The 144,179-nt window shown below is 42.0% G+C and overlaps 1 long non-coding RNA gene across 1 annotated transcript; it reads right to left on the bottom strand.

Annotated features, from left to right (window-relative positions):
• Window positions 1-54,188: 54,188 nt before the first annotated feature.
• On the bottom strand, window positions 54,189-119,537 carry LOC137162834 (uncharacterized). The gene is made up of 4 exons (XR_010922517.1): window positions 119,501-119,537; window positions 74,635-74,709; window positions 54,988-55,051; window positions 54,189-54,767 (listed from the first exon to the last, which is right to left on the bottom strand). It is a non-coding gene; the product is annotated as an uncharacterized lncRNA (long non-coding RNA).
• Window positions 119,538-144,179: the final 24,642 nt, after the last annotated feature.

Raw genomic sequence — 144,179 nt, 5'->3', positions numbered from 1 at the left:
TGGTGAAGGCATCTCTTTAGGTGTCTGGCTCCAGGCAGCTAACGAAGGGCGGCCGGTCTTTGGCGAGGTCTCCCGAGTTCCTGGCTCCCATTGTCATAGGCTGAAGTGGCTCCTGGCTTGGAGCCTCTTGCACACATCCTCCCTCCTCAGTGATCCACCTAGAATGAGCTGGGCTGCTCCTTTTTATGCTAGGGCAACAGTTGGAGCATTCCCAGCAGAGTCTGGGAGTCGGGACTTCCACCGCCCATAGAGTCGGCTTAACTCCTTCAGTGCAGGGTAAGTCCACCCTGTCAGAGTCAGATTTCTGTTTGTTTTGATGAAAACATTTCAAATTTCATAGCTTGTCTTTCAGAGCCTTAATTGGTTTTCCATTTAAATCCTGTCCACATATAGTTGTAGAAATAGCCTTACCTATACTGTGACAACATTGATTTGGGCAGTCTCTAGTCAGCAGGCTAATAATGATGGCTTGCAGAGACTTACCACATGCAAAATACTCTGTATTTTAGGGGAGAAAGTGGTTCAAAGCCAGCTGAAAACTCCATCAGGTTTCCCTCATGAGGTCTAGGAATCATCCTCTTTAGAGTACAACTATTATGTATTATATAATGGGGCCTTGTTCTGTACAAAGATGTAATAAAAAGGGACAGTCCCTGCCCCATATAATTTACAATCCTAGTCAAAGAAGAAAAACAGGTGAAACACCTTACTGCGGGAGGAAGAGTACAAGAGCACAGTAAAACAGTCAATTTAGTACAATAAGCTGCAGTCAGAACACACCAACTGCCTAGCCATTGTCAAGTGTTTTGCAGGCATCACAGCAGAGGTAAGTTTAAGGAGGGACTGACAAACTGACTTGAACATCAGCCAACTTAATTTCTAGAACTGTTGACTCCTGGTGAAGACATTAAGACTGATCTTGTATCAGTGTTGCTTTCCTGTAATTTTATTTTTTAGCACGCTTAGGTATTATTTGTAAAATAATTTGCATGAAGCCAGGTTCTTTGGTAACTCAAATATTAGCTGCAGGCACCAACAGTCCTTCATAGGAGGTTACCACCATTTGAAAGTCACCTCTACATTAAACAGCTGCAATACAGCTAGCAATTATGACTTCAGGTGTGACATAAATTGGAAGAACAGATGGAATCCTTGGCAGTGTAGATATTGCTTTCATGCATCCGTTCCTACTACAGGTAGGGGGCACAGAACATATTACTTAAGGCGGTCTCAAAACAGACCATTTAGGAAAGCTTTCTGGGAAGTCATTGGGGCTTTAAGCAAGTTTTTAAGTGAAATTGCGGTTGCCAAGGGCTAGATACTATTCATTGTACATAATGAGCCATACTAAAACCAATGGGGACTGCTTGTGTTGTATGCCAAACAGGATTTGTTCCAAAAACAAAGCCAGTGGCTGCCTGGAACTCATTTTTCCTCCTACCCAGCTAGCAGCTAGTTGGGGCCTATGGAGCTCTGGAAATGGCAGGAATGATCCACTGTATGCAGAATAGAACTGAGGGGATAAATTGATTGTGGGGTTTTTTGGTTGCTGTCAGCTCTGGGGAAAAAACAAAAAACAAAACAATTCGCTGTGAACTGAAAAAAGTCATTGGGTCAAATAATTAAAAAATGAAACTGAAGAAAACTTCAAAAGTGTCAAAACAAACACACTGATTTTCAGGGAATTTTTACGTTTTTTTTAAAACCTGAAACAATTTTGCAAGTTTGTGCTGATTTTGCTATAATTTTTCCTGTTGCCAAATCTGCACCTTTTTGCTAGAAGAGGTTCAGTTGAAAAATTTTGCCCAACTTTAAAGCAGAGTCACCAACATATTAATGGAAAGTTTGTGTCTCCTTCCGCCCACAACAATTATAGGGTGGCAGACAGAGCCTAGCTCTGCATGGCTTACAAGTACTTTGACATCTACCGATGAAGACTGCTATGTAAGAGCTAGGTATGATTATTAGAAGTTTGTCCATTAATATGTACCAGTGAACCTACCTTCTTTTGATAAGTACTTTCACTTAGACAAGCCCTTCTTAGTAACTTATAAAAGCAGCATAAAATCAGTTGTTCTCTGAACAGTTATGTTTCAGATAGATGCAAACCAAAACCCCAGAGCCAGAAAAATACACATTTAACCAAAGAAACTAAACATTCAGATCTAGCAATGTGATCAACTGTCACACGAGAGTTTTAGGACAGAGTATATATGTAAATATTCCTAATCTACTGAACAAAGACAGCATTAGTGATATGTGGGTGAAATCAAACACTCTGTCGAGACTATTTTTTCCTTATTGTTCCAAACCTGATTAGTTGGTGCGCATTCCTGTCCAATCTATTTGGGAGACTTAAATTACACATTGTTTGCTAAACCTGACATTTAGTGCCTCTAAGTACTTCTTTGGCTAATACAAGGACTAGTGATCAAATGACACAGCCTTGCCAAAGCATCATTATCTTTTTGATGAATGACAATTTAAGCCTCACTTTGCTGCTAGTTCTTTTTGAAGAGTGTGGGCTCCAAACACTCAGTTCATAAGCTGCCCATATCCTAAGAGTCGTTAATTAATTGGTCATGCAGGCATGAGATTACTAAATATTACTCCCTTCTTAAATTAAATAAAAAGAAGGCTCCACTTCTTTGATGTGAAGAACTGTGGGGCACAGGGAGACAGATAAGGGCCCAATTATGTATAGATAAGAAATGGTCATTGTGCAGACTTCATACCGTCATGCTGCTATTAGGAATCTTTTGTGCACTTGTACTGAATCTTTAGTAGGAATAAAGGTCTTGTTGAGCTGCAAAAGACTGGCAGGGGCCTCCCACAGTCAACATTTCAGCTTCACTTTGACAGATTACCCATGGCAGTGCCTCCCATGAGATCTTCCTGAATTGCCCATGTATGGACAGTCAGACTGAAAAGAATCAGTGACTGATTCCCCCCATGCCTCAAAAATGTTTACACCCCTGCCTTTGAGAATGGGGGGAGAGAGATCCCATCCTCCAGTCACAGGTTATTTTCATTGACCTGGCTGTGAAACCAAGCAGCACCACATCATTGAATTTTCAGAGAGTTGAAGTCACACGGTGATACTCTGGCCTGAGATCTTATATTACATGGTAAGCAGGGTTAGTCTGGGTCAGTGTTTGACAACAAAGCTTCCAGAAGATCAAGGTGCAGCATGAAGCAAAGTTTGCTATTCCGTAGGTGACTCTCTCTTCTGAGTCAGTACTGAACCAGTGCTCCAGTATTGTGTTAACTACTTCCAGTAGTACAGTGCCCCTTATTTTTAAAGGCAACATATACAAGCAGTGGTAATTTAAAGACCTCCTGACACGTTTTCCCAGAGCAGAAGTGTTGTACCTTGGCCAAATTCCAGCTACTGTCACCTTCATTGGGAGATGGAGTATGAGCAAAGACAAGCAAACAGACAGAAAAGCCCTTGACCATAGTCAAAATTCTTTCTCCTGGGCCCATAGAAACACATTCACAGGACTGTTGTAAGACAGACATTGGGGTAACTGTACTGCTCTACTTGGCCCTGGGGATGAGGCTTGCCTGGAGTATACTGTTCAGTTCTGGGCATAAGTGAATAAACTGGGGAGTCCAGAGGAGAGCAACAAAAATGGTAAGTTTGGAAAACTTGACCTATAATGAAAGGTTAAGTAACAGGGCGTGTTTAGTCTACAGAAAAGAAGACCAAGGGGAGGGACTGATAGTCTTCAAACACATTAAAGGCTGTTATCAAGAGGACTGTGATCAATTGTTCTCCATGTCCATGAAGACAGGAAAAGTAGTGATGGGCTTAATCTGCAGCAAGAGAGATTTAGGTTAGATATGAGGAAAGACTTCCTAAATAAGGATAGTTGAGCTCCAGAATAGGCTTCAAAAGGAGGCTGTGGAATCTCTGATAGTGAAGGTTCTAAGAACAGGCTAGACAACCACTGGTCAGTTTGGGGGTGGTCTAGGTGTACTTGATCCTGCCTCAGTGCAAGAAGGCTGGACTAGGTGACCTCTCAAGGTCCCTTCCAGCCCTACCTTTCTATTGTTCTTCCTGTCCTGTACTGCTATGTAGAGTTGTGCAATATATCATATAGCTATTTGGTTTCTTTACAATCATTTGGCTCTACAATCAGCTGTTTCCATATTAAAAGAAGTCATTCTGCAGCATTTTGGAAACTGTGTGGGTGAACCTAAAATGAAAGCAAAGCGTCTCAGGTTCCCACAGTACACTGGAGTATAGACAAACCTCACAGTATATTGCTAAATTATTTTGCTAAATTAATTTCACTTAAATTTTGTTTTTATTAAAAACTGTCACATGAGCTCAAGCTATCAGAATTTGGTTAGATGCAAAGGTTTTAAAATATAGAAAGCTACTGCCCTCTACTGGCCATGCGAACAGAACAAGAATATCCCAAAATAAGAGCTTTTAACACATACAGATGTGGACATTTAAAATAATGTGCTGAGCTACTATAATTCCTTTTGATATGAGTGTTGCGAGAGGTCAGTACTTCAGGAAGAATCCTCTCCTTAAGAGGATCATTGAGCAATTGTCTTCCTATCTGAGTGCCACCTACCTTAAGGGCAACTCCAAGTTTCTCAGAATATACTCTGTACTAGAACTCAGCACATTATAAGTAATATTCATCGTGAAGTTAACTCTTTCTTTGAGAAATTAGGAGCATTTCAATGATTTAGAAGTACTAAGCAGATACTCTGCCAACTCTTCATCCAAACTATAGTTTGTGATATTCACTGTTTGTGGTGTGAATCATAAGATATTGTCTGTGATTACAGACTGGATCTCCCATCAACTGAAACTTTAGTGATTACCAGATTTAATGGTTTTGTTTACATGCATTTATTTGTTTGAAGTACAGCCATTCCCCACAACTAGTGGGGGAATACAACAAGAAGAGTTAGACAGGCATGTAAAGAATGAGGTGGCACTTGGCTAACTGAATATGTGTGGTTCAGGACCCAAACAAAGTTTCATACCATTTCACAATATTTCACCCACTCAGCTGTGTGCGTTTGTAACAGGATTTACACGGCTAATGAATGAAAAATGCAAATATCGAGAATTCAGGTGAATCATTAGCAGTTTGGTTTGCCTGTAGTTTTAATACTATTGATTGCACGATTCCCCGTTTCTTACAGTGTTCACTTCAGTGAAGTTGTGTCTGATTCAGATAGTTCTGAATTAGGTGCGCAGAGTATAAACTCTTCCATTTCCATACTTCTCAGTGTGTTTATGGATTAATACTCCTTGTGCAGTACATTTGGCCTAGAAATGGTCAAGAATGGGTTTGTTAGAAAATGCCAATTCACCAAAAGCAGAACTTTTTGCAGGAATGCACCACTTATTGATAAGTTCAGTCAGGAAAGATTTCTCAGATCCAGGATGGAATCTCTATTCAAAACTAGAGCAATAGACACTCAGCTGGGATGTGGGAGACAGGTTCACGTGCCAGTTCCAAATCAGACAGACTTGCACCTGTGTCTTCTCCAAACATCTCACGTCAGTGCCCTAACCACTGGGCCATTGGCTATTTGGGTTAGGTCACCATTTTGAAAGGTGTCATTTTTATCTTGATGGGGAATGAGAACAGCTGTAGAAATCTTGAAAAATGTGTGGAATGGGAAAACCATTCCCCACCCAGCTCTAATTTGGACAGCTATAACATCATTTGTCCACAGACAGCAGGGATGCTCAAGTACTGGAGCAAGAATAAATTATTAGTTTGATGTAGATCAGCCATTTAGTCCTATGTTCCCACACCCTTATGATGCCCACAATGATTAATTTATTTGCAAACACCCTTCTAGCACTACACCTGCTTCAACAATTAATACATTAACCAGGATTAATGGATTTCTTTGTCCTCCATAATGCATGTCAGATTTATTGTAGTATTGTTTATGGACTGTAATTACATTCTAGAGGACATATGCTGGCTTTGTTTCATCATGCTGTACCCAGAACATTTCCCCTGCTGCTTCTATAAAACCAATTTCTGATGTTACTATTCCTGTCACTTTTAAGATTTTTTTCAATGGTGGGGCTATGAGCGACAGATCTGTCAGTTTTCCTCCCTGCAGGTTGCATCAGCCCATAAGCCATAATTCTTTAATATACTCCTATTAAAATTCAGAGTCCCTCCTCTCTCAAACAGAGGCACACTCCAACTACTTAGTCCTTTTGTATCTTTTTATCAGCATCTGAACTCCAGCATGAAGAGTTTCCTGTCAGTTTTCTTTGAGCATTGTATAATCACTGCTAAGAGTCTTTTATCATCTGTTTCTTAGACCTCCATTGTCTGATAACAGCAAACAGTGGCAGGAGGGCTAAGGCTTTTATTCAGATGGCACACTGAATTAGTACTTCCCCGCAGCAGGTAATTAACATTGCAGCAGGTTTAGTCAACTCTTTGTTGTTGTTGGAATATCCTCCTATTCATTCCCTTTGAGCACCTGGCTAGATAGCCTATTGGTCTGAAGCAATATGGCCATTCTTATGAACAAAAAACTGTACTGCAGATTTCCTAGCTGTTGAAAAAGATTAGTAGTAACAAGTTATATCACACCCAGCAAGAAGACTACAGGTCCAGACATCACATAGCATCCTAACAATAGTGGGGTGTCACACTTGGAAGATGTGAGAATTAAAACAAAACAACCAGCTGTACACTGATGGATTGAATCTGTATTTATATATTTAGGATGGATTGTCTTCACACAGAAAAAAGTGGGGGGGTTGTGGGTTACAGATTGTTGTAATAAGCGTAAATATAGTATCTGTTCAGTTCAGGATTTTTAGTGTCCAGCAGATTTAAGAATTTAATCTCCCAGGTTAGACTTTTGAAAGTATTGTGCAGGTTTCCTTTGAGGCTGAGGACTGATTGGTCAGATACGGGAGTGATTGCTTTGTGAAACATTTTTGCCCACAGGTGATAACGGAGTTTGTCTCATATTTTCCTGTGTGAGTTCATTGGAGACCATGGTGATTGTCTGGTTTCACCCACCTAATTATTATTGGGACATTTAGTGCCCTGGGTGAGGCTCTGGGACTTAGTGGGAGGATCCCAATGCTCGAGCCTATGCGTGAATGTTTACACTGCAATTAAACAGACCCATAGCCAGAGCCCAGTGAGCCTGAATCAGCTGGCACAGGCCAGCCACAGGTTTTAATTGAAGAGTAGATATGCCCAGAGAGAACAGGCTATTTTACAACTCCCATCTCCAACCCATCCACCATAGTCATACATAGACAGAGATCATAAATAACTGGATTTAATTAGGACAACTTGCAACTTGTATTTTTAAATAAAGTGAGTGAAGGATCAGGACTGCCTGAGATCTAGGAGCCTCTAAAAGGCTACCCAGAAGACTGGAGCTTTTCAATGAGCTGTACAGGAGTCCTGCATCTTACAATACTTAACCAGCAGCTCCAAACCATACATAAGAAGTTGTCTAAAACTCTGCATTCATTAATTAGACAGATACTCTATATGACAGAGCCAACATTATCTACTGTATTAATTCTTGTCACTTGTAAAGTTAACTCATTTTGAGCCAAATTCAGTTAAACCCCTTGCACCTACCCTCACACTCTATTGCATAAAGGGAGGAACAGCTGATGCAGTTTACATGACTAGGAACCAAAAGTAAGTAAATTCAATCAGTCAGCATTTAGGGATATTCAGGTCCACATTCATGGAAGTACCCAGTAGAAAACAGAAAGGGATAACTATTTGTACCATCCTATACAAACAGAGTTCAGTTATAGAATTCTATAGGATTATTCTAAAGTTGATCATTTTCTTTTAGTCTTTGTAGATTTTTTTAAAGTTAATGTCTAGAGAACCCTATAGAATTATTAGTTTCATCCCTATGAGGCTCTATAGGACTTTTGTAGAAAGTCAAGTTTTTTGTTTCATCCATTATTACAGAGATAAAAATCACCACGTAAGTCAGATCAGTGCTTAGATTTCAACTCCTAGCCCCCAAATTTGGGAATTCTTAGAGCCAGAATTTTGGTACCACCCCTTAGTTCATTAATATGCTGGATTAGCACAAGTTCCTTTGACATTTTAGCATATGATAGACTTGAACACACTGTGGTCTTCCCCGTGGACATAAACAAGCTGTCTATTGTATTTGTACTACATGGGATAAAGGATTTTGAAGAACCAGCACTGTGAGTATTACATAATTTAATGAACAAGTAGGAAGGTGTTGATGGAATTATTTGGAAATAATTGTTTTTAAATGAGGCAATTGGATACTGATTAAGACTAGAGTTTTATGGAGTAGGCAGTAAATGTCTGAATATAATACAGAATTTTTTAGTTTAATTAAGTTTTAAGTAATGTTAGTCCAGGTCAATTTTTTTTATCAGTTTATATAGTGACTAGTTTAGTCCCTCCCATGCAAAAAAAATCAATTTGCTTAGTATAAAAGACCAAAATATTTGGCATTGACATAGCATATATTTGTCAGAGATCTCAAAGCATTGTACAGTGGTGAGGAAGCACATGGGTGAATGGCTTTTATTCAAAAAGAGTACAGGGAAGGCCAAGAGAAGAAATAAGCCAAAAAAAAAAAAAAAGTTCTTTTTTAAGGTTTACCCTAATCCAATCCCACATCTGAGGGTCAAGACAAATAAGAAGCCCCAAGTCATGTTACCTTTGGTTTAAGCAAAGAAAGTTTTGCAAGCTCAATTTCAGCAGAACCCCTAGTGCAGGCAACTATCATCCCACAGAGTAACAAGATGCCTCTTCAGCTAGCCAACCCTAACAACCTTTCTCCTCCTTTTATATTCTCTCAGCTGGTTTCTGGGGAGGCTAATTGAGTAGCACTCTGACTCAGCAAATGGGAGCCCTGATCACTTCCCCGCCCTCTGCCTGATGGAGTGACAGATTTGAACAGGGACGTCCCACTTCTCAGAAAAGAGAAGATTTTAACCCCTGGGCTATGGGATATTTGTTGTAGGTGGTTCTCAGTCTCTCCAGTTGAAGCTGTTTCACAATGGATAAATAGTTAGTCATCAAGCCAGAGAGCAAACATGAGACTGATTCTGTAGCCCAGTGCTTAGGGCCCCCAGGTGAGAGACCCAGGGTCCAGGCCCTCTGTTCTAATGACACTTTATTTATAAGCCATATATATTTATTTTATATGTAACCAACCGCGGGGTTCCCGACTAGATCACAAGCAGAGACAGACACCTCCCTCTAGCCCAGACTTAGGTGCCTATTTTTGTGAAAGGGACGGTGCTTAGGACACATACCTCTCATTGCCATCTCCCATTGGCTAGCTTAGGCGGCTGCCCAGCTAGCATGTAGGCATTTGTGGATTCCATTTGTAAGTGCTTCTGTCTCCCCTTTCACTGTACAGGGAGCCTAGGCGCCTAAATCAGGCGTTGGGGATCCCACTGTTGGTCCAGTGTTTGTCTAGATGCCTAAAAGTTAGGTGTTGCAGTGACGAATATTGCAATGCCTAAATCCCACTCTGGAGCCAGGCACCAGGATACTGCCCCTATCCACTAGCTGACCCCGCCACCCTGTGTGCACTTCAATCTGAAATAGTGACATTTATCCATGGAAAGAGCAAGATCTACAGTTCATTTTCCCATTATGTCAACATTTTGTGGCAACAGTAAGAACTCAGATCTATCAGCAAATGTCTCCTGACTCTCATTCACTGTACAGGCAGGTAGTTGTAATATCGGTTCCAGAGCAGCATGCAAACCCAAATTCCACTGAAGTTTAGAGAACAGGAGGCATACAGCTGTGGCCAAATAAGACTGAATAAAGAAACTGATTACATTAGGAAGAGGGACACTAATTTATCAGCTTCTTCAAACCTCAAGTACATGTGCTGGTATTAGTACCAGTGCTTGCCAAATACTGCAATAGGTCCTATTCTGTACAGCACATGTTCTAGCAACTGGGCCCAGATCTGGGACAGTGGTAGAAGAAACTTATTTGTATACGTGGCAGAGGACAAAGACTTACTGTACTTGGAATATTGCTGAATAAATAAGGACTCAGTTATGTCTGTACATGTAACATGCAGCTGATTGCTTTGTAATATGCTTTGAGAACATCAGGCTGTTTGATCTAATGCCTCAAGAGATTCTAAAATTATCTTTAATTAACGGGTTACTGTTTCAAGAAATGGAGATGAAAGTAAAAACAAAACAGTATTTGTCGCAACTGAAATAAATACTACTGACTCATTTACAGTCAGAATAGTCTGTAGATCAATAAAGGTAATATCTGTTCTTTCTGCTACTTGAATCAACATCCGCATTGCCATTTAATCTAAATCCATTCCCATTACTAAATATTCAATCATTAAGAGGTAGTATTTTGTGCTTGGAAAAACTCAACCTCTGGTACAGAAATGGAAAAGTATCTCTTTTGGCTACTGAAAAGATAATAAATGCTGTTACCCAAATAACAAATATTACAGGATCTTATTAGGGGATAAGGCAACAAGCCGCATTTATTGTGAACACAGAAACTTCTGTAGATAGTATCAAAGAAAAGAAAAGTATCAACACTGTAATAACATTAATATTGTGCTCTACTTAGTGAAATAGCATTAATAATAATGTAAACACTAGGAAAACAGTATTAACATTATATCAATACTACAAATTACAGAGACATGTTTCAATTGATGCTTTCATTCACATTCACACACACTGACAGACACACACAGATAGAGACAGACAAACATACACAGGGATCTTCCAGATGTCATAGTTACCAGCTTCTTGGTGCTCATGATAGTCACTGGCCAGGTGACTAGAGCATGAGGATGAGGAGCAAGGTTCTGCCGATGCGCATCGGTACTCCTGGCTGATGTGATGTTGTAGACCCGAACCTCCAGCCTTCATCTTCTTGTCCCATTTTATAGGGAAAGGACCCCATGTAAGTCTATGGGTTTTGCATTGTCATGCTGCAACTGCATTCTTGGTGTGATCCTCAATCACCCACATTGTTGCAAGCCTGATCAGATTTTGTCCTTTGAAATGGGCTGGCTCCAAAGTTATCAGGGTGGGCTCCTCTTCGGCCATTTGATCATCTTTGCTTCTTTCTTTTTCCCTCAAGCGTTTTAGGTGAGGCTGGTGTTTTCTTCATGTCTGTTTCGATATCCCTTACTCAGACCAATTGTTCAATCACTCTTTTTGTCTACACCCAACTCAATTGCTCGGCCATTCACACTTCAATCACTCAGGGCCAACTCCTAGCTGAAAAACTTACATATTATTTTTAGAGCAAACCTTATTTCATTTTTGACAGTGTCTTTCACAATTAGATAGATACATTACATTGCAGTGTGGCTTTTGTACTTAGAATAGGATTTTTACAAATATATTGGAAGCAGGTAAAATTAACAGATAAACTGGCCAGTGGATATAGCACAGACATTTACAAACAATCTTAAAATTATACAAAATGCAGACAGACTTGAATTAACATTTAAAAGGGTAGAACAGTCAGAGTCAGTTTGAGGTTTTAGCTTTTGAGTCAGACTGATGTGCCTTTTGGTAGGAAGGGGGGGGTGTTTGTGGCTCTGTTCTTACATATATTTCAAAAACAAGATTTTGGCCAACAATGCAATATCAAGAATTAGAAGAAATACAACAATGCAGCAGGCCACCATATCCACTGGATTGGTTTTATATGGAAACTAGAAATGTTTCATTTCTGAAAATGATTATAACTGATTCCAACTGAGCATTGATTGATATGGTCACAATAGAAGTGTTTGCTTCCAGATGACTGAATGAATTGATAAGTGCATAAAAACGGCTGTACTGGGTCAGACCAATGCTCCATCCAGCCCAGTATCCTGTCTTTCAACAGTGGCCAATGCCAGGTGCTTCAGAGGCAATGAACAGAACAGACAATCATCGAGTGATCCATCTTCTGTCAGCCATTCCCAGCTTCTGGCAAACAGAAGCTAGTGACACTTTAGAGCATGATTTTGCATCCCTGCCCATCCTGGCTAATAGCCATTAATGGACCGTGAACTTATCTAGTGCTTTTTTAAACCCTTTTATAGTCTTGGCCTTCACAACATCTTCTGGCAAAGAGTGCCACAGGTAGCCTGTGCATTTTGTGAAGAAATACTTTTGTTTGTTTTAAACTTGCTGCCCATTAATTTCCTGAAGTGACCCCTAGTTTTATAGATCTCTATCATATCCCATCTTAGTTGTCTCTTTTCCAATCTGAAAAGTCCCAATCTTATTAATTAAATTAATTAAAATTTCAAACAGTAAGGGTAGTTAAGTTCTGGAATAGGCTTCCAAGGGAGGTTGTTGAATCTCAGTCATTGGAGGCTTTTAAGTACAAGTTAGACAAACACCTCTCAGGGATGGCCTAGGTTTACTTGGTCCTACCATTGTACTGGAGGATGGACTTGATGACCTCTCTTGGTCCTGCCCAGCCCTACATTTCTTTGATTCTAACAAAGCACTGAAAGTTTCATTTGAAGAATTCACATGACAGAACTTTCCTTTGCTTGTTAATTAAATCTAAAAGGTATCACAGAACAAGATGAGCCAGGGTCCCAAACAAATGCTAGCATGACTAGGATAATGCTGGTATCTGACAATCTATATTTATGAATTGGATATGTTATCACACTTGCTAAAAGCACTTCAATGCTGTTCTGCGGCTTTGTTCTTTTTAGCTCTTTGGAAGAGTATAAAAAGAAAGGAGAGATCAGATTTAATTATCACATCCTTGTGTTAAAGACAATCATCATTTGCACATTCCCACATGCATATTATTCTGTAACTGAAACATTTGAGAGAGATTAGAATATTTTCAAGACTAAGTCTGGATAAAGACTAAATTGTATTTACTTGCCAGAGGAAAAATCTTCTTTTGGTCTAATTCATTGATATTGAGGGTGCATAACAAATAAAATAACTTTAAATATTAATCTTACTCTAGCACTTCTACAACAGAATGCACGACAAATATAATCTTTTAAAAATACTACTGCGTAGTAGGGTAAATGGTGAGCTTTTTAAAGGCAATCACTACATGGTGCTCTGTGTCTTTGAAGTACTGAACAAACTTTGTATGGAAATATTATTTCTATTTTATAGATGGGTAAGCAGACACAGAAGTAATTAAAAAGAGGTTTTCCCCTGATCTCTGCACTGATATGAACCTTGAAATAGGCTCCACTCTGGCAAAGACTTGCACACTTGCTTTGTTTTATACACTGCAAATAGTCTAATTGACCAGCAGAACTTCTTGCAATAGATAAAGTGAGGCACCTGCAAAAGTATTTGCTGAATTAGGGCCTTAATCATCACCTATGTTATACCACTAGCTTATTCTACATTGTTGGTATGGAAGGTGTTATTTTGTTTGCATTTATATATTTAAGTTCCAGAGGGGTAGCTGTGTTAATCTGTTTTTAGCAAAACAGCGAGAGTCTTTTGGCACCTTAAAGACTAACAAATTTATTTGGGCATAAGCTTTTCTGACGAAGTGGGTTCCTGCCCACGAAAGCTTATGCCCAAATAAATTTGTTAGTCTTTAAGGTGCCATAGGACTCTCATTGTTTTATATATTTAAGGGGGACAGAGTAAAAAAAGCCAATTGTCTTTATTAATAAGAAACTAGTATTAAATCATCCAGTTGTCCCATATCTTCTTTGTTTAATACTGTGGAATTTCTGGAAATAGATTAATGTGTAGTTTATATATTATTGTTGGAACACTAATAAAGACAGGCATAATATCCTAAACCCTGAATATCCATGTAAATGCTGCTTTTAGGTTTAAAATCTTTGTGTTTGCTCCCCTGAGGCTTTATTCTGTCTGCACATACAAATCCTGTTAATTGCATCTGGGGAGAATGCCTCGCATTAAGTGACAATTTCACAGCCTTGCTGATTAGAACTGTCAATACGTCATAGATATACTAAATTCTATAAACCTACTCACATGCCTTGTGCAATGATTGAACAGCCCTCATTCTTACCTTCATGGCCGTGTTATTCACATTTAAATTAATCTGTACTATGGGATCCATTCTACAAGAGCGCTGCACATAAGATTTCTACTGATGCATGAATTTTGTGCATAGAGCTCTTTCAGTATTGGGTTCAGTATGTGCTTAGTTTCATTAAAAGGGAGAAAAAAAGGATAAAGATTTTCAAAGTTGACTTGTGATTTTGGGTTGCTCAGTTGTTGCGTGACCAACTAGACAGAATTTCAAAGGGACCTGATTTTCAATAAGTGGGTGCTCAGTATTTTTGAAAATCAGGCCCTTTAGGTGTGTCAAGTTGGGTGCCCAAAACCTGAGCCCTCCAAGATCACTAGTAACCTTTGAAAATGTTGGCACAAGTGCATGTGTGAGACATAGAAGGGAAGACTATCAAATATTATGCCTGTCTGTGCAGTTTTACCATCAGGAATCTATCAATGTATTTCCTTTGCCCAAAACAATCATTCCTCCTATTGGAAAACCCAACATTAAAGCAGAAGTGACACACCGCTTACTGGGAGCTTACATTAAACTAGCCCCTAGATACATATTGTAAAATAATTGGTTTTGTTTAATGTTAAATATTTATTCATGACTTAATATTAGTCTAAAAAGCATGTTTCTTGTAGGACTTGATTATATTCACCCTGCTAGACACTTGAAGGTAACAATTTCCAGATGGGAGCATTATCAAGCTTACCACTTTAGCAGTTTACTTTTAAGTATTTACTCACAGTATCTGTAAATTCTCAGTAACACAACTCAAATACTTATAACATAATTAAAGGACAGCCACACCTATCTTACTCACTTTGTCTTTGTGGGGCCAGATTCTGCCCTTGGATGCTTGCAATTGACTGACTTCAATTCATATTCATAAAAATTGGTAGAAAGACATTATTGGCTTCCCTTGCAACTATGAAGGGTTTGAAGTGTCTTTTTCTGAGATCTTAAAATATTTTTCCCAGATTTGTTCCTTATTATTTTGTTATGTTGCTTGAGCTGCTGTTTGTTATCTTAGAACTTCTACTGAGAGCTACCTGATAACCTTTTCTCCTGGATTTAAATGTTTTTTAGTGCTATACCCTGGAATTCTGGATTATCCTACTGTTGAACGTTAGAAATATTTAGTACACAATATAATTTAGAACTAGTCGCCAAACCCCATCATTCACATCACCCTTCCCTGTTTTATATCTCAAAAGTTTACTCCATTTACTTGTACTTTATTTCCTTGCTACACATCTCAACAACATGTTGACTTATTTTATTTCCTTGCTGTACATCTCAACAACGAGTTGTCAAGTTGACTGAACAGGATTGTATTACAGCATTTGTAATTAGCTGTTGCTATAATTAATGTCACAGAAAGACATCCACTATTAAAATGAATGATTGTGATATTCATATGTAGATTGATCTGCTGACAAGATCATTGTTGCCAGTGCAGAGTGCACTTCCAATGAGCTTTTTATTTTCAAGGGCAAATGAGTGCTTCCAGGAAGAGCTCCGAAGCAAGGATGTTGCTGAAGATATTATTGCACAAGGGCTGCTTTAAAGAAGTTTTCATTTAATAAGAGAATTATTTTCCCTAATGAACTGTTTTGCTGCTAGTCAACTATTGCACTTTCCTCTGGGAAATATTATAAAAAGCATTTTTGAAACATTTCCAGTAAATTTGCTCTACCTCACGAATCATTGCATATCCTAGAAGTATAGAGAGAGATGGAAAATGAATTAAAAATTACTTACATGAGCCAATAACAATAAAATTGGAAACTTATTTTGATTTAGCTTAGGGAGGTCCAATAAGTTCTATGAAGCTCAAAGTAGGGTTTCATATTTTACAAGGGACTTGCCACTGAATATAGTTCATTGTCCCTTGATATATTTTAAAGACTGCTTGGCTTCATACTTGTTTTACTAACTTTATTTTGAACATATACAAAATCATAAGCACAGCAAAATACTAGTCACTTTCATGGGCCTTTCCAACTGTATTCCATTAAAAATATCATGATCAATTTTCAGTCTGAATATTCTCGACCTGATGTATGACAAATTATAAAAGGCTCTAACAAGAAGAAATAAACCCCTGGTGCAAAATTCAGATTTTGATCTTAACATTTCCAAGGTTCAGAGCTGTTCAGATACATGATGTTTTTTTGGGTAGTAAATTGTGTTTGAAATTGGGGGGAACCAATTATGTGTTCTACAAAAAAAGGCTCAATCATTCATTATACCTTAACTTTAGCAAAGGTTTTGATATGGTCTCCCACAGTATTCTGGCCAGCAAGTTAAAAAAGTATGGGTTGGATGAATGGACTATAAAGTGGATAGAAAGCTGGCTAGATCATGAGGGTCAGTGGGTAGTGATCAATGGATCAATGTCCAATTGGCATCTGGTATCAAGCGGAGTGCCCCAGGGGTTGGTCCTGGGGCCGGTTTTGTTCAACATCTTCATTAATGATCTGGATGGTGGGGTTGTTTTCACCCTCAGCAAGTTTGCAGATGACACGAAGATGGAGGGAGTGGTAGATAAACTGGCAGGTAGAGATAGGATACAGAGGGACCTAGACGAATTGGAGGATTGGGCCAAAAGAAATCTGATGAGATTCAACAAGGTCAAGTGCAGAATCCTGCACTTAGGTTGGAAGAATCTCATGCGCTGTTACAGACTGGGGACCAACTAGCTAAGTAGAAGTTCTGAAGAAAAGGACCTGGGGATTACAGTGGACAAGAAGCTGGATAGGAGTCAACAGAATGCCCTTGTTGCCAAGAAGGCTAGCAGCATATTGGGCTGCATTAATAGGAGCATTGCCAGTAAATTAAAGGAAGTGATTATTCCCCATTGTTAGGCATTGGTGAGGCCACATTTGGAGTACTGTGTCTAGTTTTTGGCCCCCCATTAAAGGAAGGATATGGACAAATTGGGGAGAGTCCAGAGGATGGCAACAAAATGATTAGGTGGCTGGAGCACATGTCTGATGAGCTGAGGCTGAGGGAACTAGGCTTGGTTAGTCTGCAGAAGAGAAAAGAGTAAGGAGGAATTTGATAATGGCCTTGAACTACCTAAGTGGGGGGGGGGAGGAGGATTCCAGGGAGGATAGAGCTAGACTGTTCTCCATGGTGGCAGATGACAGAACAAGGAGAAATGGTCTCAAGTTGCAGTGGGGGAGATCTAGGTAGGATATAAGGAAAACCTTGTTCATTAGGAGGGTGGTGAAGCACTGGAATGGGTTACCTAGGGAGATGATGGAATCTCCATCCTTAGAGGTTGTTAAGGCCCAGCTTGACAAAGCCCTCACTGAAATGATTTATTTGGGGTTGGTCCTGCTTTGAGCAGGGGGTTGGACTAGATGACCTCCTGAGGTACCTTCCAACCCTAATCTTCTATGATTCTAAAAATCCTATTCACACTAGTCTGTACTACTTAGTCTCATTGACTTTAACATTAAGCATATGAGTAGTTTGACTTCAACTGGACTAGTCACATGCTTAAAATTAAGCATATGCTTTGCTGGATTGGATTCAAAGAGATCAGTAATTTATCGGACCAAGTCCCTTGTGCCTTAGGTCTTCTGTGCAATAGCAGCACAGAGAGCTTGTTATGCTCTTAGTAGACTGAAGTGTGCGATCTTGCTCACCTAATTGTTGCCTCCTCTGTTACTATGTTTCCTCAGTCTTAGGAAAGGAATCTGGCCAAGGTAAGTTGATTTTTGTTAACATTATTCAGAGAATGTCTAACAGGAAATACAGCACCATTAATTTAAATAAATCACAGGAAATATTTTCCTTTGAACTAAAAATCAAAGTTCAGAGCCTCCTGGCTGGTGAAGAAAGGAAAGTCTGAGAAATTGGGCCCTACTACTAAAGGTTAAAGCAGGCTGCCAAGGGCACTCCAAAAAAGAAACGCAATCAGTTGCCAAGAGTTTACTCCATCCCCAAAATACTAATAATTATGAGCCAGACTGTGAACCTGAATCACTTTGGTAAGTGATTACTGCCATGAGTAATCCCATTGAAATCACAGAGATTTAGCTTACCAAAGGTAATGACTTGATTGTGTTATCGAAGTTGATGGCAAAACCTTCATCATTGATGCCAGATCCTTAGGCTCCCTTTCAGCAAAACTCTTAAGAACAATCATACCTTTAAATCCTGAAATCAATGGAAATACTCACACTTAAAGTCAGGTATGTGCAGTAAGTTCCTCACTGAATTGGATCCTGCCAGTATTACTTACATAATAGGTGTTCAAGATACCTTATAAGTAAATAAAAATACAGGGTCCCAACACCAAGACAATTACAACTTCTTATGTACAGATAAGCACAATATCAACATGAGTGGAGTTAGTGAGGTGATAAAAGAAGGGAAAAAGGGAAAGGTGCTAAGGCAGCATTTTACGGTCTAACTTTTCTCCCACTGAAGTCAGTAGTTAAACCCTAATTGACTTCAGTGGGAAAGGAGTTAGGCCAGTGCTTCGTTTTCAAAATCCTCCACTCCTGCCCATAATTCATTGTGATGAGGTGTGGGAGTAGCAATGGCATTTTCCCAGCAATATAATACATCCCCCTCCTTGGAAAGTGATTTAATTTCACTGCATTTGATGGACTGACACAGGCTATATTTAGCCTTGATCCATCCTTTCAGGTGAACATGAGAAATGCTTTTTTTTTTTTTGCACTCCCATGATAATCAGATTTTTTGCTACTCTTGTCAGCAGTGAGACCTTTGTTTCAGAAAGTCAGATGAGTTAAATTTGAGGAAAACAGGTTAGTCTTCCTTCTTCCTGAGACAGCTTTAAATATAGTTACATGATGTATTATAGAAGTGAATCGTAATTAAACAAAATATGTAACGGCAACTAACGTGTACTCTTTAGGGGCAGAAAATAAAATAATTGCTTTATGATGGTTATAAGTGACTGAATTTAACATCTTTAATTGCACTGCTTTCAGTAGAAGTGACTGTATTCTACAGCAGCAGACATATTCATCAAAATCACAATGATGGAAATCAAACCTTTGTATTGTGAGGATGTAACAGATAACCATCTGATTAATGATAAATGTGCATCAGACCCTGTTTATCGTTTTGTGTCTAAAAAGATGAAAGCATTTTAAAATATGGTTGATTTTGTGTCATTTTAAAATTGAGACAAGCACAGAAGCATGAATGGTTAGAGCTGGGTGAACTTTTTTTGCCTGAAGCTTTTTTCCTCCAACACTAACAAACGAAATGCAGATTTAGGCTAGCCAAATATTTCACTTTTTTTTTTTCAGTTTTGGGACACTGTTTTGGGCAGCAAAATCAGGGGCTGGGCGGGAGCACGGAGGGAAATTCAGAAATGGCTAAGTGAGCTCTTAACATTTTCAAAACAAGGGGGCTAGATTTGTAAGGAGAAATAGGTGCCATACACAAAATGGAGGAGGAGATGGTGATGCTCATGCTCCATTTTAACCAGCCACCCAGTGGTTAGAGCACTCACGCTGCATGTGGGTGATGATAAATACTAATCGGAGCAGGAATTGGAACCAGGGAGTTCTCCATCTCAGCTGAGTGCCCTAAACCACTGGGCTATAGAGTCATTGTCACTCTTTGTATAAATTAAATATTAATTGGGCTGAAATGGAACAGCTTCAGTAGGAAAGTTGAGGGCATATGTATACTATGAACTGGAGATATTATTCCCAGCTCAAGGAGACATACACTAGGTCATGTTCTGGGGTGCAATCCAGACCAGTGAAAGGTTGTGTCATCACTATCCCTGTAACCTTGGGTACCTTAAAATGCTCTGCTGCTGTAGATCCCTTGCCTGGATGCTCCTAGTGCATGCTTGTATGCTAGCTGAGTGTTTGTGTGATAAGCAGCCCTGAACGAGCAGTTCTGAATCCAGCAGCCTGCTTTTTACACTACACCTACACTCTGGCCTCCACCAGCCTTGGTTATACCTGGCAAGATGACCCCAACACCCCCTATTCCCAACTTTTCCCAAAACTATGTGCTTTGCATTGTCCAGCCCTTTGCTGGACAGTTCAGAAGAATAATAAGGGTTGTTTGCTCCTTTAAAGAGACAAGCTACACAGCTTATCACTCTAACTGGCATTAAAAATCACTTCAATTGAAGCACAGCCCTGACTGGTTTAGATTAAACATGATTGTTAACAAGAGGAGATAGGATTTTAAGTGAGTTCAGGAATGAACGATAGATTTAGAAATGGTTAAAAGCAAACAAGAGTGCAAGATGCTTTCTAGAGACTAAGACTTAACAAACTTACAGTGCTGGTGCAAAACAATATCCTTACAACACTACCTTCTAGCAAGATGGCTGACCACTCACTTAGTCAGAATCTCCCACAAAGTCCAAAGTGCTCGATTCCTTTGTCTTTGTAGGTGAAGGAGAGGCAAAGAGCCCCAACATCTTTTATAGTCGAGTGAACCTCTGAAATGGATTCTTCTGAAAGTTACTTCAACAATAAAGTTCATTCAAGCTGTGAGGAAGGAGACGTGGAGTCTGCTAGTGAAGGAATTGCATGCTGGATTCTTCCCTTGCGGGTGTTTGCTAAAATGCAAATGAACAGCCACTTGAAACGTGATCGCTAATTGACTCTGACACCTGGCTTGAGGTATCAGCATGTCCGTTGTCTGGGAAAAACCTGTTTATGCCTCCCCAAGTTTGTCTGGTAAATCCATTTTAGTTCCACATTTCCTTCACATTTGTACGGTCCCTTGAATGCTTACCATACACACACCACACAAGAATATTAACGATTCATGTGTTATTAATTTTCCAGTGATGATGTACATGACATCAGATACAGTTTGACATCAGTGAATTGGGGTACACTGAACTGGTGAGGCCTGCTTAAACTCACTACAAGATACCAATGAGCCTCTTGAACTGGGATGGCTGTTAGGGTCACACCCACAATAGCTCCCATTGAGTTTCTGTGCTAAAAATAGAGTGTAGCGGCAGCAACATGAATGGCAGGATGGGCTAACTGCCTGTATGTGTGATGGGTGCACTGTATAGCAAGCAAGAGGTAAAGAGTGTTACATGCACACCCAGCCCTGCCCCTCACTGTGGTGATTTACATCTCCCCTGGCTGTTCCCAATTCCCAAATCTACACGCACACTTGGGACCACTGCCCAGGAGGGACTCATGATGCCTCCCACGACTTCCCTTTGCCTCCCCATCAGAATTAATTATTTTGCAGGGAGAGGGAGGGAAATCTGTGGGGGACATTAATTCTGTGTTTGCACAGTGGCACAGAATTACCCCAGGAGTGAATTCTTTCCATCAGCTGAACTGGCAGCTGTGAGAAGGGAATAAAAATCCCTGACAAAGAGAAACTGTATCTTTATACTGCTTGGATTCTTAGGGAAAAGATTATTAAGCATAAGCAAAAAATCCCCAGTTTTTAGCCTGGGTTTGTCCTAAGAGACATATAGAGCTTGCTTATTATAAGAAGCTTATATTGCCTTTCAAAACTTAAGACTAACTCATTTATATATGTATATTTACCTGCTTTAACTTCATAAATAAACTTGTATTTTCTTTTCCTAGTTAATGAATCTTTAGATGGTTTATTATAGAATTGACTACAAGTTTTGTCTTTGTTGTAAGATATAAGGTGCAGTTGACCTGAGGTAAGTGACTGGTCCTTTGGGACTGGGAGCAACCTGAGTATTATTGATTTTTGGTGTAAGGGACATCTATCACCAAGGCAAGCTTACCTGGGTGGTGAGATAGATTCGAGTGCTGATGGGACTATGGTTAGTCTGCTATAGTGCTAGAGAAGTTTACAAGAATCTCAGATATGTATGCACTCAGGGTGGCTAGCCTAACCCACAGCTCACATTGCTGCAGCTACGTTCTATTTTTAGTGAGCTAGAGTGAGTGTGTCTCCTTGATATGGGAATCATATCCACAGCCCTAAGTACAGAGTAGACTCACCCCAAAATAGCCAATAGCCTAGGGGTTAGGACACTCACCTAGGAGATGGGAGACTTAACTCCCCTTGTGAATCTAGTCCTTGTTTCCAAGTTTCCTTCCCGCAAATAGAAGCAAAGTTAAAGATGCCCAAAATAAAATGTTTTCTTTTGAATCAAACAGAACATTGTTGGAGCCAAAACAATTTCCACCTCCACCTTTGATTTGCCAAAAAATCTGAAAAACTGCAGTTTCAGGTTGCCCCAAAATGTTTTCCAATGTTTTGGAATTGCAAGTGGGGTGAAGGAAGAGTTATTTGCACTGCTACCCTTACCAGCATAGGATCTGCATTTTGCCCAGTTAGGTTATGTCTACACTGCAGCTAGGAGCATGCTTCCCGGCACACGTACACAGACACATGCTAGCTCTGCTCAAGCTAGTACACTGAAAGGTAGCAGTGTAGCCACGGGCAGTGCAGGCTAGTCACCTGCATATGTACCCAGCGGGTCCAGCTGCTTTTCTGTCTGAAACACTGAAATTCATAGGTGTTTCATAGCCAGGCAGCTGCTCAGGTGGAGGCTTTAACGCTGTTAAGATATTACTTAAATATACAACTTTAAATAAAGTTCAGTTATCGTGCACTTTGAACTGCTATTTTTCTGGAGGAATCCATTAAACCCAAAATCTTTCAGCAAAAGGGAGAAGACACAACATTGTAATTTAAAAAATTCATGCTGTTATATACTCTAATGTTGTTTTTAAGAAGCAGGCTTTGAAATAGATATTTCGGTTTATACATCTTTAATGAAAAAGCTAGCCCTGAGGAACATTTCCTTCCTGCTGTGTTTATTTATTGTAAAGAATTTTCAAATACATACAATTTTGTTGGCTCATTTCCTACACTATGCTTGTAATATTCAAGTGATTAGACGACAATGTATGTGATGGAGAAAGATGATAGTTGGGGCAATTAGTTCGTGAGAAACACTGTCCTCTTTAAAATAAATCACCTTTCACTCAGCTCAGCCAGCTAGTCAGTGGCCCATATTCTCAGCTGTTGGTGGAGCATGGTCAATGCAGCTGAAGAGGTGGGTGTCCTCCAATGTCACAAAGCAGCCTTAATGTCCAGTGACTAAATACAATGAATTACATCAGAAGTGTTTAAGAAAACAATCTTGAAGTCTAAGGGCTATATCTGCACACTCACGTGAAGGTGGCTATTTTGGTAAAAGTTTATACTTATGACACTGCCAATATGGGAGCTCTTATGTGAAAGACTATAAACCACTTTCAGAACACAGTGCTGATTCATAAATCACAACAAAACCAACAATTACTAACTTACTCAGACCATTAATTCCCAGGATGTGAATGGGGTAGCTCCAGAACATGCCACAGAGAGTAACTGGGCTCTGGCTCCACCTCCTTCTGACCCAGTCCCAAACTACTGCACAGTCTGGTCAGAGCCTGGTGAAGAATGTAGGTGAGTAGGAAGCCAGTACCACTTCTTGTCCCACCTATCATAGTCCACCTTTGAGAATCACCTCCATGATCAGCCTGCGGCAGAGTCCATAAACCACAGTGGAGATTCCAAGTTTCAGGAACTGAGTTTTTCTCAAAGTTACTGCATAAATATTGGGGTAATTAGCCAAGAGATAAAATGCTTCCAGCAGTGGCCAGCTCAGCTTTAGAAACCTCTCTCACACACACAGAGCAGAACACTGGAGCCCCCTTTCAAAACAGTTAATTGCTCTATTACTCCCATAATGTCACCGTGTAGATTTCCAGGTGGGGTGCAGAACTGGAGGTTTATGAGTGGCATGCGCCAACACCACCTCTTGTCTCATTCTGCCTAATAGATTCCATTCCTCAGGGTGCCACCTCCCTGCTCACACTATTGCTAGATTCCTCAACTGATTAATCCAGTGATCAGATTCCAAATCTGAGAACCTAGGGCTTCTTTTAAGATTACTGAATAAACCTTTGGACAATCCAGTTGGTCAGAGAATGGACGTTTATAACAAATTTCATTACTTGCTTTGAGAGGCCGTGTTCCTCAGGATTTCTTACAGCATTTCACTGGCATCAAAGCAAGCTGTCACACAGAATAGGAGGACTGCGAAGGATCCTGTCAAATTGTGTTGATGGGCCAATGTGCTGGATTGAAAGGATGCTCCTAGTGACATGGCAAGGAGCTTACCTGCTGTTTGAGACTCCTCCGAGCAATTTGGCCTCACATTGAATAGAAATAAAGTTTGAGCTGTTTGGTTTGTTGTGGTCCAGGGAACACATTCAGTGCAGAAGAAAGCTATATTGCCTCCCTTTTTCGAAACATGCAGCAGAATGTCTTCACATGCTGCAGAAGAATGGACAGACAGAATCATAGAACCATAAAGTTAGAAGGGACTGCAGGGGTCATCTACTCTAACCCTCTGTCAAGAGGCAGGATTTGTTGTGTCTAAACCATCCAAGACAGATAGTTTACCAGCCTCCTTTTGAAAATCTCCAATGAAGGAGCTTTCACAAGCTCTCCAGGCAGTTTGTTCCACCATCCCACTGCTCTTACAGTTAGGAATTTTTCCCTGAGATTTAATCTAAATCTGCCATGCTGTAGTTTGAACCCATTTCCTCTTGTCCTGCCCTCTGTGGCAAGAGAGAACAGCTTTTCTCCATCTTTTTTATGGCAGCCTTTCACATATTTGAAGACTGCTATCATGTCCCTCCTTAATCTCCTCTTTTCCGAACTAAACATACCCAGGTCCTTCTGCCTTTGTTTTTATGGCTTGTATTCCATTCCTTTGCTCATTTTTGTCTCTCACCTCTGGATCCTTTCCAGTTTTTCTACATCCTTTCTATACATCGGTGACCAAAACTGGACACAGTACTAAACAGCACCGAGTAGAGCAGTACTCTCACCTCCCATGACTTGCATGCTATGCCTCTGTTAATGCAATCTAAAACTGGATCGCAACAGTGACTCTTGTTGAGGCTGTGATCCTCCACAACTACCAGATTCTTCTCAGCAGTGCTGGCCAGCCAGTTATCCCCCATTCTGTATTTGTGCATTTGGTTTTTCTTCCCTAAGTGTAGCACCTTACATTTGTCTTTGCTGAATTTCATTTTGTTGTCTATAGCCCAGTTCTCCATTTTAATCAGGATCCCTCTAAATTTTAGCTCTCTCCTCCAAAATATTGGCAACCCACCTATTTTTGTGTCATCTGCACATTTCATCAGTATGATCTCTATTCCAGGTTATTAATAAAGATGTTAAATAACACCAGACCCAGAAAAGATCATTGTGGAGCCTCACTTGAGACTTCCCTCCTCTCTGACGTCATTTCATGAATAGTTACTCTTTTTTTCCTATTGTTTAACCAGTTATGTATCCAGCTTACTTATCAAAATGTCATGTGGGACTGTGTTGAAAGCCTTGCTAAAGTCTAGGTATATTATATCCACCACATTCTCCCATCTACCATACCAATTGCCCTGGTGAAGAAGGAAATCATGCTGATTTGGCAAGATTTGGTCTTAGTAAATCCATGCTGGCTGCTAGTGATCACCCCTTCATACTTCAGATATTCTCAAATTGAATTTTTATATGTCGCTCTAATAGCTTCCCAGGTATCACAGTCCAACTGACTGATTTATAGCTCCCCGGTTCCTCCTTTCTTCTTAAAAAGTACCCTTTTTAAAGATGGGTACTACATTGTCCCAGAAGACTTGAGAAGGGCTCGCTCCTGTCATCCATGAGTTTGCAGATATTATTATTGCCTGTGGCTCTGAGATTTCTTCAATGAATTCTTTCAGTACCCTGGGGTGAATAGCATCAGGCTCCACTTACTTGAATTCATTCAACTTGGTCAGAAGATTTGATGTATTCTTTATTTATCCTGATCTGCATCCCTTCCCTTTTATTGTCTTTGATAAAACTGTTAGTCATCTAGTCACATTTTTTATTTGTGAGAAGACTGAAGCAAAGTAGGCATTAAGCAGCTCTGCCTTCCTACCATCTTCAGTTACCAGCTCACCTTCTCCATTGAGCAGCGGGCCCACACCATCCCTGATCTTTCTTTTTTGTATGACATATTTGAAGAACCTCTTCTTGTTCTCTCTAGCATTACTTCCAGCTGTAACTCATTCTTTGCCTTTCCTGATTTTGTCCTTACATGCTTGCGCTATTCCCAAGTGACATGCCCCTCCTTCCATTTCCTGTATTTATCCCTTTTGGTTTTTAGATAGTTAAAAAGTTCCTTGTGCAGCCACATTGATCTCCTGTGTCTCTTATCTTTTCTCTGCATCAGAACAGCTTGATGTTGAGCGTCTAGTATTACCTCTTTCAGGGACTGCCAGCTGCCTTCGACTCCTTTTCTTCCTAATTGGTCTTTCCATGGGACTTTGCCTACTATTTCTCTGAATTGGTTGATGTCTGCCATTCTGAAGGCCAGTGCCCTTGTTTTGCTGTTCTCATGTCCTCCTTTCCTTAGGATCTTGAATCCTATCAGATAATGAATATTTCCTCCCAAGTTCCCAACCACCTTCACGTTCGCAACTAATTCATTCCTGTTGGTCAAAACCAGATCCAAAATGGATGACAGAATTTAAGCTGAAACTGTACTATCGTTAAATCAATATTTTTAAAAGAATAAAGAACTTGCAAGTGTCCGAGGAGTACATTTAGTATTGTATCTATCACATTGTGGGTGTGGGAGCTGTAGAATATCTCATTCTCACACTCCACTCTCTCCTCATGGTTTTCAGTCTCTGAATCTTAGAACCCAGGGGATGGTCAGAGGACCAAATTGGTTTCAGACTTAATGAGAACAAAGAGAGATGGCAGATATGTTTAGTAGGGGCAGCCTCACCACCAGCTGCAGTAAGTGGGATAAAAACATGAGAGATGGTAACTCTGAGATCACCCTGTTTGCCTCTCCCAAGAGTTTGAAAGGAGGATGAATTAATCCTACAGCACCTTGTCTGCTCCTGGGCCTTGGCTAATGCAGGAAGGTGCTATCTAATGGCCACAGGCACAAATTGCACATCTCACATGTATCTCGACTGTTGTGCTTGTGCTCTCTAGTGGCTGAAGGCTGGTGAAGCCCACGCATTGTAAATCCTTTCTTATCTAAGTGCTGTTTGTCTTGGACTAAAGGTTTTCTTCAACCTGGCATGGAGAATGCAAATCAGTGTAACAGCAGAAGCTTTCCAACCACTGAGCTGCTGGGGACTTGAATGTGATCTGCAGAATTAGGAAATTCTAGCTTCAATGCTAATCCAAGAGGAAATGGAAACTGAAAGAACTGGTTTGGAAACTTCCATTGAGAACAGAGGAGGGTGTTGCATCATGTGTAAATATAAAAGCTATTTTTATTAGAGAACATGGCAAAAAATAACCCATGCTTGCAGAATCAGAAAATCCCCACAAAATAATTAAAACAATAAATCATATGATAATTCCTGGCTGTGCTTGTGCTCATCAGCAAAACTGAAAGAGACCCTGTCAAACAACACTCTCCCCCCACCCAACCACACTTCTTGAATTCCCGGAAAGTTCTTCTATGAAATTATAGGCCCAAATTTCACACTCACTGCCCCACTTTTCTGAAGTAATGACAGTGAAGTCAATGGAATTACTATGGACTTATTGTGCTGTCACAAAACTGACTCTGGACTCTAATCTTTGTTTCCCATAGTTTGGCCTCCAGCAAGAGATTTTCCCCCCTAAAATGCCCTGTGATGAAATCCCTTCCTTCTGTACCCCCAGCTCTATGATGTACAAGCCATCTCCACAAGCCAGGCTCTTCTTGGAGTGTGCCTCTCCTAATGGGAAGGAAGCTGCCATCAAATAAATCCATACCAACAGATGAGTGAAATGATTCCCATTAAGAGAAAATACAAAATGAGTTTTTTCAAAGAGGAAACATACAAAAAGTGGAAACATGGATGAATTGCTAAGGATGAGTATAAAAAAACAATACAAGCATGTAAGAATTAAAATCAGAAGGACTAAGGCACAGAATGAGTTACACCAAGCAAGGGATGTAAGAGACAATAAGATGTTTTCTAAACACATAAAGAGCAAGAGAAAGATGAAGGAAAGCATGCCTTCTCTATTTATCAGAGACAGAGCTAATAATGGATGGCTACAAGACAGCTGAGGGGTTTAGTGCCTATTTCGCTTCAGTCTTCACTAAAACGGTAAATGGTGACTTAATTAACATTAACAACAAGGCGGAAGGAACAATCCAAAACAGGCAAAAAATAACAAAACAAAAAAACAGATTAAAGAATATTTAGATAAGTTAGAGGTATTTAAATTGGCAGAACCTAATGAAGTGCACCTTAGAAAACTTCAGGAGCTAGCTGAAACAATTTCAAAATCATTCGTTTGAGAACTCATGGAAGTCCCAGAGGACTGGAGAAGGGCAAACAGAGTATCTATCTTTAAAAAGGGAAACAAAGAGGACCCAGGGAAGTTACATAGCAGTCAGCATAACTTTGAAACCTGGAAAAATACTGGAACAAGTTAATCAAATTGTAAGCACTTAGAGGATATTAGGGTTGTAAGTAATAGCCAACATGGATTTGTCAAGAACAAACCATGCCAAACCAATCTGATTTTCCTCTCTGATGGGGTTACTAGCTTTCTGGATAGGAGAAAGCTGTAGATGTGATTTATCTTGATTTTGGTAAGGCTTTTGACACTCTCTCACATGACATTCTCATAAGCGAACAAAGCAAATGTGATCTAGAAGATTAAGTAACTATGAGATGGGTGCAAAACTGGTTGAAAGACCTTACTCAAAAAATATTTAAATGGTATGCTGTCAAATGTGTGTGTGGGGTGGGACATATCTAGTGAGGTTCCACAAAGATCTGGCCTGGGTCCATTACTTGCAGTATATTCATTAATGGCTTGGATTCTGCAGTGGAGAGTATGCTTATAAAATTTGCAGATGACACCAAGTTGGCAGGGCATTGTAGCACTTTGCAAGATAGGATTGTAATTCTAAACAACCTTGATAAATTGGAGAATTGATCTGATATCAACGAGATGAAATTAAATACAGACAAATGCAAAATATTTCATGTAGGAAGGAGAAATCAAATACACAACTACAAAGTGAGGAATAACTGGCTCAGTGGTAGTACTGCTGAAAAGGGGTGTTAGAGTGGATCACAGATTGAATACAAGTCAACAGTGTGATACAGTTGCAAAAAAGGCCAATATCATTCTGGAGAGTATTAACAGGAGTGTTGTATATAAGACAAGAGGTAACTGTCCTGCTCTACATGGTACTGTTCAGGCCTCAGCTGGAGTACTGTGTCCAGTTCTGGATGCCACACTTTAAGGGTGCCGACAAACTTGAGAGAGTCCAGAAGAGAGCAACAAAAATAAAAAGTTTAGAAAACATGACCTCTGAGGAAAGGTTAAAAACATGGGCATGTTTAAGTCTTGAGAAAAGACAGAGCGGGACCTGAGAGTCTTCAAATATGTTAAAAGCTGTTATAAAGAGAACAGTGATCAATTGTTCTCTACCTCCACTGAATATAGGACACAAAGTAATAGGCTTAATGTGAAGCAAGGGAGATTTAGATTAGATATTAGGAGAAACTTTTAAATGATAGAGACAGTTAAGACTGGAATAGGCTTCCAAGGATGATTGTTGAATCCCATCATTGGTGGTTTTTAAGAATAGACTAGACAAACACCTGTAAGGGATGCAGTAGTGTACTGTGGTTCTACAGTGCCTGGGGGCCAAGACTTTCATTTGTGTCCTCTCCCGTCGGCAGCAATGTCCCACGGGGGGGTCTGCGGGCCCGTTTCTCACTCTCCCCCATTAGGAGCAGCAGCAGCAGCACCCCGTGGGAGGGGGGCCCCTGCGGGTCAGTTTCCCACACTTCCCCCACCCACCAGCGTGGTGGCTGGTGCAGCTGAGAGCGGGAGTGTCAGGGGAAATCAGATGCCCTCAGGCCACCAACGGGGGGGTCTGACGGGCTCTGGTCCCAGCAGCTCCCTCACTGCACCCAGTGTGGAGGTGAAAGAGCCAGGAGGACGCTTGCTTCCCCCGACAGGAGCCCTCGGCTGCCGGTGTTGTATCAATAACCAGAACCTCTTAGACTTTGGGACCTATGTCTGGAATGGTCTCAAATTCTGATAGGTCCTGGTTATCGATACTACACCGGCAGGCCTGAGCTGGGATCAGTGTGGTTGCAGGCAGGGCCCTGGCTGCCTATGACAGCGGAGGGGCAGCTCCTCCTCCGAGGGCCTGGCCAGTGCCCCCCCAGGAAAATCGCACAAGAAAGAGGCTTTGAAAGGAAAAGCTGACTTTGTTTAACTATGAATCATTGCCCAGAAAGAAGTTTTAAAATGAACTAACATTTCTCCCTTTTTAAAGCATCTTCCCCACTTTTTCATATATATGTGGCACTTCCCACTCAAAAATATATTGCATGAGACATTAACATAAACAGTTATGGGTTAATGTCAAGATGGCGGCCCCCCTGCAAACATTTATCTGGCATGGATGTTAGCAATAGAAAGTGTTAGGCTGTTGCAGCAAATGCCTCAGGTGAAGACTTCAGAAGCAGACCTGAGAGACAACAGAAGGGCAGCCTGGAAACAACTGCTTCGGTTGGGAGTTGACCTTTGAATAAGAGAGGAGCGACTTTACTGACATGAAAGCATATGAGGATTTGAGAGTCTAAAGCAACCACATGTGCATGCCATGCTGAAAATTCTCATTTCCCCTGGTCTCTAATTAAACATGGTTGAGGTAAGAATACTGTGCTTTTGTTAGTGCTGTTTCATCCTTGTTATTTTGTACTCTGTGTAGTACACCCCTGCACTTTAATTTTGTAATTAGAGAGAATTGTGTGAAAAGATAAATCCCAGAGGGATGGTAGGATGTATTCATTTCACTAACACATAGCCAGGAAATGGAGGTAAACACCACTTATTTAAATTGATTGTGTTGCTCAAGAGAACTATAGAGGATCCTTGAACCTGGGTCTCATATTACAATGCAGGGCACCACTGCAACTAGTTGAATGAAGTGGCTCAGAGCACTGTGTGTGCGTGAGGATGCAGCCAAACCTGTTTCAGGTGCAGATTAGTAGTTGCACTACAATGGAGTTTTCCCTTTTTTATCTCTATTTTCTGTCCTTCTTCCAGACATTTTGTTTATCTGAAAAGCCTGTTATCCCGGAAGCAGCAAATGTCCACTCAAGCTGAGGGGAGGAATCTTTTTTTCATTAGTGGACTTGTTATACAGACAACTATCCTGCCATCCCGTCATGTTACTGAGAAGGCAAGTCTGACATGGGCCAAATAACACTTAGAGTTAATGGTAACATGGGTTCTTTTGGCGATGCATGTGATTACCTGTAACTGGAAGGGAATGGTTAATAGGGAGAAGAAGCAAATAGAAACAATTACTCAGTTGCTCCTAAAAGGCCATACTGCCAAGTAGGAAGTGGTGTTCATTTCAAAGGAGGTGGCTGCAGCATCAGTGCAGTGAGGTCTCTTCTGCCTGGCACAGCTCAAAATCAGTCAGAAGGATTGCCACAACCCTGTTCCTAATAAGATTTCATGCTTTCCCATAAACACCAGCCTCATGTCCAGTCCTGGTCAGGTGATCTCACTCCGGCAAGGCTGAGCTCTCTCCTCCTCATTGTCTATGAGGCCTGGTCAAGAAAGCAGGGAAGGGGTGTGTGTATGTGCATGTCACTCGTCTGTGGGTGGGTGTTTGGGCTGGGGATCAGTGTGTGTCAGTCTGAGGACCCGTTTGCTTGTGGCAGCACCTTATCCTATGAAGATACACATGTGAGCTGCTAGCTCATCCCTGCAGGTTTGTTTCCCAGTAGAAGAGTGCTGAAATGGGGAAGGATAGCCTCAGGCTGTGCTGTGACAAACATATTTGTCAAGTAATTTCCCTGTCACCTGCTCTCAGCACCAGAGACAGCAGGCTCCTGACAGAGGTTTGGAGGATGCACCACCCTGGGGGAAAGAGGCTTCTGCCCATGGTGACTGACACATCCTTTTCTGGAGTTACCCGGTAAATAATATTGGACTGTGGGAACCCTTCACCCTCTGTCCCTCCCATCCCTGAATGGATGGTTTCAAGTCACACCCAGCTAGCAGAGCTGATCATGACCCCTGCCTCACAGCAAAGCAAAGAAGGTGAGTAAGGGACCAAAGTCCCAGGAATCACGTGGATACTGAGTCCCCAAAAGCTCTATCTTTCTTTATCTTCCTCTCACAAGGCAGACACAAGGCTTCTTACAGAGCCACTGTACTTCCCTCTTCATATGGGACAGGGAAATGAATGGCAGAAAGAGGTGCCTTTCTCTATTGAAGAAATAAAGGAGGAAGCACCCCTTAGGGAGAGGGTGAGAAGCACTTTATGTGATGGGAGAATGACAAATGGTACAGGATGGGAGCTACACCAAACTCACTGCCACCAAGGATAGAAAGGGGGATGAAGTCCATCATCTCCTCTGTGGAAGAGACAAAAGGGATAGGGCCCTGATCACCTCCACTTTAGCAGCAGTGAGTGAGAGGAAGATGTGCCCCCTGAAGAGACAGAGGGGGAGTTGGCCTGTTGCCTGCCCCTGAGAGACACTGGGGTAGAAAAAGGACCCACACTCTGATCTCTGAAGTATTGGATGAGGCCAGCCAGAAAGGGCATCAAGTCACTGGATTACCACCTAAGAGACCCAAAAACAGAGAGAGAGAGAGAGAGAGAGAGACTCAGTCCTCGGGGCCTGCTGTGTGTGTGTGGTGGGGGAGGAAGAGTGCGGGGGGAGGGGTTAAAAATGAGGGGGTTGTGAGGTTGGGGCCTCAGCTAAATTGGGATTGTTATGCTCTGCAAGTCTGCACACCAAACCAGGAATTCAAATGTTCCCAAAGTTCCTTCCTTATTCGTTTGATGTGTATCTTGCAGTGTTGCAGGTAAGTTTCATGCATGGGTGAGGATGTATATTTTTCCAGTGCTGATAGTGGAGCTTCCAGGTTTGATTTTACTGGAGTCCAGTTCCCTGTTATAAGCACCCGGAGCTTCTGATCAACAGCAGGAACTTTAAGAATTGGATATTCTGAAAAACATTTGGCATCACTGGGAGAATTCCAAAAACTCCCTCCCCATTCCCCTGAGATGCACACATGAAGAGTAGGTGAGACTAATTTAGACAATTTGCTACTATGTAGAATTTAGTGCAGGGAAGGGGATGGGAGAAGGAAGAGACATGAGCTACATGCATCAGTAATATCTCCTCTCACATGTGAAATGGATAGCCAATTCAGCACTAAGTAATGGTTACCAGAAGAACAATCAGAGTCTAAACTGAATATTGTTGATTTGGGATTGTCTCCCCAGTTTTCCAACTTTCATTTTCTACCTCTTTTAAAACAATGAAGGTCAGCCGAGTTATAGTACAGAGTTCTTCCAAGGTTAAAATAATGTTACTGCCCAGATTCTATGGTAGGTGAACAATGCAGGTCTCAGCTCCCAATATGAGAGCTGTTACCTTTCAGATGAACTGACAATGCTGTCATTAATTTGGCTCACTGGGGATCATCAACTTCAAAGACTTCCCTCACTCAAAGCAATCTAAATATGCTCACAAATAGAAAAGAAAGGTGTGTAAAGAGAGAATTGAACTTGACATAACTATAGCCATTTTGTGTGTCCAGCCACCATTAGCTGGAAACCAAATATCACATAATTAGGCTCTCATAGGCAAGGCCAAATAGCTGCATGATTGCAGTTTTATTAGTCAGAATGGGAGGATGGGACAGAGAGAGTTAATAGACCATGAGAATGGAAGGGAGTGTGTGAATAGCTGACCTTGTTTTGAGTGCCCCTGACACACACATTTTATTGTTATGACTAGAAATACTTTGCTGATAAGGGATAATGAGTAATTTGCTGAAACTAGGAGAATTGGTGACCCACTAGGAGTCACTATCAGTTATGTGCTTTATTTAAGTTATCTATAAAACATTAAGTAAAAGAATACATTTTGGAGCATTTTAAGGGAGCTTTTCTTCAAGCAGAGATTGACATTCTCCCCAGTAGCTGGATGGAAGGAGGGCCCCTGGAAGCCCAGCTGTTCATCATTCAAAACCTTCTCAGACTTTGGGTAATTATCTGGAATGCTCTAAAACTATTGTTATGGTTTACTTGTGTATGCTTGAGACTCAGTAAAGAAGGAGCTTTGGGTGAAAACACTCTTGTTTGTATCAATCATTTATCACATGGAGGACCTGTGTCCCCATTGATTTATTCCTGAAACCACCTCAAGAAAACAGGTTAAGTTACTATAATTTTGGGTTCTGAAAACCCTGGATACTCAGGTGACCACAGTTAACATATTTGATCAAGCACTTAAGTTACAGATAAGTTAAAAAAATAGCAAGATAAGACAGCCAAGACTAGTATCCCCCCCATCATAATGTACTAACCGGTAGTATATTAATTATGGGCTGAGTTCTTGGTATGGTCCAAATGGAATAAACCCGGGTTCGGCCCATGAATTTGAAGAAAAGAATTTCCTTTTAAAAATAAAGAGTGAAAAAATGTTACTTAGAACAATATCGAGATAATTCCATCCTCACTCACTTCAAATACCAACAAAACAGAGAAAATCAGCCTCACATACATCACTGAGAACCAGTCTCTCTCTCTCTGTCACATACACACATCACAATTTCTATAACATTTAGAGTAATGTCATTGTGCAGATCCTCTGGTAGGCCAGAGGACTGGAGGCACATGAGTGGCCAGCATTAGGTGGGTCCTTTCCAATTGTTCCTAACATGTTCCACTCTGAGTGTGCATCTCTATTCGACATCTAGTGCTAAGAACCACACATGAACAAAAAAGGTCTCTGGTCCCTCCTAATAAAAAATAAAATAAAATAATAAAAAAATAGTGCTCAAAGATTAGCATTGCTTAGAATATCACCACAATCCTATCCATAACCATCCCAGTGAGAAATGTACCCTGAATCAAAGTTGCATCCATCAGATAGAGCCCAGTTATCAAGTTTGCTTTCTACAAATTACAGAAGAATGTCATTAGGCTAGACTATGCCCTTAAACACAGCCCTGAATAAGCGGTACAATTTCCTCCCTGCATCTCTTTTCTCTTGAAAGGGTAGTAAATATCAACTAACCCATAAAAGCATCAATTGCAGATAACCCTTATGCTGGCTCAACTGCACTGGGTGCATTGTGGGGCCAGAGCCAAGATTCAGCCCATTCCCCCAGTCTACCTATTCTAAATTGTGGGCATGTAGCATCTGCTAATTCCTAGGTCCCAGAGAACATTGTGGCTAGAGCATTTAGAGGCTTAAGTAAGGTTCTCATCCAATATTTAACTCATCATAAGCTCCCTACTAAAAGTCTTGTCTTTTGGGTTACCCATATCCTTCAGCAGTTCCATGTCAGAGGTTAAGATAAATAATGTGTAGGAAATGTCTGAACTTTTCCTACAGCTCCTCATAACTGGCATCACCTCCATGCTAAATCTACTGTGGGGATCCCTAACTGATTAAACCAGGGCTCAGATGCTAAAAGTGAGAAATATGGCCTCATAATGTAACTGCTAGCAAATGGAGAAATTAGGGAGAAGACAGAATATTCTCTGCTAAGAGGCAGCACAAATGCAGTAAAATTGCACATAACAGAATACTGAGACTCAATCACAGATTTATGGAAACCACAATAATTAGCAATCAGAGGATATTCAAACCCCATAGCCATTAAGCAACACATACAAAATACAGTATTGGGTCTAGATATACTATTTTATAACTCCATTTTTTGCACAAAAGTCACTCAGTAGAACCCTTTGTTGGGTGCGGCACTGAAAGTATATGGGTGCTGCATAAGACATCACCTCCTTCCTCCTACCCCTTCTTAATAAGTACTGTCTTTGTAACTTCCATAGTAAAAATACTGATAGGGTGCTTAGAAGCTTAAACTAGTAAGTAAACATGCACATGGTAGAATATGGGAATCCAACCCCTGACCTTTGAAAAAATAAGGTAATTAGGTATGAGAGAAGATGTTCAAAATTAAACAGACATACACAGAGCAAAGGGTGAGATCCAGATATAAAGCATTACTATTCCACTTTCCTCATTGAATGGAGTAAATCCCCTTTGGGGGAGTGCAGCAAGAAAGGTCATTGGGTGCTGTGTAGGAAACATTTTCCCCACTTTTATGTACTATCCCTGAGAGAATCATCTCATGTTTTAAATCTATAGCTAGGACCCTGAAAAAGTTAATCAGGTCTCAGTTTTTAGAAATTTCCTGTGAAAATAAATACTAGCATAAAATAATGAGATACTTAGAAAAAAGACAGAATGTTCCAGAGTCAATGTTTGTTCAAACCAAAAAACCCAGAAAACAAACAAAAAAAACCCATTTGGAATATGGGAACCCAGCCACTGTTTAGTAAAGAACAAGGGAAATTAGAATAAAAATCAGCATATGCCAATCCCTGATTCAGTTTACACGACAAAACTCACACAAAGACTATCTAGAGAATTGTAGGACCAAGTTAGAGAATAAGATTATGCTATGATTTTTTTTTTTTTTTACATATAGTGAAGTGTAAATTGCCTTCAGAGGGCTGCAAGCAACAATACCACTTCCTGTTTAATTTCCCAGGTGGGTTCTGACCCTGGATAATCAGCTCTATGCCCAGCATACAGCTAGGATCCAGAGCTGATCAAACTAGGATTCAGATTCAGGAACTGGGCTTCCTCATAAAATTAATGCACAATATTGGGGTAATCAGTAAAGAGACTAGTTGTTCCCAGCCACTAGACAGGTCAACTTAAATTGTAAAATATAATTCCTTCATTATTCCCAAATGTCTTGGTGTAGATCCCCTAATGGGGAGCAAGGCGGGAAGTCTGTGGGTGGCACGCAGACAATAGCGCCTCCTGTTTCACCCCTCCTGACACATTCCATTTTGGTCTATTGCTGTTTTTCACATATCATACTATAGACACATTTCCCAATTCAAGGAGTTTCTGTTTTCCTTAAAATTCCCAGGGAAATATAATGTAACTGAGAAAGAAGTAGCATGTTCTCACCCCATGCTCAGCTCTAATTCAAAACAAATATCCATGTATAGAGCATGTGATGTAGGTCACCCATAATCTGTTGAGGAAACTGCAGAAATCAGAAGGGAATGTCACCTCTTGTCTTCCCCTCCCACCTAAGCACACATTTAGACTGATTTCTTAAAATTATCATGGTTTCGGTCCCTTGAGTTCATGCATAGCTTTCAGCCAACTCTGCCTCCTAGCTAATCCTCCAGACAGATACAATCCCTTTGATAATCATCTCAGTTCAGCCGACAGCTAGAATACCTACATGATGTTACCAACAAGTGGATGGCCTCATAAAATTGCTGCACAACATAGTGAAATGAGCAATAAGACAGGATAGTCTCACCCCTGGTTCAGCTCAGTTCACAAGAACTTCCCATACTCATACATAGCTGAACTGAAACGCAGCACTAATCTTTTCAAATAAGAGCATCCACATACAGACTTACAATGAAATAACTGAAGCCATTGTGAGGGGGTCAACTCACCTTTGGCACCTCCTCAGGGCCAGGAGTAGCATGGCATCTCTTTTTCCACTGAATTCTCCTACCAGCAGCTGCTCCATCTCTGTAGATGTTTCTGTAGATGTCCAAGTCACTTCAGAGTCTCTCCCCTTCCAGGTTAGTCCATGAAAAAAAAGCAATGGAAATTAACAGAAATAAGGTCTTCATCTCATCGTGGAAAAAACAAAGTAATCAAAGAGACCTCAGGTATAAAGAACACGTGCTCAGTTTTAATACTAGATTACACTTTAATATATATTTAAAACATAAACAGAACCAAAAAACCTCCCAAAACCCACTTGGTTTCAGACTTTCCAGACATTGAGAATACTTCAGGAGAAAAGAGATGGTAGATGAGATGGCAGGAAAAAAGGACATCCCACCTCAACAAACTATGTAATCAGGCAGAAGGCTAAAGACTTCACCTTTTATGGAATGAAGGAGACCTAGGTGCTGAAGATGGTAGAAGTGCTGGCCTGTTTGTGTGGCCTGGGGTGAGTCCTTAACCCACTTCAAAATAAATGAGAGGGAGGAGAGCAGCTGCCTGCAATTCTTCAGGTCTAAAGAAGAAGAGAAGCTTTATGAATGTATTGAAAAACAAAATCACTCATCATTTTGACAACAGTAATTACCCTTTCTGTGGAAGTACAATTACCCTTTCTGCAGCCAGACAACCAAAATAGTTCAGAAATAATAAGAAGATTGCAGAAGATGAGCATATATCTGAAAAATTGATATCCAGCCTTCTGCAATTTATGGAATCACTCAGAAAGCTAATGCCTTCCCCTGCTGTGGAATGAAGGAGAATGAGATGCTGATAGCAGAGCAGACTGAATTGTATGGCCTCTGAGGTGAGTTTTTAAGCAACTTCAAAACAAGAAAGAGCAGCTGCTTTCACTTTCCAACATCAAGGATAATGAACAGAGCACTGTGAGTGTATTTAAATATATATATATATATATATATATCATTCTTGTGCATTTAAAGAATTCAGCTTTATTGCATGAACATGGCGTGTACTATCAAAAGAGATCAGAATCCTGGATTTCTCTACTTCCACAGAAATGTTTGGATCAAATTCTGACTAAAAAAATGACACCTGCTATTTACCTTCAAACATACTATTATGACAGTTCATGGGCTGCTGACGACTGAGAATCCCCTTGTTGCCCAATGCCTCCAGTGTAAGGAAGTCTTCCTTGTGCTCGGCTAGGTGCCAGTGCCCTAACACCACCAGCCTGCTAGCCACTAAAAAAGTTTGCTCTGGGCAATGCTGGCCCTTCGTTTGCCTTCATAGGTGCATTCCCCTGTGATACCGAGACTCTGTCACTGGCTACTAACAGAGGTAACAGGTCTGCCATTCCCAAAGGAATAGTATCCACACCAGATTGTATGACTCAGCTCAGGATAGGCACTTTATTTAATATCATAGCACTAAGATATGCTTCTAATGAAAACAAGAATAAGTGTGTTATCAAAGTCTAGAGATTCAGGAGACAGTGAGTAAGTGTATTGGAAACAAATAGTACATATAAAACAAAATCATAACATGCCTTCTGGAGACTAAACTTAACTAGCAGGTTAACCTCCTATCTAATGAAGTTTATCTCACTCAAAACTCTTTATGTAGAGCCTTCAACCAGGGTTTGCTGAGATCCCATTTTCATGAATGTGAACACACTGCCTGTTTACTTGCTGGGTGCTGGAGGAGTGGGTGTCTTCTTTGCTTTCTACTCATGCCCTCCCAAAGCTCATTGTCTGCATTCAGAAACAGGGTACCACCCATGGCTTTTTTCCTGTGTGCTGCTTCCCTATTGACTTCACATCTCTCAGTTGACTTTTTATGTAAATGGGCATCCATTGTGTTAGATTACAATGCTTAATTTACATCCCAACAGAGAGAGAGAGAGAGAGGTGAATAAACACCACTTGTCTGACAGAAAACCTATTTTTTCACCTCTGCTGGTGACTCAGACCTTGATACCGACTTTAGAACATATCTATATAACTCCTCATAAAGTATCCATACATGCATTTCACAACAATATTAATGACCAGTGTGACCCTGGCTTTCATTTAAGACATCACGTGACCCATTTTTTGGTGAACCATGAATGTATATACAAGAATCAGGACATTCCTTTCCTGGTTGGTGTTAAGAGGTTCTTGGGTCACAACTATGTGTGCCAAGGTAGATTTTGACAATAATAATAAACCTTTCTGAAGAAGAACACGACTTTGAGATATGAATACAACTGCATGTTGACTTTGTGACAGTAAATATCCTCAAATGTACTACCAGTCACAACAGATAATTGCAGCTCACAAGAAAGATGGTATCAGCCTGTGACATCACAGGTCTTGCAAAAGAGGCCGAGGATGTAGGACAGAACTGTTTATTGATCACATACTTCATTGGAAGGAATATGCCCATGATGTGCCTTTCATCACCCTGACTACTCTCTCATATTTTGTATCCTGTTCTCAATCTTTTATCTGTTCCTTTTCTTTTTAGATTGTAAGCTCATTAGGAAAAGAACTTCCTTAAGGCACTGAGGACAGGGTGGTCCGATCTTCACTTGGCTTCCTGGAGCTATTGGGTAAAAAAATATATATGTGGATAATGGAACTAAACTTCATCTAAACAAGTTAAACTGTTCACAAACTTTCCAGAAAAGACAAATACTTCAGGAATAATAAGACAACTCCAGAAGATAAGGATATATCTGAAATATTTCATACCCAGTTATATACAAGTCCGACAACTTCCCACACAACTAATCACTTTTCTTGTTCCATTATGATGTGGTGCTAAAGTGCAGGAAATGACAGTGGCAGATAGTTCATCATATGGCCTGGGGCCAGCTCTTATGCATCTTCAACAAAAAAGGTAGAGAAGCAACAACTTTCCTCCATTTCTTGCAGTTTAACAGAAACAGAGCAGCAGTATTCTCATAATGGAAAAAATAAATCACTCATAGCCTTATGGCATGGCATGGAGAGTGCTATCAAAACAGAGCACAAGCTTTGGTGGGCCTTTCCTCAGAATAAATGCTTTGGATGATCATCTGTCTAGAATCAATAGGGGAGATCACAAGTGACATGACAAGATTTTACCTGCTATTTGAGACTCTTGGAGCAGCTTGGTCTCATCCTTTACTATATATATGTAAAATCATACACACAAATAGATCACAGAAACACATTGTAAAGGTTGAGGGCCTTTCTGAGGGTATATCTGATCTTTACAAAAATATATATGTGAAATATATACAATAAACGGTACATATTCTAGTTATATTCTCCTCCCTCATCCTCCATAAGTTATTTGTTCAGGGGTGGGGGGGTGACACTGAATTAACAAAACATTTGCTTCTCAACACCCTGACCACATTTTCATACATGCTCCCAATCCTTTGTCTGTTCTTTTTAGATTGTAAGTTTTTACAGAGAAAGACCCACTTAAGGTGCCTAGCACAGAGAGCCCCTGATCTTGATTGGGCTTCCTGAAGCTTCTATAGTACAAATAAAAAAAGTAGACTGAAGCTGATTGCAACAAACACACAAAACAAACCTGGTCACAAACTTCGCAGCAAACAAAAATACTTCAGGAGTAATAAAAAGACTCCAGGTGATAAAACTATATCTAAATGCAGTCTTGTAGATACATGTAGAAGCTGGTACAGGCAGGTGTAGCCATTCCTTAAGAAATGTAGACAAGAAAGACAGAAAGAACCAGTTGCTTTCATTTATTGAAACTAAGCAGACGCCAAGCAGTGATATGTGGGAATATGGGGGTAAAAGGAGATCCACTCATGAGTATGTCAACATGTTTATCCTTACTCCATGGGTATGGAGATCCCTACTGCATCAGAGTGCAAGCCTTGATAGGCCCTTCTTTGACAGAAATGTCTAGAGTAATAAAAAAGACTTAATATTAGACATCTGCATGTTACATTTAAAAACACTTCATGTGTCGAGAAAGATGCTACCCTTTCTGAGGAAGTCAAGGAGAAATTAATCCAAAAGTCTATTGACTGTGGCAGAGAGTGTATACAAATCTACCACACAATTACAGCAGATATTGTCAGTTTAAAAGACAGACAACAGTTTAAGACTCATCAGTTCTTGCAAAAAAGGAATACAGGACAATTGTCAATGGATTTGTTACCTCATCAGAAGGAAGGTAATCCAGTAAACCTGCTGTTGATACAACATCACAAAACAATGCCACAGTCTTTGTTAGCAAAGTTTCTTTTGAAAGTCCACAAGGGACTCTAGTGCATAAGGAAGTGTGATACACAACCTCTTCATCTGATATTGAATAAAGAACAGTTCATTCAGTAAATAGAAATATACATGAAGGAGATATGTTCAGTAGGAGTAGTGGGCTTGATTCTACACTACCTCAAAAATAAAAGAAGACAGCTGGTCACAGATTTTCCAGTACAGATATTCAGGAGTGATAGAAGACTCCAGAGAATGAGCAAGTATCTGAGAAAACTCATACCTAAGAAGTACATTTTACACAGCCGTACATAGATAGCCATACATACATAAAGCAATTGAGTGCACTTTTTCTGCCATTAAAGTGTTCCAGGGCACAGGATGGCAGTGGCAGATGCTTCTTTGTATGAGCTGGGGGCAGTTCTTATGCAGTTTCAAGAAAGAGAGAGGTGCAATAAGTTCCCTTCCTTTCCTGAGTTTAATGGCAGCAGAACAATTGTTTTTGCATCTCAGGGGAAAAAAAACCTCTTGTGGATATGCCAAGCCACTTATCCTTACTGCACAGGTATAGAGTTCACTACCGAAACAGAGTGCAAGCCTTGGTTGGCCCTTTTTTTATTAGAATGCTTGTAACGGCCTTTTCAGAAAAATATGAGGACTTTAAGTAATTAGTCTTAGTCTCCAAGTCAGAAAATATTCCAAAATCTACCATCTGATCATAGCAGATAATGACAGACAAATAACATCAACTTGTGCTTCACCAGGCCTTTCAAAAGAGGCTGGGAATAACCAACAGAAATGTTTGTGGATTTGATATTTTGGAAAAACGTTGATACAACAACAGAGAGTAATGGCATGGTCTTAGTGAATTCACTCTTGTAAGCTCACTGGGGACAAAGAAGTGTTGCACAAGATTTTGCCACCTCTCTCCAGCTAAAAAAAATCTGAGTTCAGAGGAGAGAAATCAGATTTGAGAAAGACATTCTCAATAAGAGTAATGGGCTTGAATCTGATCAAAGTTAACAAAAAAAAAAAAAACTGGTCACAGACTTTCAAGCAAACAAAGATACTTCAGGAGAATGCTCCAAGACATAAACATATATCTGAGAAAATTCAGACTGAACCTTGTATAAGTCACACAGCCACTCAGAAAGTTAAAGACTCCACCTGTTCTAGAATGATAGGTGCCAAGGCACAAGACAGGGTAACAGCAGATGCCTTGTCATATGGCTTGGAACGGCTTCTATTCAATTTCAACACTACCATGTGGCAACCAACTGCTTGCATTTCCTGAGGTCTAACAGAAGAAAAACAGCAGTATTTGGGGGGGGGGGGGAAGCACAACATGCATGTCAATATGTTTACTTTTCTGACTGAGTATGAAATTCACTATTTTATCACAGCAGAAGCCGTGCTGGGCCCTTCTTAAAACAAACCTTTTGGATGAATTTCCAACCAAGAATTAAAAAAAAAAAAATTCTCCTTAGCCACCTGCAATTTGCATACAAAAATATGACATGCCAAAAATGATGCTGGCAAAAAACAGTTACTCTTTCTAGAGCACCACTTAATACACATTTTGTCCAAAGCAAGAACAGGAGGTTAGGAAATGAGCCCGTGTACATTTTCACCTCTATAGAGAATATCTCAAAATCAAGCAACAGTTAGTGATAACTCAGACTTTGTGAGCAGAGGTGGTATAGAAAATTCTCACAAAACATTGACGCATCAGCAAGTGCCATGAAACAGCCCTTCATGTAATGTATGGAGTGGTGTTAACCAAGAATTAAGACTAGTGGAAAGTTACAACATGTGCTAGATATTGCAGCCTTAATTACAAGAAATGTTGATGTAAACCAATTTTCCAGAGAGGTCTTGCGGCCTGTTACAATGTACCTATTCTTCTGGATAGGGAATAGAGTTCTTATTTGCATGAACAAAATAGTCTAATTAGAAGATGTAACTCAAGCTATAATTCATTGACTAAAATCCATCAACAGTCCTCAGTTGTCTGAAACAGCTTTTACTGCTTTGTTGTTGTAGCTGTGTCGGTCCAAGGATATTAGAGAGACAAGGTGGGTGAGGCCATATCTTTTATTGGACCAACTTCTGTTGGTGAAAGAGACAAGCTTTTGAGCTATACAGAGCTCTTTTTCAACTTTTTCTGATTTACAAGAGACTTCTTACAGAACTTAAAAAATGCCAAAATCTTGAAAAAGTAGGATGTGGAAGCAACAAGTTTAATATATGGATGATAAAGTTCTCGGGCGACATCCATGAATGTTTCCAGAAAGAAATTGATATAAACAATTCACTGTTTTCAGACAACCATAAGAACTTTAAAGCTGTATTGATGCCTTTGATAATCTATGTGGCAGACCATATTCACACTCTACAGAAGAAAAGAGAGAGTATGGACAGACAGACAATTTAAAATGAAACTGGACCATTTTAACTCAATATTTTGAAGAGTAAAGTGTCACTGGAGTGCTATTATATATTATAATTGTGTATATTAGAATAGCATCTAGAGGTCCTAACGAAGACCAAGCCCTATTGTGCTAGGTACCATATACACAGTGAGAAATAGTGCCTTCATCAAAAGGCATGCAATCTAAGGAGATTGGACAGACAGAAGGTAGGAGGGGAAACAGAGGCACAGAGAAGTGAAATGACTTGCCCAAGGTGACACATCAGGCCAATGGCAGAGGTGGACATTGAACTCAGGCCTTCCAACTTGCAGTTTAGTGCCCCGTCTTCCAGACCATACAAAGCAGAGAATTCTGCCTCAGTTGTAAGAGTGTTTCATAATGTACAATATCAATAATAGACATTGTGATATGGATTGTGTTTCTTGTATCATTAAATATCTTAATGGTTGTGCTTTGTTATAAAATGTATATCTAGGTTTTTAATAAAAAGTTCCATTTTGGGGAAAAATATGTTCAATAAAGTTCACTCCTTTTGAAACTCAAGCCTGAACAGTGTTTGTTTCTCCTTTATGGTACCCAACTGCAAGTGTTTCTAGGGTGCAAACACTAAGCAGCACAATGAGGATGGTCAAAGAAACTGAACTTGAGGTGATAAGAGGAATCCAGCATGAGAAAATGTAGATCAAAGAACAGGGAAATATTTCTAACAGTGAGGCCAATAATCAGTGTCAGTGCTTCAGTCATTAAAACTCAAGCCAGACAAAAATCATTAGAAATACATTCAAGGGACTAATCCAGCCCTCATGCAAGGAGATGCTGATCCAAGATGATCTAATACGTCGTTTATCATGCTACAGCTCCATGTGAAAAGCGATCTTCAGTTCAAGTGTGTTTTTCCTTTGGGTTCCTGAATTAAACTGCTAAAGAGGACAATATTCCTCTAATATTTCCCCTCTTTGGTGGGGTGGTAAGCAGTAATAATATTTCACATATATGCAATACCTTTCTCCCAAACATTCTGAAAACGGCCCACAGAAAGAATCCTTTCAGTCATCCCCTTCTGGGGTGACAGGGCAGTAGCCAATACAAACCTCCCATAGCCAGCTACATCACAGTGCGGCAGAAGAAGTTCTGGCCACTAACACCAGAACAAACTCCTCCCCTATAGAAGTCATGGTTAATCATCCACCACCCCACTTTTTACAGTCTCCTCCATCCTCCATTCTCCAAAGTGAAGGGGAATTGGAATATTTCAGAGGGCACAGCAAGGTGGGGGATGTGGCCTCTCTAGTGGGCTAGAGCATAAGACTGGGGAGAGGCACCTGGGCTTTGAGGAGCATGGATTCCTAGAGTGAAGGCAGGGTGTCACTGCAGGAGATAGGAATGGATCAATGGAATTCTGGGGAGGTTCCAGAACTGGGGTCAATGTGATCATCAGAACAAAGGGAGAAAATCCAGCCTGTCTGCAAATCATGTGGTCTAGTCCCTACATTGCCCTCCCCACCCCAATACCTGTTAGGTGTCTGATTTCCCTCTGCAGAAAAGAACCTGTGGGTTACAGTGGACAAGGAGCTGGATGTGAGTCAACAGTGTGCCCTTATTGCCAAGGCTAATGGCATATTGGGCTGCATTAGTAGGAGCATTGCCAGCAGATCGAGGAAAGTGATTATTCCCCTCTATTGGGCATTGGTGAGGCCACATTTTGAGAATTGTGTCCAGTTTTGAGCTTCCCACTACAGAAAGGATATGGACAAATTGGAGAGAGTCTAGAGGAGGGCAACAAAAATGATTAGGGGGCTTGGAGCACATGAATTATGAGGAGAGGCTGAGGGAACTAGGTTTGTTTAGTCTGAAGAAGAGAAGAGTGAGGGGGATTTGATAGTGGCCTTCAACTACCTGAAGGAGGGCTCCAGGGAGGATGGAGCTAAGCTGTTCAGTGGTGGCAGATGACAGAACAATGGTCTCAAATTGCAATGGGGGAGGACTAAGTTGGATATTAGGAAAAGGTTTTTCACTAGGAGGGTGGTAAAGCACTGGAATGGGTTACTAGGGAGGTGGTGGAATTTCCATCCTTAGAGGTTTTTAAGTTGTGGCTTGACAAAGCCCTGGCTGGGATGATTTAGTTGGGGTTGGTCCTGCTTTGAGGAGGATGTTGGACTAGATGACCTCCTGAGGTCCCTTCCAACCCTAATTGCCTACCCGCATATTTAGTTTAATCAAATCTTATGCGTCTGCACAATTTAAATTAGATAACCTTTTTTGTTAAGTTACAGGAAATGAACCAATTTATATTCTAACAAAACCCAGATCCACTTGTGTGTCTTTGGGTTTCTCACTCTGCTTCCCTCTGACCCAACCCATTCAAACTGCGCCCTAAGGAAAGCAGGCTAGAGAGTCATTAAGCCTATTTGCTCTGACATTGTGTCTTAATGACCTTGGTGTAAGTGGTTAGGCAAGTATTAGAATAGGTCTCCTTCTTTTGCTAGGCAGGTGAGGCTCTGCTACCAAGTCAGACTCCTAGATTGGTCTATCCATTCCCATATAAAGTACAGAAACACTACACTAGTGACAGCTTCAGATACACTATTTATGAAAGAGCAGCCCACATTTGTCACATACCTCCCCTCTTTAGACCGGAATGTATGCGTATGCTGACAGATACACATGGAGAATTCTCACCTGTCCTCATAAGCCCCCTATTGCCACGTCTGAAACTGGAATCTGATCCTACAACTTCCTCCTCCCATTTTTCTCCTAGGTGTCATAGAAGGTGGCAATGCCTGATTCCTCAATTGTCCAGTTACCTGGGTTGTATACTAGGGTTACCTTCCTGCTTGGGTGATGAGGGCAACACCCACTGGAATAGTTTGTGTGGTCAGGACAAGATTGGACCCCATGACAAGCCGGTCTTGATACACCCAAATAGGGGCTTCCACGGGCTGAGGGACAATGCTGAAGAGGCAGTACTTCCTTCTTCTGCACTTCTAAGGCTATGTCTACACTGTGGGCTAGGGGTATGATTCCTCTGCTTGTCTACACATACCTGTGCTAGCTGTCTTCAAGCTAGCGTGAATAGCTGTGGTAGCATTGGCAGTGGTGGCCGAGACAGGCCTGAGCTGTGCAGAGTACAAACCCCCCTGAAACCTGGGGGTAAGTGCTTGGCACAGCTTAGTTGTGCCTCTGCTGCTGCTAGCAGTGCTACCATGGCTACACTGCTATTTACACTTGCAGTAGCTTGATGAGAGCTAGCCCAAGTATGTGCACACTAGCAGGGAAATCATCCCCCTTGCCCTTAGTAGCCTAAAGAGATATTCCGCTCAAGTTCAGTCCCGTCCACTCAGGTAAGCCAGAGATGATCTATGCCAATTCACTGGTACTGGAGCTCTGCCAGTTTACACCAGCTAATGTTGTGGGCCATCATTGTGTTATATATAAGGCCCTGCTTGAATTGAGGGATGATAGTCCAAGAATTGTGGCTGAATTGTGGACAAGCCATGGAAAATTGTGGAAAGGTAATAATGGACCTTATTATTTGTGGTAATAAAGTCCATTATTACTTTTCCGTGATTTTCTGCTGTCGGCCGCCTGGGGCTGAGAGTGTAGGCCTGGGGGTGACAGCGGGGGCTCCAGATCTCAGCTCTGGGTGGCCAGGGCTATCACTGTCAGCCCCCTGCATGGCAGGGCTCCCATTGTCAAAACTGCAGTGGAAACCTAATATTGCAGAATCCGCACTTCCTGCAATATCGCAAGTTAAGTAGGGCCTTAGTTATGTTACTCAATCTTTATGTGAGTGGAGTGAATTTATCGCTGAATCTATTGAATAATCCTGATTTGAAAAATTGGACCAATTTTATATTAAAAAAAAAAAAGAGAGAGAAGGGTCTTTCTGCTTTATACTGGTTTATAATTTAGTGAAGTGCAGAAGTTAATATGTTTGCAAAAACTGGTTTTAGTAGCTTTAAACATTTTCCAAACTGGACTACTACAGATCCAAGTAACCACTGTAGGTATTATTAGTGTGATGCATATATGATTTTAAATATGGTTTGCACTATCAAAGTCTATTTAAGGGGGCTAATTCTTAGCAATGCTTCCTCCTTACAGATCTTATTGAGTCCCGGGGCCCTGATTCAGCAAAGTGCTTCCGTGCTTAATACTTTTGTTCATTATGAGCCAAATCCTGCAGTCTTTATTCAAGCATAACTGCATTTGAAACTTGACCATCACTGAAACTAGTCAAGTGAGTAGTTCCTCACCAGTACAAGTAAGAAGTTCATTATTTGGCCTTCTGTGATCAAGTTCCTATTTCACCATCTGTTAAATAATGAGGGTATTCAAATTAATTAGATAATTGGCCTGATTCTATGAGGTGCTCAGCTCCTTAGTTTCTTTTTCCAGACGAAAAAGTACTTAAAAAAAACCCCAAAACAGCTTTTTATTGCATTAAAAGGATTCATTTGTGAAAACTGCCCTTCATTTTGTAGATGGCAACAAGAAATTTGAGGCAAACCTATAATTTTTCCAGGTTTTCATAAAACCACACAAACATGATTTTTGGCATGTACTGACAATGTACTTTTCTGCCATCCTTGACTGCTAATCACAACCCATTTCTTTTTTCCATTCAATATTTTAAGACTAAGTATCAGAATCTAATTTCTTGAGATATATTTATTTAACTGACTGGTCCTAATCTACACTGAATCAGGTAGCTTGAGCCTTGTCATGAATAATGATTTTAAATATTGCTCTTTCCAGAGCATGATCATTATCAGAATGATCCAACAGAGTGTGCTAATGCACTGTAAGAGCTGAAGCTGCATGTAATAGAATAATGTTTTTTTTAACTATAGTTGTCTTTTATGTTTAAAAAAAAAAAAGATCAGCAGGAAGCTCCTCTGTCTGTTTGTTTAATGATATATGTCTCTAAAAGAAAGAAGCTCTTTCTACTTAATTAAATGGGGGAAAAATCCTAGAATGAAGATTGTGGGAGGAAACACTTATCCAAAAATCAGGATTCAGTAGCTATAATGTAGGGATTAGTTAAGTTACTATTTGTTTGGTGATTTCATTCAGCCACATCTTGACGGTGCATTAAAAACCAGGATTCTCATCCACAATCAGGTTGTGGATGGTACTAATTTTGTTGACTAATTTTGTTGCATTCTTTTGTAGAAGCTGGAGGAAGCTCTGGGTGTGAGTCTTACCTGATCCACAATCTGTTGCTGTGGCATCTGAAGAATGTGGAATGATAATGGATGTTGGTCTCCTTAGCAAGAGTCCCTTTGGTTGGATATTGTAGTGGATGGCTTTGTGCGGGCTGTTGTGGTCTTGACAGTTTTGGAGCCAGAAGTTGTATTCAGTGACTGTGCAGGGTACAGCATGTAGGGTTGATTTTTAAAGACCATAATGTCACAGCTACTTGTCTGAGGGCAAAACGAAGAGGTGCACTTTTTTTAACAGCCCGATTCCTGGGTGTAGGTCAGGAGATTTTCTGGTAGCTGGACTAACTTTTCACCCCTGAACAGCAGGGCAGAGGGTGGGGCATAGATGGAGACAGGGCCTGGGAATCTCCGACTCCCTAAACCCTCCTGTCCCCAGCCACTGGAAGGTAGGGAAGCTGTGTAAGTGCCTCACGTGTGCTACTTCAGCCACTGAGACTTCTTGGGCTGCAGCCGCTCTGACACTCTCTGTGGGAGAGGATTCCTAGCCCATGGCTCATTCTGTGCATCTTACCAGCATCCCCAACACCATTTCCACACCCACTCCCTTTTGTCACATGAAAAAAACTGACCACTCAATTCTCAGTATCTTTTGTTAAGCACACATACCTGGACACCTGAGCTAATAACTCTTAGGCCACGTTTCCACAGGAAAAAGTCTTCGATCTTTCAATGCACAACCCTTACCATCCACAACCCGGTGCTTAGAACAATGTGTTACTAAGGAAGGAAATAACATTTGCATTTGAAATTCCGTTAAAAAAAAATCCCAAAACTCATTTCTTCCTCAGTAATAGAGTTCTCGTTTTACTCTAAGTTTGGAACTAATAAAACTGTATTTCTATAGGTAATTTTCCTTGGCCACCAATCTGAATCAAAGCACATACTAATTCTTGTTCTGTGCCCAATGCTGCAGCATTTGCAATTATAGTATTGTGGGTAACAGCAGGGCAAGTTATGAGAATCAGTGAAAGAGTCTGATTTCCTTAAAACCTTCATGACTCATCCAGTACAAGAAAAAGGAGAAAGAGAAACATGATGTTACCTGCACAATAATGGTCATTTCCAATACTGAGTGAAGAATAAAAATGATCAACATAATGTCTATTTGTCAAAGATCAGCCAATGCAAACCATTAATCTAAAATCTTACTAGAAATAAAAGGTAGAGCCCATACAAAAGAACTAGTTATTATTTAAGGAATCGTCACATGTTCAAGCCTATGATTTCCTGTTTTTCCTCAGTGCACCTTGGAGTGCAACTGGCGTGAAAATGAGAATGTCAAATAGGATCTATTTTTTCTTCAGTGCACCAGAGTAATTGGTGCTAATCAGCATTACAGGACCATATTAAAGGTGGTGATACAGTTTGAAGTGTTTTACCTCTTAAAAAAAACACTCTGATCATAGCAACTATTTGAAAGCCTGAAACTGAAATCCTTTCTCTAAATTAAAAAAAAAAGTGTATATTGCCACTACATACAGTGCAGAGATTCGTTATTAGAGTGTGCTTCAGAAATATTAGGCTGCAAAACACTGAGTATTTTAAAGAGGAAAATGCAGATATATTTGACATTTCTGATCCCGGATAGATTAAGGGTAGGACTGGCCAATTCACTGTGGGATAGGGGTTCCCCAGGGCTAATGGATAGAATTTAAGACATGCTCCGCATCACGGCATCCACCTATAGCTGGCCACCATCAGATATAAATCCTAATAGTGGTACAGCTAGCAGAGATTCCCCTCTAGCTCAAGGGATGGCTGCCTCAGATTCTGGAGCAGAAAATAATGAATTCTAATCCTGCTGATAACTTAATGAGGCTATAAAATTATTTAGAAACAGACTTTGCAAATAATATAAGAAGGAAAAGGAAAGTCAACATTTGGCTCTATTAACCTGACTAGTGCCAATTTAAGGCTTTTGTAGCTTTTCCTTTATTATAAACACCAACTTTGTTTTCAATGAAAGACATTAAAATATGGATAGATTTTTTTTTTAAGTGAGGAAGTGACAAAATGGGATAAATCTTTAAGGTGAGGTTTGAAGTAGAGTACACCAATGGGCTTCTGAATTGAAGGAGTAAGTGTGTAATAGGCCACTAAAACCTCCTCTGATTTCACTGAACCCTTTTTTAAGGCCAGCAGCAGAGCAGTGCTGAGCATCTGTAAATCCCATTGAATTCATGCCGCTGAGCACTATGCCCTGTGCTGCACATCTAGTGTTCGTACCCGGTAATGTATTTTTATTCTTTAGATTCCTAATTCTTCTCCTATAAATAGATTCACAGCTGCAAACCCTGTTGCTGCCTCTGATAGTCTGTTTCTCACAGCAGTCACTGACACATAGACATTTTCTCTAAAATTATTTTTGTTCTCTAGTGTCAGTTCTTGCCAGCTTGTTTTAGATCTTATTCTCTCCTGATGTTTACTCTCTCTTTAACCTGAAAATCTTACTCTTTCCTGTTGTTTATTCTCTTTAAACCGCTCTTCCTGTTCTTCCTCATGCTTCTTGCACTATAACATCCAAAACTGTGCACCGGACTTCTAGTTGTAGTTTCACAGAGAAGACAGCCAGCAGGTGCTGCTAGATCGCCGTGGAGTGTCTGTCAGTATTAGAAAGGGAGCAGTTTGGATAATGTAAGTGCTGAATTGGATTTTTTCACATTATCTTTTTACCTTGAGTCAATATGGCACATGCATAAACCCACAACAGCATGTTTCTTTTGCCAGGTCGGATCTGGGGAAACCTGTGGGCAAAAACCATATGCTTTGTTTTAAAAAATGATCATCAAGTTTATCAGCCAAGAATGCTCTCAAAGAGAATGGAAAAGAATGGTAAAGCCATTAAAAATGTTTTTGAGAGTTCTGAGAAAATCAGAATAAATTTCAATATGAAATAGATTTGTGGTGGGTGGGTTTTGTTTTCAGAAGTTTTTCATTTCCCAGCTCCTTCTCTTGTCCTCTTTCCCATTCAATCTCAGTCTCTCTCTTGCTGATGATATTTTACAGAATTCTGTTGTGGAGTTTCTTCTGTCATTATGTTTTACTATCTCCCAGATGCTTTTTTGTTCAATCTTGTCCTAGCCCTCACTAGAATCCACCTCCCACCCATCTACTCCCTCTATCACACACACAGCCATGCAGAGGGTGAAGAAGTGCTCACAAAAGGTTTTTCTGCTGTTCCCTTCTCTTCTCTTCCACTTCATTTCTCTCTCATTTCTGATGTAGACTTCACGTCAGCTTCCCATGTTTCCCTTGGGGGGAACTATGGTGATTTACAGCTGATGATCTCACCAAGGGCTTTAAAAATACGATTTAGAGCATATGAATAAAATATATTTTGAAATCTATGCCAGTAGATCTAGACCTTACCTGTTGTGCTTAACTTCAGACTCCATAGGCATTTTATTTACAAGAAGTTTGCTCTGTGAATATCAACTATCCTGTATCACTTTCCATCAAAAAGCTTTAGATATACCTTGCTGTAAAGAAGAGCAGCCATGTATGACATAGTAACATTGTAAACAGCTTTGAGGACATTTAAATCTTGTGCACACACAAACAGCTAAAACTAAATCCTACTGTACCTCAACTGGAAAGAGCTAATCCTGCCTACTTGCCTAATTATAGTGGAAACCAGAGACAATAGTATCTGAGAGTCTAAAGAAGATCTGTACATAGCAGCAACCAATGAAGCTTGTGGATTTGTAAAAGTTTAAGTTTCTGGTCAGCATAGTAGCTGTAAAATACTGCAATAGTCCTTCAAGTTTTCTTTATTCTCAGTTTAAATTTTCAAAATGGCCAGTCATCTTTGGATGGCTTGGGTTTTGGATGCCAAATCTGAGGCATCTTTGAGGGACCTGAATTTCAGAAAGTGCTGAGCACCTCCCTTCTGCAAATCAATTTAAGATGGGCATGCAAAAATGAGACACCCCAAACCCCTCTACCTCTGAATATATGCAGTCTGACTTCCAGTGGCGACTGAGCCTACTGGGTGAACCATTCAATACTTTGAGCCAAGTGTTGCAAACCATAAATGAGCTGGTTTACCGGATGTTGCACGTGGAATGAACTGTTCTCTGTATCTGTAGTTGCATTCAATGCCAAAAATATAAAGTAGCCTCAAGGAATAGAAGGAACATTTGCAGATTTTCTATAAAATGTAACTGTCTTGAGTAAACATTATTGTACGCAGTGTTGCTGTAGTCATGTCAGTCCCAGGATATTAGAGCGACAAGGTGGATGAGGTAATAGCTTCTATTGGATCAGCTTCTATTGGTGAGAGAGACACGCTTTCAAGCTTATACAGAGCTCAGTGTAAGATCAAAAGCTTGTCTCTCACCCCAACAGAAGTTGGTCCAACAAAAAAATATTACCTCACCCACCTTGATCAAACTTGGTTTGAATTCCAATTGCTTCACAATGGGGCTACGGGTACATAATGGAAAAATGATGCTCTGAACATATTTCACCTTGTTTTACAATTGATGCAGCAGTGGTTATTTAAAGAGCACATCAGCTATAAAATTGCTTTGTCATAAAGTATCTCATGGCTTTGATTCAGCATATTAGACTGATTGCTTGACTTCCTGCATTATCGTTCTTGCTGTATTTGAGATCTGTCATAGCAAATATTTCATTGTTCCAACGTTTCAAGTAAGTTTTATAATTAAATGCAAAGTGTCCTTTTTATGGAACTCTCTTTTATTAGAGTAACATGGTACCTTTCCTAATGTGGCTGCTTCTATTTATTTATATTTAATCTAGGCTGCAATAGTCTCTAGATTTCTCTTGGTTAATGGACACTTATGTCACATGCATGTATTTCTGTTTTACTTACTGGTTTGTTTTTCTTTGAAAAGGGTATAGAGAATCTTCGTGCAGTCAGAATAAAACGGAAAAAAGCATTTTGTAAAATGATAAAACTAAATATGATTTTTATAAGATGATATAATTTTAAATTAGAACAGTCAAACGTAGTCCTGTTTGGCTTGTTGAATTAGTTGTCTATGTAATGTCACTTATGCTAAACAAAAACCATTTCTCAGATGTGCTAAAGAGCAATTCTTAGTGCTCTTTCCTGTCGGAGTCAACCTGTCTGACTGCAGATGCAACTGTTGGCTTTGTCAGGATATGGGGATGGCATAATTCATTAGAGTAATCTGATTGTTTTGTGAAGGAGGTTATACCACAGTGAATATGAAACCATCCAGTCTCTCATCTGAACCAGCAACTATCCTCAGGAGATAAAGGGTCCTTCTGCCTTCATTTTATGCTGTATAGGTAAGACAAGAGAGAGAGAAATTATATTTAGATATTTTGGGGCATCTACTGCCAAAACAAGGAGAATCAAAGTAGTTCTTCTTTGTCTAAGAATAATTCTGTCTTTAGTATTTCGATATCAGCAGTATTTTTGATATTGTTAGTTCAAGTGCTGAGAAGACTTGGCTCGCACAAATATTTTCCAAAATAATTACAAGCAAGCTAGTACTTACAATTTATTTGCAGCCAAGTTTCAAGCAAATCCATCATGAAGCCCCGTGGAATGGCTATTTGTTTCTAAATAATGTAAACAAGATATTACAATGACAAATAGGGTTCTTCAAAGAGACAGAATGCAGAAAAATGCAGGTGAAGTCTTCTTCGAACACTCATTTTCACATAAAACTGACTTGAAATAAGGTAAATGAATGTCTGAAGAGAACTATGTAAGAGGAGTTTGGCAAACACACTGGAAATCTCTCTATATATGCAAGATCATACAAAATGTATGAAAAAGCAACTCTTATTCCCCAAGAGAAAGACAAAATTTATAATAATTACTGGATAAGAACCCACGAGTCTTATCTGATTACTTTAGGAGACATAAAATGTACGGTATTTTCCTTTGGTTTATTGGACTAAATTTGATTAGATTCAGTTCGCTGAACACTGCTAAAGTTCACATCTGCATCACTCGTGAAGGGAAACTCTACTTTAAAATATTTTAAACTGGAGAGTGAAACTGAAAAGCTCTTTAATTTCAATTTCCTCTTCTTGCCAAAGAGCTATCCTAACTCTTGCTCAGTCATCAGTGGGTAATTTATTTCAGACTCTTCTACACTCCATAAAAGGTATATTTCCAAGAGCCTTCATTCCCAGTCCTTTCTCTAGCTAGTTTTAATTATTTGCCTTTTCTATGAACCTCAGAGAAGTCATAGACTAAAAATGCCTCCTGGTACTCAGTTTTATTCAAAAGTCTATATACTTCCTTTTATGATGCATAAGGGATCAAAATCATTCCAGTAGAATTAAATGGCTTTGTGGTAACATATCCCCGCACCGTGTAGCCACTTACAAGTTCTTTATGATTTAATTGCACAAACTTAGCTTAGTGAGAACAGTGGGGGAAGAGGGCAGAGAGGAAGAATTGAGGAACAGACACACTAAGTGCTACATGCTACCCCTTCAGCATGATGGGACTTAGGATGCATTAGGCATTATAAGTTATTGCTGCTTTCATCCCCGCTTTCTCCACCTTTGTGGCTTCTACACACAGCTGAGGAGGTATGTGGAAATGGCTGGTGTAGTAGGCTGGTGCTAGACATGCTGTCAGTGTTGGAGTCCCTGTAGGGGTGCTAAGACAAAGTCTAGTCAAACACCTCCTCTCGGGCATTCACCAGCCTGCTGTGAAGGGATATGAAACCCCTGTGTACTTTGAGTTGCCCCAGTCTGAACAGAGTCCAGGCACACGCTTGGACTGCAGCTCCTCTAACAAGCAACCCCTTCTGATACCTGAGACCTCCCAGTCCAACTGCCTGCCCCAAGACCATGGCTGACCATCCTCCCCCAGGCTCCCCCATAGCTTAAACACACCCTTTCCTAGAACTCCAGCCATGTGGGTGCTCTGAGGTCATAGGTTAACTCTTCAAGGGCATAGGATTGTAACACAACACACACACAGACTTTGCACAGGATTCTAAACCACCATTGTGTTCCTTAATCACATGAAGGATACACAGATCTAGACAAAAATAATAATCTGCAGATACATTCCCTGTCTCAATTTCCGCACCACTCCAGAACATTCTTTGGGTTGGGGGCAGAGTCCTCTGGGGCAGCCTGAGTCCTCCACCTGCAGCTCATGGCTTGGCTTATCAATCATGGAGCTTCTCTGTCTCTCCCCAGGTCAGCTTACTTTGACTTTGGTGGGATCCTCAGCTAACCTGCCTGCTATGTTTGGTCATCTCTTTCCCTCTGTGTCTCAAAACTTCCCGTGTTGCTTTGTAAGCCTACCCTCTGATCCACCCTATGTTGTGGCTTTTTAAAGGCTAGCATCAACACTTTGGTGTCTTTGTCCTGTATTTGGGGACTGTCCACTCTCTCCACTTTCCCCTCTTAACATCCCCTTCTGGAGGTGCTCCTTTAAATAAAAGCAGAGAAGCTGGAGAAAGTTTCTCAGAACCTCAGCCAACTCCTTGTCATTCAGTTGTTTCCATCTGAAGAGTTGTCCATTGAATTCTAATGACTCCCTTATTGTACCTGGAATAGGAGGGACATGACACAGCCTCATACACATAATGGCATTCAAAAGAACAGCAATTTTATTAGAACAAATTCATAGGATCAACCAGAGTTCAAAAGCTGTACAGACAGATTCCCCAAATCATCAGTGTAGATTAGTCAGTGACAACATAATATCGGTGCTAGTCATGCTGTTAGTGTTGGAAAGAGTGAGGGTTAGAGTTTTTGCAATGCTGATGGGTCAGAGGGTGGCATTTTGCTAGTTTAAAGGATTCTTGGCCTTCGTTCTCGTTCCAGGCCACAAACCACTGCCACTACTTACATGTACCAGAGGGCTAGTTAGAGAGTAGATGTGAGTCACTTAAAAGTTGTGTATCTTCTTAGGTAACTTGCAGAAGGAGAGGACTTTTGGTGTGGAGAGGGGAGAAAACACCTCACAGTTAGGAAGCTCTTATTTTTCAATGTGAAAATTTTTCTGCTAATTATTCCCCAGCTTTTGAGCAGAGATCTCAGTCAAAAGTAACACGACTGATGAAATTAGCTTCGTGAGTCAGCCTGAAGCACTGTCAACAGTACTATCCACATTAAATTAGATACAAAATTGCCGTATGTTGTGCTGCCCAAAGTATGAACTAAGATTACAGTCAATGCACTGTCTAATTTCATACCTGCCAGCAACGTCTCAGCAGGTTATGGCACTGTCACATTCTCAGGATTTCACTTCCCCGGTCTTCCTCCAGGGCATCCTCTTAAGATTTCCAGCCTTACTTCTCACAGGCAGAGATCCATGTATCTTTCCCTTCAGACTGGGGGTTTAAACCTGCAGTGCTTCCACATCTCACTCGATAGGTCTACACAGCAATTAAACACTTGTGGCTGGCCTGTGTCAGCTAACTTGATCTTGGAGGGCTTGGGCTGCAGGGCTACAAAAGTTCAGTGAGGATTTTCAAGCTGGGCTGACCTAGAACAACGCTTCCTCAAAACTCGCCCCCAAACACCTCTTCTTTACCTACGCTACATTGATGATATTTTCATCATCTGGACCCATGGGAAAGAGTCCCTCAAAGAATTCCACCGGGATTTCAATAATTTCCATCCCACTACCAACCTCAGCCTGGACCAGTCCACACAAAGAAATCCACTTCCTGGACACTACAATACAAATAAAGGATGGTCACATTAATACCATCCTATACCGAAAACCAACTGACCGCAATGCATATCTTCATGCCTCCAGCTTTCACCCTGGACACATTACACAATCCACTGTCTACAGCCAAGCCTTAAGATACAACCAGATTTGCTCTGATCCCTCAGACAGAGACAAACACCTACAGGATCTCTATACAACATTCTTAAAACTACAATACCCATCTGGAGAAGTGAAGAAACAAATTGACAGAGCCATATGGGTACTCAGAAGTCACCTACTACAGGACAGACCCAACAAAGAAAACAACAGAACACCATTGGTCACCACCTACAGATCCCAGCTAAAATCTCTCCAACACACCATTAAAGATCTACAACCTATCCTAGCAGATGATCCGTCTCTTGCTCAGGCAGTGGGCGGCAGACCCATCCTGGTTTACAGACAGCCCCCCAACCTGAAGCAAATACTCACCAGCAACCATACACCCTACAAAAAGTCCAATCCAGGAACCTATCCCTGCAACAAACCCTGTTGCTAGCTCTGCCCGCACATCGACTCTAGTGACAGCATCACTGGTCCTAACCACATCAATCACACAATAAGGGGCTCACTCACCTGCACATCCACTAATGTTATATATGCCATCATGTGCCAGCAATGCCCCTCTGCCAAGTACATTGGCCACACTGGACTATCACTATGCAAAAGGATAAATGGACACAAATCAGACATAAAATATAACAACATCCATAAACCAGTCGGAGAACACTTCAATCTCCCAGGGCACTCTATCGCTGACCTGAAAGTTGCTGTACTTCTCAAAAAAAAAACTTCAAAAACAGACTTGAAAGAGAAACTGCTGAGTTAGAAATGATCTGCAAACTTGACACATTCAAACTGGGTTTAAACAGGGATTTGGAATGGCTATCTCATTACAAGAAGTAAATTACTCTGATTACCCATTCTCACCTCCTACTCAATGGTTGTCATTAAGCCTCAAGTACCCAGCTTCTATCCACCTACCTCATTGTTATCTATGCCCTTGGATATGTAAATGTTGCCTTCTATATGTTTCCTGTTTGCTGTATCATTTCTACCAACTGCATCTGAAGAAGTGAGCTGAGGCTCACGAAAGCTTATGCCTACTGAAATTAAATTTGTTAGTCTTTAAAGTGCTTGTTTTTACAACAGTTATAGCATATCTGATTCTGCCCTAAATCGGTCATTTGTACTCATCTGTTTCCTATCTTCTGTTTTAAATTAATTTAATGTTGATATTAATAGTGTTTTAAGTGTAAAAAATATAATCTCCAAAGTCCCAATAAGTAGCAAAGGGTAATTTCCAGATAGTGAGATCAGGTTTTTGTTTAGCGTTTAATGTGCACATTTTTAAAAGCTCAGTGGATGTTTGAAAAAAAAATCTGATTGTACATCTCTGCTTTACAGAATGTCTTATTAGACCCTGGATTCAGCTCCTTTCCTTTTACTAGAGTATAATAAATAGTAAAATAAACTGTGCTCCTTGTTTCTATCATAACAAAGTTTTATGGGCCTTAGTGCAAGATAAAACATAGTAAATGTATCAGAGCCAATCAGATGCCTTTGAACATCTCTTGGAGAATACCAATAAACTCTTATTTTCTTACACTCTAACATTAGGGACTATTCAGATTTATGAAAGCCATATTGACAGGATCCTGATTGCTCCTTGACTGACAGTTTTGATAGCAATTTTGATGCTGATGACAAATATATCATGATTTGCAACATGTAGTTAGCAATTAGTCTGGAGCTATTTTTAATGGAATCAAAATCTTTTACCAGAATCCTGTAGAAAAACACAGAGCATTTCCATCTGGGAAAGTTCCGGACCACAGGATAAGTAAAGCTCTAGATCCATCTCTTTGCTCAGCCTACCTAGATCTTGGGTCCAGGGCTGGTGCGGTGTACAGACTCTGCTCTTCTGACACTGTGCACTATAAGCAAGGAGATGATCTGAGGGCTTGAGAATGGGTGGAACACCCTCTCACTTGCCAGAGTATCTGGCTAGCCATGAGAGAGGGACTAAGCTGCACCCTTTCAATAGCTGCAGTAACTTATTTCCCATATTGACTCCGGAGCAAAAGGGGAGCAGAAAAGGAGGAACTGGGACTGAGTCCTTCTTTGGGTTGGCCAAGGGGTGGAACTTTGTTCAGACCTCATCCTCTAAGAGAACCCAGATCCCAAGGGTCTCTAATATTGTGCCACTTTAGGGAGTGGTTTTAACATGTTGACTTGTGGCTCGATTGAGCAGGTCTTCACTCCCCGCTCAAATCGATCTCAATAGATCAGTGAAGACATACTCTAAAGTCAATTCCGAAAAGCCAATTCTGCGCTTCCTAATTTAGCAAAATTCCTAGGTCTGTCAATAAGGGCTGTCTCTGAGTAGAGTGTAGAGCACTGGGCCCAAAATATGGAGTAAGGTTAGCTCTGTCATCATGCAATTTGGTGACTGAGCCTTGACATCTATTTTCTCCCTTTCTGGGATGTCATAAGATGCTGAACACAGAAGCTATATTTTCTGTGAGTGAGAGAATACCTGTTGTTTTGAGTTCCTACTGGATGCCAGGCACAAACCTCTAATTAGCTTGAACCCTGCTTCTCTATCTGTAAAGAAACTCAGAGGAGAGAAACCTTTGTAAACTCTCTTTTTGTTTAGCAGTGTTCCTTGGCCTATGGTCTCATCTGTGATAATATTAAACCTATTTATATGCACAGCTGGACATTCTCAGTTCCGTACCTTTAACACTATTAGAGATTGGAACAAATCAATTATTTTAAAATCATGTAAGAATATTCTCTGTGTTCAGACCTCATCCTCTAAAAGAATCCAGTTCCTGAGGGTCTCTAATATTGCTCTAGAGTTAAATCTATTTTTTTTTTTTTTTTTTTGGAGCCACATACAGATGTCAGGATTTTTATTGCATTTCATTGACATTCTTCAAGAGGAAAGAAAACGACAGCTTTTCTCCATAGCCAGAACCCCATTGTTTCAGGTGGTTATGCTGTAATTTTCCAACTGTATATTCAAAATGGTGAATCATTACTTAACATGACAGAAAAATTGATCAGCTTGGTGTATGGAGAAGGTCAGTGTTGTTTTAGGTTATAAAGCATCTAGGGGTAATCATGAAACCAGTCTGGCAAAAACCACTAACTCAGGGATGGATTACAGGAATGACATTTTGAAAAATGCCTCCCTAAGTTTGTGTAGTAAAATGGGAGCATATTTTGATGATGAAGAACAGAAACCATAAAATGGTACTACCTCTAAAGAAAAATAGACATTTTATAGAATGGTCACAAAAAGGAAAAGTTAGAGATGTGTTCAGTTATGCAAAACAAAACAGCAACAAGTTTATGTTGAATTCTGTGGACATTTTTTTTCACTTCTCTATTATATTATATTATTATGGTGCCAAAATGCCCTAATCAGAAGCTGAGTCCCATTTTGGGCTGTACAAACTTACAGAAAGAAACAGCTTCTGACCCCAAAAGGCTACAATAAAACCCCCCAACCCTGCAACACATATTTAATGAGAAGACAACTGAGCACATGTGTAGTCTGTCCTATGGAAGTCAAAGATGTTTTGTGCTTACGCAGCAATCTACCCCGGCACTACACACTGAAGGATCAGGGGGTCTACAACAAGATGCAACAAGTGGTTGTGACAAACAACAAGTGGAAGGGGGCAGAGAAGACAAGGTAACAGTAATAAGATGAGATTGTTACAGAGACAAACAATGGCTGAGATTTTAAAGCACAGCAGGGAATTTAGCTCTCCACCTTCCAGTCCGGTTCACAAGAGTGTGTCTAATTCCCCTACACTGAGTTGAAAATTTCTTTGTGCACACCTTGATCATTCTCAATCATTTAAAAAAAAACCTCAGAGTCAATATAATACTGACTGACACTGACTGCCCCTCAAACAGGAGAACTTGTAGGCATCACAGCAGGAGTGAGTCTTGGGGAAGAATTTGAAGGAAGAGAAGATAATGACCTTATGTCATAGTTCAGGGAGAGATCAGTGTGGACCTAGTCAGTATTTGCAGACTAGCGAAGCACACTGCTTGTAAATAGGGAAATATAGATATTTACAAGTATGTGCTTGTAAATAGGGAAATATAGAAATTGCGGTGTGATGAAAGCTGTGAATTCTAGCCAACCACGAGTTTTAAGATTGAATCTGCCAACCTTCAGAGCATGAATAATGCAGAGAACTCCTAAATGCTTCTGACTAAGGATATATGATATACAGTAAAACAGAATAACCCTGAGAGAACTCACAAATCTATAATAAGGCACAGGTGTGCTTTAAGATGTTTCAGTGGCATGTGAAAACATGAAATGGCACCTGTTTGGAAGGCAGCTGTCTGACTGCATGTTAAGGGACTTGCTTCTTCACTGCCTTGCATCTTGTGCACTCTCAGCTGTGCAAACCAGAGATACAAGGCTACCATTTGGATCTGGGAGCAATGATTCTAACTTGTTAAGGTTTCACAATCACCTTGTACTCATGTAAATGACAATAGAAGGTGCAAGGCAGCAGAGAATCAAGCCCAGAATCCGTAGCCATAAATGTAATATCTAAAGGGTCAAATTCACATTTACACTCGCACAATCTGACTATAGTCGATGGGGTTTGTCAGCTGCAAGTGAAAGGGGAATTTGCGTCAATAGATGTGACATACATAGACATGCAGGCACAAAAAAAGGAAAGAGGATATGTGGAGCTAAAAATATTTATTTTAAACATAATATAAATTGTAATCTGAATTACTTGGTATAATTTATCATATATATTCATTTAATAGAGCTTCTGCTGAATTGCATATTCATATGCTGAATGCATAATTACTAGAGGCTTCGGAAAGCAATTTTATTTTATAGATACATTTGCTTGTACACATTTAAAATATTTTGTCGATATCCATTTTAAAAAGAGTGAGCAAACTCAGGGGGAAATTCAGGGAATGAGCTGATTACTCATTCCATGGGTGGGAGCTGTGTACAGTATGTTCCCAGTTGTATTTATAAATAAACTGTATTTTGTATTTTCTCAGATTTCTTCCTCTTTCTGTTATTAAAGTGCCTTTTTACGTTTTGTACTTCTGTCTTCTTCTTATGCAATCTCATAGACTTACTGTGATTAATTATGTTTTAAAGTCATAACTGAACTTTGTATTATAACATAATGGAAGGAAATTTTATGTTGTTCAGGATTTAGCAATATTTTGTTATATCATGGTGGCTAAGAGTAAATGATTCTGTCACAGGAGATGTGAAGATGAAAGGTTCCCATAGTGATTTTCACTGAAATCACATGTAATACCTAGTCTCAAATAGAAGATATTAAACATTTGCCAAAACAGATCCAGTAAACTATTTTTCAAATGAAAAAAGATTTAATAAAAAAAGAACACTCAGGAGTGTAATTCTACTGTTTTGAATTAAATACTAATAAGCTAAAACACATATATTCAATAGGATAAAGAAGCCTGCAAAGCAGTACTGCTGAAAAAGACCTAGGGGTGAGTTGGACAGCAAATTAGACATAAATTTAGAACATGATATGCCTGCAATGGGCTACATATGCCTAAATATCATGTCATAGAGCAAAGTCCAATTTCTCTCTCTATGGCTATTTCCACAACACCAGGTGAAATCCCATCCCACTGAGTTCTCCCATTGACTTCAATGAACACAAGATTTTTAGTGCTGTTTCCCAGGCCAAAGTAAGTATGGCCTACATTCTTTGTTCCTAGGTGTATACATGTATATTTAGTAGGACTGTCAAATGATTAAAAAATTAGTAACGGTTTATGGTGAGATTTTAAAAAATAGTTGCGATTAATCACAGCTTTAATCACACCATTAAACAATAGAATACCATTTATTTAAATATTTTTGGATGTTCTGTACATTTTCAAGTATATTGATTTCAGTTACAACACAGAATTCAGTGTACAGTGCTCAGCATATTATTTTTTTATTATAAATACTTGCACTGTAAAAAAGATAAAACAAAAGAAATAATGTTTTTCAACTCACCTCATACAATTCTGTAGTGCAATCTCTTTATCATGAAAGTGCAACTTACAAACGTAGAATTTTTTTGTTACATAACTGCACTCAAAACCAAAACGAGGTAAAACTTTACAGCCTACAAGTCCACTCAGTCCTACTTCTTGTTCAGCCAATCGCTATGACAAACAAGTTTGCTTACATTTATGGGAGATAATGCTGCCCGCTTCTTATTTACGTCACCTGAAAGTGAGAACAGGCGTTTGGATGGCACTTTTGTAGATGGCATTGCAAGGTATTTATATGCCAGATGTACTAAGCATGTGTATGGTCATTCATGCTTCGACCACCATTCCAGAGGACACTGACTTGTTCTCTTCATTATTTACCACTCTCCCAAACTTCATGTCACTGGAAACTTTCAGTGATAGTTTTATGTTCTCTTCCAGGTCACTGATAAAAATGTTAAATAGCATAGGGCCAAAAGTCAATGGAGCTATGTTAATTTACACGAGCTGACGATCTAGCCTGTTGTGCTCAGTCCTAGGCACTATATTAGTGGAAAGATTTTGACAAATTATTCAGGCATCAGCAACAAAAGGGGTCGAGAGAGAATGATTAAAGTTTAATACAGTGCTAAGTATCTATAGATTGTCTAAGGGATGACCAAGGGATGAGTATTTGACATGTATTAACAGAAAGGGGACAGGAATTATCTTGTGTGGTACATAGGGTTCTAAACAAGAGTAATGGGTTCAAATTCAGACTATATTGTCTTAGTTTATCAGGAAAACAACCTGTCTGTTATATAAGCCTGTGGAATAATCTCCCCAGGCAACATATGGAAACCCAGTCACCTAGAGATTTTAAAACTAGTCTGGAGAAACATCAAAACATGTGCTTTAGGGAACAGTCTGCAGTTTCAGGAAAATTGGATGCTCTAGTAAGGCCTTCCCATCTCTAAAGTCTCGTTGTGAAATTCTAGCTTTACTGAAGCTCCCACTGACAACAAAGATGACAGGATTTAACCCTATAGTCCTAGGACAGTAAGCGCTTAGTCTGCATAGCAGTCTGAAAGTCACATTTTTAGCTTAAATTGCACAGAAAAATATCTGTGATCATTACTGCTTCTGTGTCTTTAAGACAACTGCTTTCCTGACTGAAATCACTTTATCATTTTGTTTTAAACATCCTTACACTGAAACACACCACTTAGATATCTAGTCTTACAGACTGTCTATTACATTCCTAGCCAATCCAATCTGAACAGGAAAATATATCAGACTCCTTTATATATGAAAAGGCTTCAGCTATAACTTTATTAGTATTATTGTATCTAAATCTAAATCATCTAAATCTAAATATATATTAAGCTGCATTTCAAGTGGTTAGGAATGGGTATAAATTTCAACAAGAATCAAAATATTTTGAAAGGTAAACTTCAATGCACAATTTAAGGTTGAATATGTATTAGGGTGGATTAACTTTTTTTTTGTTAAGAGAAAAATCCAGTCCTATCTGATTCCACCCCATCTGAGTCTCATACAAACCCAGATGTCAATTGCTTTTGGGCTTGATGTGAGGAAGTTGCATTGTGATGTGGCGATGTTTGTGTCACTGTCGTATTACCGGCATCTCACAATGCCTGTCCAGAAGAGCATGTGCCATCCCAGAGCATGGGTGGCAGGAGAGTGGCAGACATGGAGAAACAGCTGTTTCACCCCTTCTCTCTGCATGCTGGGGATGGACTCCCAGAGGACAGGGTTCTTCCCAATGCAGTCATCCCTTTCCTGACATCTGCCCCTCAGGATAAGGTCCCAAACCATGCTCCTCTTGGTTGACACTGCTATATGCCAGATGTTGTGAGGAAAATTGCATTATGTTGCAAAACAGTTCAGATTAAGGTCAGCTTTAGGTTTGGTGAATGATGTGTTAACCTGAACATGAATTTGAAACTATTCTACTTCACCCACCCAGAGAGCATGAATAATAATATGCATAATAATAGTACAGCAGAATACATACTGCAAACGTATCTAGTTTATGGCGAACCCGGTTCACCCAGGAGCTACACAAAGATTGTCTTATTTGATTTGTTCCTGTGGTGACAGTCTTTTGGATGAAAGTGGTGAGATGTTTTCAATGATGTGCTCTGAGGCATTCTGCCTGCACAGAACAGAAACAGGCAGTAAAACACTTCTGACACCTGCTTCTGAAAAGAGCAATGTGGTGCATACCTGACCCTCAGATTATACCTTCATATGCTAACACTTGCTATCAGGTCAGGACCTGGCCATTCCAACACATCTGACCATGCCCTTTTGGACTGTGAAGCACCAATGGGTCTGCTAGGCAGCCTTTCTGGCACTCAAGGAGTGCTACTGTTAGCATTCAGACTAGATTCTGCAAAGGCTGTAATGAAGAGCTCTTTCCCACATACACCACCTGAACAGGCCAGCATCTAGACAATAGTCAATAAAATGCTTTGGGACAAAAGGTGCTATGTCAATATACAATTTTGCTATTGTTATAATAGCAACAATCGGGTACAACGAGTCAAACTTTGTATGTAAAGGCGCACTTGATTCCCACCCTTAAACACTTAAAAAAAAGAAAATACATCCAACAAATCCAATACATTTAGTAAAAGCATATGGAAAGTACTGAATAGTAGGAGTTCACCAGCCAGAGAATGAATTCAAAGGTGAAATAAGTTAGGTTGTCTAGTGACACAATCTGTAAAAGCATAGCTATTATCAATTAGTCTCTTTCTCACTAACATAAGAAAACAAAGAATTTTTCTACAGGTGATTCCACTATTAACGGAACAGGGAAATCACCTGTTCCTTTCCCCAAATCTAATATTCTGGTGAATTTATACCTCAAAGCACTGTATCATCGTAGTGATAGCACAAATTCTGTCATTACCCAAATTCTGGACAAACATATGGCCTCATTTATTACCAAGCAGATAATCCCTGTAAAATATTTATTCCTAACAGATCTGTGAAATGTGCTAAGCTGAGTTTCTTAGCAACGTAATGATGACCTATGGCAAAATGTAACAGACTTGACAATGACAATGCAAGTGGAATGCAAAGTCTAACTATGGAAGAAAGATTAATAGGAATGAAATTTATGCACTTGAAATACAATAGATATATTCTAAAACAGGGCAGCTACAGGATTCCTAAGGCATTCCACATGTAAAGTTATCTTAGAAGGATTTAAACAGAAAACCATTTCTTTTTTTAAAGTGTGGTGTATGTGAGTGAAAAATTAAGTGGGAATTTTTCCTCAGTTTCCAGTTCCCCCCTTGAAACACTGATTATAAAGTTGGCCCAGCAGCTCAGAAACTCCAAGTGAGGGTTACATTACAATCTAAAGACACAGTTCTGTCTTGGGGTGGTAGCCAGTAGAGCATGCCATTTCAATCAAAACAGTGCTTATTTGGTTTTTTTAGAATGGTATTTACGGCATCAAGATGCTGTTAGCTCACCTCATGGATATCTTGCCATCAACCCAAGCTTAATATGACCCAAACTAAATAACTTTTCTTCTCCACTTCTTCCATTCTCTATCAGTGCGGACAATACCATCAACCATCCTGTCACTCATCCCCAGAAAATGGGAATAAGCTTTAACTCCTCCTCCTCTCTTGCTTCACAAATCCAAGCCATATCTGCACTCTGCCATAGCTTCCTTCAAAACATAGAATCATAGAACCATAGGGTTAGAAGGGGCCAAGGGTCATCTAATCTAACCCTGTCAAGATGCAGGATTTGTTGTGTCTAAACCATCCAAGACAGATGGATATCCAGCCACATTTTAAAAACCTCCAGTGAAGGAGCCTCCACAACCTCCCTAAACAGTCTGTTCCATTGTCCCCCTGTTCTCACAGTTAGAAAGGTTTTCCTGATATTTAATCTAATTCTGAGCATTTGACAACTGCTATCATGGCCTCCCCCCCCACAACCTCCTCTTTTCCAAATTAAAAATGCTCACTTCCTTCAGCCTTTACTCATACAGCTGGCATTCTATCCCTTTGATCATCTTTGTTGCTCGCCTCTGAATCTTTTCCAGTTTCTCTCCATCATTTCTATATATTGGTGACCAAAACTGGAGACAGTATTCCAACTGAGACCTAGCATTTAAAAGATGTGTCAGTTTCTCTCTATCCATACTGCCAAAACCCACCATTTCTCATTTTGATTAGAACATAAGAACGATCATACTGGGTGTGACCAATGGTCCAACTAGTCCAATATCTTGTCTTCCGACAGTGGCCAATGCCAGGTGCTTCAGAGGAAATGAACAGAACAGGTAATCCTCAAGTGATCCATCCTCTGTCATCCATTCCCAGCTCTGGCAAACAGAGACCAGGGACATTTCAGAGCATTGTTTTGCATCCCTGCCCATCCTGGCTAATAGCCATTGATGAACCTATCCTCCAGGAACGTATCTAGTTCTTTTTTGAACCCTGTTATAGTGTTGGCCTTCACAACATCCTCTGGCAAAGAGTTCCATAGGTTGACTGTGCTTTGTGTGAAGAAATACTTCCTCTTGTTCGTTTTAAACCTGATGCCCATTAATTTCATGTGGTGATCCCTAGTTTTATAGACCTCTATCATATCCCATTTTAATAATCTCTTTTCCAGTCTAAAAAGTCCCAATCTTATTAATCTCTCCTCATATGGAAGCTGTTCCATGTCCCTAATCATTTTTGTTGCCCTTTTCTGTACCCTTTCCAATTCCGATGTATCTTTTTTGAGATGGGGTGACCAGATCTGCATGTGGTATTTAAGATATGGGCATACCATAGATTTATACAGTGGCAATATGATATTTTCTGTTTTATTATCTACCCCTTCCTAATGATTCCCAATACTCTGTTAGCTTTTATGACTGCCGCTGCACATTGATTGGATGTTTTCAGAGAACTAGCCACAATGACTCCAAGATCTCTTTCTTGAGTGATAACAACTAATTTAGACCCCATAATTTTATATGTATAGTTGGGATTATGTTTTCCAATGTGCACTACTTTGCATTTATCAACACTGAATTTCATCTGCCATTTTGTTGCCAAGTCACCCAGTTTTGTGAAATTCCTTTGTAACTCTTCACAGTCTGTTTTGGATTTCGCTATCTTGAGTAATTTAGTATCATCTGCAAACTTTGTCACCTCACTGTTTACCCCTTTTTCCATTTCATTTATGAATACGTTGAACAGCACTGGTGCCAGTACAGACCCCTGGGGACACCACTCTTTACCTCTTTCCATTCTGAAAACTGACTGTTTATTCCACCCTTTGTTTCCTGTCTTTTAACCAGTTACTGATCCAGGAGAGGACCTTTCCTCTTATCCTATGACTGCTTATTTGCTTAAGAGTCTTTGGTGAGAACCTTGTCAAAGATCTTCTGAAAAAGCTAAGAACACTTTATCCATTGTATCACCCTTGTCCACATGATTGTCGACCACTTAAAAGAATTCTAGTAGATTGGTGAGGCATGATATCCCTTTACAAAAAACATGTTACAATAAATCATGTTCATCTATGTGTCTGATAATTCTGTTCTTTACTATAGTTTCAACCAATTTTCCTAGTACTGAAGTTAGACTTGTCAGCCACTGAATTGCCGGGATCGCCTTTGGAGCCTTTTTAAAACTTGGTGTCACATTAGCTATCCTCCAGTCATCTGTCACAGAAGCTGATTTAAATTATAGGCTACATACCACAGTTAGTAGTTCTGCAATTTCACATTTGAGTTCCTTCAGAACTCTTGGGTGGATACCATCCAGTCCTGGTGATTTATTACTTTTTAATTTATCAGGTTATTCCAAAACCTACTGTAATTACACCTCATTAGATTAATGTAACTTTGTCTTATCTTGCCTTTCTGACATCCATGCTGCCCCCTCTATTCACTACAAAATGCTGCCAATTTGATCATACTCCTTGCCTGACAATTTGACCATGTAATCGTCCTCTTTGAATTCCTCCTCTGATTCCCTCTTCCACAGTATTAAATTCATCCTTCTCTTTCTTCAAGGCCCTGTGTAACTCATGCCTCTCTAGCCACACTTGTAATTTATCATGTCAGCCTCAACATCTTCACTCTATCAGTGATGCCTTGGTGCTCCCACAAACATTTCCATGTCTTCTTCCACTCCACTGTCCCATGCCTTTTCTGAACTGGTTTACGAAACTGCTGCTCTTGTTTTTATTCTCTGAAGATCTAATTCCAGCATAAGACTCACAAAAAATTAACCAGTGGATTAAACCTAGGGTGTGGTATTTGGGTATAATCTATCTGACAAAACAATTCATTGTGTTTATAAATTATATTACCTAAGATGGCCAGCTATCACTATGACCAATCTTTCCTTTATCTTATGACTATTTGTGTGTTTATTTTGTATTGTTGGTTATAAACACCTCAAGCAAGGAATATGTCTGTTATGACTGAAAAATGCCATTATGGGTGCAACCAGAAACAAACAACAGTTATTATCAGTAACAATATCCATGTAAATATCTAAATCCTCATAAAATCTTTTACTGATGTCTTACCTCAATGCAGTCTATAGGCTAATTATAAACTCTGTAAGAAAAGTATTTCCTTGTATTAGTTCCAAATGGGTTGCTTTCAGTTTCTTTGGGAGATGTTAAAACAGGATAATTGCCATTCTGGGGTGGGATGAAGAAGAACATGACTTTAAATGTTTCATTCAAATACGCTGAAAATTAGTTTGTATGAGAAATGTATACAAAAATATCCAGTGGAATATCTACTAAACATGAACAAAGCACTAATCAATATATGAATGGAGACAATCTTGTACTGATATGGGGAAAGACTAGTGGCAGCATAAATATTTTATAACTTTGATTTCTGTGATTCATTTACTTGATGTCATGATAGGAACTATTCTGACAACCTAAAGGTGCTGAATTCTTTCCCTAGGGGCAGTAGAGAAATACTTTCTATTATGGTAAAATCAATGGTAACTGTATGTCAAAACTGGTAGGGCACAATAGCCCTCGAAGGACTGCTCAGCTGCATGTGTACTTATCAGTTAAAGGTGCTCTTGAATGTTCTGTTTTTTCGTTCCTGCTGTTTGTTTGGATACCCCTAGAGGAATAGACACTCTATAACCAGTGAAGGCTTGGATGTCACAAGTGGCTCTTTAACATGTCTTCCATGGCTCTTTGCAGCACATGATATTAAAACACTGTGATTTAATTATTAACTAATCAGGATGCTTTTATTAGGTCATTAACCAGTTGCATAATAGGTCAGTCATTTTGCAGTGGGAATTATATATATAGATGTAGTAAGTGAAACAATTAATTCACACTACCTGTGGCTCTTTTGGGTAAAATTGATCACTAATTTGGCCTTTGAACCATGGAAGTCTGCGTATCACTGCTCTGTAACACTTTGGTAGCTGTTGCCACAAGATCCTTCCCTCTGCTTGATCAAGTGTTGTGCTGTAAAACCCACAGCTGTGAAAAGCACATGGAATTTGAATGATACATTTATTCTATTTTCTCTTAGTGAGGCAATTCCCAAGAGGCAAACTCATGACTAGAGAAAGAACTCATATCCCAGTATATTCCTGTATCAATTTCAGTTCCCTTTGTATATGAATGAATACAAAAGCTATCCAAACAAGCTCAACCAAGGTAACTTCTCAGTTATCTAGCACAGGAAAAAGACAAAACAACTGTTGACCTTTCCTTTAAGTTCCTTGGATGATGTAATTTTAAAGATGCATTAGCTTTTTGTACAGTGTTTGATTTCTTTTCTACGATCTGAAACAAATCTCTGACTAATGGATTAGCCCACATACTAGCAAGTGTCTCTAAAGTACACAGCCTTATTTCAGTGCCTAAATAATATATTTTTTCTATTAAAAAAAGAGATTGGTCACCAATGTTGTTTGATGCCAGCAGTTGGTATTTTCCAGTTTCCATTATTAAGGTAAGCTGAATTAATCTTTAAAGAGACCGACCTTGAATTTTTTAAACATAGGCTTTGAAACAGGAAAGACAGTCACACATGTTTAATTTTACACACTGTACGTAAGTAGTCCCATTGCAGTAAATAGGAATACTCACACTGCACGAAGGTAAGCATATGCCTAAGTCTTACAGAATCAAGACCTGAGGCAATTAAAAAATGTTGTGAAGATCAGTAGGGGGAAAAACGTGTGTGTAAATTACTCTTTTCAGGGATTCATCAAACTGTTGTCTCATGCAGAAACGATTCCCATTCCGCACTGTGAACAATGTACTGTCAACCCAAACAACTGACAATATGGCAGAAACAAACCAATAACTGTAGCTTAAAAAGTTTAAATCATGCCATGCTACATGGCAGGAAAATCAGTCATTAACCTGGTCACAGTTTAATCAGAAAGCTGCTGAAAAATATATACCCTTCTTGATAAATGTAATATTCACCTCTCTCTCTCTCTCCTCCCCCTCTCCCCCACACATGTGGAATGATATTTTGCACTGATAATCTCCTGGTGCCCCAGTGACAGGCAGTCTTATGAATACCTCAAAAGAATATTGTGAGGCATAATGAAAATCTGGAAAAAACGCTTTGAGATCCTTGGATAAAGAGTATACTATAAGTGCATTGTGCTATTGTATTAAACCAGCTATACAATATCATCACTGAAAATAATGAAGATATAAACTTTGGGATGGGGTCAGTTCAAAGCCATAAATAACTACTCATGAATTCCCGCATGATCGGTGTCTTAATCAAAAGGGAATAGTATTCACTGTTCATTCCTTTTTTCTCTCATCCTACCAATAGGAATTGTCAGAGATATACAGTGTTATAGTTACACTTAGCAGGAAGCAAAGAAGTGCCAGTCTAAACTGGTATAATAGGTCCCCAGCATGGACCTTTTCCACAGTGGGTGAGGCTTCCAGCATGAGAGAGACTTAGAAGATGAAATGGGAAGATAGATGCAAGGAGAAGAAGTGGAACTTCCCCTCATTTGGAGGGTGGGTGGGATGTCTGATAGGAGAAGAGAGGGCTAAGTCTAAAGCAATCATCAATTAGGTCTCATCTCCCATCCTACCATGAGACAGCAAAGTACATATAATGCCTATAGCTAACATTTGGGTTAGGCTTTTTTTTTAAAACTCTACCATTTTTATCAGGGACATAGGGGGCAACTTTAACTGCTTTTCCTAGTTTTTCCAAGAGTTTTCCCTGTCACTTGCAGGAAAGGTACAGTGAACATAAAAAGGTGTTTATACACATGCAAGCTCAACTCCATCTTAAAGTTGTGTGTGTGTGGATTACAAAAAAGCCCTCATGATTGTGAAGATAACTTTCCAAACCTGAACTAAGGGCTGCTGTTCACTGCATTGTTAGGAATAACTCAAATTTTGTTGGTAACAGTGCTGCAACAGTAATAGTAACGGTAACAGTAACGGTAACAGTAACAGTGATGCAGCAATTTGAGTTACAACAACTCCTCAACTGCTAATCCTATCACTCAGTGAAGCTGGAGTGTTGTTTTATAGTGTGGTCACTCTGGATACATCTACATTGCACACTAAGCCCCAGGTTTGAGCCCAAGTGCCCCTTCCATCTACACACAAATCAGTCTGACTTGGGTCTGCAAGAACTCAGGTCCTAGGACTTTACTAGGGGAGGGGTCAGAGCCCAAGTCCTGCTGTGACTCGGGTCCACGCACTGTCATTTTGCAGTGTGGATGCAGGCCAAGCTGCTGACCTGAGTCAGAAGGTTTGTTATGCAGTATCAATACGTTACCATGGCTGTGAGACCTGGGTCTAACAAATGTAAATCCATCTTTACCTTCCAGTGTGGATGCTCAAGCACGGGCGTGGAAACACTGAGTCTACAGACCTGAACTTAGTGTGCAGAGTAGATGTATCCTTTGACTCCTCATTTGAGCTAGACTAGCTTGAAATGGAGGAACTAGAGTGTACTAATTTGAGCTAGCTGTTGCAGTGAAGATAACCCATAAGTGTAATCGGTTCAGTGTGGTATTCCTTAGCCTGCAAACTTCTTGGGGAAAAAAATGGCTCTGAGAGGTGTGAACTCCCCACTTCCCCTTCACTGAGTTATGCTTCGGGTAAAAGTCTGTCTGGGAGGAGCACTGGGGACTATGACAGGGACTGGAGCTGCTGAGACTGCTGGAGGAGCAGACACTGAGGCAGATGCTGGCATGTTTGAAGGGTGAAAAGTCTCAAACTAGCTAAGAGGAAGCTCTCCCAGAGCATTTGAGGGGAGCAATATTGGGCACCCCAGTCTCACAGCCCTGAGAGATGAGAGAGGAGAGATTTCTTGGAATGCAGTCTGCTGCTTCAGTCCCCCAGCCCTATCCCCACCAGGCAGAATCTCTGCTAGAGGCAGGTTACTTACTAGTAGAGACTATTTGTGCTGCTCAGTCTTTACACTTTCCTGCTTTCTCCCTGCCATTGTTGTTCAGCTCTGGACCTAGAAGGGAAGGAAGAGGTAAAATTAGGGATAAAATAAGCAGACAAGAGACAGACTGCATTACATTAAATCTGGAGGGAAGCAGGCAGACCCCAGCCTCAGGGACCTTTTATACAGGGTGTGATTGACACATCCTTCCTTGTAGATGGAATCAATGCTGTATGTACTTGACTGGCCCAGACAGTGGAGTGGTAGGGTGGGAAAAACAGGTAGATGCACAAACACATACTATTTATTAATTTACACTTTTGTACAGTTCATCCCTTCCTGGGCATTTGAAACATTTAACAAATATTAATTAAACCTCACACTCCTAAATAACAAAGTGAGTGAGTTTTATGTGGGACTCAGAGGACTCCTCTGTCACCAGATGTCATGCTGGGTAGATTGAGGGGGGAGAGGGAGCATTTGCTATATTGTTTGACATCAGTATGTCAAATTCATAATAATTCATGTGAGATATGCCATGTCAGGTACTGTTAGAAAAGTTGTAATGTACTAAGTAAGATGATAATACTTATGTTCATGTGTAATATGTGAAATGAAAGTTATAGATATATTTGATATATCTGGATTTCAAATTGTGCTGTCTGGGTAACAACTCAGGCAGGATGGATACAAAACAATAGCCTGCTTGATGGCCCATCAAAACTTTAACAGATGCAAGGGCCCCAGGAAGAAACTAAAGGCATACCCAATGAGTCACCAGAACTTGCCCATGTGACTCTGGACTCCATTTTGATTCCTGTAAACTTCCACAAGACAGCATGGCCAGGGCCAGGGAGTATATAAGGCGATGGCCTGGGAAACTATTTTGTCTTTGTTCCTGTTCAGCTACAGACACATACCTACCTCTGGATCAATTCATTTTGCAACTGAACCGAAGGACTAAGATCCATCCAGGTACTGGATGTATACCAGAGGAACTGTACAAGCCTGCAACTACACAATTCTCCCAGAAACTGGATGTATATGGACTTTCAATCGTTTGTATGTATCTGATTTGCTTTGACACTTTAACATTTCTCTTATGGTTTCTTTCTTTCTTTTTGCAATAAACCTTTAGTTTTAGTTATTGAAGGATTGGTTGGCAGCATGGTATTTTGGGTAAGATCCAAACTTATATTGATTTGGTACTGTGGCTGACCCTTTGGGGTCAGAGGGAACCTTTTTAGTAAAGAGCATAGAGTTTAAACAACTGGTCTCTTTACTGGACCTAGTGCTGATTGGGAGCCAGAGGCTGAAATGCAGTAAAGGGGGCTGTGGGTATTAGTGGATTGGCTTCTTGATAACCGGTTTGGGGAAATCAGAAACACAGTGTGAGGCTGGTTGGGAAGTCTGACTTCAGTGTCATCCACCAGAGGTGGGAGAATCTGCTCTCCTTTTACAGCCTGCCCTGACCTTGGCATTATCAGGTAGCTGCCCTGGGCACCAGACTGGTCACACCAGAGATCCCAATAGAAACTAAAGACCCCCTTGTCTAGGATCCATGGACCTACCTGTGAATGTCACTCGCTCCACTCACTACTATGCTGCCTCCTCACAGGAGCTCTGGGGATTTGCTCTTTCCAGTACTGCCCCCGGCTCTGACAGTCTCTCCACCCATTGTCTTCTCTCACCCTGCAGCCCCTCGTGCTCCAGGAGCTGCAGCTTCCTTTTTGTGACTTGGCCCATTGGCCAGGTCACTCTACGCGATTCCCTATTCTGGGATATCAGAGTCTTTCCTCACAAATGGACTCAGACAGTCTTCTTATTCAGTGCCCAGCCAGTGCCACTTCCCCAGGGCCTGCCCTCTACTACAAGTTCCAGCTCAGGGTCCCTCTGATCAGTGGCCAATGTCTGCACTATCCCAGACCTTGCTGCTCTTCCCCTGAGCCTTTCCTACCTTTCTGGCTTCCCCCCCATACTCGGTTTGCTAGCCCAAACTTGCTAGCCTCTTTCCAGGGGATAACTGTAGACTAACCTCTATAGTCTCAAACTCACCTCCCAGGGAATTACTGCCAACTACTGCCCTGCCGCCCCCACTCTTATCACCTTCCTGCTTTTACAAGCCCAGCCCAGCTCATTCCTCCTCAGCTGGACTCCCTTATTCAGTCAAGGGGTTACTTAACCACCTGACTCCCCTCAGCGGTGGCCTGTCTGGTTAATTGGCCCTGAACACTGCATCTTACAGAGTTGCCATTTTACAGGCCTGGTCTATACTTAAAAGTTAGGTCAACCTAACTACTTCATTCAGGGGTGTGACAAATCCACACCACTGAGTGACGTAGTCAATGCCAGCTTTACATATTCTGCTGCCCTAGGCAAAATAAAAACGTTTGGCCCTCCCCAAGTGGAAAAATTTGAATTCTGTCATTCACCACAAAATTGACAAGAAAGCTGGGGGCAGCTGGAGCCTGGCTCTCAAAGGGGACACAGATGCTGCCCACTGCCAGCGGGGACACAGGCGGCTGCTGCCCTCTTCCTGGGATGTTGCGGCTGCCGCCAGGCTTCTGCCTGTGCACTGGGCCTGGGGTGAGAGAAGGGCGGCTGCCCCAGAGTCCCGGCTACACACTGGGACCAGGCAGGAGAAGGGTGGCTGCAGCAGCTTCCCTTTACGTTTCGCCGCCCTAGGCAATTGCCTACTTTTCCTACCGCTAAGGCTGGGCCCGGACGTAGTTAAGTCAACCTAACCCCTGGTGTAGACAATGCTAGATCAATGGAAGAATTCTTCCATTGACCAAGCTACTGTGTCTTGGGGAGGTGGAGTACCTACACTGATAAGAGAACCCCTCCCATCATCACAGCAGTGCCATTGTACTGCTTCAAGTGCAGACAAGCCCACAGAGGGGTAAATCAAGATGGAAAGTCGCCCGTCTAATGTCACACTGAGTAAGTGACTTGGGGTCTCATCTCATGCTTATTAAGTTAGTGGGCATCTTTCCTTTTACTTCAATGGGCTTTGGATCAGGCCCAGTCCGGAATACAACCCTAAACTTCTAATTATTAGAATGCATACTCTAAGCATTAGACAATCTCACCCCATCGTTTAAGACAAGACTGTGTGCCAAGGACACAGCCTATAGTAGAAACTGCACCACTCAGGAAGCCACGTTTCTCTGCTACTCCCGTTCTCCCTAATTTATGGTAGCCTATACCGGCAGCAAATTGCAACCCCTCTCCTCCGTGTTTCAGCTTATTTCAACTGGCTGATATATTGAGGGGGCAAAGATAAGTCGCCAGCCATTCCCTGTCCACCTGCTCACAATGGGGAAAGTTACAGTGCCCTGTAACTCTGCATATCTGGATATAAAGTACCGGTGGCCTGTGTGCCTCCTGCATAAGGGGGAAGGGAAAATCTTACTCCTCTTACAACACTGTGTAGTCTTAGTTAAAGCTATTGTGTTGCCTTTTCTTTTAAAAAAAAACACACAGAGGTGTTTGATACTATCTTGACCCAAAAGACTTTTGTCTTTGAATAAATCAAGAAATTGGCTCTCCATGCCTGAAGAGAAGTAAGGAAGTGATAGCCCAGTCATTGAAACCCCTGTGCTTATTACAAAAATGCTTTGAAAACATCACTGTTCCTATCAGCACCCAAAAATGCTTTTCAGTTCATTTGTGAAAAGCCCTTATTGTTCATTCTTAGTGGTGTTTAATATTTCCACTCTAATTTTCCTCAGCAAAAATGTACCAAACAGCAGAGATTCTGCTGTCTATGGAACTGGGATCCAGTGATCTGACATATCTGTTCAATCTATTGATTTTTCAAGCTCTATGGAGTGTTTGAGTTAGATTAGAATAGCTATAAATATTTTGATTTTATCTCTAGTCTAAACTTGTATAGGTTGCCCCAAATATAAATGCAAGATCCTAAGAGACTGAGATCTACAAGATGCACATATTTGCTCACCTCCTATAAAAACAGAAGGCTCTTTTTTCTTATACAAAATTACTTGCTACTCTGTAAAAATATGTATTTTACTACTACAATAGGAGCTGTGACTCATTGTTACTAGCAAGGGTTTGGAGTTCAGTCACGTATGCAGACCTGTGAGTAAGCACACTGTTGGTAGCAAACGGGAAGAGAGCAGATAACAGTGCCATTCCAGAGGGATTACACAGAAGCCTCTACAGATTGTGGGCCAGATTCTCTGCTAGGGTAAATAAGAGCAGCTCCATTGAAGTCAATAGAGCTATGCAGATTTACAGCAACTGAGGATCTGGCTTGCAATAATAAATGACTGAAGAGATGACAGTTTCTCTGAAAAAAAGATGATGCAAGGAACAAAACACAGTTAATGTGGATTCATGAATGATTGCTTAAAGGTCGGAGGGTAAAATTAAATACCACAGACTGAAACTGGGAAAGGAGGAGGCAACACAACAAACAGAAAAAGATTACTGTCAATCAAGAGGTGCAGAGAAAGAATGATTACAGCAGCAAATAAGAAGATGAATTGATGCCAGCTGAAGGGCGTAAGGAGAATACGAATGTAATTCACAGATAAAGCAAGGGAAACATACTACAGTGACAATAAATTCATTAATCAAGGCCCCATTGTGTAATGTTCTGAGCACCTCAGACACAGCAGTGAAAGCCCTCAACTTCCACTGGCTTTGCTGCAGTTCAATGGAAGTGAAGGTGCTGAGGACTGTGCCCTATGTGCCAGATTTTTATTGGAGTCTGTTGACATTTTTTGTCGAAAAAGGTCTCTTGAGGAAAAATAGCTTTTTCATAGAAAGGATTTTTTTTTTGACTGTAAGTGTCCATTTTCCTTAACCTTTCAGTATTTTGACGAAAACACAAAGAACTAAGAAAAATATCAAGAAAAACTCAAAGGTGTTATGCTGAATTTTCTTTGACCAACTCTGATTCTGATACCCTTTACATTGATTATAACTCCCAACTCCAAGTGGTGCAACTGAAGTCAATGGAAGAAAAGAAATCAATGACTTAAAATGGCTGAGATAGTAAATTTCTTTTCAAAATCTGGGTTTACCACAAATTGACATAATCGGCAATCCCTCAGATTTCAGGAATGATTGTCTTTCATAAAATGATAGCCAGTCGTTACGGTGAATCCATAGGTGGCTAATGAGACTGATCCAGGATCCACAGATTTATCACAGTTGGGGCAGACATTTCCAGGTAGAAGGGGTGAATCTGGAAGGTTGAGTCAAGCTGCGGTGCATTCTTTCCTCCTTTCCCGATTCTCCATTTCCTGTTGTCTTCGTTGGATCTCAAAATACTGGGATCCTTGCCATAAGGTCCTTTTCCATTTTGATTGGTTGAGGGCTTGGGTTTCTATGAGTTTATATCAATATTGAATTTCTTCATATTAGTTTTGGGGATATCTGTGAATGGCATTTTTTGCCCATCCCTCATTTGTTGGCCATGACTCAGTTGTGAGAACATGACTCATAGACTTTAAGATCAGAAGGGACCATCGTGACAATCTAGTCTGACCTCCTGCACATTGCGGGCTACAAAACGTCATCCACTCACTCCTAAAATAGATCTCTAACCTCTGGCTGAGTTACTGAAGTCCTCACATCATGATTTAAAGACTTCAAATTACAGAGAATTCACCATTTACACTAGTTTAAATCTGCAAGTGACCTGTGCCCCATGCTGCGGAGGAAGGCAAAAAAACCAAACAAACCAGGGTCTCTGCCAGTCTGAACCAAAGGAAAATTCCTTCCCAGCCCTAAATATGGCAAGCAGTTAGATCCTGAGCATATGGGCAAGTCCAACCAAGCAGATACCTGGGAAAGAATTTTTTGTAGTAACTCAGAGCCCTCCCTATCTAGTGTCACATCTCCAGCGATTGGAGATTTTTGATGCTGGCAGTCATCGATGAGCCACATGCCATCGTAGGCAGTGTCATCATATCATCTCCTCCATACACTTCAGGAGTTGATTGTTTGACATTCAAAGAACATGACCAGCCCAACAGAATTGGTGGCAGATGATCATAGTTTCAATGCTGGAGGTTTTGGCTTGGGGTAGAACACTGATGTTGGTGCGTTGGCCATCCCACTTGATTCAGAAGATCTTGTGGAGGCACCATTGGTGGTATTCAAAAACCATGAGCTGTCTACTGCATGTGACCCAGGTTTTGGCACCATGCAGCAGAATGTGGATAACAATGACCCGAGGAGCTTGGTTTGATTCTTGATGTCATAATCTTCAAAGACATATTTTCTCAAGAATCTGAAAAATGCACAGGCACATTGGAGGTGGTTTCCAATTTCCTTGTCAATGTCAGCTTTCTGTGACAGATGGCTGTCAAGATGGAGGAAATGCTTGACGTTCTCCAGGGTGTCTATCAATCTGAATGATGGGAGCAGGATCCGGGTGATTTGGAGCCTGTTAGTGGAGTACTTTAGTTTTCTTGGTGTTGAGTGTGAGGCTGAGTTGGTTGTAGGCCTCAGAAAAAATGTCAACTCTTTTTTGAAAATGCTCAAGAGTGTAAGAAATTCACAGTCTGTTGCTGGGAAATAATATTGACCTTCTAAAAACAGCAAATGCTAAAAAAAAAGTAGGGAAAGGGAATAGTATAGCATACATGAAAAACATGACCACATACAGTGCGGCGTCTCCAGTGGGCATAATTCTTTGAATGTTAAAAGAATAAGCCACTGAACTAGTGTGTCATTGTCAATAGTTTTACTGACATTAAAAGTTTCCCAAAGTTAATATAGCAAGTGTCAGTGTCTGTTACCCTTTTCACATTGGCAATGGGGTTTACAGTGTACCTTTCCATATTATTCGCCAATTCTGATTCAGTGACAGGCTGCCACAAATTATAAGGCAGTTGCTGCAGTCTCTTTCTCTGCATCAAGGTTATGTACACTTTTATTTTTCACTTTTGAGTTTAAAATTTTTTGACTTTCTCATACTTCATATTTTGAAAAATGAAGTGGGAAATGTCCCTCAAATTCAACACCCCCCCCCGAAACGCTGATTACAAAGTCAGACCTTAAGGGATTTTCATTGTCCCCTCTCTCTCAGTTTCTGTTTCTTCCACTGAGATCACTTATTCTTTGATATACTTTTTAAAAATCCGCCTGCTGTTTTCACATGTTGATGCCTAATAGATCGAAACTTCTGAGCAATGATCTTGCTGGTTTTGCTGTTTTGATCTTGCTGGTACTTGCTGGTTTTGCTGTTTGTTCCCATTAGGCTGTATGCTTTTTTTTTTATCATGTGTTCTAGTGTCAAGAGCACTGTAAGGTTGCTTGAATTAGGAATATAAATACTGGTTTTGTTTTGACTTTGTTATAATGTAGTATAAGAGTGCAGCATTTGTATCAGATTTCTACTTTTGGCCTAGTCTCTCAGACTTTGTGATAAGAGGAGTGTACATTGTTTTGATTTTCAATACTCTTGGAAGCTGAGTATTTTTTTTAATTAAAAAAAAGTTGTCCTGGTTCTGCTCCTCAGCTCTTGCTGAAAGCGTTTGTGTGTATGTATCTAGAACTTGTCTGCATGTGGAGGTTTTCTAGTCATTTTTAATCCTATTCAGTATAATATACAACTGTATTTGTACCCCAGATTTTACTCCCACATGGTAAAGTGGGCTGAATTAGAGTGAATAATTTTGGCAATCATTTGATCAGGAGTTTACATACGTTAAGTTGTGCTTAATTTTTTTTATTGGAGGAAAAGTCTTGAAGAGTTTTTTGTGTAGGAGTTTTCTAGCCAGCTTGCAACTTCCTGGAGCACTTGTTGGGAGGAGACATGTAGTATATCAATAACTGTGCTGTGGGGCATACTGTGTGTGAAGAGTATGTTGAATAATTTTGAAAGGTTTTTTTTTTTTTTTTTTTTTTGGAAGTTTGTCAAATATGGTTATTTTCTTGACTTTTCTTAAAAAATCATCATTACTAGGCTGCTACACACTTTCTTTATCCCAGTTTATTGCATGACATTTTCACCCACCCAGTGCTAGGCTATTTTACTGAGCTGTTTCCATTGCACTTGCATAACAGGCAGCCTGGAAAGCTCTGTCTCATTCAGATAGCAAGTTGTTCTTTGGCTCCCTTTGCAATGCACAAATGAATGTACCTCTTTTAGAAAAGTTCCAAACTCACCATTTGTGGATAGTTGCATTAAACATAGAACACACAGTCAGGAACAACTTTTTCTTTCTTAGTCACAGCAGGTTTATTCTGATGTAACTCCACTGAAATCAGCATAACAATAGCGTAAAACTAGAGTAACCCATGGTGAATTAGGCCCCCCAACTCTAAATTTGGATCAAGTTAGCCAATATACTGGTGGCTAATATTCATAGGCATATCATAGGAAGCTGGGCCAAGCCTTGAGCAAACTTGGGCAGAACTTAGCTATGTACTGAACCCAATTACAAAAATGCCTTCATAATGAGAAACATGAAATTGTCTGAGTTTGATTGAGCTTGCTCTGCTTGCGGGGGTGCCATGAAGCTATTACATTTTACCCAGCTCTTCTTGTAAACTTTCTCTCAGCTAATATAACAAAAGAGGCTGCAGTCGCTATGTGTCATTGCACTGAAGCCTAGCAGAATAAGAATTTGCCTTAATAATGTAGAAATGGGCAAAAACTGGGTGTTTTATTTTTACAAATTCATGGTCAATTTGGGTTTTTTTCTAGACCTAAATTGAAATCAGAAGCAAGTTGAATCCTGGTCCCAATGTATCCAAACAGTCAAAAGATCATAGAGGTTATGAGGATTTATAGTTCCATCTCCATCCGGTGGAAGGGAGATCCACAAGTTAACAATACACTGACTTTTAAAAAAATATCCAGTTGAAATGTCAAGTGCCATCTTGTTCTTTCATTATGAGACAGCTTAAACAGGTTGTACACATGGGGGCAGATCCTCAGCTGGCATAGACTGTCATCTCTATCAAAACCAATAGAGCTATGACAATCTACATGACATGAGGATCTGCCCCATTGCCTAGATTAAAAACACTATTCAATGTCGTGGCAGCACTGCCCGTTGAAAGCCTGGAGCAAAGTGGGAAGTTAGATGTAGTCATTTGCATGTTAATATTCTGGATGTTCTTCCAGCTGAGAGTTATTGTATGTACATGGTGGGATCTGAGCTCCACGAGCAAGCAGAAGCATTTGGGAACGCTAGTGAATGTCCTGTGGTCTTTCCTCAATAAACACCTCTTTTTATAAAAGCTGAGTTGCATTTTTAAAAAACTCCTGTTTTTTGTCCTTGCACTGAAGAGTATTTATGTTGCATTTTATACTCAAGTTTAAATAAATAAATCTGTTGGTCACACCAAACAGACCTAGATATACAAGGGAATTTATTTTAAATATGTTGTAGATAAATAAACAAATTGAAAGGAACGGTTAAGTTAAATTTGGGAGTGGGAACAAGTTATTTTTTGCTGACTAGTCATAAATTCATATTTAACTGGAAAAAAATGATAGGCTATAAATAAAAAGAGAAAAGTATACTTTTTAAAAAAGACATGTCGAGAAGCATAATTTTATGGACTACTTTAGAAACTCCCCTCCCCCATCCAAAAGTCCTACATTGGAGGTCTCTGTATAGCCAGATAGTTTTGTTTTTGTGCTTCCTAAAGAGGAACATTTCAAAGTGATGTAAGGTACGAACTTCTCCCCTGCCTAAGAAGATGATCACTCTTCTCATGCATTGCTCTGCTGGTTCCAGGAAAGAGCAAGTTAGTTACGGAAGGTGCTGTGATTGTATAAGAGAATGCAGTAATCACTATGGGTAAGCTTCATAAAAGGCCCTAAGGGTAGGTCTACACTGACGGCAGCACGTGGAGTACATATACTGCACGCCCAGCTAGCACAGGTTTAAATAGCAGTGTAGATGGTGAGGTACTGCTTAGATGAGTGAAGTAGAGGGCCCTACATGCCTGAGTCCTACAGCTGTTTACATGGCTATTTTTAAAAGTGTTGTGTCCCTGGAAGACCCCAGTGGCAAGGAAAGGCGCTGCAAAACAGAAGTAGTTGGGAAAGGCTTCAGCAGCTCTGCTTCCTCTCCCCTGCCAGAGCCTTTCTCTGCCATGTGTAGCTATACACTGTAGTGAGTGCAGATGCAGCTTTCCTTTCACTGCAGCATGTAGCCACATGTACCTACATGTCACTGCAAATGTAGACAAGGTCTAAGTGAGTTAGGCACTTCACTCCTACTGAAAGTCAATTGGAGTTAGGCACCTAACTTAGCTAGGTGCTTTTTGAAGATCCCACTTGATGAACTGACACTGCTTACACGTTCTTGAACTCTTTAAATCACATATTATTCACCAGTATATTATTTTGTGCATTTTAGATTTAAAACACCTGCTACTCTTTACATGGTGGTACGTAATTTATTTGGATTTTGGCTTTCTCTCCCCCTTTTGTTTGGTTTGTTTATTAGAGGTAGTTCTCATTGATTATGTTTATTAGTGAAATGAAGCAGCTGAGGCTATTTTTGTGTGTTTGTTATTTTCATTCTTATGTACATCTAATTATTATAACAAAGAATATTTTTAAAATATTTTGAGTAGGCATATACTACGCTGGGCTTAATTAGTCAATTGTTTATAACGCATTATAGGAATGGTGCCCTTAAGAAACATTCCCTTCATAGCATATTTGCTTGTTCTCTTTTATATTTGGGGGGCAGGTGTAGAGAGGGGTTAGGTAAATTATGCTTTTTGGTGTAGCCCATTCCCACACCTCTTTACACAGAGGTGAACTTCACTCACATCGAGAGAGGGCTGGTAGAAGGTCTATACATCACTGAAGACCTCAAAATAGAGGCATACTCTTTGAAAGCATCAGTCACATATGGTAGTGCCAGCAGGGTGAAATACACCTTTCAGGCCTCATTATGAAGTCCTTGTTCATGCAGCATTTTCATTGAAATCAATGTAGCTCAGATGACTCTTCCTCTATCCCCAACCGGTGACAGTATGATTTTATATTCCTATTCTGCCCTTGAAAAGAGGCACATTTGTAGATCTTCAAGTGTACCGTACCCATATGTCCTCGTGCACATGACCACATTAAATACATACATCTGGCTGTGCAGGGATCTGTGTAAAAAGTGGGACTATTGGTGAAGATAAAGGAGAAAATGAGAGATCCCAGTGGAGTCCCTAAAAGTATCATCTCTTTGCATAGCTGACTTCTCGTCTTTTGTTATGCTTCTCATTCTGTACAGAATCCCTTCAAGTGTGTCACTCTTTTCTAACAGGAATTGCTTTTTGGTTTTACTCCATGGGCTTAAGCATGTGCCAATGTCCTCCTCTGCTGTGTTCCTGGAGAAGACTGGTCGGTGTCCAACATCCATCTTCAACAAGAAAGGCTTCTTGCCCATCTTCTTGAACCTGCAATCTAAGGGCCGGACTGAGAACCTATTAGGCACACTGGTGGGTAGTTATTCCCAAGAGTATTCCTGCTGAGTCCAATGTTATCTGCAGTGGTGAACAGGAACTAGCAGGGGTAAGAGATTGTGCCTATATAACAATATAGCTACAGCTCATCAGGGCTACCTATTAAAAAGATTACTCTACTAGAGGTGTGTCAGACAACTGGCACAAATTAAAAAAAAAAAAAAAACGCAAAAAACGGAAATTGAGTAATTAAAGATGAATGTCTGGTGCTGCTTTAGAAAGGAGAGATTTGCTGAGCCAAACAGCATGAAAGCACAGCATGAGTGCCATGTGAACAGCAGCAAACCCTCAGTTAAGTGAATGCAATATTCTGGGTTGACATTGTTATTTATAGATTCAAGACCCATTTAAATTCAATGAGAAATACAGATGTAGAAAAGCAGAGAATCCCTAAGTTGTCATATAGCACAAATTAGACCACGGAGAATTTTTAGGCATGGGATAAAGCTATGTGTGGGCCTAATTTATGACACAGTGGATACAGATTGATAATTGATGGTGTGCTGCTAAGAAAATACAAACATTATGTAGGTGATAAGTATTATGAATATGCATGAGGAGACTGACAATACACAGACGTAGACTGTAATAATAGATTAACTGTAACATGCCATGGACAGGAGTAGTTTAGAAGTGTGTACATTGGAGCATTGAATCCATAAATATTAATTGTTTGGATACTTAGAAGCAAATATGAGAAATGGCTAATGTGAGGTTCTACCTTGAAAAGTGACTATGTAAAAATGGCATAGACTGGCTCCATGTTTATTATGTCTCAGTAACACTTTGACCAAATCTGCTCAATTTAACAAGGAAAGTATTTTTTCCACTGCAAACTCTTTGGCTTATGCATTGCTATATAAAAACTCTGTAATTGTAGCTGAGGTCCCAGTCTGCAAAGCACTTATGCACATGATTAACTTTAAGTATGTGCTTGAGTTTCATTGAAGTCAACAGAATAAATCTAAAGAAATAATCATTGATTGGGCTCAACTGCTCCCTGGTGCAACTCCATTGATGTTACTGTGAGGATGAATTTGATTTTGTGTTTGTGTAACCCACTGGTGAGTGTGTCTTACAGATCCCCTTCTGTGCCAACCTGCAGATGATAGGAGCTGTTACAACCTCCAGCTACAGAGTCAAGGTTCCACTTTTGTGATGGCCACTTTCTTGGCCACCACACTAAGGATCTAGATCTCAGGAGCTAAAAACATGAAGAACTTGAGCGAAAGAGCCACGGCTCTGTAGCTGGGTTCCGTAACAGATTAGTATCCTCTGCAGATTGGCACAGAGGGGGGATCAGTAACATACAAATGTAACCCACTGATGAACATCTTGAAAAAGATTATCAATATTTCTTACTAGTCCTCACTTTACAATTTCAGAATATGTTTTGTCTTAATACCTTTCATGTTTGTTTATTTAAATTTAGAGTATAAAATGCAACATAAATGCTTTCATTGCAATGACAAAAATAGGATATTTTAAAGTGCAACTCAGCTTTTATTAAAAACAGAAAAGCTTTTCAGTGAAGGCCTTTCTCCCTAGACTTTGAATTCCCCTTAGAACTTCTCAACCTTGGCACGCAGCAATGCACTTTCATGCTTGTACTCTGTCACAAATGAGCCATACAAAATACTCTCCAAAGCCCTGTTGACATTTTGTAGCAATAAAAACCCTCCCTTATCACTCTGAGCAAGTGGGACCCAAGGTTCTCAGATACAGCTGATCTAGCTATATATAGTGTACCCAACAGTGTGGTATAATCCCTCCCATATAATAAATAGGCAAGCTCTAGTGAGTCTTTGTATGCATGAACAGAAGAGAACTAAATATTTTCAAGCAGTCCCAAACCAGTCCACTCCATCAACTTCTGATAATGGACAATATACTCCCTGCTTCAAGAGTAAAATATAGCAAAAATTTCCACACACACAGTAAAAGTGCAAGTGCTGGAGGAACCTATTAGGGTCCACGCTCCTCTTGACCTGCTGCTCACAAACAGAGAGGAATAGGTAGGGGAAGTAGAAGTGGGTGGCAACCTGGGCAGCAGTGACTATTAGATGGTTGCATTCAGGATCCTGACACAAGGAAGAAAGGAGAGCAGCAGAATACGGGCCCTGGACTTTAGAAAAGCAGACTTTGACTCCTTCAGGGAGCTGATGGGCAGGAGGCTAATATGAGGGGGAAAGGAGTCCAAGGGAGCTGGCTGTATTTTAAAGAAACCTTATTGAAGTCGCAGGAACAAATCATTCTGATCTGAAGAAAGAATAGCAAATATGGCAGGTGACCAGCTTGGCTTAACAGAGAAATCTTCAGTGAGCTTAAACATAAAAAGGAAGCTTACAAGAAGTGGAAGCTTGGTCAGATGTCCAGGGAGTAGTATGAAAATACTGCTCGAGCACGCAGGAGTGAAATCAGGAAGCCCAAAGCACAACTGGAGTTGCAGTTAGCAAGGGACATGAAGGGTAACAAGAAGGGTTTCTACAGGTATGTTAGCAACAAGAAGAAGGTCAGGGAAAGTGTGGGCCTCTTACAGAATGGGGAAGGCAACCTACTGACAGATGATATGGAAAAAGTTGAAGTACTCAATGCCTTTTTTTTTTTTCCCCCCGTCTCTGTCTTCAGAGACAAAGTCAACTCCCTGACTACAGCACTGGGCAGCACAGAATAGGGAGGAGGTGAGCAGTCCTCAGTGCTGAAAGAACTGGTTCCAGACTATTTAGAAAGGCCGGACATGCACAAGTCCAGGGGGCCGGATGCAGTGCATCTGAGGGTGCTGAGGGAGTTGGCTGATGTGATTGCAAAGCCATTGGCCATTATCTTTGAAAACTCTGGAGATTGGGGGGGTCCCAGATGATTGGAAAAAGGAAAATATAGTGCCCATCTTTAAAAAAAGGAAGGAGGAGGATCAGGGGAACTATAGACCAGTCAACCTCACCTCAGTCCCTGGAGAAATCATGGAGCAGGTCCTCAGGGAATCCATTTTGAAGCACTTGGAAGAGAGGAAGGTGATCAGGAACACTCAGCATGGACTCACCAAGGACAAGTCATGCTTGACCAACCTAATAGTCTTCTATGATGAGACGACTGGCTCTGTGGGGAAAGTGGTGGACATGATATACCTTGAATTTAGCAAAGCTTTTGAAACAAACAGTCTCCCACAGTACTTTTATAAGGAAGTTACAGAAGTATGGGTTGGATGAATGGACTATAAGATGGCTAGAAATCTGGCTAGATTATCAGGCACAACAGGTTGTGATCAATGGCTTGATGTCTAGTTGGCAGCCGGTAGCAAGTGGTGTGACCCAGGGGTTGGTGCTGGGGCTGGTCTTGTTCAACATCTTTATTAATGATCTGGAGAGTGAGGTGGATTGCATCCTCAGCAGGCGTGCAGCTGACATTAAGCTGGAAGGAGTGGTAGATATCGTAGAGGGTAGGGATAGGATACAGAGGGACCTAGACAAATTGGAGGATTGGGCCAAAAGAAATCTGATGAGGTTCAACAAGGACAAGTGCAGAGTCCTGCACTTAGGACGGAAGAATCCCATGCACAGGTACAGACTGGGAGACGACGAGCTAGGCAGCAGTTGTGAAGAAAAGGACCTGGGGGTAACAGTGGATAAGAAGCTGGACATGAGTCAGCAGTGTGCCCTGGTTGCCAAGAAGGCTAATAGCATATTGGGCTGCATTAGTAGGAGCATTGCCAGCAGATCGAGGGAAGTGATTATTCCCCTCTATTTGGCACTGGTGAGGCCACATTTGGAGTATTGTGTCCATATTTGGGCCCCCCACTACAGAAAGGATGGGGACAAATCGGAAAGAGTCCAGTGGAGGGCTACAAAAATGATTAGGGGACTGGAGCACATGATTTATGAGAAGAGGCTGAGGGAACTAGGCTTGTGTAGTTTGCAAAAAAGAAGAATGAGGGGGGATTGGATAGCAGCCTTCAACTACCTGAAAGGGGGTTCCAGGGAGGATAGAGCTAGGCTGTTTTCAGTGGTGGCAGATGACAGAAATCAGAGCAATGGTTTCAAGTTGCAATAGGGGAGGTCTAGGTTGGATATTAGGAAAAACTTTTTCCACTAGGAGGGTGGTGAAGCTCTGGAATGGGTTAGCTATGGAGGTGGTAGAATCTCCATCCTTAGAGGTTTTTAAGGTGTGGCTTGACAAAGCCATGGCTGGGATGATTTAGTTGGTGCTCGTCCTGCTTTGAGCAGGGGATTGGACTAGATGACCTCCTGAGGTCCCTTCTAACCCTAACCTTCTATGAAAAGAAACAGCTCATCTGTTGCATGCAGTTCCCTGAAAACCTGGATGCCCCTATATATGCACGACTGGGAGTCCTTAGCTTTGAAATATGGTGGCAAGGTTTGTGAGAAGCTTATGTTAGCACCAGGTGGATGGCAGCTGAGAAGTTCCTTTTAGAAGACCTCCCCTATTGTGGTTTCTACCTTCCGTGGTAGACTGATTTATAATGTAGGAATACTTGCCCACTGTCAGTACAGCTGCATTGACAAGGCAGTGGAGTGGAAAAGAGAATGCTTCACAGCGATGGCTGCAATATTTCCTGCACCTCATACCCTTGCTCCTCTCCTGTACCTCTACCTACATTTCTGACTTCTCCTCCTTGAAGGGAAGATGTCACAAATGCTGCAAGTCCAAACAGACTTTTGAATGGCTGTATTATGTTCCGATGGGTCTGTCCACAGGACGATTGCTGTGCACTGCAGATAGTGAAGCATAGGCTCTCTCTTTGAGTAGCCCCAGTCATGGGAATGTTGCATGATTCGTTCTACCCAGATCCAAATGCAGTCCTAGGGCCTTTATATTAAGCACGATAATACAACTTTAATTTCTTTACTATGACCTTGACTGTGATTTTGGGAACTAGTGAGTGAGTGATATTTTTAAGTGCTCTGTTTTTCTGCCCTCTCGTAACCCATAGTCCAAAACAATGACAGGCAAGGAGGATGTTTTGCTGAATTGTTTGCTGACTGGTTATTCTAAAACTGAACTGGTAGATGGAATGTAACTTCCCTATGCCTGGGTTTAGGGAAAAAGCAGGCTCTTTGGAAAGGGACTGGGTCCAATTCTGCTCCGTGTTACACTTGTCCAACACCACTGCAGTTGATGGGGTTACAGAAATGAAATTCAGGGCACAACTTGACCCAGAGTTTAAGAAATGTGGGAACTATTAAAGGAGCTGATACAGTCCACAAAGGCAAGAACTGTAAAAGCAAGCAGGGCCTAGAGCAGCACTTAGAAAGATGCATATGTCTGCACCTCTAGTTAAGTGTTCACTTGTAGGCCCACACAATTTACAGGCTGCACAAGCAAAGCTGACAGAGCCTGTAAGCGACATAAGTTGGATACCTGCAGACCTTTTTTATTAAGACAAAAACAGGATATTAAATTCTAACTGGACCGCATTAAAAGTTTGTACATTTAAAACCAAAGGCCTAAATTTTCAATACTAACTATTGAGGAGCTTCAATTTTTAGGTGACCAGCTTTGAGATGACTTATTTCTACCTAGATACTTACATGGCCTCCATCAACACTTCCCAATCTTTATCCTCACAGCACCCCTATGATGTAGGGCAGTGTTATTAATCCCATTTTACAGATTGGGAACAGAGGCACGAATTGAGGTGCACAGGTCACACAGGAAGCCTGAAGCAGAACAGAGAATTGAACCTTAGTCTCCCAAGTCCAGGCTACTGCCCTAACTGCTAGGCCATCCCTCCTACCAAGTATATTCATAGACTGGCCTGAAATTAGGCCAGTTTAAGATATCTCAGTCTGAGCACCCCCAAAATTGAGGCACCTAGTAATCACTGTTTGCACTTGAAATTTTCAGTCCAAGGCCAGGCCAGGCTTTTACCACAATTTTACATCGCTGTCATTATGCAGTGGAACTAGGGGCTGGTCTGATGAAAATCTTCTCTCTGATCAGGCCCTTAACTCATTCTCATGGGTGTGGGGGAAACATTCAGTCTAAAGTTAAAATTAAAATATAAGAGTCCAACTACAGTATTAACTCAAGTCATGTACGTAGCAGTACAGTGTTTATGATTTTCTATTCTTGTTTTTTTCTGGTGAAATGTTTACCACAGTATATTAAGATCCCTGTTGTAAAATATATACCATGAAGGAAGGGTGTAGAGTGTTAGAACTCTTAATTTTCCATTTCCTGACTTTTAAAATGTTTTACCTGTGTAACCATAACGTGGTGTTAACAAGGCTTGTTTGCTCTGCACCACTTTCAATGGAGTCACCCCAGAGTTACATCATTGCAAGGGAGAAGCAGGTCTATTGTCTTTGGAACCTACTGAACTAGACTCTATGAGTGTTTTGGCTCTTTATATGTTCAGTGTAATGCAGTTCGTTAGTTTAAACTATTCATTATTCAACAATGTAAAAGAGTTTTACTGCAAAATATTTAACACAAAATGCTTCGAAGAATGGGGCACAAAGAAGGTGACAGCTCTTGAGCTATCCTTTAGCGTGAGCACAGGTGTTACTAAAACACCAGTTTGTTCAGTCCATAAAAAAATAGATCTGAAACGTATTGTTATTCATTCTTCAAGATATGTTATATTGTTATATTCCATGACAGTTCAGGAATAAAAATAGCAAATACTTCTCTTTTGTTTCCATTAGAAAAATGGGGCTAAATTTTTTTTGAGATACATATAGGTTATATTTTAACTTTGAATCTTCCACAAATCATCACTCATTCCTCCTATTTTCCCCAAAATGCAATGACTTAAAAAATGCTATGCACTGGGAGATGTCTGAGTTGCATGTTTATATTTGTTGGCCTAATGCTTCCATTTTCTCCACCAGCTGCATTCACAATTTTGTTGCATGGACTCTGGGAGCCAAAACAGGCAGACAGGCTTCTATTGTTGGTATTGCTGTAACAACAGCACAGTAGTTAGGACCTGTTTCAAAATGAAGCCCGTGGCTGTAATTCCTTTTTGCAAGGCAGGGGGAAGCCAGCAGCATCATGCTGACTGAAAAAGCTTTATCAACAATCTCTCCCCTTCATATGCCTCCTTGAAAATGCAGCATTTCTAATGTGTTCCTGTTTTGCAGCCAAATTGCCCCAATTTAATTAACAATAAATATTCAGTTGATTGATAATCCCTAAAGTGACCAGTAACATTCCTGCTGCCCATCCAGCACAATAAATGGATTAATATGACACAGTTTCCTTTGCTGAACATAGTCCCAAATACTGAAAACACTGCAGAGTCTGGCAAAATGCACAGCCTCTTTTCTTAACTCAAGATGTGACTTATACAAGCTCTGTGGGCTAGATTTTCAAAGGTATTTAGACCCCTAAAGATGCAGATAGGCTGCTAATGGGATTTTCAAAGAGGTATTTAAATCTGACTAGCTGCCTATCTGCATCTTTAGCTATCTAAATAGCTTTGAAAATCTGGCCCCAGGTTTTTAGTAACATTTACAATCGTGTAAAGTAGCTATTACAAGTAGTTTGAATGATTTAAAATAGGGATGTCTAACCACCAATTATGTTATTGAGCACTACAACATTAATTGTACACAGTGCTGCACACAGCGAAAGACATGGTCAATGCAATAAGTTGCTTAAGAACTAAGGCATGCACTCATGTGCTTTGCTGACCTGGGGCTTACGAGACACTAAAATTCAGATATGCAATGTCACACATTTTAAAGTTGCAATCATATTTGGGCATCATCACCTGCCAAAACCTACATTAGTCCCCAATATTTTGCATGCAAGACAAGTGCAAACACAAATTTAGGCTGGGTTGAGGGGAGAGCTGATCAAACTTTGGCTGTGAACAATATTCATTGAAATCCAACCTTTTATCTTCCCATGAGTTATTTATAACTACACCTTGCTTTGTACAACTTTGTTCACTCCGCATTAGTCAATGAACAATGTGTGCAAATATATTTCAGTCTATAGGCTGGTCATGAACTATTCACTGTGACTCTTTGTAGTGTGATTTTGGTTGTCTAAGTCACCTGTTATTTCTGCTCTCTGACTGATGACTGACACTTATGTTCCCCCTGGCATTGGTGTGAACAAAGCCTGACTAAGTCTTCTGTGAAAATTTAGCACACAATGGATTGTATGACCACAAATCTATTTTATCACATAATATACATATATATTAAATAGGAAAAAGCTCAATTGTTTGGCTGACACTTATGTTCCCCCTGGCATTGGTGTGAACAAAGCCTGACTAAGTCTTCTGTGAAAATGTAGCACACAATGGATTGTATGACCACAAATCTATTTTATCACATAATATACATATATATTAAATAGGAAAAAGCTCAATTGTTTGGCTGATTAACATCAGCAGGCAGCACGTATGTGTTCAGCTGTATAAAGAACCAATCTTAAACTCAGTCCAAACACTAATATGACAAAAATCTGTTTAAAGTTCAGACAAGTTCCTCAATGGCCCCTTATCAGAGCCGCCTAGAGGTTCCAAACCTGCAAACACTTACACACGTGCTTAACTGAAAGCACAGGATCCGTCCCGTTCACTTCAATAGGACTACTACCATGCCTGAAGTTACACTAATGCATAAGGACCTGTCTAGACTAGGAAATTGGGTTGCATTTAAACAGATGTTGGTTACCACATTTTAACTAACATATGTTTGAACACGAGTTTAGATAGGATTTAACAATGGCAAGAATGTGTTACCTGGTCATGGTGAACCCTTGTGGGGTGGGAATTTAATGTTCGTGGGTAAGCCCTGAGTCTTGAGTGTGCATTTGGGAAGTGTGCACCCTCTTTTGTGCATGCACTTTTGCTAGATTCTGATTCCAGAAAGCATCCCCGTTCAAGACAATATCTTGGTATATGCTGAAGTCCCACTGAAGTCACTGGGACTTAAAGTTAAGCATATGATTAAGTGCAGGATGAATCTAAGCATGCACTTAAGTGCTTTCCTGAATGGGGATCATAGAGTTACTAGTTGTGATGATATGGAGCAGCTGTGACTGAAAAGAACCCAAGCTAGAGCACAAAGTTTTCCTTTGAAAGTGAATTGCAAACCTGTGACTTCATAGGCTTTAAGATTGTGCTGCTTTTCAGCAGATGGCACTGTAGTTAAGATAGTAGCATGACTTGCATTACATTTCTCTCATTTCAGATATTTATATCCTGGCCATAAACTACTCAGTTACTGATGAAACTTCACATTTACAATAAAGTTTTGGTGAAGAAGATACTTTTTCTTCTTTAATAGGATTTTTTTTTTGAATGGGTGGCTGGGGGGGGAGGTGGGGGGGTAGCAAGGAAAGTAAGGGGAAGATATAAACTTGAGTGTGAAAACCAAAAGTAGTATTTTTTTGATTTGGGACACTTAAAAAAAAATGTATATTACTCAAAATATATCTAATGAGATCATGATTATTCTAATGAAATCTAAAAATCGGTCTTCTTGTTGTCTTCATACTTCGTATTTAAGAACCATTTCTTCCAAAGTTTCAGTGTCAATTTTCTGCATATGGCAATAAGTAAGAGAGGATCATGCCAAACTCACAGGGCTAAATTCTGCCCTTGGATGTGTGTGTGGTTACCCTGAACTTTTCTGCTTGTTAAACTAATAGTAGAATTAAGCTTCCCCCTATCGTTCTCGCATAGGTATTTCTAAGGTATCTAAAGACATGTGGACAGATACAAAGGGCATGGATCTTTCGTTTTGAATGGGTACTGGGCTTTGATCTAATAATTTTTCAAATCTGAATACAGGGACACACTGCTCCCTTCTCAAAACACCAACGACATGGCCAGCTCAGCCACTTCTGACCCTTTCCTCCTCATGGCAGATTTACCCCCGTTGGTTTGCATCCCTCTCTGTTATCAGAACTCACTCATATCTCTCTTCTCCACATTCAATTCAATTTGAGATCTGAAAAAAAGTTTTGATGGCAAACTTTTGAACAGCCCTGATTAAACTACTTTGGTTTAGCACCCATCTTCTTTCATTGTTATAAGAAGAGCAACTAAAGATTCAGAGAATATTAATCTTCTCTACCTTTTTCAGGTAAAGGCACCCAAAGTAGAAAAAAGAAGATCTGGCTTGTTCCCAGATCTGCCACTGACCTTGAACAATTTACAGCTCCTCTGTGCCTCAACATTCCCATCTGTAAAACAGGGATAATAATTCCAGCATCCAGATGGCCTGGTGATGGATGTTATTTTAAATAGAAAAGCAGGCACATAAAGAGGAGAAAGAATTGTCGTGATAGATCGGCATGTCCCATGATAATCAGGACTGAGTTGCAGGACCGCATAGAGGAGGATGGGTGTGACCCATGAATTCCTCAATGCCGGCTGGCAAGGGGTTACAAGAATATTCTGGTCCTGGTATGCACATTTTGGTTCACTAAAGAAAGTCATGTTAGGTCTTAAATGAAAGCCAAGGTCACGCTAGTCATTAATATTGTTGTGAAATCTATGTACAGGTATCTATGAAATCTATGTGAGGAGTTATGAATGTTTACTGAAAATATTATCCTAAAGCCTGTGTCAAGACAGTTGACACACAGGTTTTCTGCCAGACAAAAGAGGTTTAATCATCTGTCTCTCAGGTGGCATGTAAATTAAGCATTGTAAGCCAACACAGTGGAAGCTCAATTTACATACAAAGCCAACAGAGGGATGTGAAATCAACTGGGAAAAAGCAACACTCAGGAGAAAAGGTTTTTTTTAACTGTCCCTGAGGATAGACAAACTTTGGGGATATAAGTAGAAAACAAGGAAACACCCCTTTATCCTGCTTCTAGGAAGTAAATGAACACCACACATACATTCCTGAAAATGGGATCTCAACCAGGCTTGGTTGAAATGCTGTAAAGGACATTTAGGGTGAGAATCTTCTTTAGACAGAAAGGTAGCCTGTTAAGTCAAGTCTAGTCTCTAGAAATAGTGCTATGATTTTGTTTCTCTCTAACCCTTTTGTTTCCATTATCTTTACTCACTATCTCAGACCTTTGATAATAAACCTATTGTTTTCACTATTAATATATCTCAGCATTGTGGTGTGATACAAAGAACTCATAGAATATTAGAGTTGGAAGGGACCTCAGGAGGTCATCTAGTCCAACCCCCTGCTCAAAGCAGGGCTAACTTCAGCTATATCATCCCAGCCAGGGCTTTGTCAAGCCTCAGCTTAAAAACCTCTAAAGATGGAGATTCCACCACCTCTCTAGGTAACCCATTCCAGTGCTTCACCACCCTCCTACTGAAAAACGTTTTCCTAATGTCCAACCTAGACCTCCTGCCCTGCAACTTGAGACCGTTGCTCCTTGTTCTGTCATCTACTACCATTGAGAACAGCCTAGCTCCATCCTCCTTGGAACCCCCTTTCAGGTAGTTAAAGGCCGCTATCAAATCCCCCCTCATTCTTCTCTTTTGCAGATTAAACAAGCCCAGTTCCCTCAGCCTCTCCTCATAAGTCCTGTGCTCCAGCCCCCTAATCATTTTTGTTGCCCTCCGCTGTACTCTCTCCAACTTGTCCACATCCTTTTTGTAGTGGGGGGCCCAAAACTGGACACAATATTCTAAATGCAACCTCACCAATGCCGAATAGAGGGGAATAATCACTTCCCACGTCCTGCTGGCAATGCCCCTCCTAATGCAGCCCAATATGCTATTAGCCTTCTTGACAACCAGGGCACACTGCTGACCCATATCCAGATTTTTATCCACTGTAACCCCCAGGTCCTTTTCTGCAGAGCTGCTGCCCAGCTCGTCGGTCCCCAGTCTATAGCTGTGCATGGGATTCTTCCTTCCTGAGTTGAATCATTCAAGCTAGCCTGTGCACAGCTCCCTCGAGGCAACAGTTCTGGTATTACTGTGATGTTCCATGGAAAAGTGGTTGGACAGTACAGGGGAAAGCTTCAAAGGGACTTGGGGACACCCATTCTTAACCTGGAGGGCAAAGAAAGGGCTGCCTTAGCCCAGAGGAGATTGATTGGGTAGCTAACAAGCTTCTGGAGTCAGGGAATTGACAGCCAGCAAGCAAGCCTCCCTCTCGCTGGAGTCAGGAGGGTTATAATGTGACTCTCAGTCCTGGGTATCCCAAGAACCATCACAATGGGAATAAGACAGGCCGAGATGCACTGCTCTATCACGAAGCGTTTTTAATTTAATGACAAAAACAATGGCCCTGATTCAGCAAAGTACTTGGGCACATGCACAACTTTAAACATGTGAGTACCCCCAATGAAGTCAGAGACATTAAATCACATGCTTAAAGTAGGTCACATGAGTAAGTACATTGTTGTAGCAAGACCTATTCAGGGAAATCTCTATTTCTGGATATGTTAGCCATATTCAGTCACTAACTGTTGAGATAGAAGTTGGTGACTTTACACTAGTGTAAATGATAGAATTTACAAGTACCTAGAGAGGGAGAGCTGTTTTGGGGACATTTGCTGAAGACATTTTAATTTGGCTATGTAAAGGCAGCATGTTAGACCTATTTTAATAAGGCTAGGGATTAGATAAACTGAAATCATTTAACATTCAGTGCCTCCTTGGTGAGGCATCAGCCAATCTTTATGGTTGTTTAAGATAGCACAAGCCTTTCATCAGTGCATTTGCCAGAGCACACTTCTTTAAAAAGCACAAAAATCAACTACGAGGCCCAAGTTTTGTGGCACCTTCAGAATGAAGGTGTGACATGTCAGGAGAAAACTCTCATCCTTCTTCCTGGCAGATGATGGGAAACTACTTGCTTTTGGAAAGCTACATTGTACTTTTTTTCCTATTAAATTTATTGATATAAAAAATAAATCTTAAGTTGTAGGAACATGAAATGTGCCATGACCCAGATTGTTACCTTACTTCAGTCAGATGTTAATATCTGTTTCCAAGAGAGGGGGAAGCCCCCACAAATTCTCCCAAGCCAATTATGCAATACTATCCAATGGGTTGGGGAGGGAATCTGTTCCTGAAAAAAGATAAATTTGACTTGAGTCTAAAAACCAGGTACTATTCGTCCAACCCACACTTTTTCACAGCAGTCATTAACTTACAACTGTTCTCTTTGTCTGGTATCTCCTGAAACACTCCCCCACTTCAAGATCAGTGATTCCTAGCCTGATGTGTTGTATTTACATTCTTAAATAATTTAGATCAGGTCTACACTACCATTTATGCTGGCAAAATTTGTGTCACTCGGGGTGTGGAAAAAAAAAAAAAAAAAAAAAAAAAAAAAAAAAACACACACCCTCCCTAAGCCATATAAGTTTTGCCAGCATAAGTGGCAGTGTGTACAGTGCTATGTCAGTGAGAGCTTCTGTCACCAACATAACTACCGACACTCGTTGAGGTTGTTTTATTATGTTGACGGTGTTGGAAAAAGATTCCAAATGAGGTTTGTTTACCCTGCACCAGATAGAAAAGAGATCTACGCAGGTAGTTGGGTAGTCTCCAAGTTTTATTTCTGCAGAGGTCGGACACTTCCCAGCAAGTGGTCAGTGTGAGACCCCGAAGGCATGCTCTCTTGCATATTTATACAAACAAAAACAAAGAAATTACATATGCAAAAATTGTTAATGCTTATCGGTACACATTATTATTATTGCTATTGGCTTTACACTTTCTACATCTTCTAATTATAAAGATATGCATAACATAAAAGATAAGGGCAGAAGATTTCAACTTATCAAAATTGTCTGGTCTATTTCCCAAGACTAAAAAGAAAGCAAAAACTACTTAAGGCTGACTCCTCATTTCTCCTGTTAATCTCTCTCTCTGACCTTGGCAGAGATAAGCACCATAAACAAAGAAAAGAGGAGGGGGTGGGTGATTTCAACAGAAAGCAGAACACTAAAAACAACTAAAATGGAGTAACTGTGGTCAAGCAAACAATTATTTTCCTTCAATGGGAGAGCTCTCCCCCTTTGGCATAGGGCGGTTACACAAACGGACTTACAGCAGTGCAGTTGCATCAGTACAGCTGTCAGCTTGCTAGTGTAGACATGGCCTTATAAACCTTTGCCTGTGTAACTGTGGTTGTCTAAATATATAAAATATGAAAATGGGTTTTCACATGCTTTAAAAAATGGATTCATGTCAATGTTTGGGAGCATCTTATGTTTCTTTAGTACATAAGTACCCTCCAAGAGACAACACTGAAGATCTGTGATGTGATGGAGTTATCACTGTGTGTTAATGAGGGATATGGGCATCTGGCAGTGGCTATCGACTTATTGATCACTTGATGCAGATAAACTAAGCTCTTGAAGAGAAGATGCTGTTTGCCTGTATATGTGTAACAGGCTTTTCCATAGGGAAACAAATTAATGACTATACTAAAACTTTTAAGACAGAGCCCACATAAAAGGAAACTGCAGAGAAACTATGTAGCAAAGTGAACCCCTACAGACATTCTGGTGGGCTTACTGGACTGCCCAGAGGGAATACAACTTTCCTTCAAAATCCAATAAATGTAATTTATATTAAGAAAATTATACACAGTTATGTTTTGGAAGGAAATCTTTCATACAAACAGACATTGTGTCAAAATATATTTTGACACATTTTCAAAAATCATGTAATGGTCTATTGCCAAAAGAAATCTGAGTCGCTCTTTCAGTAGTTATCACTCTCAATGCTTCTTATTCCTGCCTATTACAGAATATTTTCTGGAGATATTGCCCATTCTGCCTTCTTCTCTGCCTTTAACACTGCATTCTCGTCACAGAGCGCTGACCTTTCCCCAGAGGATTAAAAATGGAATGTGCTGAAAATTGAATCACTCTGGAATATATGCTTGTAATTACACAGCTCCAAATAGCTAACTCTGCTTCAGACATTTGCAATTCCTATGCTTCAGTCTTGCAGCCTTTTTTATTTCTGGTAGACTGTAAACATATTATTGTCAGTTCTTGTTGATATCTTGCTTTTCAGAATTTCCCAGCAATAGTGACTAAGAATTGGGTAACATTAAGAACATAACATTACTGTATTAAAAACATGTCAGTTTCTAAAGGATTTCAACGTTCATGTGGGAATTGTGACTTTTGCATAAACTCTTTAATGTTCAGATTATAACATTATTAGATGATAAAATGCAATTCTCATATTTTCATGTAATCAGATATTTCTTTGCCTAGGAAGTCAAGCAGAAGTCAAGACACATCACAGCAGAGGGGCAAGATTCCGTGCTATATTTCTTAGAGGCTCAGCACAGAAATGTAGCCCAGCGGTGGGGAGCTAAGGTGTCTTTAAGCCATCTTTACATTCTCACAATCCTGGGCTGCCTTGGGGATCAAGGAGCCCCAAGAGTAATCTAAATTGGAGGATGTGGGTCAGCCTTAAACATAACCTTCCCACCCCAGTAGCCCATCTCCTAGGCCAGGTCTTGCAAGATGGTCCTCAGAGCACAAGCTTACAGCAGCCTCCTGTTGTGCTTGGACCAGGGTAATCCTTGCCCCAGGCAAACATGGGGCTTTCCGGGTTCCTTTACATTGACCCAAGCCTTTTACCCAGTATAAATGGGACAGAGCAGGTGTGAGGATCTCACCTGAGATCTGCAAAACTGAGCAGTTCAAATTCCCAATGGTGTCTGAGCATACTTTCCTTTGCTGTCAATCCATATGGGTTTATATCCCCAAATCTCAAAACAAAACTCAGGGAAAGCTTCAGTTCCATGTATCTCTGTATTAAAACCCTGTGAAACCCATACAGTTCTCCTATTTGAAGAAGAAAAAAAAAACAAGGTTACTTACCAGTAACTGATGTTCTTCGAGATGTGTTGCTCATGTCCATTCCACTGTAGGTGAGTGCACACCATTGTACATGGTTCCCAGAACTTTTTTCCCCTTAGCAGACCCCCTAGGGCTGGCTCTGATGCCCCTTGAAGTCCCACACACATGCTGTAGTATATGAGGCACTGCCGGCCCTACGTTCCCTCAGTCCATTCTTTCTTCCAACTCCGGCAGTGGGGACGGGGGTGGGTTGTGGAATGGACATGAGCAACACATCTCAAAGAACATCAGTTATTGGTAAGTAACCTTGTTTTCTTCTTTGAGTGATTGCTCATGTCCATTCCACTATAGGTCACTAACAAGCAATACCTTGGAGGTGGGTAGGAGGAGTTACCGGTGAGCTGCCCTCAGCACGGCTCTGCCAAATCCCACATCCTCTCTCGCTTGCTGGATGATGGCATAGTGGGACGTGAAGATATGCACCAACAACCAGGTGGCGGCTTTACAGATGTCCTGCAGGGGCACTCTCTCCAGGAAGGCCATAGATGAGACTTAAGTTCTGGTTGAGTGCGCTGTGATGGTTCCCAGAAGCGGCATCCTCACCTACTCATAGCAGAACTTGATGCACGATGTAATCCTCAAGGAGATGCGCTGGATGGAGACAGGTGAGCCTTTCATCCAGTCTGCCACTGCAACAAAGAGCTGCGTTGATTTCTGGAATGGCTTTGTATGCTTGATGTAGAAGATCAGGGCTCATCTCACGTTCAATGAATGCCATCTTCTCTCCTCCTCTGAGCTGCTCGGTTTGTGGAAAAGCACAGGGAGAAAAATATCTTTGTTACAATGAAATTGGGAAACCACCTTAGGCAGGAAGGCTGGATGCAGCCTCAACTGCACCTTATCCTTATAAAATACTGTATAAGGGAGCTCCGAGGTCAAGGCCCTACTCTCAGAGACCCTCCTAGCTGAAGTAATGGCCACCAGGAAGGCCACCTTCCATGAAAGCATGAGCAGAGGGCATGAAGTCATGGGTTCAAAGGGGGCCCTGTGAGTCTCGAGAGGACCAGGTTGAGATCCCAGGGAGGCACTGGGTTGCAGACCTGCGGATACAGCCTCTCCACCCCCTTGAGGAACCTGACTGACATTGGATGGGAGAAAAGGGACCTCCCCTCTAGTGGCTGATGAAAGGCCGAAATGGCCGCCAAGTGAACCTTCAACAAGGCCAGCACCAGACTGGAGCTTTAGCTGGAGCAGGTACTCCAGGATCGCCTGCACAGGTGAGAGGCTAGGCAGAAGGCCCTGGGACTCCGCCCAAGAGGTAAACTGTTTCCACTTAGCCCGATACATGACCTGTGTAGAAGGTTTCCTGCTGCCCAGCAGGACTTGTTGGACCTGCAGCAAGCAGGCTCTCTCTCCCGCCATCAGCCACAGACCCTCCAGGCTGTGAGGTGCAAGAAGTCCAGGTCTGGGTGCAACAGGCAACCATAATCCTGGGAGAGAAGGTCATGCTGCCCTGGGGAGCTCCAGGGGTGGGGCAATCAAAAGGTCCAGCAGCATGCTGAACCAGTGCTGTCTTGGCGAGGCCAGAGTGATGAGTATAACATCTGCCCTGTCCCTCTTTATTTTCAGCAGAACCGTGGGCAGGAGCAGAATGGGTGGGAATGCATACATGAGGGTCCCCGTCCAGTCGATGAGGAATGCATCAGAAATTGACCCAGTCTTGCGGCCCCGGAGTGAGCAGAACCTCAGGCACTTCCCATTACAGGCCAACGCGAATAGATCCAGTTGGGGAACACCCCACTTTTGGAGGATCGTATTCACTACCTCCGGGTGCAGTGACCAGTCATAGTGGGGTAGAAATAACTGCTGAGGTGATCCGCCTCATCGTTCCTCACTCCTGGGAGGTGAGAGGCAGTCAAGTGGAAGTCGTGCCTTACAGCAAGGTCCCACAGATGCATAGCTTCCTCGCAGAGGGTTGAGGAGTGTGCTCCCCCTGCCTGTTTATGTAAAACATGGCTGCGGTGTTGTCCATCAGCACCTGCACCACTCTGCCTGTCAGAAATCAGAGGAACACCCTGCACACTCAGCGAATAGCCCTCAACTCCTTCACATTGATGTGCAAGCGCCTCTCCTCCCGACCAGAGCCGCTGAGTGCTCAGGTTGGCGCTGATGTGGGCTCCCCATCCCACATCCAAAGCGTCGGAGATTAGGGTGACTGACGGGACCAGTTCCCTGAATGAAACGCCCTTCAACACTGCCCTGGGAGACCTCCACCAGTCTAGGGAGGCTAGGACGGGTGGGGGAAAACTGTGACCACCCGATCCAGTGGGTGTCTGCTTGGCATATATACCAAGGCCAACCATGCCTGAAGCGGTCTGAGCTGCACGCGAGCTAGTCTCCCTACATATGTGCAGGCCGCCATGTGGCCTAACAGCTGTAGGCAGTGCCTGGCTGTTGTCATGGGGCATTGGTGCAGCTGGGAGATGATAGAGACTATCACTTTGGAACGCAGTTGAAGCAGGAAGCGTCCAGGGTGGCCCCAATTAATTCTATACGCTGCACTGGGGTTAGTGTGGACTTCTGCTCGTTTATGAGTAGTGCCAGCCTGCTGCACATGAAGCAAGTGAGAGGCACGCTCTCCTGCACTTGGGACCTGGACCTGCCCCTGATCAGCCAATCGTCCAGGTAAGGGAAGATTTGCACACCCTTTCGCCTCAGGTGGGCCACCACTACCGCCATGCATTTGGTGAACACCCTTGGAGCTGAAGACAGGCCAAAGGACAAGGCTGTAAATTGGTAGTGGAAGCCAGCCATAGTAAAGCGGAGGCAGCGCCTGTGGCTGGGGAGGATGGACACATGAAAGTATGCGTCCTTGAGATCAAGGGCTGCATACCAGTCTCCTGGATCCAGAGAAGGGATTATGGACGCTAGGAAACCATGAGAAACCTGAGTTGTTTGACATTTGTTTAGACGACACAGGTCTAATATGGGTCTCAGACCCCCCCTTTGCCTTGGGGATGAGGAAATACCTCAAATAGAACAACTTCCCCCTTCTGCCTTGAGGAACCATAACCACTGCTTCTGTGTTCAGGAGGGTATCCACCTCCTGCAAGAGTTGTTGCTCGTGAGAGGGGTCCCTGAAGAGGGATGGGGGAGGGAGTTGCTGGGGTAGGGTAGAAGTAAACTGTATGGCATAGCCCCCCGAGACTATCCTGAGGACCCAATGGGTCCAACGTAATCTTTGTCCATTCAGGATAGAAGGGCTTCAACCTGTTTAGGAAGGGGCAGGGCGGATCCAGGAGAGCAGTAGGGATGCCACCCCTTGGGTGCACCATCAAAACTGCCTCCTCCGATTGCCTGTCCCCCTGGGGGACCCCTGCTGGGGGTTGAGGATGAGCGGATGGGCTGATTCCATCTTCTAACCCCCCTATTTATGTCCCTATTTCTGTAGGGCTGAAAGGGCCTAGGCGGAGGCCTTGGTTGCTGCTGCGCCTGGTGCCGTGACTGCTGCCTGGAAGCCTGGGGCATTTACAGGCCCAGGGAGCGAAGTTGTGGCCCTGGAGTCCTTCAGACCGTGCAGCTTCGCATCAGTCTGACCAGAGAAGAGGGCCGACCCATCGAAGGGGAGGTCCTGGATTGATTGCTGCACCTCCTGGAGCAGGCCTGAGGATTGCAGCCACGAGCACCTCCTCATGGAAATAGCGGAGGCTATGGCCCTACCCACCGAGTCAGCAGCATCACTGGACGTTTGGAGCCCCCTTAACCTTCGTCCAGGATGGTGGTTAAGTCTGCGGCCTGGTCCTGGGGCAGGGCCTCAGCAAACAGCCTGAGGGAGTACCACAAATTAAAATTATATCTCCCCAGGACGGCCTGATGGCTGGCAATCCTGAACTGCAGGGCTGCCGTGGAATAAATTTTTCTCCCAAACAAATCCAGCTTTTTGTTGTCTTTGTTCTTGGGAGTGGAACCAGGCTGACCTTGCCTGTCCCGCTTGTTGACTGCGTCCATCACCAGGGTTCCCGGGGCCGGGTGAGTGAACGAATACTCGAACCCTTCAGCCAGGACATAATACTTCTTCTCAGCCACCTTCAACATAGGGGCAACTGAGGAAGGGGTTTGCCACAGGGCCTTAATTTTGAGGACCCTATCATGGACTGGTAGGGCCACTCTCATTGGGGCAGCCGCCGCCAGCACATTGAAGAGGGTATCATCAGCCTCCACTAACTCCTTGACCTCCAAGCCCCAAGTTAGAGGCCACCCTTTTGAGCAGCTCCTGGTGCGCCCTGAAATCCTCCAGTGGCACCATGTGTTCCTGGGAGACTGTGTTGTCCGGGGAGGAGGAAGAGGACTGCCGAGGCGCATCCTGCGGGTGCTCCCCCACCTGACGAAGGGATGCATAGAGGGTCCTTCCATGGGGTCTGACTCTCAGTCTGAGGAGTGGGGTCTATGGGCCATCTCCTGTACCGGGGGCACGGACTGAACCCTCACTGACAGGGTGGATTGGGGCCCCGCTCCCATCTGGATGCCCCATGAGGCCCAATAAGGCCATTGTTGCAGCCATTGTCCCTGGGGCCAAACTGGGGCTGACTGTGTCACCTGCTGCAACGCCTTGTGGGGGTGTCAGCTGTCCCGACGACTGTCCCTCATGGAACCCAGAGCCACTAGACCAGCAGTGCCGTGCCCATCCTTGGTCCCAGGTGCCATGCCGGGCACCGTCCTGTTGACGCCTCCGATGTGGAGGACGACGAGGACCGCGTCCATTGCCGCGAGTGGTGCCGACGAATGGAGGAGTGCTCCGAAGAGCTCTCGGTACTGGAGTTCAGTCTCGGTACCAATAACTTGCTGTGCCGCTTGCCCCTTGGTGATTGAGACTGGCGTCGCTCTGAACTCCGCAGTGCTGAGCCAGACTCCGGTGACCAGGTTCCACGTCGGGGACTGCACGGTGCAGGGTCCACCGCTGGCGACCAGGTTCTGCGCCACCTCGGTGCGGGCAAACTCCTTGGTTCCAGGGATCTGGAACAGGAGCTGTCCGAGCACTGCATTGTGGACCTTGACCAGTGCTCTTGGCCTGCTCTGCCTCGGGTGCTGGGGACCAATGTTGGCGCCAAGAGAGAGACTTTGTCCTGAGTCAAAGCAGACCAGCTCGACAACGTTGACCTGAAGTGGCTGCTGGGGGAGCGTCCTCACTTTACCTCCACTGGCTGTCTGGCAGGAGATCTTCCTCCCTGTCCTGGGGATTTCCATCACCCTTTGGGGGGACCCAACACAGGCTTGCCCTGGGACACCAGCCCATTCTCCCTCGGCGGAGGGGGGCGAAGGCAGCGGAGGCAAGGCCAACAAGGCTCTTGCCACCTGAAAAGCCACCGGTGTCGACGGCGTCGGCAGGGGCACTGTCCCACTTCCAGGAGTCAGGGGAGGCTTCCTGACCAGAGATGCAGGCACTGGAGAAAGTCTCAATGGACCATGGCTGCTGCATCTCCACATTCGACCCTGCCTGTACCGACGGCGCAGGGGAGTGTCCATGCTTCGCACGCTGTTTCTTCTTCTGCAGCGGGGATGTTGCTTGGTGCCGAGTCGAGCCCGGTGCCGGCGGTGCACTCTGCACCAAGTGGAGCGGGACAACTCGGATGCCGTCGGCGCGCTGCCTCCATGAGCAGGGCTTTTAACCAGATCTCTCGGTCCTTTTGAGTCCACGGTTTAAAAGCCCTGCAGAACTTGCATTTATCTTTCCTGTGCTCTTCCCCCAGGCACTTAAGGCACCGATTGTGAGGGTCACTGAGCAGGAAAGCCTTCCCACAGGAGGCACACGGCTTAAATCCAGGCAACCGGGACATGGCCTGGCCGCTCTAAGTCCCTCAGGGACTTCTTATCTAACTACACTTAACTACTTAAAACTAACTAAAGTGTTATGAATAACAAAGAGTTCAAAGAAGCGGAATGGCACTTGCAGAGAGCAAGGCTGGTTCCAGCTCCTTAACAGGTGGAAGAAAGGAACTGAGGGGCTGTAGGGCCAGCGGTGCCTCATATACCACAGCATGTGCACGGGACTCCAGGGGCACCAAAGCTGGCCCTACAGGGTCTGCTAAGGGGAAAAAAGTTCCGAGAACCATGCACAGTGGCATGCACTCACCTATAGTGGAATGGACATGAGCAAGCACTCGAAGACGACGTTAATATTTTGACAAATCTGGGCCCTAAAACTGTGAAGATTTATGCCTAAATTTAAGTTTTCCACACCACACATAGTCCCATTAATTTCAGTGGAACTCCACTCAGTGCATAAAGTTAAACACATTCATAAATTTACAGGACTGGGGATTTACTCTGAATTTCAAGTGTGTAATAAGATCTAAAGCTAGGCGGGTTTTTGTATGTTGCAAACATATGAACAGTGCTACTTAGAAGTGTTATTGAAAATAACAGAAAAAGTTTAACACCACAATCCATATCATAATGCAGTGGGTAATTGCTTGTAGTTTGTACCATGACTGGGAATCACAGCTTGTTTTACAGCTTTCATTCCACAGAAATTCACATGCGTACACAAGCTCACAATATCAATTTTTGATTTCCAGTTGGTTTTGACCTTGAACTGGAACACTAAATCCAAGTATTTATGAACTTCTAGAATGGTTTGTATTTGGGTTTAGATCATCTGGTGCACAGGCATGATGAGAGTAAAGTGTTTGTAAACCTGGGCTGAGCTTTGAGTTAAGGAAACCTAAAACTAAGTGATTTTTTGCCTGTTTTCAGGCTTTGTTAAACAATCTGCACAGTTCCACTGCTTAGCAAGTTGTTTTGTTATTTTAATAAAACTTAACCTATTGTCGCATGATCACAGCTCCCCTCAGCAGCAGGATACTGTGGGGTTAACCTGATTTCCCCCTTTCTCCTCCTGCTCCTCAGTATTGGGGTAGCTGAAAACTCCTCTTACTCTAGAACTACTATTCTTTAGGTCTCCTGTTTCCCCCCATATTCTCCAGTACCTCTCTCTCTCTCCATTCTCTGGCCTATTTCCAACTAGCCAGAACCTCTCCCTCTCATGGTATTTCTACACTGCACTTGGTGTTCCCAAGCCCACGCTTGAGCATCCACACTGCATTGTAAACCTGGGTTTACACTGGATGGACCCAGGTTTCACAGCCAGGCTACTGAGTCCATACTGCACTATGCAGACCTTCTGCCTCAGGTCTGCGGCTTGAGCCGCATCCACACTGAAAAATGACAGGGCATGAACCTGAGTTGCACTGGAACTTGGGCTCTGACCAACAACCCCTAGCAGGGTCCTAGGGCCCAACTCAGACTGATGTGTGTGTGGATGGAAAGGGGGCCTGGGCTCAAACTTGAGTCAGAGCCTAGGCTTAAGGTGCAGTGTAGAAATATCATCAGGGTATGTCTCTACTGCAAAGAGATACAGCTCAGGTTTGGATCTGGCAGTTCACACGCAGCTCGGGTTTGGACTCCCCAGACTCAGGTCCGGAGAGTCCTCCAATGCCATTCCACAACCCATGGGCTAGGGTTCCTTGTCCTCTCTATATCCTAAGACTAGTCAATCATCTCCCAGGAAATGGAAGCAACCCCCCTGGTTGAAGTACAGCTGCTGAGCATTTAACTCTTCCATTTTATTCTGGCTGTTGAGCTGCAAGCAGAGTGAACTTTCACCTGCATTTGTAATGGCCACAAAAGGAAGTCATCCTCTGCCAAGTGTGCTGCGATCTGCTTACCTGAGCACAGTTAGATTTTGATATGTTTGTGGTGTGAGGTGAGCAAAACATCTGAGTTCAACAAGAGTTATAGGAATGACCACATGTACCAAGAAATAGTGAAGGAACTGGCAGTGTTGGCGATTCACCGGACTGGTGACCGGTGCAGGGAGTGATTTAAGCATCTCAAGAATGACTGCTGGAAAGTCAGGGATTAAAATTGCACCTGTGGGATCTCCCCATCATCCTGCCTCTTTTATAGGATGCTTCACCAGATGCTGGATACTGCACCCCGCCCCCAGGAGTTCATGACAACCTGGACAGCTGGGGTAGTGACCTTTTGAACCCAGAATCCAATATAGCACTGGAGAGGAGCCAGCAGGTGCCAGATCAGGCAAGTGAAGTGACTCTGGTGCTCACACCAGTCCCCAAGGAGTCTGCAGCACATTCTGGGTTCCTATGTGGGGGAGCAATATGCACTTGCCAGGTTTGAGACTGCTGAACCAACTCTCAACACTGTACACAGTTCTGCCAGATGCCCGCATCACAACGTGGTAGTATTTAGTGTTACAACTAGAGCTGGACAAAAAATTTTTCATCTGGAAATGTTTTCACCAACAAAATGCAGATTCAGGCTGATTGGTGAAATCAACACAAATTCACAAGATTTCAAATAGTATCAGTTGGGAAAAAGCCTAAAAAAATTCAAAACTAATCAAAATATTTTATGGTGATGTTTTTTTCAAAACAGCTTTTCATTTCAAAATCTATTTCAGTTTTTATTAAAGAATTAATAATGTTTAAGACAACTCAAAAATTAAATGTTTTTTTTTTTTTTCCTCCACCCAAAACAAGATTGTTTATCCCCAAATGATTTTTTAGAACTGCCAGCAAGCCAGAAAAATAAAATCAGTTATTTGTAGAGTTCTGGTTACAACTCTGGAACAAAAGCATCAAGATGCACCATAGGTGGTAAGACAAGGCTAAGTCCATGGAAAGACCCGGCTCAGAAAAGCCCATGTTTTAGGACTCCATCCCTCCGGCCTGCACTACAGAGAATGCCATATTTTATCTTGGAGAAAAGGCTGCAGGAAGTAACAGCATTTGCCCAATGCAGCTGGTGAAAAACATCTACCCCCTGAAAGGGGTTCAAATTCAGGTTTGCCAAACTTCACATTGCAGAGCCAAATCTGGACTGAACTGCTGTAGGTTTGGCCTTATCCTAAAGTCTTCATTTCACATCCTCTGAAAGCTGAAACAGTAGCTGCTCTTCCAATCCACTGTTTCCTGGGCAGGTGCAATGCACTGACCGATCAATTTATTCTATAATGATGAGTTGTTAAAGAGCTATATAACTCTGAGGTTGGAAGGATAGAGGCAGAAGCATTGCCGCTAGTTGCAAAAGAAAGAACTACAATCTGCTTTTGGTGAGTTTGGAGGTTTTGAAATAGATCTAGTTTACCCTAATCTTCTGCTTGCTAAAGACCACTGTGAGGTAGTAAATCAATTAGGCCAACATCTTACTAGATAGACAAACTAAACTGTTATATCTGCAGCACTGGTGCTGGAACAATTTGTATAGTGGGGGGTGCTGAGAGCCATTGAACCAGACTATAAACCCTGTACATGACGGAAGCCACTTCAAGCCAGGAGGTGGAGCAGCACCCCCTGCACTCCTAGTTCCAGCATCTATGATCTCCAGGCTAAAATGACTTAAGGTATGTGACAAGAACAGCCAAAAATAAACTCAATTACTACAGTGATGGCATCCCTTGTTTGAAAGCTACAGTTCATTTTAGGTTCATGACTACCTCCTCATGACTGGCTACTATAAATCAGTATAGCCATTGAAATCAACACTGCTTGCTGATCAACACCAGCTGAAGATCTAATCTTTTGTTTCCAATCAATTCCAGCTGCATCGTACAAGTCTTGAATTCTGCCAGTGCAAAATGTTCCAGGCTTTAAAGATGAAGTCAGCACAGATCTTAAAGCACCAGACACCAAAAATTTCCAAAGCCTCTAAAACCCATATATCAACTAGCCAATAGCATAATCAGCTCATTAAGAAACAGGGAGTTGATAGTACATTACCTTCAGGTTTAACAGTGCTTGAAGTGAGGGACAAAAAAGTAACAGTATGCTCCGTGTTCTGTTTTCCAGAAGTTTAAACACTTGGAGAACACAAATTTGGCTTGTATGGGTAAGATTGTTTTCACAGATAGAATACTCAACTCAGTCTGACAATAGAGGAGTAGATGGATTCACGGGCTTTTCTATGTTGCTCATCACTATAGTATCAGAGGGCTTCACAAAAAAACAGTAACCCCAGTAAGGTGAGCGGGTATTATTCCCATTTTATGGATGGGGTACTGAGGCACAGAGAGAGATTAAGGTCAAAGTATCCAGTAATTTGGGGTGCCCAGTTTGAAATGACTAGACCTGATTTTTCAAAACATACAGGATTATACAGCACTTTATATGTTAAAAGAACAGCTGGTGGCAATAGTAGGTTGTCATCCTTTATGTGGACCAGCGTTAGAGAGGAATGAGAGAAATGCTTTGCCAGTGAGTCTCTCAGATGTTTGCCGAGAGGAGAGGAATGGGAGACACTCAGGAATTCTGGGTTCCATTCCAGGCTCTGGAGGGGGAGTGTGCCCCAGTGGGCACATGCTCTTCTGACCATTTCCTCCATGCTTAATCCCTTCTATCCTATCCCCTCCAACTTTCCCTGTCCCAGTCCTGTCTCTTTCCGACCCCTGGCTCCTTGTCCCAGTTCCAGTCTCCTTGCCTGCACAATCCCAGTCTCCACTACGCAGGTTTCTTTCCCCAGTCCCACCTTTCTTGCCAAGCCAGTCCTCGTCTCCCTCATCAAACTTACTGTCCAAGTCCCAACCTTTCTTCCCTTGCCCAGACAATCCCTGCTCCCAGCTCATCTGATCTGTCACTTATCCACCCACCACTGACTCTCCCTCCTAGTCTCCATCTCTAGACAACTCATTCATTCACAATCTCTTCTCCATCCCCTCCCTGGCTCCTTGTCCCAGTTTCCCACCTCTCTGGCCAGTCCCAGACACCATACACCAGATTCTTATCCAGTCTCAGCACTCCATCCCTCATCCCCAGCCAGCCAAGTAGCTCCTTGTTCCTGCCCCTTTCCCTCATTGGCTCCCAGCCTTTCACCCACACCTGTTTCCCAGTCCCAGTCTCCTTGCCCAGCTAGTCCCAGTCTCTGCCCCAAACTCCCAGAATTTGAATTCTAATCAGGCAGACTTCTCCTCCACACTCTGTGAACCAGCAACTGGGATAGATGTCTATGAGAGCAAAGAATAAATAAGCTCCCTGCTCTCAGGTCCAGTGCCTGGCCCCGCCCCACCCCAATAGCTCTGGATTTCAGGATGCACAGGTACTATCCCCACAGAGCAAATAGACTACCAGACTACAGGGTCAGAAGGGACCATTATGATCATCTAGTCTGACCTCCTGCATAACACAGGCCCCAGATCCTCACTCACCCACTCCTGAAATAGACCCCTAACCTAAGACTGAGTTACTGAAGTCCTCAAATAATGATTTAAAGACTTCAAGGTACAGACAATCCACCAGCAAGTGAGCCAAGCCCCATGCCACAGAGGAAGGTGAAAACCCCCCAGGGCCTATGCCAGTCTGTCCTGGGAGAAAATTCCCTCCCGACCCCAAATATAGCAATCAGCTAAACCCTGAGCATGTGGGCAAGATTCATCAGCCAGACACCCAGAAAGAAACATGCAGTCTGGTCAGCATAAGGAAATGTGAGAGGTTCAAGCAAGCTCAGTAAGTACTTCCAATATTTACATGCTAAAATTAAAGGTGTCTCTACTGAGCATGTGTGAAGTACAATTTTGCAGAGTCTTATACCTTGGCCAAATGTGGGTGGATTTTGCCCAAGGACAACAAAAGGCACATCCTTGACAAAGGCCACCACCCTGCCAAATTTCACATCCCTGTTCCAAATCGTGGTGTGCCCAGAGGTCCTCAAAGAAAAGGTCTGGCGCATTTAACATGGGGAAACCAATGAATTTTTCCCTAAATGGCTTAACCACATTGCTGAAACTTTCCAAAAGTGATCGGCCTGAGGCAGAACCTGACCTGGAAACCTCAGCCCAAACAAGTAAAAAATCTGGAAAATTTATAAGCAACTGAAAACAAGCTCTTATAAAGGAAAAAGTCAGGCAACCTTAGTAGAGGCTGCTAGCACGGCTTGTTATTGTCATTAAATATATGTATGTACAATCAAATATTTATCAAATACATACAGTCTATATTGTACCAAATAGCAAATACTGGCTATGGGGGAAGTGCTCTGAAGAACCACATTCCCCACCCCCAAAAGAGCCTATAGAAAAGTGTTTTAAGTGTCTGTCTTCCTCAGTATCTTTAGAAATGAGGAATGACAATGTTGAATTTACTGATTAAATGTCAGCATGGGGTGCTGGAAGCTTTAGTGAAGAACATGCTTCAGACAGACATCGGAAGGGATTGCTTGCTGAACTCAACCCTTTGGTTTGATTCTTATCTCAGGCCCATTTTGCACTGGTGCAGCTCCATGGATTCAATGGAGTTATTCCCATTGTGCACCTGTGTAAGGCAGATGAGAATCTGCCCCGTATATTTAGCACTGTTCCTAAAAATGTAGTACATGACCATTAGAAACATATTAGCCACTAGAGTCATCTTACTGTAAAATGATTGCATGTTAAATAATAGAGATCAAGACTAAATTATCACAACAAAACAAAATGACTTTAATCATATCACTTCTGAAGGCAGGGAAGAGGCTGAGTGCTATTTGCTGGTAGTAAAAACATTTTCAATGCATAAAAGTTGCCTGACTAAATAAAAGCTTTTCCACTATATCACACAAACTACATGCTGGTTATTTAAGTCTTGGAATGCTATTCTGCTGTTTCTCCTAATCTTTTCTTAAGCACCCAAATATATAACTTCCTGTGCACAGTTTATTTATACCAAACATGTACATGTTAAAATCTGCATTTAATCCTCTGAACCAAGGAGTCAAGAAGGCCAAGTGGATTTTTCCTTGGCAACATGTTGGGGTGGTGGGTGTCTCAGCAATTGTGAGAGGAATACGAGGAACCATTGCAATATGAAAATTTCCAGGCTGGGATCGAGGGGCCTAAGGGAGTTAGGCACCCAAGTCCCATTGGAAGTTAAAAGCCTTAGATCCCTTTGAAATCCCTAACCCTTATCCCTGGAGTGTCAATACAAAATCAGGTAAGGTAGGAGACATCATGGTCCTTATGGAAAAATCCAATATAAATCAATAGAAAATTAGAATTCCATGCAAGGGATACATCTGATGGTTAAAAAAATAGATCCATGAAAAGGGGCCCACTCTTTCTAAATTCTGTAGCATTTATAGAATAATTGCTATAGAGCTTTGGAAAGTATTTTTCTACTAGATGCTTTTGTTACATAACTTTAATAAAGCAAAGGTAGCTTTTACACTCCTTTTTGTTGGGGGTGGCAGAGAACTAAAGGTGGGTGGTAGCGTGTGGGTGTGGAAGTATAGGAGAAGAAGAAAATGAGATTGATTTGGTACCATTATCTGCATTATGGGATATAATGCACTCTCATTCCCTGGTTAAGGGAGACTCCACAGTAAACACCTTGTTGGGTAGTGCCACAAAATAAAGATCAAATGCTCAAAGGGAGAAAGGAGGCAGGAATCAAGTAACTACAGTAACACTTTGTACTTCTGACTGCAATCTCAAAGCACTTTACAAACATTAATGAAACACCACAACACCTGTGGCAGGTAGGGAAGTGTTAGTATAGGTGGAACACTGAGCAATAAAGATCTTGAATGACTTGCTTATGGTTACACAGGAATTCTGGGGCAGAGCCAGGAACAGAACAGTGGTCTCCAAATTATCAATTCTGTGCTTAAATCAACTCTGATCATCCTTCCCCTCTAAACCAGAAATATGTCACGATGCAGTGACAGTGTCTGAGATAGCAGATCACATAGGCCAGGGTCCTCAATCTGTGGCTAGGGGGCCAAAAGTGGCCCACGCAGGCTATCAAAGTGGCCCTTCGCTCCCCTCTTGCTGACTGCAGAAAGGAGCTGCTGCCTAAGGACCCAGGTGGAGCACGTTGCCTTGGGGATAAAAGACCAGTGCAGGCTCCTCCCATCCCCTTGGCTGGAGCAAGATCAGCACTCCCCTCCCCTGGCACTAGCAGAGTTCAAAGTGCTCTGCCTGAGAGTCCCTAGGCACTGGGGTCCCAGCTGGAGCCAGAGGGAGGAGAGCACTGATCTCCCATCCCCCTGGCAGTGACTACCCAGAGACCAGGTGGAGCACATGGGGCCACAGGACATGTGCAGTTTCCCTGCTGCAGCCAGGGGGACGGGAGATCAGCAAGGAGTCCTTCCATCTGGCTGCAGTGGGGAATGGAGGGGCTCCTGGCAGAGACTGGTGGCTCTTCAGGCTTGTAAAAATGATATCTGTGGCCCTGGAGCCAAAAAGGCTGGGAACCACTGACATAGGCATTGTCACAGGGTGCCACCTCCTGGCCTTGCCGGGGTTTAACTTTTCCAGGTGCTGCGCCTTCCTCTGGCAGTCACTCCACACTTCATCCTCTTACCCTGCCACCCCACTCACTCCAGCTTCCTTTTTGTGACTCTGCCCTCTGGCCAGGTCACTGCAGTCACTTTCCTTCAATGCCTGGTCTGTGCCACTTCCCCAGGGCTAGTAGGGGAGCCCAGGCCCCCCTCTATTCCACATTCCAGCTCACGGACCCTCAGTGGCCAAGGTCTGCACTGCCTTGCTGCTTTCCCCCTGAGCCTGTCTAGCTTCTCACCTCCTCTGGGTTTAGCCAGTCCAAACCTTCTCCTCCAATGGAATGTCTGCAGATTACTTCCCTGGAGCCCCCACCTGTTCTCAGCTTTTGGGCTTTACACAGTAATGCCTCTTTCTGTTGTTGGAAAAAGATTCCAATTAGTTCATTGCCCTGCATAGATAAGAAACCCACACAGGAATTCAGACAGTCTGAGTTTTATTCTGCAGAAGGTCAGTCACATAGCCAAAGGTGGCCAGTGAACAAAAGACCCCAAAAACACGCCTTACTACATATTTATACAAGCATATAAACAGCAAACATACATGCGCAGTAGCGTAACTTACACAGGCATACTTGGCAACCTACAAGGCTACAAGAAGAAGACTATTTTGCACGAGGTGATTGGTCCCTGTACTAGTTCATTGTTTTAATTTTTGCTGATACTTTACTTTGCCTGCTAACTGGAACTATCCGGATCTTGCAGGGTTCTGCTTTAGCTGATAATAGGGGCCTTTTGCAATCCTGAGGTTACTTGCGGACAGCTAGACAAAATGGAGTCACTTAGGCTAACTTAAAAATTTCATTTCTTACACTGTCCAGCTGAGCATTGTCTAATTAATCCTGGTTCCCTGGATCCTCCTCCTCCATGTGCAGCCTGGGCAATTAATTGGCCCACCTAGCCACCTTAAGTCTGTCAAGTCTTACGTAAAGTAGACACTCTGTCACAGCACTGTGGGTCTTAGCAAGACATCTCAGCAGATGTCGGTTTTTTCTCCTTACTGACTTTCCAAGGCAGTACAAAGTAATAATTGTGTAATTCTCAGGACTGAAATCCTATGCAATCAAACTAACATTTCACAGCTTCAGAGAGCTCAAGGAAAACAGATTGCCAGTGTACATTAATTCTTCATTAGGAGAGAAATCACTGGATAGACTCGGGAGGATTTTCTTCCTGAGTCTTATTTTAGTCACAGTACATGAATACAGTTCCTGGTCACCTTAAGTAATGCCAAAGCTTTGCAAAAATGATTCCCAGTTTAGAGCTTCTTGCGGACAGCTCTCTCTCTCTCTGCCTCTGCACCATGTTTCAGAAGCTGCTTCACTGTCTCTTTCCCAAGCACATACCGACCCCAATTCTGATGTACCTCGTATATTAACCTTGTCTGAAAGAATCACTACATTGGTTTGTGTCAGGGCTGTTCCTCAGGAATCACCTTTCAGCCAGTTTGCTGGATATCCAACTAGAACTGCTATCTTGCTGGGTTCATGTTGTCTGTGATGCTGCCTCCCTCCATATGTAAAAAGAACCAGTACGTTTAATACCAAAAATAGAGTAATAGCAAATCCCTAAATATGTCAGCAAATGCAACAGCCACATGTTTTTGAATGAGTGGCTTGGGGTGGCTGCATTTGGAGGAGATCAATTAGTCTGTAGAATCGTCTCCCAAGAGAACGGATGAAAGTCCTTCCGCTTGAAACATTTAACACCATACTGCACAAAACCAATGAACATGCTGTAAAGACCCATCCAACATCTGCTGAAGAATGAACTTGATGATCTTTAATAGGTCTTTCCTTATCTCTAATTTCTACCATAGCCTTGATCTATTCCTGTGTATGGCCATTTCATGTTGGACTTTTTATTCCTTTTTTTTCCCCTTGAACTTTACTCAGTCTATGTACATGGAGAGTCCCTATACTCCTACTTAACAATATTTCACTTTTGTCTAAGTGCATAAAGATTTTTTTTTAAAACGTAGACTGTATTGATCACCATCCTTCTCCCACCACTCAAAGATCTTTGTTACTCTAGTTCACAAAAGGACTGAGCTTCATTTTGAACTTTGAGTGGTTTTGCACAGTCTCTGCATTTGCTTTTAAAATGTGAAGTTGTTTAATTTTAAGGAGATCTTGACAGCCTTCTTTTTCCAGCATGTGCAAAAAAATAAAAAAAATTACAGGGACAATATTTGTAAGATGACAGTTGCACTGACAGCCTGATCCTAAAGGTGTGCTTTTTTGTATCTGAAAGTACCATAAGGTTGCTTAAGACAGCTCTTATATGGCATTTTTCATCCACAGATCTCAAAACACTGCAAAGGAAGTATAATTCCCATATGATTCTTTTTAAACAAAAGAGAATTAGTTGTTTTTATCCTGCTCCTAAGTCCTTGTTTTTACTGCCATAGGCAAAAGGTTTTGCTGCCTTTGACCTCCAGGCCCCCAGTGCTCCCACTACAGCTTGCCTTTATCATGATTGTTTTTTCGAAGCACTATCAAGAAGTTCTCTTCTATTTCTCTGGGCCTCCTCACAGCAGTCTCAACTGATCTGTCTTAGTTTTAATTTTTGTCTCACAGCATTGCAATAACACTTCTATTATGTTGGTGATTTAGCAAAAGTGTATGTGGAAATAAATTGCCTTTGCACCTTTTCTCCCTAAGGATCATTTTCACTGAATCAGACTCCTTCTTCCTTTCACCAGCTGCATTCAATTACATTGAAATATGTTCTCCCTCTCATTCGCTCTTCTCCCCCTGATAAACATGCAGAAAATAAACCTACTCCCAAAAATGTAAATTCTTTGACAAAGCCAATTGTATGAAGTGATGAATATTTTATATGGCTTTTAAAGATGGTAAAGCAATAATTCTCAATGATGGCTTAAATCAGAAAGAAGGGTCTATGGATTTTTGAGGCTTACTATAAACATGAACTAACCAGAAGAAAGGTTCTAACAATTTCTGATACTTATTAACATCTGTACCATAGCCTGAGCCCATTCCAGCCTATCTTTTGTTTGCTAAAATGTCTTGAAGTAAGGAACAAAGCATTGCAAAGTGTGGCCAGCTTCCCTCTAGTGGATCTCGTGCTGCGCTCCTGTTGGGGGCCAGGAAGGTGCCCATCACCCCCCATCTTCCCTGGGGGAGGGACCCGGGCCCACCCGCTCCTCCAGGTCCCAGCCCAGGGGCCCTATGAACAGCAGCTACCGACTGCTAGCTCTGTATTTTTGGAGCCACAGCCTCTTCCCCTGGGCTACTTCCCCCCTCAGTCCTGCTGGCCTCTCAGACCCTGTATCCATGATACCCCTTGCTGGGCTCCATACCTCCTTTGGGGTTCCTCCACTCTTCCCCCACCTTGCTGCTCCACACAGCACAGCACAGCACCTCTACTTCCTCCAGCTTGTGCCCTGTGTGTTTGGGGCGGAGCCTTTTTATGGAGCACCTGGCTGATCCCTAATTGGGCTCAGCTGGCTCCTAATTGCCCCCTCATGACTCCGGTTAGGTATCAGGGAATAAAGCCCTGATCATCCTGGGGCTGATGCCCGCCCACCTTCCTAGTTCGCAAATAGTAGTATTCTCCTGCCGCCCTCTGCCCTTGATATCTCATAAAAGATATTTATTAGAAAGTCATAGCAAGAGCGTGAAGGTTTTATAAGTGCATATAAAATCTAATATTGATTTATCATCTCAGGCCTCCAGACAATAGAGGCTAAGGTACATGTCTTACAGAACCACGCTGTACAGATGACAAAGTTCTAGTTGCATCACAGCTTCTCCCCTTTCCACCATTTGCAGTAGTTTTCCTTTGTCTAGGTGATTATGGTATTTCTTTTAGAGAAGCTCACTCTGAAAAAAAACTATGCCGCAATGAGAAATGGACTCCATAATCAAGAGTCCTCTTTGAAACATTAAAGCACAGATTCTTCAATGGGAGTTTTACATGAGTTAAGAATGTAGGATCTGAGCTAAAGTGATTCAGTATAATACAGAAGATCTGGAAGAGGATAAAAATTGGTGCCAATGTGGTAATGACAAAAGTCTGGACTTGCTATCGAGCTAGATCATGTGGCCACACATAGTTTCATTGCCTCTGGAACAGAGCATGGACCGTCTTTGCTCCATGGAGAACTGCATCATCACTTTTCCTGGCACAGTTTACCTTCCTCTCTGCACCAACTCAGCTCAGCTGCTCGGGATGGCATGTTGGCGGAGTGGAACAAACTCCACACCTCTGCCCACCTGTGAGACCGAGACTCCTTGGAAAAGGGTTCCCTGGTTTCAGCAAACAACTTTCACTCCAGACCTGATGAACTCATTACACCAAATATCCTACAGGATATTTATTCATAGAAAGTAACAAGCCAGGTGTCAACAGAAAGCTTTCAACTTGTCAAGATTCATAATCATGGCAAGATGTAGGTATGGGTAATATTCAAGGAATAATATAATTATACCAAAAGTATGCTTTATGGATTTGGAGTAAAAATTAGTAATCAGGGGATAATATGTTTCAATGATAGCCTATTCAGGCAGGAAGGATTTGTCACCCTGCCCTGTGTAGCTAGTGATGCAAATTCAAGACTTAATTGTTTAGCTTTGCTCAGGAAAAACTATCAATGGAAAACCAGCAGAGGCAACTGCAAACAATCAAAACCAACTGCAGGTAAAAAAAGGCCCATTACAACAAGACCAGGCTTTGCCCTGTCTATGAATAGAAACAAAAGTCTGTTTCATATATCACAGAGAGAAACGGTTTTCAATTTTTCACTGAAGAGACACTTCGGGAGTGGAGAGATTAAAAATTGATCATTGGTTTCTGTGAAGCCAGGCCGCTCTGTAGCGGACTGAACTTTGGCAGACAGCCTATTTTATTAGCTCGGAAAGGTGACAAATAATAAGTGCAGACCCAGGTTTGTATTTTATTATTTTGTTTTGCATTGTAATCACTTGTTTCCAACACTCTTTCTTGTTTCGAGTAGAATCTCTCTCCTTTCTTAAATAAACCTTTTAATTTTATCATAAGTGCTGTGGGATTTTACAAAAGCTGCAATTTGAGGCAAAACTATAATGCCCCTTTGGGAGCAGAGGGTCTGGGATTTCTTTGTGTGGCCAGCATCAGGACTGGATATATCAGGGAAAAAATTTCAAAGGGACGCAGGGACCGGGGCACATATCTCATTAACCTGCAAGGCAACGTCAGGGCTGGCATAACCCAGAGGAGGTGCTTGAGTGGCTAAAAGTCTTGTGGTATGAGAGAGCGGACACCCAGATACAAGGGGCAAGACTCCTTCATGCTGGAGACATCCCAGGAGCCATCACACCACCCATTTGCTGTTCACCAATGTAGAAAGGAGAAGTAGCAGCCCAGCAGTGGCTGCTTTTTCTACCCTTCCTCCTCATAGGTTCTGGCAATATAGGAATAGCCTGTAGGAGTAAGGGGGCCTTCACCCCAGGTGTGGTTATTAAGCCCAAAGAGTCACCATTCTCCACTATTTTATGCTATATTCTATGCAAGCAAGATATTCAGTAATTGTACTGTACTAGAACAGCAGGACATTGTGACAGCACACAGTTAAAGTGCCATTAGGAAATGTAGTTACAGCTACATGTTTAAAGATGAAGGGTTAGAGCTGGGGAAACCATGGGGAAAAGATTTTTGTGCACTTTTTTAGATTCTAAACTGCATTTCCATCCAACTATATTTGCACAGCTTTTTGTGCGCTCCTGAATCAGTATTAGGTGTTATGTTCCTACATACGCTGCGAGGGAGCGGGGGCATTTCAGGCTTGTAGCTGAAGTTAGCTTTGTCACTAAATTACATTCATTTCAGCAGGAAATGGGAGTAGGATCAGCACCATTTCTCCATCAATTTTCAAAAGGGGCATGGAGTGGCTGTTGATCTATAAAGATGTGGAGACCAAACCTTATCTTCCATCGTGGAAGACGGACACTGGACTGCAGCGAGATCAGAGTGAGCTTCAGGCTGCAGTGAACAGAAGACTCTGGATTCCATTGTGTTACACTTATGGCATCTTTAAATAAAAAATAAATGGATTCACCCTTGTTTCTAAAGGCAAAGAACATCACAAATAAAACCCCCATGATGGGAAGTATGGCTGGACTGGGGCTGCTGAGTGGATGAGCAGGGAGAGAGACTCTGGATGCAGATTCTTTTAAAAAACTGTAGCAGGAAGCCAGGATAGAAAGAGAGGTTGAAAAAGGTTGTAGGTAGAAGTTCTGTAGCGAAATAGAGAGAGAGAGAGAGAGAATAATGAGTAGGATTAATACTGTTTTCTTTATTCTGCTGTTCCTTATTGAGTACTAGAAGAAACGATTCTTTCTGTCTGTGCTTCTCAGAGCTCACTGAAATTAATCTGTGTGTGGTAAAATCCTTCAACTATGCAGCTGGTGTGCCTGGCGCCAGATACACAGGAAGTGATGGACCAATTCTTTATCATAGCAGGTTGTCTGTATCTCCCAGCTGTACCCCTGCCTTCCAGGAGTAGAGATGTGGGTTCACAAGGGATGATAATCCAGAAGGCATATATAGTCATACATCTTGTACTCTGTGCAGTAAACTGTGTGGTCCCCCCACTTACTAATCTGTTGTCGCTCACCCACCTCCCCAGTTACCGTGGGGTTCTACTCCGTGACAGAGTGCCAAGAATTCAGAAATCATGGGTCAGCTGCCCCAAAAATGAGATTTAAAAAACAAAACAAAAAAACCTAATAGATTTTGGGTCTTATTTACTTTCTGCTTTTTGGGCCTCTGGGGTCCACTTTTTAAAAGCTTCTTCCTACAATCATGAGGGCTAGAAGCTTCCCTTAAAAAAAATGAAAGCAGGGAGTCTCACACAATCATGAGACTGTAGTAACTGGGGCTTTAAGAAAAGAAACCCAAATATCATCATCTTCTGTTGTTTCATCTCACCTCCACAATGCCTCTTATTGCTTGGGTGTGGAATTGCAGGGGGGTTCTCCATCTAGCACGCCCTGTAATTGTGATGGCACCACAATGGTCTATTGACATATGTAAGCTTGCCCTCCAGCCAGGACACCACTCAATCCATTCCCCTTCCAGGGATTGACAGAAAATCCAGAAAATATGAAACTCAAATATCTAATGGCCTTCAGGCTCATCTCTGTCACTCAGCCATTCTTGACTTCCTTTATTCTTGATATCTATACTTCCCCTCTTGGTCTGGGGAAGCAGTAGGGGACTCTAGGCCCACCCATTCCACTGAATCCAGCTCAGAAACCTTGTCTGGAACAACCACAGCCAATTCCTCTTAATCTCCTGGTGCTCCCTGAGCTACTTCTTACCTCTGTAGGCTTCCTCAGCCTCTTGTTCTGCTTCTCCCCCTTTGGAGCATTCTTTTTCTCTTTTTTTATGGCAAAGCCAACTTGACTGAATAGTCTATAGCCACCACCTACTATAATTCTAACATCAGTTCATTTAGCAGCTTCTCACCACTCTGCTAGCAGAATCCTTTTTCCACTATCCCCCCTGTAACTGAGCGTCTTCAATCACTGAATAACTTGGAGGCAGTTAATTAGGCAGGGAAGCACCTGGGCATAATAAAGACTTAACTACTCCCAGGTGAACCTGAACTGCCTTATTCCCCTTGTCTGAGTCTCTCAGAGGTAGGCTAGGTCTCTGACTCCTCTGGAATGCCAGCTGTGGACTTGGGTGATCGGCACAAAGTGGTTGCTTAATCAGGCGGTCCTATGTCCATTCTGCACTTCCATGGTAGAGATTCAGGGGATTTTCAGGGAAGGTTTGATTCCCTCCTGTAAGTCTCTCATTCAGGGAGAGAGAGTGGGGGAAGAGTTGAGGAAGGCAGAAGGCAGCTTGGGAGGGGTTGCAGTAGTGTAAGGGCATCAAAGGGTGCTTATGGAGAGCAGTCTGGGATAGTCTAGAAGGGCTAGGGCAGGAGAGAAGGGGCCTATCTCCCAAGCCTGGGGGTGGGGAGAAGTTTCCTCTAGGAAGCCTATCCCTCCAAAGGGAGTTCTTGCAACTAGTAAACTAGAATTCTTCTGAGATCAGCAAGTGGATTAAAAGATGGGGAGGATGTCAGAGTTCAGGAAGGCTAGTAGTTTGGAGAGGTTGGGGAAGAAGACCCAGGAGAAAGCAAATAGATGCACAGCAGTAACAGCCACAGAACTTGGGCAGCTACTGCTGAGCATGGTGGCTGTAGGGAATTCCACAGTGTGTCAGGAAGAGCAACAGGACCAGGCAGAACTAGGGAGTGCAGGTGGAAGACAGGGCTCCCCTCTCTCAACCCCCATGATAGGGATTGAGTTACAAGGTCCGGCAGTAACAGCTGATGTGGATGATGGAGGCAGCAGTGGGTGTGGCAGTGGCAGAGGAAACTGGTTTCTGGTGCCAGAGAAATGGCAGAGGCCTGGGGTGCAGCAAACAGCACCCCAGATGCCTGGTGACTCACCAGTGACTAGGGGAGAGCCTAGTATGGAACTGGTGGTGAAGGCAGTCACTACTCATATGGAGCATGGGTTGTGTCAAGGAGAGATGTGGCCATGGACATGGAGCAGAGGAAAGTGAGTGGGGTTGGGACAAATCAGAGCAGATATACAAGTGGAAGAAAAGGAAGGGGTGGAGATGGTGGATCAACTGGACAGGTTAACCTCCCAGAATCTCCAAAGTGAAAGGGGAGGATCACTAACAAACTGAGGACTCAGGAAGATGGGGGATCAGATGAGCAATTCTATCACTTGGGCTCTCTGAGACACTGGGACAGCTACAGAGGACTGTGTGGTATAGATGTAGCAGAGCAAGGAACCACCTGGGTCATCTCAGAAGCTGAAGCCCCCAGCACAGAAAAGGACACTGACAACCAAGGGGTTGCAATCAGATACTGTTTGCCACTACTAAGTGGAGTGCTGTGGGGTCAGTGATATCTTATGCACAGGCACTGAAGTGATCAGGAGGAAGGGATAGTGGTCAACAGTAAGAACAGGAGGCCAAGTTTTGGAAGTGGCATGCGACAGAAACATCCAGAGGATGGGGGAGAGGGAAGTTTGGGCACAGGGAAAACTAATTGGAGATGGACAAGGAGATACATGGTCCATTTGTGATATATTTATCTAACAATGCCAGAAAGAGACCTCTTAATTGAGAATCTGATATTGAAAGGCATGGGGTGTGTGCCTTCAGAGCTCATTGCAGCAATTCAGCTGCCAGGGTCGAGGGATGTCAACCTCTGCTTTCATAACAATTCTCTGATGGAGAGTCTTAGGAAGCACGATGGGATGGTATGAGGCAAAGAAGATTGGCAGAGTGTGGTGGCTGCTTCTTTAACTGCTCCAGACATAAAGACAGGAACAGTTCATTTTAGAAACAACACCATTCCTTATGAATTGATAGAGGATTGGTTAAGGAAAGAAACAACAATATTGGTAAAGGAAGAAAAGCGTTACAGCTGGTTGGGAATTTGGGCACTTTTCTGATTAAATTGAGGAGTTTGGTAGATAATAGATTAGTAAACATGGCAAATTTGGTAGGGGAAAGAGGTTATGTTAAATATATAGGGTAGAAACACTTTGCGGGTGGTTTCCCCTAAGGGGCAGTGTTTAAAATGTTGGAAATATGGCCATATGGCAGCTATATGCCCCAGAAGGGACCAATGTTCATGATGCAAGGCTCAGGGGCACAGAGAAGGGTGTATTTGGGGATCCCATCTGGGCCAGGACCCTGCTTTGGAGCCAGGACCATCCAGGACCTTACATCCAGAATCAGTTGTGGCTAGGGAGGGCTTCAAGCCGAAGAGCTCCAGTCTACAGGGGGAGAGAATGGCTGGGCTTGTGGAGGCAAAGCACAGGAGGAAGGGTGCAGGGAGGGAAGATTCTCAGTGCATAGTGGAGGAGATTGTGGGTCAGCAGAGAATATCAGTTGTGAGCAGGGATAATGAATGTCTTGTAGGATCAGGCTTGAGACATCTGAGAAGGGAGATAGAGGAGCAGAACTCTGGTTACTCCTTAGAAGTGGAGGGGGAGAACAGGGAGGTGGAGGTACCAGTAGGGAAAGATGGTGAGGAGGAGCAGGAGCAGTAGGGTTTTCTACTGGAGAAGCAATAAATGGGGTGGAGTTTGGTGGGCCCCAGGGGGAGAGTTCTTCTGGTAGAGCCCCACCAGCAGCACCTGATGACTGGTAGAGCTGATGGGGAAATAGGGGCTTCCTCTTCTTGGTCGCCCTCGGGGCTGTTCTCTCTGCAGCTTTCCATGTCAGTTATTCCCCCTTTCTCCTCAAGTGTAGGCTACTGTCCCTTCTGTTCTGGCTGAGGTGCAGCTCCCAGAGGCACCTCTCATACAGAGGAGCTTTAAAGGGGGCCAGAGGGATGGTGTGGTATTGGGGGAGTCCCAGCTCAGGTGATGGAGATTCTCTTGGTCTAGAAGGTCCTGATTGTTTCTCCTCTCCTCTTCTTCCAGGACTTGCTTCCTTACTGCTAGAGTTGGGCAACAAACTTTCCCCTCTGGTCAATTGGACAGAGAAAATGGAGTCCCAGGAGTTAGTCAGGAAGGCAGGTGCATATAGCAAACTTGTTGCAGAAACACAGGGGTTGGAGTCAGTGGTGATATGATTGTTCTCTATAAAAACCTCAGAGGGATAAATACCAGGGAGGGAGAAGAGTTATTAAGTTCAGCACCAATGTGGACTCAAGAACAAATGGATATAAACCGGCCATCAGGAAGTTTAGACTTGAAATTAAATAAAGATTTCTAAACATCAGAGGAGTGAAGTTCTGGAACAGCCTTCCAAGGAGAGCAGTGGAGGGCAAAAAATCTATCTGGCTTCAAGACGGAGCTCAATAAATTAATGGGACGGTATGATGGGACAACCTAATTTGGCAATTAACTGATCTTTGACTACTAGCAGTACGTATGCCCAATGGCCTGTGATGGGATGTTAGATGGGGTGTGTGCTGAGTTGTTACAGAGAATTCTTTCCTGGGTCTCTGGCTGGTGAGTCTTGCCCACATGCTCACGGTTTAGCTGATCACCATATTTGGGGTCGGGAAGGAATTTTTCCCCCAGGACAGATTGGCAGATGCCCTGAGGATTTCTCACCTTCCTCTGCAGCACGGGGCATGGGTCACTTGCTGGTGGATTCTCTGTACCTTGAAGTCTTTAAACCGTGATTTGATTACTTCAATAACTCAGTCATAGGTTAGAGGCCTATTACAGGAGTGGGAGAGTGAGGTTCTGTGGCCTGTGCTGTGCAGGAAGTCAGTCTAGATCAGTGGCTCTCAAACAGGAGTACACGTGCCGGGGGGTACACAGAGGTCTTCCAGGGGGTACATCAATTCATCTAGATATTTGCCTAGTTTTACAACAGGCTACGTACTGTGGAAGAAACGAGGCTTCACTCTGCATTTTTAGTTGAGGCTCATCAGAGATATGAGGCTCTTTTATTATTATGAAGTACAAGCATATGCAAGGGGAGAGCCACTGACAGAGTTGCCTTTGGTCAGTAAAGGGTCTCTGCCCTCAGGCAGATTTTAACATATATGTATAGCAGTGTTAGAATTACAGCATTCATTCTTCTTATCAGTCAAGGTTACAAACGTAAGCGAACTGCAGTACAAGCATGTTTTCGGTTCAGACAGTTACATTTCTCAGTACATTCTCACTCTCTGTTTTACCCCATCCCTTTACCCATAAGACATACTTTTCTTGACCGAAGTTTAAGGCCTAAGCAGTTTACTTCAACAGTCCCCACCCTTTGATGCTTTATAGTACCATGCTGCCTTAAACTTCCATATTCATTAAGTCTTCAACTTCTTTCTTCACTTGCTCTTTCCATTCTTTTATCTCAGCGTACATATTATTATTTTTTTTTTTTGCATTTCCTTTGAAGTACATTTGAAGCAACATTTTATAAGCACTATGAATACCTGTATACACACAAAAATGCTAATAATACCCCCAAATACAAATAATACAATGTAGAATATCTTGGACCCCCATCCTCCGAGCCAAGTCCATAGGCTCCATTGATCTGTTTCATGGAGCTTTGCTACTTCTTTTCTAATATGTTCGGCTTGTGTGAAGATGTTATGGGTGTTATTTGTTATATAAACACAACATTCTGGTCCTATCAGGGCACACACTTCTCCTTTGCTTGCTAAGGTAAAATCTAGGGCCATTTGTTTCTGCAGAACCATTTGTTGTATACTACCCATTTCAGTGGCTATGTGTTCAAAGGCCTGGGTAGTTGCATTGGCCACTTCTTCAAGTACCCCAGCAATGAGCCTTATCTCCTTGACAGAGTATGCAACTCCAAGGTGGGGCATGGTGATATTCCAATATCGCTGGGCCTTGGTGATTGCTCTTCGGTTCCGGAGTCTGCCCTGGGGTAGTGTGGGAGTGTATCTAATGGCAGGAACGATGGCTCCGATGTAGCAGGAGCCTTCCCACCACGGGGGTAATCTCTTATGGGCCTTATTCCCACAAATAAAATAATGACCCACTAAACCTATATGTTCTTGCGAAAATGCTATAGAGCTTTGCATTAAGTGAATGCCATAATAACTGATGTTCAGGGGTAGGGAAAAGAGCCCCTAAAAGAGCTCCCATTCAGGGCTACATACCCTATAGAGTTAATAGTAAAGGTATAGTTACAAATGCTATAACCAACCTTTATACTTTTGTGGAATGCATTCTTCCCCCACATGGATCGGTTGGACTTAAAGCAGTGTTCCCCTTGGGCCTCATAAGCTAGGCGGATGTATTCCGTTTTATTCCAACCTACATCAGCCAAAGTTTGAATCTTTCCAGGAAAAGGAATGGTAATCCCTTGTACTATTTGTGTGGTGTTTAACACAATCGGGGCCATGGGTATACCTTCTCCGGAATGCAAGGGAACATGACTGCAAATCCAACAGTTAGACACATTTAAATCTTTTCGTAGTTGGTCAATTACTTGTAAAAATGTGTTAGTACAGACCAAGGAGCGTTTCCTTCTATGGCTCAGTTGCTTAGTCTTTAATTGTACCTCAGAGTCAGGTTGTCGGCCTTCTACCCCACGGACCTTGGGGATTTTCTCGACAGTTGTGCTGGCAATCAGGAACCACTTTTCTTCCTGCCTAGACCAAAAGAGAGCCATCCAGATAATGCCAATACAGAACATCCAGAAGATCACTAGCCATACCCATTTAGGGAACCAGTGACTTGGAGGATTTTTAGGTCTTTCCCCTGAGGTGGTAGGGATGACGTCGTGGCACATCCTCTTTGCTCTGGAGTGGCAAATCCTCTTCTTGGGCAGAAGAGAGGTTACAAGCACTTGCACCCTGCTCCTCTGACCTTATTTCTACAGGTGCAGAGGTCCTTTTACAATGTGAGGTGTGTATCCAGGACTGGTGACCTTGGAACTTCACAGCAGTGTTGGTGGTGAGGAGTACCTGGAGTGGACCTTTCCAACGTGGTTCCAGGGCTGTATTCTTCTGGTGGACTTTTACATGGATCCAGTCACCTGGCTGTAGATCATGACACACTTCTCGACATTCTTTGGGAAGGGCTTCTTGTACCTGTGAACGAAAAGCCTAACACACTTCATTAATGCCTGACAATAAGCCAAAACAGTTTCATCAGCTAAATTAATATCCATCATGTGAGTTGATACTGGTGGAGAACGAGGCAGCCTCATGGGTCGTCCCATTAGGATCTTATGTGGTGATAGTCCAGTCTTTCTGTTACATGATGACCTCATACTCATAAGGGCTAAGGGCAGGGTGTCTGGCCATTTGAGGTTGGTTTCATTGCAAATTTTGCTATTTTATTTTTCAGGACACCATTCTGTCTCTCCACTGCTCCTGCAGACTGAGGTTGATATGGGCAATGAAAGTTCTGTTGGATAACGAGGTCCTTGCAAACTCCTTTCATAACTTGATCTGTGAAATGAGTGCCTCTGTCCCTGTTGATAGACAGAGGGATCCCAAATCAAGGGATAAATTCTTTCAAAAGTCTTTTGCTGACTGTAATAGTGTCAGCCTTTGCACATGGTTAAGCCTCTACCCATCCTGAAAACATATATACAATTGCCAAGACATATTCATATGACACACATTTTGGCATTTGAATAAAATCAATCTGAATATTTACAAACGGTCCCCATGGTGCTGCCCTTTTCGTTTTTACCAGTTTGCATATTGTGAGCCTGACAAATAGGGCAGGTTTGGCAATATTGGTGAGCCACAGTGGGGAAAGTGGGGGCATACCAATCCTGCTTCACTGCTTCTATCATCCCCCCTTTGCTCAGGTGGGCCACCCCGTGATGCACTCAAGCAAAGTAAGGGAAAAGGACCATAGGCGCCACCAGGCGGATGTCCAGGGAGCGCCACAAATGGTCTGGGTGCAGTAGGCACCCTGCTAGTCTCCAATGCTTCTTTTCACTTTCTGGGGCCTGATCCTGGAGGAGGGCAACATCCTCAGGGGTAGCCATAGGAGACTGGACTGACATGAATAAAAACATGGATGTGGCCTGAGGTGCAGAAAGGGCCGCAGCCTTAGCTGCAGAGTCTGCCAAAGCATTCCCACGAGTAACTTCATCATAAGGAATTCAGTGAGCTTGACATTTAACAACAGCAATGGCAGAAGGTAACTGTAATGCATCTAATAGAGCAGCAACATAAGATCTATTTTTAATATGTGAGCCTCCCGAAGTGAGGAAGCTTCTCTGCTTCCAGAGTTGACCATAATCATGGACAACACCGAAGGCATAACGGGAATCATTAAAAACATTAACAGATTTACCTTTGGCCAGGATACAAGCCCTAGTTAAAGCAAAAAGTTCAGCTACTTGGGCAGAGTTCACAGAAGGAAGAGGATTACTCTCAATTACCTCATGTTGAGAACAAACAGAATAGCCGGCCACAAAAATACCTCTAGAGTTTCTTTGACAAGAGCCATTAACATAGAAAATCAAATCTGGGTTCTGCAAAGGGGTGTCTTTAAGATCAATTCGAGGCATGGTGTGGTGTGCAGTCACAGTTAAACAATCATGGGGTTCACCCTCCAGAGGGGTGGGCAATAATGAGGCAGGATTAAGGACTGGACACCGGGTGAGTGTAATATGGCCTACAGACAACAAAATAAATGCTGTGTCTTGGTTTGCAACAACAGGGCAGCAACAGCATGGGGAACAACAAGCATTGGCAAATTTACAGCACATGACCTTGCTAGCACCCCTGCTGCTCTTGGAACAAAACACAACCAGATAGCAAATAACAAAACAGGTCACACAACCCACTTACTACTCAACCGGTCCCGACTGGACCCGCCGTGTCACTATCTCAAACACGTCACAAAATCTTCTGCGATCTTCACTACAATCCACCCATTGACAAGGCAGGTACGGTCTGGCCATAAACAATACACTGCAAATAAAAAACACTTTTACAAACCCTTTTCAACTCATAACAAACATATAAATACTAACTAACACAATCACACCTAACATCAAAACAATTGGATATAACAGCAAACTTAAACATTTGCTGGCTCTCAGGGACCAACTGGTAAACATATTATACCAATAATGTGTAATTTACTGTTGAATATGGTGGGCTGAGTGAACCACCCCTTGACTGTCAATTGTCATTTTGAGGGCAGCTATTCTGGCCATCGCCTCAGCCTGGGCAAACGGTTTGCCCCGCAGCCCCTCCTGCTGCAACTCAGGGACCCAGGGCAGGGAAACATGATATACTTGCAGCCACTGGGTGCGGTAGAGCAACCTGCAGGATCCTTGCTTGGATTTTACAGATAATCAGCATAAAGCACAAAACACAATCTTTATTGCAATAATAAATTCATGTTGGTGATCTTCAGCTATTTTGCTAATGTACGCTTTTCCTAAAGTTCTGAAATACGAAAAGAACATTTTTCTACCCCCTTTTGGGGTAGCAGATTATTGCTTAAAATACCTCTTTCTTCACAAAATCTCCTTGCTAATTGCAGGCAAAACAGAGGAATTATCTCCATATTTTCCTGCGTCTGGCTGACTTTTCCACAGCCATACCTTTGGCTTTTAAAACATATTGAATTTCATGAAGCATAGAAGTACCCAAAGGGTTACTTTGCTAACAAAACCAAATCACAATAAAATAGGGTTTTACAAACTAAGAGTATTAGTTTAAATCCTTAAACCCTTACAAATTTACACAATATATTTACACACACAAAATTTCTTCTAAATATTATTAAACCAAAAACTTTCTTTTTATAACACTATTTCCCTCTGAACAGTTCCACAACTATTACCTTTGAACATTTTCACACATCTTTTAACTGTTTAATTCCCTTCAGGTTTTGTAGTATTAATTCTTACAAAAGCTACCTTTAACTCCTCTCCTTTCCTTTAAGTCACTTACTTACTTGTGCCTTTCATTTACCATATTTACACTTTATTACATTATTTTTGGCTGCCATAATTTTAACACTTCACCGGCAACATAGTTCTGTGATTTTTTACTGTATTTATCAGCCACTGTTTTTACTGAGTTGCATTCTTAAGGTGGCGTATTGTGATTGTAAAACTTGAGCCACCAAGCACAATATTTGCAATACAGCTACTTTAGTTCATGCTTTGTTAAAACTTTTACCTTCAAAGTATATTTAAAATTTCCTTCTGTTAAACAGCTCGGAAAAACAGAAGTGCAAGTGTGTGTGTTGGAGGGGGAGAAAGAATGCTAAAAGAATCTACTATATCTTCGGCCATATCAAGTTGAGGATACAAAGGAACATATGGAGTTTTAGGTGGGCAAGCCTGGCCAGGTTTACATTGGGTCTTCAGTTCCTTTATCTCAACTTTCAATTTTGCTTGGGAGTTCTTAAGACTCCACATCAGGGATTCATGCAGCCTTTTAATAGTTTCCTCATACCAATCAAAATAAGCATCCCATTGAGTCTGTGATGGTGACTCTAGGGCTCTGCGGAGGTCAATTTTATCTAAATCGAAAGTACCAATCAAAAGAAACTACTTACTAGGATCCTCTCTGGTATACCAATTCCATTTATCCAGATACCTGCCAGTCTTCTGGCCATAATGTGTACATATATAAAATACTGGAGTTCCCTTTGGCGAGACGGGGACATCCTTTGACCCTCCGCCCCCCATTTCCTCAATTCACATGGGTATAATCACACAGGAAAGTTCATAAAGGGAGTCCTGTTGCCAACAGGGTGCGTCCGAGGGATATGCCAAAGACACTCCAACGGCGTCTTCTACTGTGGCTTCAGGCTCATTACCATAGATAAAGAGAAGGGAAAGTTGTATTCTCAATCATACCCACTGGGTCACAGGGTTCCACCGAGCACCCTTGCGATCAGTACTGCCTTTCAAACATCCCTGGGGTGGCTGGACTCGGCTTAAGTCCTAGACCTGGTCAGTAGTTATAAGCTCAATTCACGTGTGACCTTAATTCACACATAATCGCAATTCACACATTAACCAGATCAGCGGTTATAACCTCAATTCACACATTCCAGCTGGTTATAGTCTCAATTCACACACCCCAGCTTCTCCAAAATCCCTTTTTGACTAGTCACTCTTATACCTTAACCAGTATGTCTGATAAGCCTCTTCTCAGAAGCTCGGATCGCGTCAACCACTGTTCAGGATTTCCAACCCCACGGGCAGTCCTCCACCGAGCACCCCATCAGAGATTTCAAAAGGTCTCTTACCTTGGTGTGGCGTGCCGGGGTTTGGAGGGAGACGGGTCATAGCTTGTTGGGTCCCAACTGGGCATTTAGCGATCCGAGTCACGGCACCAAAGAATTGTGGAAGAAACGAGGCTTCACTCTGCGTTTTTAGTGGAGGCTCATCAGAGATATGAGGCTCTTTTATTATTATGAAGTACAAGCATATGCAAAGGGAGAGCCACTGACAGAGTTGCCTTTGGTCAGTAAAGGGTCTCTGCCCTCAGGCAGATTTTAACATATATTTATAGCAGTGTTAGAATTACAGCATTCATTCTTCTTATCAGTCAAGGTTACAAACATAAGCAAACTGCAGTACAAGCATGTTTTCGGTTCAGACAGTTACATTTCTCAGTACATTCTCACTCTCTGTTTTACCCCCTCCCTTTACCCATAAGACATACTTTTCTTGACCAAAGTTTAAGGCCTAAGCAGTTTACTTCAACAATACAAAGCATGAGCAAAGTCAGTACAAACTAAAATTTCATACAGACAAAATGAGAAAGCAAGCAATTTTTCAGTAATACTGTGCTGTTTTGTGTTTTGTATGCTTTGTATTTGTACTTATGTATTTTTATGTCTGATTTTTGTAGGCAAGTAGTTTTTAAGTGAGGTGAAACCTGGGGTATGCAAGACAAATCAGACTCCTGAAAGGGGTACAGTAGTCTGGAAAGGTTGAGAACCATTAGTCTAGATAACCATAATGATCCCTTCTGAAGGACCTAACTTAGTCTGAGTCCATGGATGATGGTCTAGGGGTGGGAAATGTGGAGCTATTGGTGGGTCAGCAGAATGGTAAGGGAAAAGAGAATGAGTAGACAAGGGGATGGTCGGGGAAAAGGACTGGGGGAATTGGCATGGACATCTGGCTTGGTCACTGCAGATTGGTTATGTCCAGTGGCAGAACCACACCTGTCAACTCTAAGTCTCCATCTAAGGGAAGTGAGGGGGCTGTATCATTGCCTGTGACTAGAATTCAATGGGTTGCAGCTGAGAATGCCAAATTCAGGTCAAACTGCTGACAAATAGGGCAGACTCACCCTAAACTGGTGGTTATACTATCATTAGATTATACCCAGCCAGTAACAAATGTGAACTTCTTTCTCACCACACTGGCTAATAAGGAGTCCAAAATACAGACTCCCTAGACATTCCAGTCCTGGTCTCACCACCCAAACCCTGGACTTTAAGATGAGTGGTTACTGAAAACAAATTTTATCAGATATAGGGTCCTGCTAATCTCATGAGATCAACAATTTAGCCAAGTCAATATATAACTCAGCTCTTACCCAATAATCACACTGATACCAATCCTTTAATAAATATAAAATAAGGTTTTGTAATAAAAGAAGATTTAATATAGGCTAATAAATCCTATACATACAAGTGATTTTTTCAGTGTTCCTAGAATCATAGAAGATCGGGGTTCAAAGGGACCACAGGAGGTCATCTAGTCCAACCCCCTATTCAAAGCAGGACCAACCCCAACTAAATCATCTCAGTCAGGGCTTTGTCAAGCCAGGCCTTAAAGATCTCTAAGGATGGAGATTCCACCACATCTCTAGTTAACCAATTCCAGTGCTTCACCACGCTCCTAGTGAAAAAGCTTTTCCTAATATCCAACCTAGACTTTTCCCACTGCAACTTGAGACCATTGCTCCTTGTTCCGTTATCTGTCACCACTGAGAACAACCTAGCTCCATCCTCCCTGAAACCCCCCTTCAGGTAGATGAAGGCTGCTATCAAATCCCCCCTCGCTCTTCTCTTCTGCAGACTAAGCAAGTCTAATTCCCTCAACCTCTCGTCATAAGTCATGTGCTCCAGCCCCCTAATCATTTTTGTTGCTTTCCTCTGGACTCTCTCCAATTTGTCCACTTCTTTGCTATAGTGGGGGACACAAAACTGGACACAATACTTCAAATGTGGCCTCACCAGTGCCAAATAAAGGGGGAATAATCAATTCCCTTGCTCTGCTGGCAATGCTCCTACTAATGCAGCCCAATATGCCATTAGCCTTCTTTGGAATAAGGGCACACTGCTGATTCTTATCCAGCTTCTTGTCCACTGTTACCTCCAGGTCCTTTTTTGCAGAACTGCTGCCTAGCCAGTTGATCCCCAGTCTGTAGCAGTGCATTGGATTCTTCCATCTTAAGTGCAGGACTCTGTACTTGTCCTTGTTGAACCTCATCAGATTTCTTTTGGCCCAATCTTCCAGTTTGTCTAGGTCACTTGGTATCCTATAACTACCCTCCAGCATATCTACCATTCCCCCAGCTTAGAGTCATCTGCAAACTTGAAGAGGGTGCAATTCACCCCATCCTCCAGTTCATTAATGAAGATGTTCAACAAAAGCAGCCCCAGGATTGACCCCTGGCACACTCCGCTTGTTATTGATTACCGGCTGCCAACTAGATGATTGTAAAAAGGCTAGATATAGCTTGAGGAGGGGGTGGTCTGTATTGTTAGTGGGTGAAAATAAAACAGATGGTGTAGCTGTATTATTGTACACCTTCAAAATCCCTCAGCTGCGGCTTTGGGAGATAGTGCCCAGGAAAGCGATTAGGGTGGAGTTGGAGTATACAGATGGCACTAGGTACAGGTTTATTAATGGGGAAGGAAAGAGCATTATTGTTCAAAGATGTTACTCCTTATCTTTTCACTTCTCACACTGCTATTTTTGGAGGCAACTTTAACTCTCATGTTCAGGTACAGGAGAGTGTGAGCAGTGAGGCAGATCAGAAGGAGCATCAACGGATCAGAAGAGCAGATGTTAAACAGTTACGTATGTTAGCCCAAAATGCTGAACTGGAAGATCTTTTTTGGAAGAGGATTTGGAGGGCTCGGCCAAGCAGTGGGCAGGATGTTGAATGCACATTTTTTAAGCCTTGTCTGCAAGACAGAGTTTTGTTGACAAAAGTCAGCTTTTGTCATCAAAACAGTGGAGGTGTACACATTACAATGCTCCTTCTGCCAATAAAACCCTCTCCTGCTTTGCCAACAAACTAAAACCACCTCGATGAGAGGCATAGAGCTTTTTACAGCAAAGTTATATCAACAAAGTGTCAGTGTAGACACTGCTTAGTTATGTCACTGTAAATGGCTTCTAGGAGATTTCCCACAATGCCCATCCTGACTTCTGTAGTCAGCAGTTCGAACTCCACTGCCCTGCACCCAGGTACACAGGCATCCGCCCCTCCCCGTTTAAAGGCCTGGGAATTTTTGAAATTCCACTTCCTGTTCCCTCAGTGTGGAGACCTCACATCACATCTTCCCTCCCTGCTGACCACGGCGGCTTCACGCAGCAAATGTTCTCCCGCTTTGAGCACACCGAAGCTGTTGAATCTGCTGAGCATATGGGGAGAGTAGGCTGTGCAGTCCCAGCTCCGCTCCAGCCATAGGAACTTCGATACCTAAGGTTAGATTTTTTTGTGGCATGTTGGAGAAGGGCTGCAAATGGGACACACATCAGTGCCATGTAAAGATAAAGCAGCTGAGGCAGAAGGCAAGGGAGTCAAAAAATTGCTCTGGTGCTGCACCAAAGTCCTGCCACTTCTATAAGGAGCCAAATGCCATCCTCAGTGGTGACCCAACCTCCACTGCCAAAAGCCCCATGGATACTTTGGCGAGGCTGGAGACAGTGGACAGCAGACTTAACTCTAAGGATGAAGCAGTGGACAAGGAGATTGATTGGAGGACAAGAGGGACAAGCAACAGGGTCCTCTGCTACCATGGTGAACCAGGGCCTCTTCTCAACCCAGGAGGGTTTGAGCCAGTCCCAGCACTCTATGTCTGGTGCTCATGATACAGGAGAGGGGAGTTTGGGTAAGTGATCTTTTTTGAGTTGATGCTGCTCTGTTACATGAGGTAGAGCTGTCCTTTGCTTTTTTATATTCTACAAGTGGGTGAAGGGATAAAAACGTACAATGTGTACACGACTAGATGTGTTTGTGTGTGCTCTATGGGAAGGGTCCCCTCAGCCAAGGCATTGGCCATGCCCTCTTCCTGGTCAGGAACTCAGGAGGTGGTATGGGAGGGGAGACTCAGAAGTCAGGGTAAGAGTGATAATCTCAGGAATGGGGAGGAGAACATCAGGCGCCTTTCTGTTGCGGTTAAGAATAATAGAAACAGGAAAGCAGCTGCTGCTAGAGTAAGAACAATGACCAATTGGCACCAGATTTTTGCCTATAAGAATAAGAGGAAGGAGGCTAAGGATATTATTGGGTGTGAGAAATGTAAAAGGGAGGCATACCTGAGACCTTGAGGAGATGCTGGATGTGATTCAGGTTTATTATGCCAAATTATTTTGGGAGAGAAGAGCAACAACACCAGACATCAGTACAGAGGGGTAGAAGAGCATGGGCAGCAATCTTGGTAATCTGTGGTAATCTGCAAAATTACAGTAGAACAAACCAAAGGTTTGTGAACCCCTATTCAGTGTCAAGAAGTTTTTAAAGCAATTCAAGCTTTAAAGAAAGAGGTGTCCCTAGGTAGAGATTGACTGACAAGTGAATTTTTCCAGTGCTTTTTGCTCATGTGTTGACAGCCGTGTTTGATGAGGTGCTGGGTAGGAGGAAGTTGGAGAGAGATCATTTAATGAGAGCTTGTTGATCCTGCTGAGTGAAGGGTAGTGCTGGGCTGGGGGACAGGTTGCTGTAAGAAAAGAGGAGACATCTCACCCTCTTGAATACAGATTATAAGATTTTAGCAAAGGTGATCCTGAAGGTGCTTTGTAAAGTGGCTTCAATGCAGATCTATCCGGCCCAGGCTAGTGCAGTCAAGGGTGGGCTGCTAGTGGACTTGCTGTGTGATCTTTGGAAGATGTTTGAGGGAGGTGCAGCACGTGGATGGTGAAAGTGTATTTCCTGGATCAAAGCAAGGCCTTTGATCAAGTGTGGCATGAGTTTTGTGGGATGTGTTACAGCACTATGGGATCCCAAGTACCTTCATCTCTGGCTGCAATCACTGTAGAAAGGGGGCAGTCAACTACCCTTTGGTTAATGGCTGGCTAGGGCAGACGGCTATCCCACTTCAATCTGGGGTGAGGCAGGGCTGTCCTTTGAGCCCATTGCTCTATGTGCTCTTGGTGGATCCCCTGGTTAGACACTTGAAAGCAGATGGCGGGGTGTGGGGAATGGCCCTGTCAGTTTCCCTCGGGTTGTAGCTTTGTAGGTGGTCAAGAACTGTGAGGATAATACCAGGCTGAGAACTTGCCTCCGGTGGTGTGAGCAAGTGTCAGTGGACAAGTTAAATTTCACAAAGAGCAAGACATTATGGTTGGATGATTATGGGGTGGCAATGGTCTGGCTACAATGAAGGGCTACAGAATAGGCAGCAGAATGGTGTACTGGAGATCTTGGTGATGGTGGGGGAGGATGGGTTAGAGTTCTGCTTGGAAGGAGTGACTTCGAGATGGAACTGGAAAAGGGCCCTGGAGCGGGTGGTGGAGCAATGGAGGAACTGGCATGCATCCTCCATGTTCTGAAGAGCATGAATGACATGTCAGTGTCTGCTTTGGTTCTGCCTTCCTTTGACCAGAGTGTACCTGCCACCCTCGGCATAGCTGATGGGGAAAGTGATGGGGTTGTTTTTTCTCTTCTTAGGGGGGGATGGGAACTGTATCCATTCATTAAGAGGTCTTTGGTCTGTTGAGAGATGGAACACGTCAGCCTGGGGATGAGACACCCAGAGATGTTTTTAGGACCTTGAATATGCATTTTTATTTGCAAAGGATGCAACAGGTCTTGAGTAACTGACAGGGTCTTAATCAAAGTATGGTTCCAGTCTGGGTTCATGCCATAAGTAGAGGGGTTGTGGACACCATTGGAGGGGTGGTGGGAAGGCAAGCTTGTGAAGACATGGCAAGTATGGAGACGTAGGATGAATTGGCAGAACCAGCTCCCTGAATCCCTCCACTCCCTTTTTAGAGTGTCCCAGTTCTTATGGAAATGGGGAGAATATGCTGGGAGGAGGTGAGAGGAGGACAGACCAGACAAGGGAGGTATCAACAGATGTTGGAGGCTCAGATGTATATAAGCCCTTGCAGTTGGCTGGTTGCCCAGATGATACAGTAATTTGAGGGGCCTTGAGACTCCTATGGTCCCAGAAAGTCCCCTTTAAATATAAAGAGATCCCCTGGAGGCTTTGACATGGTAAAGTGGCTGTGCTGGAATTATGAAAAACCAAAAACAAAAGTGGGTGTGTCCCAAGTAAAAACTGTGTTCAGGCGGGGAAGGCCCAGGAGACTGTGGAGCATCTGGAAGGAATATCTGTGGGCTTGGAAGGTGTGGGTGGGATTAGCTAGGGTGCTGAAAGTGCCAGTTATTTTAAAACAAGAGAGTGTCCAATGGGGATATGGGGATTTTTTGGGGCCAGTGTATCAGCAATGGGAGGGGGACAGCCTCTATCTCATCAGCATGTGATGAGAAGTGATGGCAGCACATCCAAGTTTAACATGGTTTGAGTTTGGACTGGGCTTCTCTCCTTTGAGGGTGTGGGGAGGAGCCAGGTGTACAGGCCCAGAGATCTTCGGAAGTAAATTCGGGGCAAAAGTGTGAAGGAGTAAGAGGCTGTTGGGATACGTGTTATCTTATGATATGGTGGGAATTGAAAAGAGATTATTGCATATGGTGGGGGGAGTTATGTTGGATCAAGGGTATGGTTCATGGATTAGCATGACAGGGCATGGAGTATTAGGATTCCATAAGGACTGAGGATTTTGCTATCATTGTAGGATATGATTGCTTTCCTTTGTCTTTCTCTATCTTTCTTCTTTTCCATGAAGGATCTTGTTTCTGTGTATTGGGGAGCTGTATTTGTGTTCATATTTTGGAAGGACCCCAAAAGCAGAATTTTCAGAGTATGTAATGGACTCCGTATGGAGGGATGCAGCACTTGTTATGGGACTGAGCAAGGACAACTGGTCGTGGCTGACTTCTGCTTAGATTTGACATTGGACACCAAATGTTGGAGGATGGGACAAGTCTTTAGTGTTGAGGTTCTCCTGTCAAGGAAATACCAGATGTTGGAACACAGAGGAGGATTATATAGTCTTGCATCAATAAGGTCTTTGTTTTTTTACTTTTATATGTTGCTTTTTGATGTTTTTGTTTTTTGCTGCATTGCCTCGACTTTGTTGTTGTTTTGATGGTTGTAGTGTTAAATAAAAGGTTTCAAAGGGCCAGCTATCCCTGACAGACTCACAATAAGGATCACATGACGTGGCAACACTGGAATATGAGCTGGAGCTTTAGTGAAGTGTCTTTAAATTGGAAGCTAAAATTTATGTATTTGTAATAGTTTTTACTTTAGTCCACCAACTACTAATTCAGCATCCTACTCCAGTCAGTAAAGAACTCCCACACAGACTGCACTCCTCTGTCAGTGCATCCTTGTGTCTAGGGCCTCTTTCAGCTTAAAATATACACCCACAGTGCTACTGAGTGCAGCTAGTATTACTATGAATGCTATGATTAGACTATTGCGAACTGCCATTTTGGAGAAAGTGTTGGGGAATTGATGTCAGCTAGTATTTTGACACAGAGTATTCTACATACAGCCACTGACTTGAGTAAGGGTGGGAGTTATTCTGGTAATTCTCTGTATTGCAGAGACCATTAGAGACTGAAAGTGTCAGGTAAAGGGACAATGAAACAAGAGCTAGAGTTTCAGGTGCAGATTGACAATTCCTGCATACATTAGATGAAATGAGGCTTGCCTTACACAAAATAACAAGGGTACATGATTTTATCTGCAAAATAAAATATAATAATTGAATTATTGAGACTTGTCTAGTACTGTTACATAAATCAAGTCTGTCCTTCACAGTCATTATATGGCTCAAATCTTATAACTTGGATAAACCAGAATATGCATTGGGTAATTTCAAACTAAATTAATATTACAATTTAAAGTGGAGAATGTAATTTTTATAGACATTATTTTTTTAAAATATTTTTCCAGATTTGTTTTCAACACCTCTCTTTAGTGGATTATTGTTTAAGGAGCTTTACAGAAAATGTGTTTTACAAGAAAGTTTTTAGTGATGAAGGTATGTGATACACCAGGACAGGGAGGAGGTTCTAAGTAAAAAGGGTGGCATGGAAGAAAGCTCAAATATGACAATTGTATAAATGTACAATCATCATTGGGAGTAGAACAACTTCTAAGTAAAGTTCAATTTTAAAGTTAAAGTGTTACTCCAGCCATGTGATTGTTCAATCAAGTATGTTCAAGACAGTGGAAACTGAGTATAAAAGATTAGAAACTCAAAAAAATTACCAGTAAATCTATGTATAATTACCAGTAAATCTATGTACATGTATTTAGTGTTTCACATTTGTTTTGCAATCAGTGGACACCACCTCATGAATGTTAGAGATAATGGAGACAGATTTTTGGAAGTGGTCAGCTCCCAGAAGCTCGTGTGAGAATTATGTGTTGAGATATTTGAAAATCTGGGGTCCATTATAATAATTTATACAATATATAAACGTGTGTGTGTGTGTGTGTGTGTGTGTGTGTGTGTAAATAAGCCAGTTCCCAGTCCCACTCCCCTCCCAAATCAGTCACAGTTTTTCTCCCCTCACCTTTCTAGTCCCAATTCCACCAGACTTCTTGTTTCAATGTACTCCCTTCCCTCTTCCCCCTTCCAGCTGTTGTCCCATCTGCATTCAAGGTAGGCAGTTTCCTCATCCAGGCTGCCTGTGAGTCAGTAAGAGAGAGAGAGGTAATTGAGAGCACAGGAGAGACAGGTTCTCTGCTCTCAGGACTGGTGTGAAATCCCATCCCAGGGATACAAGAATATTCTGTTGCTTAATGGGGATGACACATGTACCATCCAATTACACATAGAAGGTGTGAGGGGATGGAGCATACTCTGTGATCATTGCAAATGTGTAATCTGGTCAGCATGTAGATAGCTGTGAGAAAATGGAGCATGCTCAGTGGGGATGGAATCTTTCAAGATTTTTAGCTGCTTAACTCTAAGAAGTATCTACTGAGCATGTGCAAATTCAAATTTTTTTCCAAAGTTTATAACGACCAAATTTGGGTGGATTTTCACAGGAACCGCAAAAGCCATGTCCCTAACACAAAAACCGGTCTCCTGCCAAATTTTAAGTCTCTTCTCCAAAGCCTGGGGGCACTAAATCTTTTTTTAATGAGATTGGTCCCCTTTTTATGAAAACAAATACAGATTTTTCCCTTTTCCAATATTTTGCAGAGTTGTTCTCAGAAACAGCTAAATCATTTTGACTGACTCTTTCTAAAAGCAGTTTGAGGCAGACACCTGGTATGGAAAATTTCAGCAGTTAAAGTCTGGCAAAGTTATAAACAATTGAAAATAGAGTCTTATAATGGGAAGTGTCAGGCAACCTAAACAATAGATGGTGCTACCAGCCCTGTCTATAATATTAACACATACCATCTTACTGAAAGGTGCCAACTAGAGGCAAGATTCAAGGTGACAGGGAATAGTTCTGAAGAAGGAAAGCAATTCAAGTTGACAAAATGGACTCAGAAGAAGAAAAAGGGTAAACTGACAGCAAAAGATTTTATGAATTTTTAACTAGGCACTGTGGAAACAGAGCTGGGAATGAGTACGTGACAAAGAAGAATGGGAGATTTTGTGAAAAGTAGTAATTCAGGAATACATCTAAACTCAAACTTTCTCAACTGAGAATTACATCAGAGTAAATGAAAGGAAAAAGTCGGACAAAAATCTCTTGGGGATAACACAGGTGGAAGGGAAAGGAGCAGTACTTGTCAGAAGAAATCATAAAGCAGACTGAAAGAGAGGAAAGTCCTCAACAAGCCTATGTAGAATACTGCTGTTGAAAGTAAAGATGACAATGTGAACTTGTGAATGAAAATCTCATTAGGCCATCCGAACAGCTCAAAGGCCTTAGGAAATGTATTGGGACTAGAAGTGGGCACCATTAGTGCCACTGAACAGAAAGCAAGATGAGATACTGACTTAGTGCTCAAAATCTATAGCGCTACTTAGCAGATATATGACTCGTAGAGTCAACCCCCAAAATCTAAGTGCTATTAACCTATGTCTACAGTGAGGGAAAGGTCATGATTAGATTGGAACTAGTTAACCCTGACCCTTTCCTAAAGTGGACAAATCCTAGAGGTGGTAATTCCTTGTAACTGTTGAGACGTGTCCTCAGGGTGTGGTCATGTTGCCACTACCATTGCCTGTTCTATGATAGTTTGTTTCAATTCTGTCATAGAACTGGATGAACTTGTATAGCCTAAGTGCTGCAGACGAAGGTTACCTTCTGCTTA

Source organism: Emydura macquarii, unplaced genomic scaffold (genome assembly GCF_026122565.2).
Source record: "Emydura macquarii macquarii isolate MOO-44397 ecotype Brisbane River unplaced genomic scaffold, CSIRO-AGI_Emac_v2 contig_2473, whole genome shotgun sequence".
In the NCBI taxonomy this organism is placed as follows: Eukaryota; Metazoa; Chordata; order Testudines; family Chelidae; genus Emydura; species Emydura macquarii.
This window is presented reverse-complemented; position numbering and strand designations above follow the sequence as displayed.